This window comes from Bos indicus, chromosome 26, assembly GCF_029378745.1.
Source record: "Bos indicus isolate NIAB-ARS_2022 breed Sahiwal x Tharparkar chromosome 26, NIAB-ARS_B.indTharparkar_mat_pri_1.0, whole genome shotgun sequence".
Classification (NCBI taxonomy): Eukaryota; Metazoa; Chordata; class Mammalia; order Artiodactyla; family Bovidae; genus Bos; species Bos indicus.
In genome coordinates, this window is record NC_091785.1 from 9,177,756 (window position 1) to 9,293,009 (window position 115,254).

General features: G+C 39.7%; 1 protein-coding gene and 1 pseudogene across 6 annotated transcripts; both read left to right on the forward strand.

Annotated features, from left to right (window-relative positions):
- Positions 1-2,658: 2,658 nt before the first annotated feature.
- LOC109578967 (rab GTPase-activating protein 1-like) lies at positions 2,659-5,673 on the forward strand (annotated as a pseudogene).
- Positions 5,674-20,358: 14,685 nt separating this feature from the next.
- Positions 20,359-92,108, forward strand: MINPP1 (multiple inositol-polyphosphate phosphatase 1). Of its 6 annotated transcripts, XR_011564228.1 has the most exons (6): positions 20,359-21,093; positions 24,000-24,197; positions 27,844-27,941; positions 35,783-35,916; positions 55,612-55,713; positions 56,360-56,484. XR_011564228.1 is itself a non-coding variant. In XM_070780431.1 (5 exons), exons 1-5 carry the CDS (start codon positions 20,457-20,459, stop codon positions 91,915-91,917), a joined length of 1,149 nt encoding a protein of 382 aa, XP_070636532.1. In that variant the 5' UTR covers positions 20,359-20,456; the 3' UTR covers positions 91,918-92,108. The 6 variants fall into 6 exon arrangements, 5 of the variants coding, with proteins under 5 accessions (XP_070636532.1, XP_070636534.1, XP_019808573.2 ...); XM_070780431.1 differs by lacking the exons at positions 55,612-55,713; positions 56,360-56,484 and adding an exon at positions 91,836-92,108; XM_070780433.1 differs by lacking the exons at positions 55,612-55,713; positions 56,360-56,484 and adding an exon at positions 84,516-84,649.
- The last annotated feature ends 23,146 nt before the right edge of the window (positions 92,109-115,254 follow it).

A 115,254-nucleotide genomic window follows, 5' to 3' on the forward strand; every position in this document is an offset into this window, starting at 1 on the left:
ATCTAACCTCATGTATTCTTTGAAAACCACAGAGATACAGATATTGAATAACAAAATGGGAAAAGATGACTTCTAAACGAAAGAGATGAGATGAATCTTATAGAGGATATGATTGAAGCTGAAACAATTGAAAGCAACATAGCTTAAAAAAGCTAAGAACTGTTTTCATTAACATGACTGCATTCTAGGAAATTCTTGCCCCAGAAAATAAAGTTACAAATAATTTTTTTGTTTGCTTTAAGAATGTCCTGAAAATCTACAGATTGGAACAAAAGACTACTCACACAGCCTTCATCAGTGTAAATAGCTCCCTTTCCAGAACAAGAGATCACTCAAATGACTATTCAAATGGCTTTACCCTTCAAGTATGGCTTCATAATCCTTGCCTCACCTTATCAACAATCCTACCATTTGCCTATCCTGAAGTTTGCCCTATCCAATCAGACCCACTACCTCACATTGAAAGACATACTCTAAAATTAGTCCAGAGGATCAAACATATCCACTTTGGCAGATACTTTGAACTGAAGTCACTTACATAGCAAAGGACATTTGCAGATGTAATTAAGGTTACAGACCTGGGGAAATTACCCTGGATTATCTTGGTGGGCCCAATCTAATTACAGGTGTCCTCTGTCTACGGTCAGAGGGAGATGTAAAAATTGAAGAAGGGTCAAGAGAAATGAAACTTTGCTGGCTTTAAAGACAGAGGAGGGACTTCCCTGGTGGTTCAGTGGTTAAGACTTCATCTTCCAATGCAAGGGGTGTGGGTTCGAACTCTGGTCAGGGAGCTAAGATTCCACATGCCTTGGGGCCAAAAAACCAAAACATAAAGCGGAAGCTATATTGCAACAAATTCAATAAAGACTTTAAAAATACTTCAAGTTAAAAAAAAAATCTTTAAAAAAAAGAGACAAAGGAAAGAGACCATGAGCCAAGAAATGTGGGCAATATCTAGAAGCTAGAAACAGTGGGGAAACGGATTCTTTCCTAAATCCCCCAGAAAGAAACACAAGTCTTTCAACACCTTGCTTTTAGTTCAGTGACGACCATGTTTGACCTCTGACCTATAAAACTATAAAGTAATAAACTTGTGGATTTTTTTAGCTATAAAATTTGTGGTGATTTGTTATGGAAGCATAGAAAACTAATACATGGTACAATGTAAAAGTTCATCATTTTTGTGTATTGATATCCAATAGAACCAGCGACACCTTTGTTAAGAAGACTATGCCTTCCCTATTGATTTACATATTTGTTGAAAATCAATTGATCTCATAGATATGCCTATTTCTGGACTCTTCTTTACATTTCATTAATCTACATATGTATATATGCATAGTGTTATTATAATATTAGCATTGTAATATATAATAAGGATTTTCCTACTTATTAGAATTAACAGAAGCTAGGCATAATCTATTCTATTCATCTTTTTATATTACAACTATCATTTTTATACTTAGTATAAATTTTCCTTTGGGGTATCATTAGAAACTCATGGTCTTTTAAAAATTCAGTGAGTTCTACTTTAACATGATTATTATAATTTTTTATTATCAAATTGACTCAACTTGGTTAAGGGAACATCCTTAAACTGGCCTGTTTTGCTTGTTTAGAGTTCCCTTTAATGATCCCAAGAACATCTGACTTTCTTTAAAAAAAAAAAAAAATTCTGGATGCTTCTCATTTTTTTCCTGCTGCAGGACATGACATTCACTATCCTCAGAAACCTCAGTTTCCTCTAGAAGAGAATGACTTTAGAGATCAAAGTATGGGCCCAGAGGTGGGTTTTATAAGCATGGTGGTAAGCAAAAGCGCTTCTTCTGTGGCTGCACTGGACGGCCACAGTAAAGACTGCTTTTTATGGCTCAAATTGGTAGTTTCAGTTTAACACATTCTGTCATTGTACTTTACTTATTGTTGTATGGTTCCATCAATCACTAAGACTTTCCTCACACTGGCACTTCTAACAAAACAAAACAAAATAAAAGCCAGAAGTAGGATATCATTTTTCATCTTATACACTGGAGATTAAGAAGATTGATGATGCTCAGTGTAGGCCAGAGGGAAGGGAAACAAGACATTCCCATCAACTGCTGATGGTAGTATAAACCGGTATTACATTTTTAAAGAACAAGTTGGTAACATCTACTGATAGCGAAACACTTGTTGACTTAGAAATTCCATTTTTAGAAATTTTTCTTACATATAAACTCATATACAAGTATGTATGATTACTGCAACATTGCTTGACATAGTATATAACAGGAAACCATCTAATGTCATCATGAGAGGACTCATCAAATAAATTATGGTACAGCCATAAGATAAAAAGCTATGGAACCACTAAAAAAAATGCATTTCCATGGAAAAATGCCTAAGATACATTTTTGGGTGAAAAAGTAAGCTAAAGAAAAGTTAGTTTAGTTTGATCCCTTGTGTGTGTATGTGTACATATACACACATATACACATACGGATCATATAGATATACATGTTTGCATTCTAATAGCAAATGTCGGGATATACAGGAAACAATGGTTTTACCTTAGGAAATTTGAATAGGGAAGATCAGAGAGAGGAAGACTTTTACTCCCTTTTTTATAATCTTTTGTAACAGATTAAATATAACACTTTAAAAAATACTGTCAAATTAAAACAGGGAATAGAAAAGAAGGTTGTCATTACAGTGTAGCAACTTTCTAACAAAGAATTAGCTAGTGAAAGATGCTTTGGAATCTTATTAAGCCTAGGTTGAAACATGAAGACCTATGACATTTATTTACTGGAGATGGAATCCATGGGAAAGAGCTATGATAGGAGAGCTTATATTATCACTGGCATGTGGAATAGCAATGCACCAATATTTCGGCACTTAATGAAGAAACTCCAAAAGATAAACGAGTATATATGACTGTGGCAAAGGACACGGTAGTCATGGAGGCAGGGGAGGCTATCTATTTTCAGCTGGAGACAGCTGTACATGTGTACTCTGCAAAAGAGTGTTTGTGGCATTTTAGGAGAAACCCCTTTACTTCTTCACAAGATTGAAACAACCTGAGGGAAAAAGCTGTACCAATGCAGGAAATCCATGAGGTGGTAAGTTGACAGTGCAAGTCTGAGAAGGAGGAACCAATCACTCCTGTTGGTGGATGGGGTCCAGTGTCACCGTACAAGGATGAAGCAGAAGAGGAAAGTGATAATGAACTCTCAAGTGTAACAGATGGTGTGCCTAAGGACTGTCCTGAGACGATCCTATATTCTTGGGGAGAATTGTTAGGAAGATGGTACAGTAACCTTGGTGCATAACAGAAAGGGCTATCTGCTGTGGGAAAGAGTGGTGTTCCTGAAGCATTGAAGGAAGAGGTAATGATAAGCAGGCTGCCATGACAACCGGGCAATGCTGGATAGATATCAATTTCTTATCACAGTGAACTAAGCCCAGGAGAGTGATATTCATCACACATTTCTTGCATATAATTAAAGATACCAGAAGACATGGCCAGGAATTGCTCTACAAGATCTACAAGGCCTACTCTATGATGAAGACATTCATCAAGAACAGTTTTTTCTTGCTGCTGTATCGCTGCAGCATATGCCAGAGGAACAGTATTCTGTGTTTTGGTGAAAATCAGGAATGACTATTTATGAGACTTCTACAAAAACAGCTTTGAAGACCATCACTGCAAATTCTGTCAGTTAGAGAGACTGTCAAGGGCAGTCACTGGACCTGCACACTTTTCTGATCTGAACCTGGAAGCTTATATGTATGAACCCCAGTGGTTTCTGACTCCTTTTACTGTCAAGTTCCCACTCTGCATGGTCTTCTCTATCATTGACTTACTACTTTGTGAAGGATTGAACATAATCTTTCATGTAGCCTTGGCTCTCCTAAAGACCTAAAAGAGAGATTTTCTATAAGCTGAATTTGAAGGTACTTAGAAGGAAATGGCAACCCACTCCAGTGTTCTTACCTGGAGAATCCCAGGGACGGGGGAGCCTGGTGGGCTGCCATCTATGGGGTCACAGAGTCGGACATGACTGAAGCGACTTAGCTTAGCTTAGCTAAAAGTTCTTCAGAGCTCAGCTTCTTAGAGTTAATTAGAGATGGCAGAGTAGGAGAGAGGCTCAAGAAGGAGGGAATATATGTACACATATAGCTGATTCACATTGTTGTACAGCAGAAACTAATACAACATTGTAAAGCAATAATTCTTCAACTATTAAAAACTTAAGTTATTCAGAGATTCAAGGCAGAGGAAAATGTAAGAAGGTTAATGGAGCAGGCTTGCAATATTAAGGTATCAACTAAGAAACTGAGGAAAAAAGAGAAAGAATATCAGACAATGTGAGAGTCATCTGCAACAGGAAGACCCAGTGGATCTATAGTTTGTATATTTGCAGGTAACTCTCCTCTTGGGTTTATACTAGGAATCTTCATAAGCTGAGAGAAAGAGAGGGAAAAGGAAAGAGAGAAAGTGGATATCAACCACCTTCAAAAATGAGAAAAAAGGAAAATGACAAAGTACTGTTTTAGCTGTGCAAGGTCACATCCTAATCTACTTTAATCTTTTCCTCCATAGTATATTATATCCTTCAAGATCCCAAAGAAAAGCAATGATTTAGTCAAATATTTGGTTAAACGTAGTAACTAGTTATATTTGTTCAACTCTATCACTAATAGTGTCAAGTTCCTGCTGCTGCTGCTGCTGCTGCTAAGTCACTTCAGTCGTGTCTGACTCTGTGTGACCCCATAGGCGGCAGACACCAGGCTCCCCCGTCCCTGGGTCAAGTGGAGAGCACTCTAAATGTCCAATACTCAAATTTTAAAACAACTTAAAATGTTCATTGCCTCATACCAAGCTTCACGTTTATATGATGCATAAAAGTTATAAATGTCTGTAGTACTTCGAAACATTTAGTGTTGATCAATTTGCAAAAGTTTTTAAACAATTTAAAGAACATTGCCAAACAAGTAAAGTGTGCCTGATGGACTAAAAATGAATTAGAAAGAAAAAAACTGAAATGGTAGAAAAAATTTTTAACACATTTTTTTGTTGTTACTTTTCTTATATGTACTTTTTTTCATATATTATGAAAGCAAGGCATAACATTACAATAGAAAGCAAAAAGAATACTATGAGCCCCCTAATTCTGTCTATCCACAGATATTAATAGTAGAATTTAACAATGTGGTAGAGCTTTGTTCCTAAACACACACTTCTCTTTCCTCTGAACACAATTATCTTTCATCCTAAGGAGCCCTGTCATTCCTGTCACCAGAGTCTTAATGTTATTAGTTTTTAAACCTGAAGGAGGAAAAGGAAGGCTGAAGGATCCAAAAGGAGCATCGTATAAAGAGGCAAAATGACTGAAACGAAACTTCATACTTCACAGTTTCGCTTTGGATTAATTCTGAGGCCTAAAAACGACCACATAGCTCCTCAATAACTGTTTGTCAAACAAACAAATGTGTCAACAAGCAAAATCGATTTAATACATATCGATTAATATTTAATGTTCAATTTCTCATAAGAATGTTATTTCTATCTTCAGGATAAAAATTTTAAACAGCTTTCAGCTCCTGACACATTTTTCTTGGGCCTGACACTGTCTCTTTCTGTTTCAGCTCTGTTGTATCACCATATCTGAACCAACCACTCTGAGGTAACTAGCACGTTATCACTTTACATTTTCCTCACTTCCTTAATCCTGTAACAGACATGAATATTTTGTTTAATCCAATGCACTTCAGTTGTTGCTCATGTGAAGAATAGATACCTTATCATTGGGATTTGGTTTGACGGCATTCAGCTCCTGACATATTTATCTTGGGCCTGACACTGGCCCTTTCTGTTTCAACTCTGTTGTATCACCATATCTGAACCAACCACTCTGAGGTAAGTAGCACGTTATCTCTATCACAGTAATTGGCCTGAATATTAAGAATCTAGAAATGCCTTTAAAACACAAAGCAGCCATTCCTTACCTATATCCCGAATCATCAAATGTTTTCATATATTCTCTTTAAAATTTTTAAACTTCTTTAAAAATGCTTTATTGTATTCACATGTAAAAAAGAGGATAATAAGTAACCCAAAATTAAGCACCACTGCTTCTTACTTCAAAGAATGTCCTTTAGATTTCCTATTGTTTGCAAACTGTACATATATAAAGTAAAAGTGAAGTTGCTCAGTCGTGCCCAACTCTTTGTGACCCCGTGGGATTCTCCAGGCAAGAATACTGGAGTGGGTTGCCATTTCCTTCTCCAGGGGATCTTCCAGACCCAGGGATTGAACCCAGGTCTCCCGCGTTGCAGGCAGACCCTTTAACCTCTGAGCCACCAGGGCAGACATATATATAAAAAATACACATCAAATACTCCAGTAGGAACAATAACAATTATTTAAGAACTTCAATAAGTAATACTTTTGCCTAATGTACAGTGTAACAATGTTCATTATAAAGAAGTTTCTCCCTTTTTAAAAACATTTTCATTTATTTATTTTTGGTTGTACTGGATCTTCACTGCTGCGCACTGGCTTTCTCTAGTTATGGAGAGTGGGGGCTCCTCTCTAGCTGCAGTGCACAATCTTACTGTGCTGGCTTCTTGTGTTGTGGAGCGCAGGCTCTAGAGAGTAGTTGCGGCACACAGGCTCAGCTGCCCCACAGTATGTGAAATCTTCCCAGAGCAGGGACTGAATCCTGTGTCACCTGCACTGGCAGATGGAATCTTAACCACTGGATCACCAGGGAAGTCCATGAAGAAGTTTTAACACGGAGGAGAACATTCCCCCGCAACCCCAGAAACTTTAAGAAAATATATTCTTCTTCAAGAACATTTACGGTTTCTGAATGTTTGACTTTCAAACACCAAGCACAGATTTTAGTCTTTCAAACACCAAGAACAATTTTCAGTCTTTTTCCCTTGAGGATGATGTTACCTGGGAGTTCGTTATATACAGCCCTTATCATGTAGAGACAGTTCCCTTCTATCTCTAGTTTAATGAGGGTTTTTATCATGAAGAAATGCTGGATTTGTCAAATGCTTTTTCAACATCAGTTGAGATGGACATATGGTTCTCCTCCTTTATTCTATAATGTGGTGAATTATACCGATTGACTTTTATATGTTGAACTACACTTGCATTTCTGGGATAAATCCCCCTTGGTCTTGGTGTGTGATCTTTTTAACATGCTGCTGAATTCTATTTGCTATCATTTTATTGAAGAATTTTATATCTACTTTCACTAGGAATATTGGCCCACAGTTTTCTTGTAGTGTCTTTTTGACTAGCTTTAGTATCAGGATAATTATAGCTTCATAAAATGAGTTAAGAAGTATTCTTTCCTCTTCTAAATATTGGAAGAGTTTGAGAAGTAATCATGTTAATTCTTTAAATGTTTGTAGAATTCACCAATGCAGTTATGTGGTCCTAGGCTTTTCTGTGTTGTGAGATTTCCAACTGCTGATCCAATCTCCTTATTTGTTATAGGTCGATTTAGATTTTCTATTTTTTCTTTAGTTAGTTTGGGTAGTTTGTGTGTTTGTTATAGGGGCTTCCCTGCTGTCTCAGATGACAAAGAATATATCTGCGATGTGGGAGACTCAGGTTCAGTCCCCGGGTTGGGAAGATTCCCCTGGAGGAGGGATTGGCTACCCACTCCCATGTTTGTTATAATACTTTTTATTTCTGTAAAGTCAGTGATAATATCCCCTATTTAATTTCTGATTTTAGAATTTGAGTATTTTCTCTTTTTTCTTAATCTTTAGATTGGTCCAGTTTGTTGTTTTTTTTTTTTTTCTTTCAAACAATCAATTTTTGGCTTCATTGAGCCTCTCTATTGCTTTTCTAGTCTCCATTTCATTTATTTCTACTCCAATTCTTGTTATTTCTTTCCTCTTTGTGGCTTCAAATTCAATTGAATTTAACATACTCAGGAATTAATTTTTTCTAAAATGCAAGAATAAATAATAATCTCTGAGTCATCGGGCAAAGAGCAACCTATTTGTTAGATTTACTTTTTAAATCCATGTGAACAGCTCTCATATAATTTGCAAAAGAATATTACTATGTCATTATGAAGATACTATATTTAGAAAAGGGCAAAGGTCATGAGGGAAAACTACCATACTTTGAATGTTAAGGCTATCTTGTAGTTTATGAGACTTGTGCCAGGCTGAAAGAAAGTAGTACAAGGGGCCTCTGGGATGTTTACAGGAAAAACTAAAATCAAGCCTCTCATTTTTAGACCATCATGTTATCATGAGACACATCCGAACTTGGTCTGTTTCTGAAGAAAACAAGCATGACAAGCACTCTCTCATATCCCGTGAACACTGACTTCTCCCTGGAGAGAAGAACATGGGTTGATGTCACTACTATAATATGCGTTTCACAACTCTCCCCCGAACATATGGCTCCTATGTCCCTAAGACTGGCTCTACTCAGAATAGTTGCCTTCTGCCACGTATGACAAACCCACAGCTAATATCATTTTAAACAGTGAAAAGCTGAAAGCATTTCATCTAAGATCAAGAACAAGACAAGGATATCCATTCTCACCACTCTTATTCAACATAGTTTTGGAAGTCCTAGTCAAAGAAATCAGAAAATAAAAAGAAATAAAAGGGATATAAATTAGAAAAGAAGTAAAATTGTTTGCTTAAGACATGATACTTTACATAGAAAATCCTAAATGCTACCAGAAAACTATTAGAGATAGTCAATAAATTCAGTAAAGTTGCAGGATACAAAATTAATACACAGAAATCTCTTGTATTTCTTATACACTACAATTAAAGATCAGGAAAGGAAATTAAGGAAACAATCTCATTTACCATTTAATCAAAAAGCATAAAATACCTAGGAAGAAACCTATCTAAAAAGACAAAAGACCTGTACTCTGAAAACTATAAGATACTGATGAAAGAAATCAAAGATGACACAAACAGATGGAAAGATATACCATGTTCTTGAACTGGTAGAATCAATAGTGTCAAAATGAGTATACTACCCAAGGCAATGTACAGATTTAATGCAATCCCTATCAAATTACCAATGGAATTTGTACAGAACTAGAACAAAAACTCAAAAATTTGTACAGAAACATGAAAGACTTTGAATAGCCAAAGCAACCCTGAGAAAGAAAAACAATGCTGGAGCAATCAGGCTCCCTGGTTTCAGACTATATTACAAAGCTATGGTAATTAAAAGAGTATGGTACTGTCACCAGAAAAAAGAAAACCACCAGAAATATATTCAATGGGACAGGCTAGACAGTCCAGAAATAAACCCATACACCTATGGTTAATTAATCTATGACCAGAACGGCAAGAATACACAATGGAGAAAAGATAGTCTCTTCAATAAGTGATGCTGGGAAAATTGGACAGCTACATGTAAAAGAATGAAATTAGAAAATTCTCTAACACCATACACAAAACTAAACTCAAAATGGATTAAAGACTTAAATGTAAGGCTGAACACTATAAAACTCTTAGAAGAAAACATAGGCAGAAAACTCTCTGACATAAACCACAACAGGATCTTTTCTGATCCATTACTCCTAGAGTAATGAAAATAAAAACAAAAGCAAATGGGGACTAACTAAACTTTTTATTTGCATAGCAAAGAAAATCATAAATGAAACAAAAAGACAACCATCAGAATGGGAGAAAATATTTGCAAATGAAGCAACTGACAAGGGGCTTAATCTCCAAAATATACAAACAGTTCATGCAGTTCAATATCAAAAAATAACCCAATCAAAAAATTGGCAGAAGACCTAAACAGACCATACAGATGGCCAAAAAGCACATGAAAAGATGCTCAGCATCACTTATTATTGTTATTGTTTATTCACTAAGTCGTGTCTGACTCTCTCCAACCCCATGGAGTGTAGCCTGCCAGGCTTCTCCAACCATGGGATTTCCCACGCAAGAATACTTGAGTGGATTACCATTTCCTTCTCCAGTGGGTTGTCATTTTCTTCTCACTACTTATTAGAGGAATACAAATCCAAACTATAATGAAGTATTACCTCATATCAGTCAGAACTGCCATTATCAAAAAAAATTCTACAAACAGTAAATGCTGGAGAAGATGTGGAAGAAAGGAAACCTACACTGTTGTTGGAAATGTAAATTCATTCAACTATGGAGGACTGTATGGAGGTTCCTTAAAAAGCTAAAAATAGAGCTACCATAGGTCCAGCGATCCCACTCCTGAGCATATATCTGAAGAATACCATAATTCAAAAAGATATATATACCTTAATGTTCCTTGTAACACTATTTACAATAGCTCGGATATGGAGGCAAACTAAATGTCCATCGACAGAGGATTGAATAAACAAGATGTGGTACACATATACAATGGAATATTACTAAGTCATAGAAAAGAATGAAATAACGCCATTTGCAGCAACATGGATGGATCTACAGATTATCATACTATAAGTGAAGTAAGTCAGACACAGAAAGACAAATAGCATATGATGTTGCTTATATGTGAAATCTAAAATAATGATACAAATTAACTTATTTGCAAAGCAGAAACAGACTCAAAAACTGACTTCAGAAACAGACTTATGGTTACCAAAGCAGGAAACGTAGGGGCAAGGGATAAATTAGGAGTTTGGGATTAATATACACACACAAATATGTATAAAAAAGAAAATCAACAGGGACCTACTGTACAACACAGGGAATGCTACTCAATATTATGTAATAATCTATATGGGAAAGGAATATGAAAAGAATAAACATATGTATAACTGATTCACTTTGCTGTACACCTGAAACTAACACAACATTGTAAACTATATGCCAACATAAAAGTTAAATTAAAAAATAAGTAAAGATTTGAATACTGCCTCCCTCCCACCCAGAAAAAAGAATAGTTGCCTTCTCTCTGTTTTCATTTGCATCTCCCACTTGGCTTACATTTCACTTTACCTGACCAGGATCACCTCCATCACCAGGTGTCTCATCCTACCCACTCACTTCCTAATTTTCCCAGTGTTTCCTATGCTTTATTAACTATGATCATTCAGAGACCCAAAGTCATATCTAATGGGTTGTAATCAGAAAATCACCATCAATGATTTTCTGTTATTCTCAGTAGATGACTTAAGGGAAATCAAGAAAAGCATGAAAGGACATCCTAAGTGGTTAAGTGTGGTTAATAGATAGCAATACTTACCCCAATTAGGAGGCTTTCTACAGAAAATAAGGAGAAGGAAATGGCAACCCACTCCAGTATTCTTGCCAGGAGAATCCCATGGACAGAGGAGCCTGATGGGCTACAGTCCACAGGGTCGCAAAGAGTCGGATACGACTGAGCGACTTCACTTTCACTTTTACTTTCTACAGAAAATAATGAAACATTGGTTTAAACAGTAAAGGCATTTATCACCTTAGATGACAAGAAGCTCATAGTAAGTATACTCCAGGTTTAATCCATCGGCTCATTAGCATTATCTAAGACAGGTTCTTTTCATTTTCTTCTGTGTGATCTCATTGTGTTAGCTTTGTTTTCAAGCTGGCTCCTTTCTGGTAGTAAGATGACGTAGCAGGTCTAGTTATCTTCAGACATGGTAGTGTCCAGGGCATTTGCCTCTTCCTTGAGTGTATCTCTTTCATTTTAAGAATGAAGGTTTTTAAGATTATATTTAAAATTATTTACATCTTTGTGCTGCTGACCTTTTTCATCTTTCCAACCTTCAATGGCATCCATTAAAAACAAAATGTCTATGTAAAATACTTTAATAACATTCATGGAACTGTTGCTGAATGAGGTGGGGGTTTTTAGGGGTGGGGTGGGCAGTGAGGTGCACAGGCTACTGGAAGGTGAGATGCTACTGGGGCTTAAGTCCAATAAGAACAGAATTTAGAACCAGGAACAAAAGTTTTGATTCAAAATTTCTTGACCTCTCATTTTTTTTAACCTCCTTACTTCTAAAAGATTTGTATTCTATAAATTACCTTGGTTAAGCTTTCTTAATCTTATATTCTAAAATGTCTCCATTAATCAATAACCACCACTGTACCACCTCCAAAATATCCATTAAGCATTTCATTCACTAAATATGATTTTCTTTCCTTCCAGAGTATTTTACTGTGCCAACTGCAATATTCCTCTGATTCAATAGAACCTCCAATCCATTGACCATTGACTGATCATCACTCCATCATTTGATTCTTTCTTAGGCCCAAAAAAACTTGCCCAGAAACTTCCCAGTAGACTGACCTTCATATCTTAGTGGCTGGAACTGAATCATACGTTCTTCTTAAACTAAAATTGTTAAGAAAAATAGAGTTACCAGGATTAGTTTAAACCAGTCAGAATGTTTTTCCTGAGGGGGGACTAGTTTAATCTTCCTGAGAGGCAACTACCTGCACATTAATTCCAAGAAAATATGGGGACTAAATGTTGCATAGTTAGCCAATAGTAACTGCTCTAGTGGTGGCAGTGGTTTAGTTGCTAAGTTGTATTTGACTCTTGTGACCTCATGGACTGTCGCCTACCAGGCTCCTCTGTCCATGGGATTTTCCAGACAAGAATATGAGAATGGGTTGCCATTTTCTTCTGCAGGTGCTCTTCCCAACCCAGGGATTGAATCTGTGTCTCCTGCATTGCAGGTGGATTCTTTACTGCTGAGCCACCAGGGAAGCCCAACAACTATAGTATTATACTATGCGTAAAATTTATTTTTTAGCCTCAGCTACAAGTGACACTCTTCACAGTCACTGTTCGTCAGGAATATAATAGGCATTAAGTATAGCTCTGTTTCCATCAATCACATTCTAGAACTGGTTCTACCAAATGCTTGTTGGATGACTTTAGGTAAGGCATCTAACCTCTTGATTTCCACACCCAAACATGATAAAAATATTGTTCTTCATATGCCAGGGGATAGCTGGGGAAATAATTACACTGAACAAATGCAAAGCTATCTTATTTTAGCTTCCCATATTGCCTGTTCTATTTTTTCATTCATACACCCTTAAAACAAATATTTGTTGACAGTATGCTTTATATAATATATGAAATAAATATTGGGGAATCAAAAAAGGTTTCACCATACCCCTGCATCTAAGGTATTAAGCAGTGAATGATTTAGCAACAACTACTTACTCTTGGAGTACAGAATCAGGGAAGTATAAGATGCCTTACCATGCAGTGTAAGATGTAAGACAAGAAAAGTAAAGTGGGATAATGAGAGGTGTTGTTTGTGGAACCATAATAGTTGCTTCACTGGCATGTGACCCACCCTATTTTACTAAAGTGGCTGCAACCAAGTGTATGAGTCCAGAGATGCCTACATGGCTTTTCTAGCTTAAGTATTAACTGGGTTTTAATATTTACTGATACATAATATAAGCAAAACAACAAGATGAGTTTATGCTACAAAACTGTGAACAAGAACTAACAGAAGACTGGTTACTGCCTGAGCTAGTGAGAAAAAAGTGAAATTGCCATTAATGGACTAAGTAAAAAAAACTGCCTTCCTGATGAACTAATAAACTTTTGTTCTGGAATTTTGTTTGGAATTATAAAAAAAAAAAAACACAAAACACTCATGGTTTCAAAGTCAGCTGACAAATTGTCTAAAAGATCCCACGGGTCAAAAATATTTTTCAATTTTGGAAAACTAACATTTCAGAAAAAAATGTTAAAATACAATTGCTATTGTATGTACTTGTTCTTAAAAAATATAAGGGAGAAGAATGTCAGACTCTTTTTGACCCCATGGACTGCAGCCCGCCAGGCTCCTCTGTCCATGGGATTCTCCAGGCAAGAATACTAGAGTGGGTGGCCATGCCCTCCTCCAGGGGATCTTCCTGACCTAGTGTCTTTTATGTCTCCTGTACTATCAAGTGGGTTCTTTACTACTGGTGCCACCTGGGAAGCAATATATCAATATTTTGGATGGAGGAGACTTCTGGAGGGAATTATGCTTCTGGCATGTTGAAAGTTGTTACAGAACAGGACTAGAAAGTGAAAAGCTACAAGTTCCTGCTATTAATGGGAGTAGGAAAGCATAGAAAGAATATTGGTAATTTAAACTTATGATAGTTTTGTATCTGATTTCTCAAACAGTTCTGTGGATTTGGAACCAGTATTTGATGGGAGGGGGAAATTTCCAACATCAAAATCCTAGGATTCTGACAGTAGAACACCAGAAGACAAGCTTTGTCACTGCCAAATAACTCCCTTGCTGCTGCTTCTGCTGCTAAGTCGCTTCAGTCGTGTCCAACTCTGTGCGACCCCATAGACAGCAGCCCACCAGGCTACCCCGTCCCTGGGATTCTCCAGGCAAGAACACTGGAGTGGGGTGCCATTGCCTTCTCGAATGCATGAAAGTGAAAAGTGAAAGGGAAGTCGCTCAGTCGTTTCCAACCCTCAGCGACCCCATGGACTGCAGCCCACCAGGCTCCTCCATCCATGGGATTTTCCAGGCAAGAGTACTGGAGTGGGGTGCCATTGCCTTCTCCGAAATAACTCCCTTAGCAGGGTATAATACAGAAAGTAAAATAGCAAGTCACCTCCATTATTGCTGTGTGGTTCAGTGAAGTTCTAATTCATCAGTTGAAAGAACTTAAACAATTCACATTAGCTTTGCTATACTGGAGAACAATATGGTGATGAGCTCCTTTGGAGCAAAGCTATCCTGCAGTCTGTGGAGCTTGTGATCCTTGCAACCTCTACATTCAAGCAAGGTTGAAGGCACTGTGGTTGAAGCATGGACACCTCTTCTGTTGGTCTCTTTTTTCACAGTAAAAAGCAAGTAAGCACCAAATCAATTAATTGCAAAGGAAAGATGAAACAGCAGGGCACTGAGATACTAGAGACAAAACCTTCTTGGCAAAGGCACAAGGTAAGTTGCTTGACATAGCTGTGAGATAATAGATATCTATGAAAAACTGGCTACTTGTCAATCTACTTGATTAAAGGAGAAGCAATAATAAACATTTTAATTTTGTTTGCTAAAAGTAACTGATACTTATTTGGGGCCAGGAACTAATAAAGCTAATAAAGCTTTTATGGAAACTGTTTCATTTAATCTTCTGGACAATCCCATGAGATAATTACTTTCAGTTCAGTTCAGTTCTATTCAGTTCAGTCTCTCAGTCATGTCCGACTCTTTGCGACCCCATGAATTGCAGCACACCAGGCCTCCCTGTCCATCACCAACTCCTGGAGTTCACCCAGACTCACGTCCATCAAGTCAGTGATGCTGTCCAGTCATCTCATCCTCTGTCATCCCCTTCTCCTCTGCCCCCAATCCCTCCCAGCATCAGAGTCTTTTCCAATGAGTCAACTCTTCGCATGAGGTGGCCAAAGTACTGGAGTTTCAGCTTTAGCATCATTCCTTCCAAATAAATCCCAGGGCTGATCTCCTTCAGAATGGACTGGTTGGATCTCCTTGCAGTCCATGGGACTCTCAAGAGTCTTCTCCAACACCACAGTTCAAAAGCATCAATTCTTCGGCGCTCAGCCTTCTTCACAGTCCGACTCTCACATCCATACATGGCCACAGGAAAAACCGTAGCCTTGACTAGATGGACCTTTGTTGGCAAAGGAATGTCTCTGCTTTTGAATATGCTATCTAGGTTGGTCATAACTTTCCTTCCAAGGAGTAAGCGTCTTTTAATTTCATGGCTGCAATCACCATCTGCAGTGATTTTGGAGCCCCGAAAAATAAAGTCTGACACTGTTTCCACTGTTTCCCCATCTATTTCCCATGAAGTGATGGGACCGGATGCCATGATCTTCGTTTTCTGAATGTTGAGCTTTAAGCCCACTTTTTCACTCTCCTCTTTCACTTTCATCAAGAGGCTTTTTAGTTCCTCTTCACTTTCTGCCATAAGGGTGGTGTCATCTGCATATCTGAGGTTATTGATATTTCTCCCGGCAATCTTGATTCCAGCTTGTGCTTCTTCCAGCCCAGCGTTTCTCATGATATACTCTGCATATAAGTTAAATAAGCAGGGTGACAATATACAGCCTTGACGTACTCCTTTTCCTATTTGGAACCAGTCTGTTGGTCCATGTCCAGTTCTAACTGTTGCTTCCTGACCTGCATACAGATTTCTCAAGAGGCAGGTCAGGTGGTCTGGTATTCCCATCTCTTTCAGAATTTTCCACAGTTTATTGTTATCCACACAGTCAAAGGCTTTGGCATAGTCAATAAAGCAGAAAGAGATGTTTTTCTGGAACTCTCTTGCTTTTTTGATGATCCAGCAGATGTTGGCAATTTGATCTCTGGTTCCTCTGCCTTTTCTAAATCCAGGTTGAACATCAGGAAGTTCACGGTTCACGTATTGCTGAAGCCTGGCTTGGAGAATTTTGAGCATTACTTTACTAGCATGTGAGATGAGTACACTTTACGGAAAACAATTGAGGCAAAATTTTAATTTATTTAAGATATCATAGATATTAAGTGATGGAGCTGGAATTTTAAAAGCCAGGAATTCTAACTTTAGAAATCACGTTCTTAATATTTACTGTCCTTTCAAAGACTATCCTTTTCCACATAGAATTTAGCTTTTTCTTTATCTTTACTTCACCAGAAAGCCATCTTTTATAACTTTGTTTTTTTTTTTTTTTTGGTGGGGGGGCAGGGGGGCTACACCTAGAGCATGTGGAATTTTAGTTCCTCAACTAGGGATCAAACCCTCACCCCCTGCTTTGGAAGCACAGAATCTTAAACACTGGACCACCAGGAAAATATTTTAATAACATCTTTAAAAGTATAGTAGGTAGCTGTAATGTAAAATACTAAATATATGTCATCATGTAATCTTAAGAGTGGAATTACTTTACTGTTTTAAAAGTCCTATGAATAATCTGACAAATAACCTATTCTTTAATGTAGTAGACTGATTAGAAAAGAAGTTCTACTTAAGACAAATTAGAATAATATAGAACAATTGTTTGGTTTTTTTTTTCCACTCTGACACAACAGATAATGTTCACTTCTGGATAAAATTGTATAGCCACGTGCAATTCAAGTCTTTCATTTGGGTTGTCTCAGAGCTAACAACCCAAACTTCTGCTTGTTTCCCCTTTTCTCTTCACTACAAACCTAAGCCATTTCCACATTCCATGGGACTTAATTCTCATTCCCCCATCTCTTCAGACAATCTTGCCTCCTGTGTCACTGAAGGTGAGACCACCAGGCTTGAAATCCATGAATTCTCTGCTGCTAGACTAACAAATGTATCCAACTGTGTATCCATCCTTCCAATCTTCCCTCAGAAGATAAAGTCTCCTCTCCTTTTGGTCCAAATTGAATTCTCTGTGCTCTTGGTTCCACCCTCTACCATCTCAAGGAAGCAGAACCATGAATTTTCCATTTCATCTCTTGTGTTGTGGTAGATTTGTCAAATACATTGTTGCCATGCCCACAGCCTCTTATGTGGGAAGGGAAACCATCCAGTCTTTAGGTGAGATGAGTGGATTTTTTTTAAAAGAAAAGTTATGAAATGATCTTTGATGTGTGTTTTGTCTGTGGAGGTCATTCACTTTAAGATGAAAGTTTATACTGCACAGTTGCTAGAGAACTAAGCATCTCAGCATAGGAATGATAACAACATTGAACATTATTTACGGTTAAAAATATAATTCATAGCAGTCTGTAGGCTTTAATCATTTCCTATTCTCAAAGAATTCCTGCAGTATAGGTTCTAATATTCCTATTTTCAGATAAGGAAACCAAGCCTCAGAGAACGTAGGTAATTTTCCAAGGTTAATGAGTCACTGAGCTGGAGTCTGGATACAAAGCTTATGAAATTTCTGTTCTCGTCATGCTAGATTTTCCTAGCCAAAAATATTATGGCAAAAACATTAACATGAAGTTAATTCTATTTTATCATTTGCCATTCTGGCTTGACATCAAAAATAATTGGAATTGGTTTATGTAAGTATATAATCAGCATAAATAGATGAATAATTAGAGGAAGAAAAATAAAATCAAGCTAGGGGCAAATCTAGTGTTTTGGAAGTTAAATTCTCTAAAGATTGTTGCATTAGGAAGGAGTGATGCTGTTAGGATTTCGTAGCTCCTGAGGACTCAAAAGATTGGTCATGAGACGTGATCATTATTTATTTATCATTGCACTGGGTCTTCATTGCTGCACTTGGGCTTTCTCTAGTTGTGGAGGGCATGAGCTTCTCATTTCAGTGGCTTCTCCTTGCAGAGCAAGGACTCCAGGTGCACAGGCTTAGCTGCTCTGCAGCATGTGAAGTCTTCCCTGAACAGGCAGGCAGATTCTTAACCACTGGACCACCAGGGAAGCCTGAGGTGATTATTAAATACAGGTATTAAGTAAATACATAATAAAATGTATGTATTTTATTAAGTAAAATACACTATGTATTAAGTAAAACATAGTGAGATGCATCTGGAACAAATGTTTGCTTAATGAACCGTAACTAACAAGGACCTACTGTATACCACGGTAAACTCTACTCAATACTCTGTAATGGCCTATATGGAAAAAGGATCTAAAAGAGTAGATATATGTACAACTGATTCATTTTGCTATACACCTGAAACTAACACAACATTGTAAATCAACTATACACCAATAAAATTTTTTTTTAAAGGAAGTCTATAAAGAAAGAGTAGATGTTCGTTAACATTAATTTGAGCACAGCTCTGTGAAATATCACCGACATAAGTATTCAGGCACTAACATTCCAAAACATGGTATAACAAAAAAGAACATATTCTAAAAATGGTTACCTGTCATGGTTCTTAAAATTTTGAAGAATTCAAGTTGGAATCTATTCTTGACTTTACACCATTTTCCTTACTGCTTAACATTTACAGGTACTTGTTTCTGGACCAGAGGGGCACTTTTATGGATAAAAAGAATAAAGCTAGAGATGGACTTACCATGAGCAATTACCAAAAGACACTTACCAAAAGTGTCTTTGAAGGAAAAGCTACACTTAGAAAAACATAACCCAAACTTCCTCCTATTTGGATCATTCTATGACTTCTTTGGGCTTCCCTGGTGGCTCGGTCAGTAAAGAATCCGCCTGCAATGCCGAAGACACGGGTTCAATCCCAGGGTCAGGAAGACACCCTGGAGCAGCACATGGCAACTCACTCCAGTATTCTTGCCTAGAGAATCCCATTGACTGAGGAACCTGGCAGGCTGCAGTCCACAGAGGTGCCAACAGTCAGACACGACTGAAGCAACTGAGCATACATAATTTCTTTAATACTCTTTCCTAGCTGGCATATAAACTAGGATTCAAGTGGAAAAGGACAGGGTCTGGTGGCTCAGATGGTAAAGAATCTGCCTGCAATACAAGTGACCCAGGTTTGATCCCTGGGAAGATCCTCTGGAGAAGGAAATGGCAACCCACTCCAATATTCTTGCCTGGAGAATTCCATGAACAGAGGAGCCTGGCAGGCTACAGACCATGGGATTGCAGAGAGTCAGACACGACTGAGAGACTAACAAGTGGAGAAACCAAGGTGCTGTTCAGATTTATGATTTCTGGAGTGAGATTCTGAGCAATAACCTACAAAAATGTAATTATGTGGGAAGCAGAGTCAGTCTGGACTCAAAGTGGTGGTAAATACAGACCTCGTTTACTTCACAAAGATTAGCTCATACTTAATAATGGAGTAAATCTATTGGACCATGACTCAAGGCTCCCGAGTTGTTAGGATTGCTGTCTCTACTTGCTAAACCTTCGGTATCAAGCCAGTACTTCTGGGATGCTGTCTCGCTGATGTCAGCTTTGCCGCTCCATGTCAAGAAAATACCAAAGTTCAGGAATTACATTTCCTGGAGAACTGAGCCTCTTTCCAGGTTCTTCTCTGCCTGCTGTAAAAGGGCAACGCAAACGTAGGAAAACCTTGGGCTTAGGAGGTATTTGGGGGCAGGAACCACGAATCTACATTTTCATCAAAGGCTTCAGGCAGATTTGATGCAGCGGTTCAAACTACATTTTGAAAAACAGAGTACAATGTTAAGAATGATGACACAAGAGTCAGCTGTTAAAACGTGTCCTGTTTTGGCAGCTTTGGAGACTAAGCCTGAATCCGGGTTCATTCACAACCAAGAGAATGAAAACAGTGGGGGAGTCTTTGAGTCAGTCCCTGAGGCGCCAGCTATGAGGAAATTCCACGTTCCAGGGCCAGGAGATGCAGGCTCCACCTTAGCCACAGATCTCCAAAACTCCTAGGAGATTTCTGCCGGCTTCACCTGAGCCACGAGTCCACTGGGCTCCTCGTAGCATCCCGCCTGTCCTCTCGGTGCTCTGACAGCCAGGGTTACCCCTTCAGAGCCGGAGTGCTGAGATCTCTCTGTGAATCCCGGGGGCACCGGCCGGAAGCGCCCTTCAGGCCCGCCCCCTGCCCACCGGAGCCGGAAGTCGGCGACCCAGCCGGTACGTCACCCTCCGCGGGTCGCAGCGCACCATGCCCCGCGGCCCGTGCAGCCTCGTCAGGGTCTCCGCAACGCCCGTCGCGGTCCTGGCTGTGGCGCTGGTCTCGTCGCTCTCTCGCTGCTCCCTCCTGGAGCCGGAGAACAGTGTGGTTTCCGCGCTCAGCCCCTACTTTGGCACCAAGACTCGCTACGAGGATGCCAACCCCGGGCTGCTGCCGGACCCCGAAGTGCCGCGGCGGGACCCGGAGTTGTTAGAGGAGACCTGCACCCCGGTGCAACTGGTCGCCCTCATCCGCCATGGCACCCGCTACCCGACGACCAAACAGATCCGCAAGCTGCGGCAGCTGCACGGGCTGCTGCAGGCCCGCGGGGCCGAGGATGACCGGACTCGCGCTGCCGGCCGCGGCGACCTGGGCGCCGCGCTGGCCGACTGGCCGCTGTGGTACGCTGACTGGATGGACGGGCAGCTGGTGGAGAAGGGGCGGCAGGACATGCGACAGCTGGCCCTGCGCCTGGCCTCCCTTTTCCCTGCCCTCTTCAGCCGAGAGAACTACGGCCGCCTGCAGCTAGTCACCAGCTCCAAGCACCGCTGCGTGGACAGCGGCGCCGCCTTCCTGCAAGGGCTCTGGCAGCACTACCACCCGGGGTTACCGCCACCCGACATCGCAGGTGACCACCCTGGGTCGCCCCCAGATCCTGGACTTCCCCGACTCCAGCCTCTCCTCACTTCCCTCTGACCCCAGCCTCCCCGTCCTTCTCCGCCCACCCCGCGCCCATCCTTTGGGCTGTTCAGCTCTTGACTTCTCATACATACATCCATGATGTTCATTTATTCTTTTATCAAGGATGAATTTGGTTACCTTCTACGTACAGGAAGCTGTAGTAGACGTTGGGGGATCCAGTAGTAAAAGAGACAGGCCAGGGCAGTTTTTGATCATCCATTCCCAAAATGAATTTCTCTGAGCACCAACCCTTGTCCCTTTCCTCTCTCTGACAGCGAGTTCCACAGTTGGGCGCACCTTTTTTTTTTTTTTAATTTAATACAGTCTATGAGTTTTTTCCCTCAGGCTTTACCTCTGATACTATTTGGATGTTGTTTTATTTTTTTCATTAACAACTTTTTCAGATACCAGTTCTAGACCTACAACCTATTTCAGGAAGCTGCCCTCGGATTTTCTTCACTGCTCTGCGTTTTTCTCTTTTGCTCTTGCATGTCCTGTAGAGTTCCTCTCCTTGTAGCTGCGGTCCATGGTCATGGCGCAGTACTTTACTAATTTATTCCATTACTTATGCTTTTGCAAAGTTTGGGAGATCATCCAGCGTTGTTCTTATTTCACAGGTCATGATGCTGAGCCCAAGAATATCCCTTGCTGATTGTCCTTCCTTAGTTTAAGGACTAAGAGTCAGGCCCAGAATCCAGGCCTTCTGTTTTCTCCGGAATGATGCTTTTTTCCTTAGAAAGTGTTTTAATAGTCATAGACAACAACAATAATAATAGCAAACACTTAATGCTTGCTGTGTGCCAGGCATGCCTCACACTTATTTCACATAATCTTTACAACAGCTCTCTGAAGTTGATGGCATTTTTGCCCATCTTAACAGGTGAGGAGGTTGAGACATAGAAGCAATTATTTGCCTAATTTCAGATGACTGGGTGTGGACCCAGGGAAAAGGGTTTAGAACTTGATCTCTTAACCATTGTACTATATGTACAACTTCTATTTGTCCTATAACTTAAGGATAAGAATGAAAACATGACATTTTTGTGCCAGAGAGATGAACAAGTGTTAATACTTCTTGATCAGCTTTAAGGTCAAAGTTGAGGTGAGGCATCGTTTAGCTTTAAAAAGCCCAAGTGAAAAATAAATTAGAAGTAGTCTGGTTTGTCATTTCTCAAATAGCATCCTCTCTTCAGCTGTTCAGCCATCTCCGAGGGGTCTTCCATTGACACTGTCATGTTACTGCTCTGTGGGTAACTTATTTTGCTGACTTGTGTTTAGTCACTTGTTGAATTGTGCTTTTTAATTAAATAGCTAGACTTTTTTCCATTAGTATGAGTGAAAATTTCCCACAGTTTTTTAAAGTTAGCTGAATGTTGGTATACACTAGTGTATACCAGAAAGGAACTACTGGACCTTCTGAGAGGGATGAATGAGTTTTTGCCCTTAAATGGCATTGTGAGAATTAGCTTTTGCTAGCCCTGGGTCAAAATAGTTCAGGATAAGCTGCCCCTCACCATTTTCAGTCTCAGCGATTAAACCTTTTGCTTAGCTGCATTAGTATTATCTACAGACAATTGTTTTGCCTGTTTTGTACATCTGGGGTTTGGAGGGAAGCCACTGAATTGGATTTTGTATTCTTACAGAAACAGAACAATGCCTTTGTTTCTGTTTAAAGAACAGCAGTAATTAGATAATAGCAGGGGTGAATTATCCAGATCTACTTAGGAAATTTTGAGGCCACAGAAAAAGATGATAAAGATGACTTATTTTCTCAGTCAAGATGTTTCTTAAGAACTGTAATCCAGTTGCCAATTCAGTGGGCTTAATTATTCATTTCAGGATTTGAAATGAATAAATACACATACATAGAGAGATTTTCACAGACACATCCAAAACAAAACGGTATAACAAGACATAGTTTTCTCATTTTAATTACAGAAACAATATTATGTACTATTAGTACTCAGTGTTCTTGTCATAGATGACTGAAAATCTGTGTATTTTAAATATGACTGAGAAAAATTAAAAGACATCCCAGTAGTTTGAGCATGATTATGAATGCTTTTCTAGTATGCATTTGTTCTTTAATTGGGGAAATAATGTAACATATAAAATTTTTAATGGAAAGTTATGTAGGAGCTCCAATTAGAAAATAAACCAAATCAGAAACGTCTAGCACAATGAAATACATAATACCTGAAACTTTAATATATCTTGTGTTGTTGTCAATAGTTTTTGTCCAAAGCAGTCTTTTTGTAAAGTAACATAGATTTGAGAAAGTTAGTTGATAAAATAAAATACTCTTTATTTAGACTTTGGATTAAAGTAGTAAAACAGAGTCTATCTTGAATTCTCTCTCACCTTGTTATTAGAATCTTTGCTAAGTTTTAGTTTGATTTCTCAAATTTTCTATGCCTGATAGAAACAGTACCTATGTAATACATTTTTGTACTTCTTATGACATTCATGTCAAATCATTTTTTATTTTCTTTAAGAAAACATTCATTTCAGTTTATTTCATAGTGTAGTATTGCTCTAACATTTTATTTTACCTTTGATGTTCTCTGTTTCTTTAGTCTTTTTTAGCGTCTTTTTTTCAACCTCTCATGAACTATCTTTACAAGTGGGAGATAGTTGTGCCCCATATCTTTCATAAGCAGTGTGTTTACTTATTTCAGATATGTTGAGGTGTGAATAGGTTTTTAGTGTTCCTCTTTATACTTGAAACAAAATTTTCAATAATTTCAAATTGTCATTCCTATCAATGGATGTATATGTACATATATATATGTATATATGTGTATATATATACACACACATATGTATACACACAGTATTTTTTTCTCCTTTCAGATATGGAGTGTGGACCTCCAAGAATTAATGATAAATTAATGAGGTTCTTTGATCATTGTGAGAAGTTTTTAACTCAAGTGGAAAGGAATGCTACTGCTCTTTATCATGTAGAAGCCTTCAAAACTGGACCAGAAATGCAGAACATATTAAAAAAAGTTGCAGATATTTTGCAAGTGCCAGTCAACAACTTAAATGCAGGTAATGTGCCTGTTATGTTGCATTTGAACTCTGAAATAATTTAAGTGATTTTTAAACTGTAAATATGGAATAATATGGAAGCATAAAGTTATTCCTTTTAAAGGACCACAATTGATTTTACATTGAGAAAATAATGTGTTCTAGGTTAAGAAGATTTATATCTCATGCTTACTATTTTGGGGTTCAGATTTTTCTTTGAGTTTTATGTAAGTTAATGCACAAAATTCTTGATATATACTGGATTTTTTTTTTTTTTTTTTGAGGGAAAAGTTATGTGAAGCTTCAACCCCAAGCATTATTTACAAAACAGAAATTATCTTTTCTGAATTATTTCCTCCTAAAGTAATACAAATGGAAAATCATATAAAAATTCTTTAGCTTTTAAAGCAGTTCAGAAGTACATGTTAATGTTTGAAAGGGATAAAGTTTTAGAGAAGAAGTGTAATTTTTTTTTTCCTTTGAGGCTTTTATCCTAGAGATTTTGAGAAAGTGAACTGACATATCTGTCATAAGCTGTTGCAGTGATGGGTTGGCTGCAATTTATCCTGCAACCTGGGTAAAAGGAAACACTATTATTAATTGTGCTGGGAGAGCAGGTGGAAAACCAGGATACATACTCACCTAGCAATGAGAAATTAAGAAAAATAATAAAAAAATGTCCCCTGTTTTCTAAGAATGTGTAATCCATATAGCAGATACTGATCAATCTATATATAGAGTGTAATTTCTTTATAGTGTGAATAAATTTCCAAGGACTAGAAGTAGGAGATGTTGGGAACAAATTAAGTAGACTAGCATCTGTTGATCTGGTGTCTAAATGCTTTATGTGAGTGCATGCTCAATCATGCCCGACTCTTTGTGACACCATGGACTGTGGCCCGCCAAGCTGCTCTGTCCATGGAATTCTCTGGGCAGGATTACTGGAGTGGGTTGCCATGCCCTCCTCCAGAGGATTTTCCCAACCCAGAAATCAAACCCCAGTTTCCTGCAGTTCGTGCATTGGCAGGCAGATTCTTTACCACTGTACCACCTGGAATGCCGAAGGATCAGAAAAGTGAAGATGCCTAGTAGCATTTAAAATTGAGTTTTTTCTCTTTCTTTAACTGGCTATGCATTGGAGTCATTTGCAGAGCTTTAAAAATTACTTATTTGGGAAATAATTCAAGTACATAGATAATAATAAAGGGTAATATAATGAGTATCTATATACCCACAACTTAGTTTGATCAGATTTTAAAATTATGCTTCAGTTAGTTGCTGTAAATAAATTGAGGGCCCTTAGGCCCTCTCCCGGAGAAGTCAATGGCATCCCCACTCCAGTACTCTTGCCTGGAAAATCCCATGGACGGAGGAGCCTGGTAGGCTGCAGTCCATGGGGTCTCTAAGAGTCAGACAGGACTGAGCGACTTCACTTGCACTTTTCACTTTCATGCATTGGAGAAGGAAATGGCAACCCACTCCAGTGTTCTTGCCTGGAGAATCCCAGGGACGGGGGAGCCTGGTGGGCTACTGTCTATGGGGTCGCACAGAGTCGGACACGACTGAAGTGACTTAGCAAGCAAGCAAGGCCCTCTCCAGGATCTCATTCCTTTCCTTTTCTCCCCACAGGTAACTGTTGTTATGAATTGAGCATTTAAGTCATCCCATGTCAGTTTTTAATGTTTAAATTTATGTACCTAAATGGGATATAATTTTCAGATTTTTAAACTTCTAGGAATGATATCAAACTATGATATTAGTCTGAAATTTGATTTTAATTCAACTTTGTATTTTTTTTATTTAATGCATACAATTCTAGTTCTACATTTATACTTATGTATAGAATTACATTATATAACTACCAGTATCTAGCCATTATTCTGTTATTGGACATTTAAAATTGTTTAAGATTTTTTTTTTAAAAACTGTTTCTAGTCTCTGAATTGACAAGGATTTTTGTGTTTTGGACTTCTCTGGTGGGTCAGTGGTAAAGAATATGCCTGTCAATGCAGGAAACATGGGTTTGATCCCTGGGTCGGGAAGATCCCCTGGAGAAGGAAATGGAAACCCACTCTAGTGTTCTTGCCTGGGGAATCCCATGGACAGAAGAGCCTGCTGGGCTATGGTCTGTGGGGTTGCAGAAGAGTAAGACACGGCTTAGCAACTGAAAACAACAACAAATTTGTATTTTACTGATTGGGTGAGAGCAACTTTTTGGAGGCAATATTAGCATAATGGTTAAAATCATGGGTTCTGGAATTGGACTGTTTGCTTTTGATTCTTGACTTTGTTATACTTTTGAATAACTCTCTGATCTTTATACATCACTAGTTCCTTAATAACTATGTCATGGTTTCTTTCTGTGTAAAACAGATATAGGAATTGTGCCTGCCTCATAGGATTATTGGAAGGATTGTATTAGATTTATTCATGCAAAGCATTAACACAGTACCTGGCACAGAGAGCTGCTTGAAAATACTTTAGCTATTTAAATACCTTTGTTTTTACATAGAAAGGTGAAGTTGAATGTATTTTTTGTAATTTATTCTTATTTAGAAATGCAGCTGAGTAATTTTTTTAAATTGTGTTATTTCAAAAATATATATGATACATTTTTAGGTCAATACTAGTTAAAAATTATTTACCCCATCATTAAGTTTTACTGGTCAGAGAGGCTGAAGCTAATACAGTCCAGATTCTTTGTATAGGAAATTACTTTTCTACTGAAGTGTTTCTTAGTTTTTAACTCTTTCAAATAATGCAACAGTGAACATCCTTATAGTCTGCTTTATGCACTTGAGAGTTTATAAGATAAACAAATATAGGTAGACTTATTGGATTAAGGAGCATGAATATTTGACATCTTGACATATACTACCAAATTGTTCTCTGAAAGTGTAGAAAAACTTATATCAGCAATATATGAGAATGCTCATTTCCCCTAATTCATCCAATAGTGGATATTATTAGTCATTTTGACTTTTACCAATTCGATTAATGAAAAATGATATCTAGCTTTATTTTGTGTTTCTTTGGTTACTTGTAAGGTTGAACATCCTTTCATGTTTATTAGTTATTTCATTCCTACTGTGAATTGCCTCTTTATAAACCATGGCCATGTTCTGTTGGATTATTCTGTTTTTTCTCTTTGAATATAGGTACCCTTTATGTGTTATAGATATATTAATTATATATTCTTTACTATTGCTTAACAAAAGGATAAATGCTTTGCCTATTTTGTGTCGAGATCCAGGGAGCCGCGAATGAGTTACCCAAGATAATTAGTGGCAGAGTCAGGTCTCATAGTATGATTTTTCCCTCTTTCTCTCCTTCTTGACCCTTTGTTTCACCTTCCTCCTGACTCCTCACTTAACTCTGCCCTTTTTCTTCTCTCTTTTTTTATATCCTTCTCTGTACTTTCTTCTTAATAGTTATAAATTGTTGTGTACTTAAAATAACTCTTCAATAAATGTCACTTGTTATTGCTAATTTTCAAGTTGGGGATTAAAACCTTTTATAACTTTATCTCCCCTCTTCCAACCCTCTAAAATTAACAGAATCAAACTATGATTTATGTAGTAAATCCTTGGCATTCTGTAGATATTCAGCCTTTGGAAAACTGCATAAAATAGTAACCCACAAATTTTACTCTTTCTTTTTTCCTCAGATTTAATTCAGGTAGCTTTTTTCACCTGTTCCTTTGACCTGGCAATTAAAGGTGTTAAATCTCCTTGGTGTGATGTTTTTGACATAGATGATGCAAAGGTATGTATTACTTTTGGAGTTTCTTTGCCTTCCTTGTATGGTTTTCATTGTTGTTATTTGAAGCAGCTTTTCAAAAAAGAGTAGGGAACATTAAGTGTCTTGGACTATCTCATAATGTTCTTAACAAAGATTAATTGTTCAGATAGGACCTGTTTGTAAATAGGTTGTGTTCATAAAACCTCTGGGAAACATTCTTCATTGTGATTTGATTTCTAGATCCACCTGTTTAAAAACCTATTTAACCATTATCAAATTTTACTGCTGAAAAGGATTGTAGAGCTCAGTTTAGTCAGTCACTCAGTCGTGTCACACTCTTTGCGACCCCATGAATCACAGCACGCCAGGCCTCCCTGTCCATCACTGACTCCCGGAGTTCACTGAGACTCACGTCCATAGAGTCAGTGATGCCATCCAGCCATCTCATCCTCTGTCGTCCCCTTCTCCTCCTGCCCCCAGTCCCTCCCAGCATCAGAGTCTTTTCCAATGAGTCAACTCTTCGCATGAGGTGGCCAAAGTACTGGAGTTTCAGCTTTAGCATCGTCCCTTCCAAAGAAATCCCAGGGCTGATCTCCTTCAGAATGGACTGGTTGGATCTCCTTGCAGTCCAAGGGACTCTCAAGAGTCTTCTCCAATACCACAGTTCAAAAGCATCAATTCTTCAGTGCTCAGCCTTCTTCAGAGTCCAACTCTCACATCCATACATGACCACAGGAAAAACCATAGCCTTGACTAGCCGGACCTTAGTTGGTAAAGTAATGTCTCTGCTTTTGAATATGCTGTCTAGGTTGGTCATAACTTTTCTTCCAAGGAGTAAGCGTCTTTTAATTTCACGGCTGCAGTCACCATCTGTAGTGATTTTGGAGCCCCCCAAAATAAAGTCTGACACTGTTTCCACTGTTTCCCCATCTATTTCCCATGAAGTGATGGGACCAGATGCCATGATCTTCATTTTCTGAATGTTGAGCTTGAAGCCAGCTTTTCCACTCTCCACTTTCACTTTCATCAAGAGGCTTTTTCCTCTTCACTTTCTGCTATAAAGGTGGTGTTATCTGCATATCTAAGGTTATTGATATTTCTGCCGGCAATCTTGATTCCAGCTTGTGCTTCTTCCAGCCCAGCGTTTCTCATGATATACTCTGCATATAAGTTAAATAAGCAGGGTGACAATATACAGCCTTGACGTACTCCTTTTCCTATTTGGAACCAGTCTGTTGTTCCATGTCCATTTCTAACTGTTGCTTCTAACTTTTTCAAGAGGCAGGTCAGTGGTCTGGTATTCCTATCTCTTGAAGAATTTTCCACAGTTTATTGTGATCCACACAGTCAAAGGCTTTGGCATAGTCAATAAAGCAGAAAGAGATGTTTTTTCTGGAACTCTCTTGCTTTTTCGATGATCCAGTGGATGTTTGCAATTTGATCTCTAGTTCCTCTGTCTTTTCTAAAACCAGCTTGAACATCTGGAAGTTCATGGTTCACGTATTGCTGAAGCCTGGCTTGGAAAATTTTGAGCATTACTTTACTAGCATGTGAGATGAGTGCAATTGTGTGGTAGTTTGAGCATTCTTTGGCATTGCCTTTCTTTGGGATTGGAATGAAAACTGACCTTTTCCAGTCCTCTGGCCACTGCTGAGTTTTCCAAATTAGTTGGCATATTGAGTGCAGCACTTTCACAGCATCATCTTTGAGGATTTGAAATAGCTCAACTGGAATTCCATCACCTCCACTAGCTTTGTTCATAGTGATGCTTTCTAAGGCCCACTTGACTTCACATTCTAGGATGTCTGGCTCTAGGTGAGTGATCACACCATCATGATTATCTGGGTCATGAAGCTCTTTTTTGTACAGTTGTTCTATGTATTCTTGCCACCTCTTCTTAATATCTTCTGCTTCTGTTAGGTCCATACCATTTCTGTCCTTTATCGAGCCCATCTTTGCATGAAATGTCCCCTTGGTATCTCTAGTTTTCTTGAAGAGATCTCTAGTCTTTCCCATTCTGTTGTTTTCCTCTATTTCTTTGCACTGATGGCTGAGGAAGACTTTCTTATCTCTTGTTGCTATTCTTTGGAACTCTGCATTCAGATGCTTATATCTTTCCTTTTCTCCTTTGCTTTTCACTTCTCTTCTTTTCACAGCTATTTGTAAGGCCTCCCCAGACAGCCATTTTGGTTTTTTGTATTTCTTTTCCATGGGCATGGTCTTGATCCCTGTCCCCTGTACAGTGTCACGAACCTCATTCCATAGTTCATCAGGCACTCTATCAGATCTAGGCCCTTAAATCTATTTCTCACGTCCACTGTATAATCATGAGGGATTTGATTTAGGTCATACCTGAATGGTCTAGTGGTTTTCCCTACTTTCTTCAATTTAAGTCTGAATTTGGTAATAAGGAGTTCATGGTCTGAGCCACAGTCAGCTCCCCGTCTTGTTTTTGCTGACTGTGTAGAGCTTCTCCATCTTTCGCTGCAAAGAATATAATCAATCTGATTTCGGTGTTGACCATCTGGTGATGTCCATGTGTAGAGTCTTCTCTTGTGTTGTTGGAAGAGGGTGTTTGCTATGACCAGTGCATTTTCTTGGCAAAACTCTATTAGTCTTTGCCCTTCTTCATTTTGTACTCCAAGGCCAAATTTGCCTGTTACTCCAGGTGTTTCTTGACTTCCTACTTTTGCATTCCAGTCCCCTATAATGAAAAGGACATCTTTTTTGCGTGTTAGTTCTAAAAGGTCTTGTAGGTCTTCATAGAACTGTTCAACTTCAGCTTCTTCAGCGTTACTGGCTGGGGCATAGACTTGGATTACTGGATATTGAATGGTTTGCCTTGGAAACAAACAGAGATCATTCTGTCATTTTTGAGATTGCATCCAAGTACTGCATTTCGGACTCTTTTGTTGACCATGATGGCCACTCCATTTCTTCTGAGGGATTCCTGCCCGCAGTAGTAGATATAATGGTCATCTGAGTTAAATTCACCCATTCCAGTCCATTTTAGTCTGCTGATTCCTAGAATGTCGACATTCACTCTTGCCATCTCTTGTTTGACCACTTCCAATTTGCCTTGATTCATGGACCTGACATTCCAGGTTCCTATGCAATATTGCTCTTTACAGCATCGGACCTTGCTTCTATCACCAGTCACATCCACAGCTGGGTATTGTTTTTGCTTTGGCTCCATCCCTTCATTCTTTCTGAAGTTATTTCTCTCCACTGATCTCCAGTAGCATATTGGGCACCTACTGACCTGGGGATTTCCTTTTCAGTATCCTATCATTTTGCCTTTTCATACTGTTCATGGGGTTCTCAAGGCAAGAATATTGAAGTGGTTTGCCATTCCCTTCTCCAGTGGACCACAGTCTGCCAGACCTCTCCACCATGACCCGCCTGTCTTGGGTGGCCCCACAGGCATGGCTTAGTTTCATTGAGTTAAACAAGGCTGTGGTCCTAGTGTGATTAGATTGACTGGTTATCTGTGAGTGTGGTTTTAGTGTGTCTGCCCTCTGATGCCCTCTTGCAACACCTCCCGTCTTACTTGGATTTCTCTTACCTTGGACGTGGGGTATCTCTTCACAGCTGCTCCAGCAAGGCACAGCTGCTGCTCCTTACCTTGGACGAGGGGTATCTCCTCAGCACCAGCCCTCCTGACCTTGAACGTGGAATAGCTCCTCTAGGCCCTCCTGTGCCCGCTAATATAATCCAAATTCTTCTTTTTATAGGGTGAATGTATTTCCAGAGTTCAGAGAGGATGAATGGATTTCCAATACCTATTCTTTTATGAAATTTTCATAATATATTAAGTTCTGTGCTCTACCTGGTGATGGCAGTAATTCATCTACAGTTTCTGCCCACGTAATTGGTATTCCCTTTCTTTCCTCTTCATTCATATGGGTTCTTTGTAGAAGCCAAACTATTTTTGGAGCTGTTCCAGTGTATATTTCTATCTTTAGGCTTCTTCACATATCTTTTTTTTTTCTCATTTTGTACTTTCTTTTTTTAAATGATTATTTTATTTTCTTAAGTCTTTAGAATTCATGATACTATATTTAATTATAGTTTTCATTTGCTCTGTAGAATTTCTAGGGTGAGTGGGCTTTTTTTCTGGCTGTTTTATCTGTGTAGCTGTCTTGTTTTTAATTTGTATGTTTGTGTAGACACTAGCACCTTTTTAATTACTCATCTTTGCAATGAGTTCAGCTTTTACTTCTCAAGTGGCCAATAGGGATGAGCCTATTGGTTCAGAGATAAATAGTGTTCCTTACAATTTAGAGTTTTTCTCTGAGATTCTTTGCAGTACACGTCATGTAGAGATGGATGGTCAATATGTTTCCTGTAATGGTGTTACACTCTGTCCAGGGAGGCTCCTGTTAGACTTCGTTGTTTTGAGCAAGGATTGCTGGATTTACTTCCACAAGTGTACCGTGTGCTTTGAGGATCTGTCTTCTGCTGGTTTTATCTGAGATGTTGCGTTTGATTTTTACTGCATTTGGCAGTCCGTCCTCATTTATGGTGGTGGCTCAGGATTTCTAATTTCTTTGAAAGGAAGATTTGCCTTTCTCTTTCTGATTCTTGTTTTTTAGAGTGATTTCTGAGAGAAGAGAGCAGATATATCTGTATATTTTCTAGTTAAGAGCACGTTCAGTTTTTCATTATAAAATATGTTTGGCATAGTCACCAGTAGTTATCCTTACCAAGTTAAGAAAATTTCTGTTTCTTGTCTACTAAAACTTTCTATTTGTTTATTGTTTTTAAAATTAAGAATGTGCTGGATTTCTGGCATCTAGGAAGATGATTATTTTTTCTTCTTTAATCTTCTAGCATAGTTAATTACATTAGTACATTTTCTAGTATTGAATTGTGATTTTTTCTTAAGATAGATTCTTTTATTGACTGATTTTTCTCCTAGTTAATATTATGTTTCTTGTTTCTTCATGTATTTCTAGTAATTATTTATTAGATAATGGACACTGTGAACGTTACGGTGTTGAATACCTGGATTTTGTCTTTTAAGTGTTGAATTTTGTTTTATTCTGCAGTTAAGTTACTTGTGGATCAGTTTGATCCTTTTGAAGCTTTATTCTTCCTGAGTTTCAAGTTCTAGACCTGACCTTACAAAACTCAGACACAAGACTTTACTTATACACGTCTTTACTGTTAAAGTATGACCCTTTGGCGTCCAGATTGAAATCCTGGATCTGTTGGTGTCTGTGGAGCTCTCTACTTAAGCTGCTTGGAACGTGAATATCTCCTAGCCTTGTGCTAGCTCTGCAGTTGATCAGCTTACAAATCCCATAACATTCGCAACATAATCAAGGGGATTCCCCCCTGCCACTTCCATGATTTTTGGAGTTCTTTTTCTGTGTAGCTTCTTCCTCTCTTCTCTAACCTTCTAATTCCAGTCACTTCAGACTTACTAAACTCTGAGTACTGACTTCTTGACTCAGCAAGACTGCTGCATTCTGCCTGACATTCTTTTCCCTGTGTCAGTTTCAGAGTGCCTCTTCTTTTTCATTTCTGATACTATTTTTGTTTCATTTCTTGAAAAGATTTGGCAAAACTTTGTCTAATTCTTTTTATTTTAATTAAAAAATTTTTTACTTTTTCCTTTTGTTAACTTTTTTATTTAATTACCTCTTTAGCAACCCACTCCAGTATTCTTGCCTGGAGAATCCCATGGACAGAGGAGCTTTGTAGGCTACAGTCCATGGGGTAGTAAAGAGTTGGACACGACTGAGCGACTTCACTTTCACTTTTAGTATTTGTTGAGTTTTGTTTTTAGTACATGGCACTGGCCTGTCCTTGCTCTTGGTTTTAAACTTACAGCTAGCACTTAATTTCTCTAGGGACTTTTCTGGGAAGAATGGCTCATATCGGCCACATGGTCTTCTCTTGTACCTCTTTTGGATTGCAACTTTTTATCCTCCACTTTTGGTGTTAGATCAAATGATACATGAATACAAGTTTTAACATTCAGATAAAGGCCACCTTAATCACCAACTCCAAGTTAAGAGGTCTCCACAGAAAATCTATCGTTCTTGTCAGTTTAATGTGTACTTTTCAATCTTTTAATGTGTGTATTTTGGTAGTAAACGGTATTGTACTGTATTTATTCTACTTTTTTTCTTTAACAAATGTCTTTTACAAAAATACAGAAATTCACAAAACAATTGGCATTTATTGAATAGTGTCTGTGTGCTAAGGGCATTTTTGAGGACTTGGCACAATTCTGAGGAGGTGCTGGAACTCTCAGCAGATAATGAAGTAAATCTCAACTAAATTATGGAATGTGTCCAAGATTTCAAAACTCAAAAGAGATCCAGCATTTTTAATAGATCTGTAAAAGGCATAAGGCTCCAAACATTGAAAATAACTGCATAAATTATAGCTTTCAATTACTTCTTAGGAAAATGAAAAAAAAAGATTAATATATTCCACTACTAGTCCACACTTAAGATGTCAGCAGGCCTGGTCTCCTCTGAGAGCTGTAAGAGAAGGATCTGTTCCAGACCTTTTTCACTGGCTCACATATGACCATCTTCTATACGTATCTGTGTCCCATCCTTCCCCCCATCTTGCTCTTCTCTCCTTACCAGCAATAGTTAAACAACATACACTGGGCTACATAAAAAAAACCCAGTAGAGTAAGAATACTCTGGCCATGACGGGTTCAGAAATGCCTGATATTGCCCCATCACACTAAAATGGGCTTCCCCGGTGGCTCAGGGGTAAAGAATCCACCTGCCAGTGCAGGAGCTACAGGAGACACAGGTTTGATTCCTAGGTCGAAAAGATCCCCTGAAAGACGAAATGGCATCTCCAGTATTCTTGCGGAGATAATCCCACGGACAGAGGAGCTTGGTGGGCTACAGTCCATAGGGTCACAAAGAGTCGGACATGACTGAGCAACTGAGCATGCTTGCATACTTTAACAGTAGTTGGTGGTCTGATCTATTGCCTGCGGTGAGGCCAACAAGTATTTATTATTCTTAACCAGCTGTTCTCATTCAGCATTATGTCTTGGAGATCTTTCCATATCAGTTCATGTAGATCTATAAATAATCTCATAGTATCCATAGTATGTGTATATTATAGTTTAATTATCTACCTCTTAATTAAGTTTAGGTATTTCCAGAATTTTTTTTTTTGGTTCCTATAAGCATTGCTATTCTAAGATATTCTTGTACATTGTCTCTCATGTTCCTCTGTGATTATTATAATAAATGGAATTAATAGGTCTTAGAGATGTGTGTCTTTTGACAGTTTGTCCTTTAGAATGTTTTAATATATTAATTCATTCCTTCTAGTACCAATTTCCCATAATCTTGGTCTACTTTTATTGCTGTTCTTATTACTGTTTTTGGTTGCTTGAACCAAAGTAACTCATTTTCTATCTGGTTTCTACCTTCCTAAAATTCTTTAAAATTCCTGACTCACTGTGAGCAACTTTCTGTGCTATAATGAATATTTTTCTATTTATGTTTTCTTTTTTCTGTTTCTATCTTTGCTATGATCTTAATATAATTTTAGAAGAGAAGGGAGGCATGCACCTGTCTTTATCCCACTCTTCTGAACTGTCAAGGATGCTGGGATTGTTGGCTGTGAATACTGCTGACTTGCTCTTTCATGTCAGTCTCTACATTCCCATTCAGGTTTGTGTCTCAGTGTAAATCTCTGGGTCTCACTCTTAAATACTTGAAATGTAAATAAAAACTTTGTAACTGCTAAGATTCTCCTGTACTTTGTGTAGAATAGTGATTAAACAATGTAACCTTTTCTGAGAGATCATTATTAAATCAGAAAATCTGTTATATTAATAAAAATGTAATGATGTTTGAAATTTTTATTTTTAGGTTTTAGAATATTTAAATGATCTGAAACAATATTGGAAAAGAGGATATGGGTATTCTATTAACAGTCGATCCAGCTGCACCCTGTTTCAGGATATCTTTCAGCACTTGGACAAAGCAGTTAAACAGAAACAACGGTAAAAACTTTTAAAAACTTTTTAAAACAGGATTAAAGCCAAATTAAGCTTCTGGAAAATGTTTTATGATGGGTGATTTTTAAAAATAGATTTTGCTTTTATGTTTTTAAAAAATAATTATACTTAACAAAAAATTAGATGACCTATGTAAGTTATAAAGCATGTACACCCTCCATTCAACCCAAGAACTGGAGCATTAGTGATTGCATTTGTCTATTTATGTATTTCTCCATGATTTCATTTTCCACTCTCCCCTGGCCCTGTTTACTTCCTATCCCCTTTGCAGACTATTCCCCATTTGGTTCATATTATTCCTTAGTCTCCGTAAAATTTTTTTTATTATGAATGTATCTGTGCCCAAATGACATTCTTAGTTTTGCTTAGAGACATATGCTTACTGTGTTTTGGGATTGTTTCTTTCCCCCTCCAACATTACATTTATAATATTTATCATGTTGTTACATATACTATAGTTTATTCATTTTTACTAGAGTACAGTATTCAGTGATGTTCAATATTCAGTAAGTAAATACCATAGTTTATATCATCTTGTCACTGAGCGTTTGGGTAGTTTCTAATTTTTGCCATATTTTAAATAGTGAAATTGTACATGATTTCTGATATGAATTTTTCTAAATTTTTATTTTAAATGAGAGTTTCTCATCAAAAAGTCTTTTTAACATTCATACTTCTCAAAGTTTAAAAATACTTTTCATAATTTGAACCTTTGATAGAATCTAAACTGTTTGACAAATATGACTCCATGAAAGCTTATATATTCATAGTTGGAAATGAAAATCTTGTAGTAAAAGATTGTGACAGAAAGACTGAAGATGATACATTTGATTGAGTTTGTGGTATTAAGTTTTATATACATATAGATATAGAGAGAAATTGTGTGTGTGTGTGTGTGTGTGTGTGTGGATGACTTTAGTTGGTGAACTTTCTGTGGGTTAGATGGGAGTTAGGGAAGAAAACCAGATTTAGTACAGGTGGTTCCTAATTCATGATTTATGATGATGGTTTGACTTAAAAGTTTTTGACTTTATGATGGTGCAAAAATGATACACATTCAGTAGAAGCTGTACTTTTCCCAGGCTAGCTCTCTGCAGTATGATACTCTCATAAAAGCTGTACTTTTCCCAGGCTAGCTCTCTGCAGTGTGATACGCTCATACTGCTGGGCATCGGCAGTCTGCTGCAGCTCTCAGTCAGCTGCAACTCTCTCTCAGTCAGTAACTCAGTCACAAGCAAAACACTGCCAATATTCTTAAAACCATTTTAGACCCACACAGCCATGCTGTGTTTCACTTTCAGTACAGTGTTTAATGTGAGATATTCAGCACTTTATTATAAAGTAGGCTTTGTCTTAGGTGATTCTGCTCAACTGTAGGCTAATGTTAGCATTTTGAACACATTTAAAGTAGGGTAGATTTGAGCAGACTCCAGGAAATAGCAGGACAGGGAAGCCTAGCGTGCTGCAGTTCATGGGGTCACAAAGAGTCAGACACGACTAAACAATTGTACAACAAAAGGTAAGCTGTGATGTTTGGTAGGTTTCTGACTGGATGTTTTCAGTTTAATGAAGTGTTTATTGAGATGTAACCCCATCATAAGTGGAGAAAGAGCTGTACTTAGTTTCTGCTACCAAACACTTTTTTGGTAGCAGAAACAAAATAGTCAAGGCAAGTTCCCTCTTTGAGATAGGTATTAATTTCTTTCCTACTTGGTTTTATGAATGTTTTAAAACCCTTAAACTTTATGAGATAACAGACCTTTGCTGTTTTTTCATTGTTTAAGGTTTATCTCATTGATGAATGTGAGGTATGGAAAACTTAAAATTGTGTCTGAAAGATTCTAAATAACTTCTGCAAAATTTGCTGTTACAACTTGTTACCAGATTCAAAGCTTAAATAAGATATTTATTGTTGGTATTTTAAAAATGAGCATTTCTGTACACTAAAAACTACAAAGCATTACAGAGAGAAATTAAAGATAACCCAAATAAATCCAGAGATATACTGTCTTTATAGATTGGAAGATTCAGATTGATCATCTGTAGACTGACTACAATCCCTGTCATAATTGCAGTGGATCTCTTTGTAGAAATTGAGAAGCTTATTCTAAAATCTATACAGAAATGCAGAGGCTCTAGAAGAGCTAAAACAATTTTGAAAAAGCAAAAGGACTTAATAAATACCTGACTTTAAAACTTATTATAAAATTATAGCCATAAACAGATGGATCAATATAATCAAGTCAAGAAGTAAATTCTGATATATATGGTCAGTTTTTTGCACAGATGCCAAGGTAATGTGTTGGCGTCCTTTCAGCAAATGGTGCTGGAACAGTTGGAAACCCATATGTTAAAAAAATGACACTCAGACCCTTCCCCACACGATACAGAAAAATAGATTATAGACTTGTATAAAATCTAGAATTAGAAAACTTCTAGAAGAAAATGTAGGATCAAGCAGCAAGGATATATTGTGCAGCACAGGAAAACATAGCCATTATTTTGTAATAATTTAGAGTATAATCTTTAAAACTATTGAATCACTGTTATACACTTGAAACTAATATAGTTGTACTACAGTTTTTAAAGAGAAACAAACAAAATGTAGGATCAATGACCTGGATTTAAAAGCTAAAACTATGAAACTTTTAGAAGAAAACATAGTAGTAGGTCTTCACCATCTTGGATTAGGCAATGACTTCTTAGATACAGAAATAAATGCATAATCCATTTAAAAAAAATAGAAATGAACTTCATCAAAATTAAAAATCTTTGTGCTTCAAAAAGAAAAGCACTATTTGGAAACTGAGAAGACAAGCAACAGACTTGGAGAAAATAGTTGCAAACCATATATATGTGATTAAGGATTTGAGTCCAAAATATATTTAAAAAGTTACATCTCACTGATAAGGTGACACATAATCCAATTTTGAAAAGGGGCAAAAATTTGAACAGATACTTTACTAAAGAAAGATCTGTGGATGGGAAATAAGCATGTTAAAAGATACTAATAAACTATCTGATAATATTGTTAGATATTAAAATCACAGTGCTGCTGCTGCTAAGTTGCTTCAGTCGTGTCCGATTCAGTGCGACCCCGTAGATGGCAGCCCAACAGGCTCCCCCTTCCCTGGGATTCTCCAGGCAAGAACACTGGAGTGGGTTGCCATTTCCTTCTCCGATGCGTGAAAGTGAAAAGTGAAAGTGAAGTCGCTCAGTCGTGTCCGACTCTTAGCGACCCCGTGGACTGCAGTCTGTCAGGCTCCTCCGTCCATGGGAGTTTCCAGACAAGAGTACTGGAGTGGGTTGCCATTGCTTTCTCCAAAATCACAATGAAATACCGCATATACCCCTAAGTTGGCTGTAAAATAAGAGAAAAAAATATATATGTTGGTCTCTGCCCCGGGTTCTTGACATTGGGCTCCTGAAACCATTGTACTGTCTCGGGTGGTAAGAGTGTCTTTTGTTCTGAGATGACTGGATGGCTCCAGGATGATGGTTGTTCACTGGAAATAATAAGCCATAATTAGAAGCTTGGAATTTTCAGCCTCATCCTCCCGCTGCCCCCAGTCACCATCACCATTCCCCACAGTTCTCTTGAGAAGGGAGAAGGGCTGGAAATGGAGTTAATGATCAGTCATGCCTGCGAGGTTCACGGGACTTCTGTGGTGGTGAACAAGTAGAGCAGTTAAGAAAGAGACATGTCTGGAAAGGACATGGAAGCTCTGTGCCCCTTCCCACTTACCTTTCCCTGTACTCCTTTTCCATCTGGATGTTCATCTGTGTCTTTTATGATACCCTTTTATAGTAAACTGGTAAGTGCAAATTAGTATTTTCCTGACTTTGTGAGCCAGTCTAGCAAATTAAACCTAAGGGGATCATGAGAGCCTTCTGTCTGTGGCCATATTGGATAGAAGTTGTGGGTGACCTAGGTGAAGACCTGCTACTTACAGTTGGCACCTGAAGTAGGGGCAGTCTCGTGGGACTGAGCCCTTAGCCTGTGGGAGATAATGCGTAGAACAGCCACCTGGTGTCACAGAGTGTTGCCTAGTGTGGGAAAAACCCTGCACATATGGTAACCAGAGGGGTCAGAAACATTAGGAATGTGAGAGGAAATGAGAAACATAGGAGGAAAGGACTAGAAGTATTTTTCCTATTCACTGGCTAAAATAAGAAAAAAATTTTTAAATTTTTCTTAAGTGTTGGTAAGGTGTGAAGCAATTGGAAACCTTATGCATTTTTGGTGGGAAAGTAAAATTGTTTAAAAAGAATCTTTTTAAACATATACCTTGTATGCGATTTATATTAAAATGAAATTCCAGGTTTAGTTTATTTTATTATGCTTTGCTTATCTTACCCACAAGTGAAGTACAGCGGGGAAAAAAATTGCAATGGACTGACTATTCCATTATGTTAGGTAATAGCTAGTTGTGTTTTTTTATCTACTCAGAAGCTAATGAGACTAATTTTCATGTCATGGATGTCATGAAATGGGATGCGGTAGTATGGAAGCCATGGGATGTAGTAGGCAGATGCTTAGATTTGGTTTTGAGTCCTGGTTCTACTCTATTGATGCTGCAGATTCCTCACTTTTGAAAAGGGGAATTATTGTCCTGACTCACAGGGTTGTTAATCAAGTGAGATAATTTCTAATAAAACACTTAGTATAATGTAGGATACAGATATGGTATTGTTACTGTATGTGAGAGCTCTCTGGTCAAACATGTCCTTAATGTCTTTGTCAGACATTCACATACCTTTCCTCTCCCTGCTGCCATGATTCAAATATTAGATACTTTCTAGTAGTTAACCTCTTCCAGTTTTCATGTTCTTGAGCTCATTCCTTAAATTAAATCCCTTTCCATCAGCAGGATAGAGAACATTTTTACTCCTTTTGGAGGATTACTCTAGTATTAGTGAATTGAAAAGAAGATTCATTCAACAGTATTTTAAACATCTACTGTGATATATGTCAGGCAGTATCATATGAGCTGGACAGAGTCATTGTACTTGTGACTCTTAACAATATAGAGAAAATAGAAATGTATAAAAAAGCCATGGGTTGTGATATAACTATTTATGTAAGATTGTAAAACAGTATGGTTATTCCCTTGTGGTTCAGTTGGGAAATAATCTGCCTGCAATGTAGGAGACTGGGTAAAACAGTAGAAAAGTTAAAGGAAGGAGAACTTGACCTTGTAAGACAAATTTTTTTTGGTCACTGCCTCCTTTTCTAGCTAAGGAAAGAAAGTTAGCACTTATTGTGAAGAAACGGGCAGATACTTTGCGGCCTGGTTTTCTCTATACTAAAAGACTGATTAGGGAATTTTAAATTTGTTTAACTGCATCAAGATGAAATCTTAAACAGGTAAAGGGAAAAATTGAATTTAGAGACTTCTGTCAGATTGCTTTCCAGAAAACAGGGTGATACTAACCAATTTTATTAGCAGTGCCAAAATTTAGGATACTTCTCAAGAAAACCAATATATGCTCAGTACAGAGAGAATAATAGGTTTAAAAACCCCAAAACTATTTTTTAGAGCACTTTTAGGTTTACAACAAAAATGGGTGGAAATACAAAGTTCCCATGTTCTATCCCTTCCCTCACAGACATAGCCTTCTCCACTACTAATATCACACACCAGTGTGGTATCATAGTAATATTTTAACAGAATATTTTATATTTGTATTTTTTATGAACTGTTCTATCAAAATATTATTTTACTTAATGACTTTTTTGTATTTGCATTTAGAGTTTATATTGAGTGTGTTTATATATGTATTTGTATATATATATACAGAAACAATATTTATCCTTGATATTATCTGAAGAAATGTCTTCACTCATTTCTACAGTTCTGAGGCTATTTTTGCTTTCTCCATCCCTCCTCCACCCCATATTGAGATGGTACTATGTACACAGGTTGTGATTTTTTTTGTTATCTTTTTATAGTAATGTTAAATCAAAGGTATTCTTCAGTGTTTGTGAATACTTTTCAACATAATTCTTATAGTGTGATTTTACTTCACAGAAAACATTGGAGATTGTAAATAATGTTAATTGATAAGTATCAACATTTTGGTTAAATATAACCAGTCCTCCAGATCCATGGTCCTTGACACTTATTAGGATCTTGACCTTATTTTCCTTCTTAAACCATCACTACAGTCATGGGATTAAAGTTAAAACCAGTAACTTTAGTATTTAAGCAAATTTAAACAGCTGTTGCTGTTTAAAGAGCTGTGGTTAGAAAAGCAGGTTAAACTTACTGAATAAGTAAGATTTATCTGCATTTTATTCTACTTTCCCATTCCCCATTGTCTGTTAGTATATTTTTATTTTTAATTGAGATTCAGTAAGTCACTTCCTAGTTTTTCAAAGAAAGGTTTATATTCCGAACTGTATAATTGCTTACCTCATGAGATCTTCCGTTTTGTCAGGGATACTCTCAGATACGAGAATTAATTATTGTAAATATGTGTTACAGTGAATTAATTCTTGTAAATATATGTTACAGTCATTAAATAGCTCTCATTAATCTTCTTTGAACCTTTGCATTCACTGTTGAATAAGGGTATGACTTTTGAAGATTGTGTAGTTCCCTGTGTTAACCTAAGATGGCAGTATTGAAATGAAAGTATAGTGGCACCAAGCAATTACTTAGCCCATTGTAACCAGGGAGCTTTGTCTTTTGAAGTTCTTAGAAGTGTACGCAGATTCTAAATTCTCAGAACTTGTTACTGTTGCGAAGTTCTTGTTCCATGAGTTTAACTAGGTAGCACAGACTCTTCTAGTGCTAGTTGTTGAAAGATACTGGCTAAAATAAGGTAAAAGTTAATATAACTAGCCTGGCTATGCTTTGAATTCAAATTCAACTGTCCATTTGTCTTTTGGAAAGACATGTTTTGACTTTCAGTGGACTGTAGGTCTGTGATGGCTAGAACTTTATTTCCCTGGTCTGTCCTCAGTGTCTAGAACAAGCCTGTGATGCAGTTGGTGCTTAGTGTATAATGAAGGAATATCCACAGTTTATAGTCATTTATCCTCCTAGGCATCTAAGCCGCAATCCTGTGTATTATTCTTGCCTCTCTCTCCCTCACCTTCTACATCTACTCACCATAATGTGGTATTTTGTTGTTGTTGTTTTATCTTCACATCAGGTTCTTTTACTTTTCTTCACCCCCACTGCTTCCACCTCAACTCAAACTAATATTGTCTCTCTTTTTGATTCTAGCAGTTACCTCCTAAGTGCTTCCCTGATTTTAGTTTTACTTCTACTCAGATTCAATACAGCTAATGATGTAGGCAATGGAAGGTATATCCAAAGATGAAGACATTTAAATTATTGTCTCAAGGCACTCATGTCCTATTTTGGAGCATATCTATCTAACAGCACTAAAACGGGTAAAAAACAATACTGAAGAAGAATTGATTTGAACCGTTGGGGGTTGGTAAAGCCTTTATGGGAGCAGGAGTCTTTGAGGTAGGTCATATCAACCCTTAACACTTAACTTTATGAAGTATAATTGATGTGAAATAAACAGCACATATTTAAAGTACACAACCTGATAAGTTTTTATACAGCCATGAAACTATCCCCATAATCAAGATAATGAACTATCCATTGCATGCAAAAATATTTTTGTGACTCTAAGATAGTTCCCACCTCTCATTCCCAGGCTGATCCACTGATCTGCTTTCTGTCACTATGGATTATTTTGTATTTTCTAGAATTTTATATGAGGGAACCTTATAGGATATATGTGTACATTTTTTAGGGGTTTGGCTTCTTTTCATGTAGCATAATGGTTATAAGATTCATTTGTGTTTTGAGTATCAGTCAAATGACTCAGACATTTGACATCAGTCAAATGAATGAGACAATAAATTATTAATAATTTAATAATTCCATTTCATTTAGTATTTTACTTGTTGTTCAGTCGCTCAGTCATGTCTGACTCTTTGCAACTCTATGACCTGCAGCATGCCAGGCTTCCCTGTCCTTCACTGTCTCCTGGAGTTTGCTCACACTCATTTCCATTGAGTTGATGATGCCATCCAGCCATCTCATCCTCTGTCGCCTCCTTCTCTTCCTGCCCTCAATCTTTCCCAGCATCAAGGTCTTTTCCACTGAGTCAGTTCTTCGCATCAGGTGGCCAGCTTCAACATCAGTCCTTCCAGTGAATATTCAGGACTGATTTCCTTTAGGATTGACTGGTTTGATTTCCATGCTGTCCAAGGGACTGTCAACAGCCTTCTCCAGCACCACAGTTTGAAAGCATCAGTTCTTGGGTGCTCAGCCTTCTTTGTCATCCAGCTCTCACATCCACACATGACTACTGAGAAAACCATAGTTTTGACTATACAGAGTTTTGTCAGCAAAGTGATGTCTCTGCTAGGTTTATCATAGCTTTTTTTCCAAGGAACATGCATCTTTTAAGTATTTTACTTGGTGTTCCATTATATGGATATAATGGATTTGTTTATCCAATTTGTTTATCCATTCTCTTTATGGTAGGCATTTGGGTCATTTACAGTTTGAGGCTACTACAAATAAGGCTGCTGTGAACATTTGTGGTCTTTGTATGAACATAGGCTTTCAGTTCTTTTGGATAATTAATGCACTGGAAGGACTGATGCTGAAGCTGGAGCTTTAGTACTCTGGCCACCTGATGCAAAGAGCTGACTCTTTGGAAAAGACCCTGATGCTGGGAAAGATTGAGGGCAGGAGGAGAAGGGGATGACAGAAGACGAGATGGTTGGATGGCATCACCAGCTCAATGGACATGAGTTTGAGCAAACAACAGGGGATAGTGAAGGACCAGGAAGCCTGGTGAGTCGGACAGGTCTGAATGACTGAAAACAACAACAAAACCCAGAGATGGAAGAGCTGAGTCATATGTAGGTGCACGTTTAACTTCTTTAGAAACTGCCAAACTCTCCCCACCGGTGTGTGAGTTACAGTTATTCTATTTCCTGGCCAACACTTGGTATGGTAGGTATTTAATACTTTTAATTTTAGCCATTCTCATGGGTGTGTTGGAGCACTTCATTGTAGTTTTAGTTTCATTTCCCTAAAAATTAGTGTTGGAGGACGGATGGAATGAAAAATGCCAACCAAACTGAGAAGTCATCTTGAAAGTGAAACAAAAGGAGGGCAGCTTCATGTAATCAGTGGATCGATTTATTATAGAATAACTTACAAGGTGGGATCAGGATCAGGCAGACAATGATCTGGAAGCATTCACAGCTGTACTTGGCACTGCTAATTGGGCATTGGGACAGTTTTACAGTTAACCTAGGATATGAGGGTACAGGCTTGGATATAGGATGCATATTTCTAAGTCAAGACTAACAGATAGGGTAACTAGTCTCCTGGACACTGGAAATATATCAGTGGAAGTTTTTATTGTTTGGGGACTAACAGAGCATTGAGGCCACCTGGTTCTCATGATTATTAAACAATATCTTAAATGACAAAACCCTCAATGGCAGAGAAGTGATTCAGTCAGTCAATCAATTCAGTCACTCAGTCGTGTCTGACTCTTTGTGACCCCACGAACCACAGCATACCAGGCCTCCCTGTCCATCACCAACTCCCGGAGTCCACCCAAACCCATGTCCATTTAGTCGGTGATGACATCCAACCATCTCATCCTCTGTTGTCCCCTTCTCCTCTTGCCCTCAATCTTTCCCAGCATCAGGGTCTTTTCAAATGAGTCAGCTCTTTGCATCAGGTGGCCAAAGTATTGGAGTTTCAGCTTCCACATCAGTCCTTCCAATGAACACCCAGGACTGATCTCCTTTAGGATGGACTGGTTGGATCTCCTTGCAGTCCAAGGGATTCTCAAGAGTCTTCTCCAACACCACAGTTCAACAGCATCAATTCTTCTGCACTCAGCTTTCTTTATAGTCCAACTCTCACATTGATACATGATCACTGGAAAAACCATAGCCTTGACTAGATGGACCTTTGTTGACAAAGGCCAATAAAGTAATGTCTCTGCTTTTTAATATGCTGTCTAGATTGGTCATAACTTTCCTTCCAAGGAGTAAGCGTCTTTTAATTTCATGGCGGCAGTCACTATCTGCAGTGATTTTGGAGCCCAGAAAAATAAAGTCAGCCACTGTTTCCCCATCTATTTGCCATGAAGTGATGGGACCAGAGGCCATGATCTTCGTTTTCTGAATGTTGAGCTTTAAGCCAGCTTTTTCACTCTCCTTTTTCACTTTCATCAAGAGGCTCTTTAGTTCTTCACTTTCTGCCATAAGGGTGGTGTCATCTGCATATCTGAGGTTATTGATATTTCTCCCGGCAATCTTGATTCCAGCTTGTGCTTCGTCCAGCTCAGCTTTTCTCATGATGTACTCTGCATAGAAGTTAAATAAGCAGGGTAACAATATACAGCCTTGACGTACTCCTTTTCCTATTTGGAACCAGTCTGTTGTTCCATGTCCAGTTGAAATTGTTGCTTCCTGACCTGCATACAGGTTTCTCAAGAAGCAGGTCAGGTGGTCTGGTATTCCCATCTCTTTCAGAATTTCCCACAGTTTATTGTGATCCACACAGTCAAAGGCTTTGGCATAGTCAATGAAGCAGAAATAGATGTTTTTCTGGAACTTTCTTGCGTTTTTCAATGATTAAGCGGATGTTGGCAATTTGGTTTCTGGTTCCCCTGCCTTTTCTAAAACCAGCTTGAACATCTGGAAGTTCACGGTTCACATACTGTTGAAGCCTAGCTTGGAGAATTTTGAGCATTACTTTACTAGCGTGTGAGATGAGTGCAATTGTGCAGTAGTTTGAGCATTCTTTGGCATTGCCTTTCTTTGGGATTGGAATGAAAACTGACCTTTTCCAGTCCTGTGGCTACTGCTGAGTTTTCCGAATTTGCTGGCATATTGAGTGTAGCACTTTCACAGCATCATCTTTGAGGATATGAAACAGCTCAACTGGAATTCCATCACCTCCACTAGCTTTGTTCATAGTGATGCTTCCTAAGGCCCACTTGACTTCACATTCCAGGACGTCTGGCTCTCAGTGAGTGACCATACCATCGTGATTATCTGAGAAGTGATTCAGTACTACACATTACAGCCCTGGCAGAGACAGGAAAAACTGTTAAGAGCTCAAGATAATACCAGTTATGCTAACAGCCGTACAACTAGTGATACTGAACTTATTTACCATCCATGTGTTTACTTTGGTTAAGTGTCTGTTCAAATCTTTTGCCATTTTTTAACTGGGTTATTTATCATTTTTATTATTGTTGCTTTAAGAGTTTTTTAATGTATACTCTAGATACAGAGTCTTTCTCATATTTATACTTTACAAGTATATTCTTCTGAACTGTGGTTTGCCTTTTTTGTTTTTATAATAATGTCTTTTATGGGCTAACTTTGCAACACTTTTGAGTCAGTTCCTCCTGAGCATCTGTTTGGTACCCTGTATATTTTGAGATTTTCCTATAATGGCTTGTGTGAACACAAACTATTCATGGCCTTGTGTTAGCTTTGGGGATTCTTTCCAGTTCTTTGTGTTCAGTACTTTTTGCCTGGATTTGTATAGTTTTCTCACAGACAGTGATTTGATCAGTACTAGCTGAAATCTTGAGAGGAGTCACTGCACATCTCTCTTCTCTGGTATCCTAGCCTGTAAATTCTACTCAGTTGGGCCTCCATGAATTTCCAGTTCTATCTCATCTTCTCAGGAAGATTGACATAACTCTGTTTGGGTTCCCGTGCCCTGTGCTGCAGCCTGGAAACTAGGCAGTTAACATGGGGGAGCTGTGGGGATTTGCCTCCCCTCGCTCTTATTCTCACTATTGTTGAATATCTGGAAACTGCCTTTTCATATCTTTTGTTTGGCTTTATAGTAGTTTAAGGTAAATCCAGTCCCTGTTACTACATCTTGGATGAAAGCCAAAGTTATTTCTATGTATTTTTCTTGAGAAAAAACTTTACACTTGAATCATTTCATTCTATATTTGTGTTAAAATGTCAAATTTGATACTTTTCCAAATGGCACATTGGAGCTGATGCTTCAATCAGATGTAAAATAGGATTAAATTATTTTTCCTTGTAATTTTCTTCCCAAAGCATCTCATATCTCTGGCAGTTCATGTTGCTTATTTGTGCACTTACATAATTGTGGGAATTACACGAGTCTAAAGCTCTATTTGATATTCTCAGATCATGTTTAAAACACTTTGTGTAACATTAGTTGAGTGTGAAACATGAACTAAGAGCTTAGAAAAACCTAAGCTGAGTACATTTAGGAGAAAACATGCAATTATTAGTTGTTTTTCTGGTTGAACTTTTTCCTGGATGTTTAATCTACTTTGAACACATGCATACATGCATAGTCATCAAACCTCATTCAACAACATAATTTTAGAGTTCAACTTAACTTTCCTTTTTAATGGAAGATTTGATAAAAATCTCCTTACCAACTTAAGTAAGTAAAAAGAGGGCTGAAATTTGGAGAAGTGCATTCTTACTTGCTAGATAACATTAGGTAATTCACTTGTCCTTTCCCTATTTCTTAAATGAGAAGTCATGACCAGATTTCAACCCTAAAATATTAGAATTCCAACTGTGTATTTCTACATATAATTCATTTAAGTTATTCATTTGTTTTCCTGTATTTGTATTGATAGTTTACATTTTCTAGGGTTTTTAATTTTTTAAAGCTAAAATGAATCTCTCTTAAAAGTGGTTTTGTCACTTTTTGGAAAATGTGTTATCTCAAATTTAATGCATTTTTATCAGAGGGATAGGGCAGAATTAAAGGTACATTAGATGCCTTTTTGTTCTGTTTTTTTTTTTTTTTTTTTTGAGACTTTGTGCTGCAAGTTCTAAAGAATATCATTACAAGTCAGGGATATAGTTAATATGAGAAATGTAACTAATAGAAGTCTTATGTTGAAGGATTGGAGTATGCAGTCAGAATGTAAAGAACAGAAACTACATGATTCAAGAAAAATAGAAATGTTCAAAGCAAATTATAAACTATCTGCACTTTCCTTAATTTGGTGTTGTGTGTAAATTTAAAATGTAAATTAATCTATTTAGATACTTTAAATGTAGAGCTCATTAGGACAAAATTATTAGACTTCTCTGAAATACACATGATGCAGGGGATAAAAGCTAATATGGAACAGAACTGTAGACACACTGTTCCTCAGGATGTCAGATTGTAATATACAGCAGAGGGATTCTTAGGATGTGTAGAGTCTGAACTCCCAAAACTGTATTCAAGTTTTTATGGGTTTGAGCATTTCTCTGGGATGAAATTTCATTCCTTTAGATTTTCAAATGGTTTCATGTCCCCAATATTTATAAAACTATAGATGCAGTGAGTATTGCATACATGTCATTACTGATTGCCTTGGCAGTTCCTCCTTTAAAAAAATTTTACATCTTCCTACCAAAAGACTGCAGTTTTTAGTTAAAGGTAAAAAGCTAGTTCTTTCTGTCATGGCATCCTGAACCTCACAACTCTGTTTATTGAATGGCCATATGATGCAAAGAAAACTATATGGGACCACAGGTAGAATGGAATGTAGCAGTCTTTATGCTCTCTGCAATTTTCTGACAAAATTATGTGGCCTTACATTAGGAATTGAGTAAATTGAGAAGTGATTTTTTTTTTCACATTCTTTCCCCTGTTGTCTTCCCATGCATTGTGTTCTCTTGTTCTTTCTGGTCTTTCTAACCCTCCAACCCCTAGACAGGCAGGCGCGCACACACACACACACACACACACACACACACACACACACACATACACACACACTTTTGTATTCCCTCATTCAGACATACTCACACACACTGTAACCCACTGGCTAGTGCCAGTGTTTTGGACTTAATTATAAACCAAATTTGCTTTAAATAAGCTTGGGAATAAAACCCAGAAAATTTCCCATGGCATCCTTGAAACTTGGATATATTTAAGAAGAAGCTGGGGTTTTGGTTCTTTCAAACAGCAGTTGGGCTTGTACTTAAAGAAGGAAATCCGTTTCTAGCAGATAGCTTAGAGGGGGTTCACTGTGAGGATCTGGCAGAGTTCACATCCCCTATGACTGGTCCCTTGAAATTTTTAACTCTTAGACTTGTCTACACCAAGCCTCTAGCAATTTGTCAATTTACAGTTTTAAGTTTTCTGACTCTGGCATAGGTTCCTGTGGAGGTTTCTGCTCCTGTAAATTATGGTTCTCTGTGTCTGCCTATCTCTCCAATTTAGGGGGCAGCAGTTTGACCTGTGACCTCACCTCTCTAATGGATCTAAGATGAACCATTGAGTTTTCATTTTGTTTGGCTCTTTGTTGTTAGGGTGGAACGGCAGTTTCTAAGCTCCTTACAGACTGAAAACTGAAAGTTCTAGGTTTTTTTATACCCAGAGTTTGATATTTTCACAATTGAGTTTCAAACAATAAAGTAGAAATCAGTTTACATATTGCTTGCGTGCATGTGCATGAGGCAGAAATACTGGAGTGTGTTGCCATTTCCTCCACAAGGGGATCTTTCCAACCCAGGGATCAAACTCACATCTCTGGCTTCTGCATTGGCAGGCGGATTCTTTACCACAGAGACACTGGGAAGCCCAAAATATGAGATCCACATATTGTTTAGTCATTGTTTATAAGTGAAGAAAAGCATTCTCACATTCTTAGCCATAAGTAGGCCCTTGATTTGAAGTATGTGGTCTAAGAGGACTGAAAAATTATTAGGTAAGTTCTTTTGAATTATGTACCTCATAATTATGAGTTAGATGTTTTACTTCTGCTATTTTAGGGAGCCTTGAAGATTACATGAAGGATTATATTTATTCTAGTTTTAGCACTTGAACCATTAAGGATTACCAAGTTGAATTCCAACTAAGAAAAACAAATAGTGAAGAAAAAGTTTTGTTTGAATCTTGTGATTTATATGCTGAGCTTTTATCTATTGGGAATACTTTTTGAGTTAATGGAAAAATTACTTAACCTTTTTTTTTTTAATCTTGTAACTTATTTAGGAATGTTAAATTCTGCTTCTTACCCTTAAAATCCAACCTATAAATTTTGTGAGCTCTGAATTTATTTTGAAATAAAATCAAGAAGAAAGAGTTTTAGAATTGTTTAAAATATGGAGGTTCAGTTCAGTTCAGTCACTCAGTCATGTCCAACTCTTTGCAACCCCATGGACTGCAGCATGCCAGGCTTCCTTGTCCATCACCAACTCCCGGAGTTTACTCAAACTCATGTCCATTGAGTCGGTGATGCCATCCAACCATCTCATCCTCTGTCATCCCCTTCTCCTCCTATCTTCAATCTTTCTCAGCATCAGGGTCTTCTCCAGTGAGTCAGTTCTTCATATCAGGTGGCCAGAGTATTGGCGTTTCAGCTTCAGCATCAGTCCTTCCAATGAATACCCAGGACTGATGTCCTTTAGGATGGACTGGTTGGATCTCCTTGCAGTCCAAGGGACTCTCAAGAGTCTTCTCCAACACGGCAATTCAAAAGCATCAATTCAAAGCATCAAATGTTGGATCCCACCAAGGAAAGATACCCCACGTCCAAGAGCAAAGGAGGAGCCCCAGCAAGATGGTAGGAGGGGTGAAATCATGTCTAGGATCAAATCCCATACCTGCCAGAGATGCTTGGAGGGCTCAAACAAACCTTGTGCGCACCAGAACCCAGAAACCCCACAGAGCCTGAGCCAGAAGTGTGTTTGAGTTCATACCTCAGGTATGGGTCAGTAGTGGACTGCCACAGCGGCACGGGCTCTGGATGCAATAGTCCTGGGTATGGCATAAGCCCTCTTGAAAAAGGTTGCCATTAACCCCACCATAGAGCCGCCAGAACTTATGCAGGACTGGGGAAACAGACTCTTGGAGGGCACAAACAAAAGCTTGTGTGCACCAGGACCCAAGAGAAAGGAGCAGTGGCTCCACAAGAGGCTGACCCAGACTTGCCCATGAGTGTCCAGGAGTCTCTGGCAGAGGCATGGGTTGGTGGTGGCCTGCTGCAGGGTTGGGGACACTGAGTGCAGCAGTGGGTGCATGGTACCTTTTGAAGGAGGTTGCCATTATCTTCATTGTCTCCACCATAGTTTGGCCTCAGGTCAAACAACAGGAAGGCAACACAGCCCCGCCCATCAACAGAAAATTGGATTAAAGATTTACTGAGCATGGCCCCACCCATCAGAACAAGACCCAGTTTGCCCCTCAGTCAGTCTGTCCCATCAGGAAGCTTCCATAAGCCTCTTATCCTCCATCAGAGGGCAGACAGAATGAAAACCATAATCACAGAAAACTAACCTATCTGATCACATGGACCACAGCCTTGTCTAACTCAATGAAACTATGGTGGAGAGTTCTGACAAATCGTTGTCCACTGGAGAAGGGAATGGCAAGTATTCTTAAGTATTCTTGCCTTGAGAACCCCATGCTGCTGCTGCTGCTAAGTCACTTCAGTCGTGTCCGACTCTGTGTGACCCCACAGACGGAAGCCCACCAGGCTCCCCTGTCCCTGGGATTCTCCAGGCAAGAACACTGGAGTGGGTTGCCATTTCCTTCTCCAATGCATGAAAGTGAAAAGTGAAAGTGAAGTCATTCAGTCGTGTCCGACTCTGTGTGACCCCATAGATGGCAGCCCACCAGGTCCACCGTCCCTGGGATTCTCCAGGCAAGAACACTGGAGTGAGTTGTCACTTCCTTCTCCAATGCGTGAAAGTGAAAAGTGAAAGTGGCATCACTCATTTGTCTCCTCTTAGCGACTCCATGGACTGCAGCCTACCAGGCTCCTCCATCCATGGGATTTTCCAGGCAAGAGTGCTGGAGTGGGGTGCCATTGCCTTCTCCGTGAGAAGCCCATGAACAGTATGAAAATATGGAGGTGGTTAAAGAGAATTTTAAACCACTTTAGAGTTTTAGTTTATGTTCATGTTGATAGTAGCGTATTTTACAAAGTTTCATAAGGCATTCTTTTCTATTTTTTATAAAATAAAAAAGCTCTTTCTCTGTGAGATAAAATTTCTCTAAGCCAGATTTTTAATACTGTTCCTTGGCATTTTAAAAAAAGATATAAACCAAATCAAGGCTTCCCTGGTACCTCAGATGGTGAAGAATCCACCTGCAATCCAGGAGACCTGGGTTCTATCCCTGGGTTGGGAAGATCCCCTGAAGGAGGGCGTGGCAACTCCATTATTCTTGCCTGGAGAATTCCATGGACAGAGGAGCCTGGCAGGCTATAGTCAATGGGATCACAAAGAGTCAGACACGACTGAATCGACTTAGCATACAGAACACACAGACTAAACCAATGAAGTACCTTCTTATTCTGTTTTCAATAAAGATTTGTGTACATACATTTAGGAATGATTTACACATAATTCTTTAAGTGGTAATTTGTTTCAAGTGATTATATGATACACACATACCCACACACATAGGTACAATTTGTGTTGTTTGTAATACACCCAACAAGGGGTGATATTGCTATCAAAAAACAAGAAGTCAGGTACCATCCTGATACAAACTAGTGCTGTATTTTGTAATTAGGTGTCTTAGAAATGGGCCAAGTGATTTTAATTATGTCTGGGAAATGAGAGATAAAGAGGGGGAGATTGGTTGGCAAGGCAGAGATGTTCATCTATAAAGAAAAAAGTGTTTAGGAAATTGTATCCATTGGATCTGCATACAACTTCAGTACAGTGTTCCAGATAGCTATTACTTATTGGAGTTTAAACATTTGACCTAGATACAGCTTCTCTGAAGTTAAAAGTTGTCATTTTTTTTGACATATTCCCTTTCTTCTGTGCTACAATAAAAATGTAGTTGCATACACTCCTTATTACTCAGCAAACTGAATTCAAGGCATAGAGTATAATGACTATGTTGCAGAAAATTGGGCACATCCATTTTTGTCCAGTGCTTTTTGTGTGTTAATACAAGGGACATCAGCCAACTTCTTTTTCTGAAGGAGCAACAGCATCTGCTGTGTGTGTACAACCCTAAGGCACAAAGGGTAAGGTAGGCAGAAAATAATTATGAGTGAGATTGTGCTCATTTCTCCTTTATATTTGGCATTATTGTAAAAATATGTAACCTACAAAGAATTATAAGTTGCTTACTATTTTCTGCAAGCACATTTCATCTCTAAGTAAGCTGATGATTTTAGTTTTCACATTGTTTTGAGGAAGGCTACGTTAGTTTTGACCCTCTAATATGTAGTTACCCTTATCTTTTGTTATCACTATTGTATTTATGGATTTAACCAGACCTTTAAAAATACTGTTTTTTAATATATTTCATCCTTTTGTAATGGAGATTGATCTGTAATAAGATAATATTTAGGGCACTTATTTTTTAAATTGTGTTTTTCCTTTCTGTTGAAAATTTCTTGAAATTGTAAAATATGTTCTTTAATTTAGATGCATCATATGGCACAAGACAGTCATTTATTTGTATTGATTTGGCTTTCTATGTGAATCTAATTATATATAAACTTGATTTCCCATAAAACTCCCAATAAGGATTTTTAAAGCACAGTTTTTCTCAACTTTCTTCTCAAAAATAGCTGATTTTAATATGTGACTGAAAGTAGGCAGTCAAAAGAGAAAATGGGATTTATTGCACTTTATATAAAGCTAAGGAATCTTAGGTTTAAAACTTAAATTTGGGTAACAATCTAGATTTAATTTCTTCTGTAGCTTGTATGTGTGAAGTTAATAGGACTTTGAAGTCATCATTTGTACATAGCCCTCTTGGTCTGTCCCCTATCCCCAGCACACGTTTTTTTTTGTTTCATATGTGTTTTTGTTGTTTGTCTTTTATCTTTTTTTTTCCTATTTTCTCTTTGATTGACTTTTGAACCCAAGTATGTAGGTAAGTCTGTTTACTCCACTGCTTTTCTACACAGTAGCCACCAGCCACATGTGGTTATTCAGCACCTGAAATGGTGGTATGAATTGAGATTGCTGTAAATGTAAAGTGCATGTGGCCTTTCAAAGATTTGGTAGAAAAAAATAAAATAGTTGTGACTGTTTCCCTTGGGTTTTGGATCTGCTATGCATTTGCCGCATCCATTTTTATGTGAGGAATCAGGAGGATTCAGAAACTGCTGCAAATATTGCTGTCCTCCCAGAAAATTTGTAACCTGATGTTTGGTTAACTGTGTTTGAATAGAGTTTTTTTTTTTAATTGCGTATAGTTGTTTTATGGTGTTGTGTTAGTCTCTGCTATACAACAAAGTGAATCAGCCTCACATATACATATATCCTGTCTTCCTTGGATTTTCTGTTTGAATAGGCTTACAAATTATAATGAGAACAAAAGCCATAGTCTTTTTATAAAAGTTGGAGAAAAGGCTAAATAGTCATTTGCTGCTGTTTTTAAAAAATTATTTATTTATGTATTTTTGGCTGAGCTAGGTCTTCTTTTCTGCCCAGGCTTTTCTCAAGCTGCATCAAGTAGGGGCTCTTCTTTAGTTGCAGTATGAAGGCTTCGCACTGATGGGGCTTCTCTGGTTGCAGAGCGCAGGCCCTCGGGCACATGGGCTTCAGTAGCTGTGGCATGTGGTCTCAGTGGTTGTGGCTTCTGGGCTCCAGGTCAGTTGTGACGCACTGACCTTGTTGCTCTGCAGCACGTGGAATCTTGCCCAGATCAGGGATCTAACCCGTGTCTCCTGCATTGGCAGGTCGATTCTTTACCACTGAGCCACCAAGGAAGCCCTCCTGCTACTTTTAAAAGAAGTCTTTATCAGAGAAAAATCGTAGAAAACTTGAAAGAAAATAAAAAGGTGACCTAGCTCATGTGTTGAAAGCTATTGTTTCTGGCAGTGTATAAACTCCATTCCCAACCACAGACCTAGTTTATCAGCTAGAATAGGTTGTGTCTTTACCTTTTTGTGACTCTCTCACATTTGGTGACCAAGTCAGGTCTCATAAAACATTGAAGAATTATATGCATTACCATTCACTGTTCAGACTTGGTTTTAACCAAGAAATTTACTGAATAGTGTCCTAATTCCCTAAAGATGAAATAACATTTGAAATTCATTCTGACGAGCTCCAGAGAGTAATCAATATTTACTAAGGGCCAGGTGCTCAGATTCATTCACAGAAAGGCAATGCAGTTTTGAAATCCATATCAACTTGAAGTTCCCTTATCAAAAGCAGTAAAGACTCAGCTCTCTTTAAGCTTAAAGAATAATGTATGTGTTTTAGATAGATTTACAATATGCAGTGATCCAAAATTTTAAAATGTAATTTTAGTGCATAAAGTTCAGTTCTCTGCCACACAGAATTTAGCCATACTGTTGTTTATATAAAGATTTTAAAAAGATGAGAAAGTTGTGTGTTAATTCTAAGTGTGGTTATTATGTTAAATTGCTGTGTATGTAGAAAATGTTTTATATATATCTTTTTCTTTATTTCTCTTTTAAGTTCTCAACCAGTTTCCTCTCCAGTCATCCTCCAGTTTGGCCATGCAGAGACCCTTCTTCCACTGCTTTCTCTCATGGGCTACTTCAAAGACAAGGAACCCCTAACAGCCTACAATTACAAGGAGCAAATGCATCGGAAGTTCCGAAGTGGTCACATTGTACCCTATGCTTCAAACCTAATATTTGTGCTTTATCATTGTAAAAATGCTAAGACTCCTAAAGAAGAATTCCGAGTGCAGATGTTACTGAATGAAAAAGTGTTACCATTGGCTCACTCACAAGAAACTGTTTCTTTGTATGAAGATCTGAAGAACCACTATAAGGACATCCTTCAGAGTTGTCATACCAGTGAAGAATGTGAACTACCAAAGGTGAACACGTCTGATGAGCTATGAGTAACTGCCAAACATTTTTAATTCATCAGCAGTCTCCAGGGAGTGATTCCATGCTTGGAATAGGTGGGCAGTCCCTGGGTACAGAAAGCTTTAACATTTCTTGGATATTTCTGTTTTTTCAAAGAAGAATGTTTCTTTTTGAGTCTGGACATGGATATGTAAGAAATGATCTTTCACTGAAGCAGCTCTCATGGGAAATCTGTTCGGAGATAACTGGTACTACATACATTTACAGAAATTAAATTCTTCCTACTTACGTAAGAAGTCTCACACTGAGATAGAACATGATTTCAAAATGATACACAGAAGTTTTGGAGTAACGAAATATTTTGTCATTTGGACAATCCATAACGCGACTGGACTAAGTCTAGGAACTTTACCAGCTGTGCTGCCATTCTTTCTTTTTTCCTCAGGTAGCACAGTTCTAGTATTTTCTTCTTAATCAGAGCTATTATGATTCACTGGGAGTATCACTTTGGAAGAAATTAACATCTCTAGTTGAGAATTTGAAACAATATTAAGAAACAGTATGATTTAAAAGAACACCTTCACTGAAGGAAGACAAAAGTATAATAAAATGTCTTTGTTAAGAGTATTTATAAAGTATTTGAACACGATTTCAGTAATTCCCTTTAACCTCTTAGTAAGTCTTGAAAGGCCGTTATTTAATTATTATCATACCTGTTTCACATATATAACTGGAAGAGCAAAGAGGACCATTAGCAACAAGACAGAAGAATAGAATCAAACTTAAATCCATTGCTTTATGTGTTTTAAAAAATTGTCACTTTGCTTGTATTTGTATATTTTACTGTTATGTGAGATACAGCTTTTGAGGGTTTAATTTCTTTTTTGTTCTTTATTTTTGTAAAGACTGACTTCATACTGGTGGGCTTTCAGTTTCACATATGCTGCTGCTTAGTCACTCAGTCGTGTCTGACTCTTTGTGACCTCATGGACTGTAGCCCACCAGGCTCCTCTGTCCATGGGATTCTCCAGGCAAGAATACTGGGGTGCGTTGCCATTCCCTTCTCCAGGGATTTTCCCGACCCAGGGATTGAACCTGGCTCCTCCTACATTACAGGCAGATTCTTTACCATCTGAGCCACAAGGGAAGACCTTTCACAGATATGAACCCCTTTCAAAGCAATAGTTGTGAGTTCTATCAAATATCATAAAAGTAGTTTCTATAATAATAAACATAATTCTTATAACTTTACTACCAAGTTTTTTTCTGCTTTCCATATTGATACACAATCAATTCAGTTCAGGTCATTCGCTCAATTGTGTCCAACTTTTTGTGACCCCATGAACCGCAGCATGCCAGGCCTCCCTGTCCATCACCAACTCCCGGAGTCCACCCAAACTCATGTCCATCGAGTCGGTGATGTCATACAACCATCTCATCTCATCCTCTGTCATCCCCTTCTCCTCTTGCCCTCAATCTTTCCCAGCATCAGGGTCTTTTCAAATGAGTCAGCTCTTTGCATCAGGTGGCCAAAGTATTGGAGTTTCAGCTTTAGCATCATTCCTTCCAATAAACACCCAGGACTGATCTCCTTTAGGATGGACTGGTTGGATCTCCTTGCAGTCCAAGGGATTCTCAAGAGTCTTCTCCAACACCACAGTTCAAAAGCATCAGTTCTTCTGCACTCAGCTTTCTTTATGGTCCAACTCTCACATCCATACATGACCACTGGAAAAACCATAGCCTTGACTGAACGGACCTTTGTTGGCAAAGTAATGTCTCTGCTTTTTAATATGCTGTCTAGGTTGGTCATAACTTTCCTTCTAAGGAGTAAGTGTCTTTTAATTACACAATCAGTAATTGACGATAAGAGGATAGCATTTCAGGCAGCTTTGACGAATCAGGCCCAATAAAAATTTCTGGCGAGGAAGGCTCAAGAAGAAAGTAAATATATTTATATGAAATTATGGCTGAATTGCATTGTTGTATGGCAGAAACCAACACAACATTGTAAAGCAATTTTCCTCCAATTAAAGAATAAAAAATTTCTTAGGTTTTCACTTATTAAGAATGGAAATCCATTTTGTTCAAAATCTAAAGTGTTACAACTGTATATTAAAATTATAAAAGAAGATGCATAGATCATTGATCTGCAGATCAGATCAGATCAGTCACTCAGTCGTGTCCGACTCTTTGCAACCCCATGAATCGCAGCACGCCAGGCCTCCCTGTCCATCACCAACTCCCGGAGTTCACTGAGACTCAAGTCCATCGAGTCAGTGATGCCATCCAGCCATCTCATCCTCTGGCGTCCCCTTCTCCTGCCCCCAATCCCTCCCAGCATCAGAGTCTTTTCCAGTGAGTCAACCCTTCGCATGAGATGGCCTAAGTACTGGAGTTTCAGCTTTAGCATCATTCCTTCCAAAGAAATCCCGGGGCTGATCTCCTTCAGAATGGACTGGTTGGATCTCCTTGCAGTCCAAGGGACTCTCAAGAGTCTTCTCCAACACCACGGTTCAAAAGCATCAATTCTTCGGCGCCATTGATCTTCAACTGAGTGATGTTCACAGAATAGATGATTAGCTGATAAATACTACTGATGCATCAATACACTGCTGATTATTCCTACAAAGGTCTGATTTTAATCATTTTTTTTAGGAATTTGTCTAAGGCAGACAAGAGAACAGTATAATGAGCATTCATGCCCATCATACTGTTTTAGCAAAATTAACATTGTATCATTTGGTTTAGATCAAATAAGAAGAATTGAAGACTTTTGTATGTCTTCCTGATGCTTTTCCCTCACTGCCTGCCTATAGGTAACCACCAACATATGAAGTTCAGTATTCACCATTCTACTGCATGCTTGACTATGAAATTTTATAGTATTGTGGGAATTTAAACTTTTCTATAAAAAGGACTTCATTGTGCGTATCATTCTTGAATAATTGATTTAATTGCTGTATTTGTTTTTCAAGACTTTTTGATCATTTATCACAAATCAACAATATCAGTTCATGAGTCATGTACTTTTTATGTACAAACACTAAACTCAGACTGTGAGCATGTTAAAGTTGAATAAACCTAGTTTTTCTTTCAAGGGCGTTATCTTAAGACCTTACAACAAATTTACTTGATGTCTGGAACATTAAATAATTTGATTCATGAAGTTTTCGTAGACTATTGAAGTTTTATAGAAATTGTTTAATTTGTTATTTATTGTTAAGTAGAACCATATAGTTATCATTGTAGTTTTTGGTATGTAAACTATTTCAGGATAGAGGGTGAGTGTAGTCCATTTTCGTTAATGTTACAGAGGCTGTGACATTATTCTGGTGCTATTATTCTCACTTAGGAAGTACCCGAAACTGAATAATCTTATGATAAGAGCAAAAGGTCTTATCTAGGATAGGATATATAAAAAGTTGAATGCTGAAAAATAACCTTTGGCCAACAAGAATTCATTCATGATAGGTGACCACTTTACTCAGTTAAACCAAAATGTAATCACTATCGGTTCTGAGATTTTGGTCAATTAATAAATAGCCTATGAACATTCGTCATTTTCTGTTCATAGTCTACAACTTGATGTGTGCAGTGCGTTTGTCTTTACTCTTTTTTTATAGTCATTTTATCATTTTGAAGTTTCTGCTCTCCAGCACATAACCCTGCACTTGAAACTGTCTTTGTATATAATCTTGATCTTAATTTTAACACTGAAAGCAGAGTTCAACTTGTAAAGGAAAAGGAGCTTCATTTTTTTCAGGCAAAAATCAAATTTTATATCTTTGAGTGCTTTCCTTTTGTAAACTGCAGAATTGATACATGACCTTAAATATCTGGGAGTTACATACAACCAAACCAGAATTTGTAAGTATAAATTTTTGGAATGTATTTCTTTAAGGTGGTATTTCATACAGTTCATTAATGATCCTTGGAATCTGGACTATTCTGCCAAATGTAAACTGAAAATAAATATTTGCATTACAATGTAATTTGCCTTTTATCTAGCTCTTCTCCTGAACTTACCCAGTCTCTTAACTCTCATAGAATCACAGATCACTGAGTTCTCTATTCTTCTGTCACTTACTTAAGCATTTCCTTCCACTCACCTATCAGCTTAACCTGCCCTTAAGCACCTTCACATCAGTCTATTAAGCTATTTTTTTATTGGTGTATGTGTATGTGTGTGAGAGAGAGAGAAGAAAAAGAAGGAATGAGTATTTTTGAGAAAATTCCACAGCAGGAAAAAAGATGTCATATTATTCTAGTTAAAAGAATTGCAGTTTGGGCTTCATACCTGGCAGATTAGGAGGCAGTTAACGAACGTTCAAACTTCATTTTATCATTACTGGAGTAATACACTTTAAGATAGAAGGATTCTTAAATGTATTATTTCTAAAACTGGCCTCAGTTTAACACCATCCCTGTACTATTCCCAGATACTGAGCCATTCTTTAGACCCAAGCAGTTTATGCTCACACTTGTTTGTTGTTGCGCTGGCAGAACAAATAATTATTCATTAGAATGATAGCCTTCAACGTTTAATAGTACTCCTAGTATATAATGAGAACATTTTGCTAACATATTTTACATCATTTATGAAGTAGCTAATGTGAAAATTGGGGTTCCCAGTGGTAAAGAATCTGCCTGCCAACGTAAGGAGACATGGGTGCAATCCCCGGTTCGGGAAGATCTCCTGGAGAAGGAAATGACAACTCACTCTAGCGTTCTTCCCTGGGAAATCCTATGAATAGAAGAGCCTGGCAGGCTAGTCTGTGGGGTTGCAAAAGAGTCAAACATGACTTAGCAACTAAACAACAACAAACAATATGGAGAATTAAGTTGGGATTTATTGATTGTTTTTTTTCATTAGAGTTCATTCTACCAATATTGGTTCTGAACGTTAATAATTTGGGTGCTTTTAGAAACTTTTTCAGTGAACAATCTTATCCTGGAAAAAAAATCCCAGCTTTGATGTAAATTATAAAAATGTATACTTGTGAACCATATCTTGGAATACACACAGATGAGAGAGTTCTGCTGATAACAAACATGCCTAATTGGAGATAGGAAGAACATCAATCATGCTCTAGCTATAGTTTCTCTTCCTTTGAGCAGCCCTTAGTTTCTTTTTCTTATAAGTGTTTTTCTTTTCCTTGCTTTCCTGAGAAGCTTAGACTAGTCTTTGGAAGACAAAAAAGTGCTTTTTTTCCTTCCGTCTGCAGCATTACTCCTTGAAATTATCTGTCACTCTTTGCATCATGGAGACTTGCTGAGGGCCTGGTTTCCTAATTTGACTATTTTAGGTAGAGTTATGTAGCCTCCTAAGTTCTGTCCATGGTGGGAAACTACAGTTGCGTTTCACAGCTTTGATTGCTACTGTACTAGATAACTGAGAAGAGTCTGAGGAGAAATACTGAACTCCTTGGGCAGAAGTCTGAAGAAATGAGAAACAACCTGCATTTTCCTTGCCGAGAAAAACAATGGGTGAAGCTCCCAGATGTAGATAGGAAATCAGAAGTAGCTGGGATTCTAAATCCACTTGGATCTGGTTGCAATGCTTCAGGTCTTTCTAGGAAGGGAAATGGAGTAGAGCATTATGGGACTTCTTCAAACCATGTTACTAGTTTTTGCCTCAGTCACTGCTGGAGGTAGGCAGTTAAATAGAACTTCCTTTTCAAGTCTAGGCCTAGCTCTTAAAAAAAACCAATTATGACTAGAAGACAGTTCTCTACCCTATGGGCCTGCATGAGCTTCAAAACACTTTGTTTTTTTTTTAAAGACAGGTCTAAAAGCTCTTTGGTTACTAAATATTTAAAAAGGACTACTATTGATAGGCTCCCCTGGTGGCTCAGATGTTAAAGAATCTGCTTGCAGTACGGGAGACCCAGCTTCAATCCCTGGGTTGGTAAGATCCCGTAGAGAAGGAAATGGTAACCCACTCCAGTATTCTTGTCTGGAGAAGTCCATGGACAGAGGAGCCTGGTGGGCTACAGCCCATGGGGTCACTAAGTGTCAGACACAACTGAGTGACTAACACAGTTTTACAGTATAGGTATATGCATTTGTTTGTATTCGCCCAAACAGAATGTGTAAAGCTAGTCTTAAGAGAAAAATCATTGTAATTCTCAATACTCAGCCATGTACTTGATGTTAACTGGTTATCTATAAAATAAATCATTTGTGTGAAATAACAATTGCCCTTGAGTACAGGGAATATCTACACCTGCCAAGTACTGTATAGAAGTACTTTACCTGTTACTCCATTTAATCTTCATTATAGACTATGAAGTTCATAGTATGAAGCCTGTTTTGCAGATGAGGGAATTGAAATGGAAGATGAAAGTACTGTTTTGTTTTACACTTTATGCTCGATTCAAATGCTGTATCAGTGGTAACAGTGGAATTTTGACTTCATTCATTTGGGGCACTTTGGCATGCAGATTGTTTTAAGTAATGCAACTGATTGTAAACCACTTCAGTCTCTTGACACTGCCCACCACTGGGGGGAAAAGTGCTTTTGAAGATGCTGCCACCCTCTGTCCTTCTCTGTAGCCATTAGCTATAATTGCTTAGGTCAAAAAAGTTGTATGCTTAGCAGGAAATGGAAAGAAGACAAAAGTCTAAGCAGAGCTTTGTATGTAACCATTTCCAGGATAAATCAATTTATATCTCCAGGCTCAGCTCACTGTACCATGCACCTGGTATACAAGGCTTTCTGAGTTAATCAGGAGGGTGGGGCAGGTTAGTAGCTGTATTACAATCCATCCCTTAGAATTGCATTTGTAGCATTTCCAAGGATAACACATTCAGACCTTATTGGAGATTCTAAATTGTATGAATTACAGGATAATGGTAACTACAATTATATTGTGTACTTATTTTCCTTTCCACTGCTTTAAAGCAGTTCCTTAGCCTCATGCCCTTGACTCATCCCTGGAGTCCATAAAGCCAAGCTCATTGAGCACACGTTGAACAGTGGTAGCTGGCAGATGCTTTGGCCGAAATCCATGATGAGGAATGCTAGGGAATGACAAAGGCAAGGCTTTGCTGCAAGTTGCACGAGTGTCATGCCATGTTTATGGCCTCTGCCCCACTTCATCATGTAATGACCATCATTGCAATGACAATGTGTTTTACAGCAAACACCACATGACCAGTTGTATGTCAGTAGAATCTTGTAAAGGACAAAAGGAAAGATATAAGCATCTGAATGCAGAGTTAAGGAATAGCAAGAAGAGATAAGAAAGCCTTCTTCAGCGATCAATGCAAAGAAATAGAGGAAAACAACAGAATGGGAAAGACTGGAGATCTCTTCAAGAAAATTAGAGATACCAAGGGAACATTTCATGCAAAGATGGGCTCGATAAAGAACAGAAATGGTATGGACCTAACAGAAGCAGAAGATGTTAAGAAGACGTGGCAAGAATACATAGAACAACTGTACAAAAAAGAGCTTCACGACCCAGATAATCACGATGGTGTGATCACTCACCTAGAGCCAGACATTCTGGAATGTGAAGTCAATTGGGCCTTAGAAAGCATCACTATGAACAAAGCTAGTGGAGGTGATGGAATTCCAGTTGAGCTATTTCATATCCTCAAAGATGATGCTGTGAAAGTGCTGCACTCAATATGCCAGCAAATTTGGAAAACTCAGCAGTGGCCACAGGACAGGAAAAGATCAGTTTTCATTCCAATCCCAAAGAAAGGCAATGCCAAAGAATGCTCAAACTACCACACAATAGCTCTCATCTCACACGCTAGTAAAGTAATGCTCAAAATTCTCCAAGCCAGACTTCAGCAATACGTGAACCGTGAACTTCCAGATGTTCAAGCCGGTTTTAGAAAAGGCAGAGGAACCAGAGATCAAATTGCCAACATCAGCTGGATCATCGAAAAAACAAGAGAGTTTCAGAAAAACATCTATTTCTGCTTTATTGACTATGCCACAGCCTTTGACTGTGTGGATCACAATAAACTGTGGAAAATTCTTCAAGAGATGGGAATACCAGACCACCTGACCTGCCTCTTGAGAAACCTATATGCAGATCAGTGCCGGGAGCCGGCGAGAGGCACTCCACTCAGGGCAAAGGTCATGAGGAAGGAGGCTCGGCATACGCAAAGGCAGGATCGAGCCTCAGGAGTCCCCCTGGATATTCTCGAGCATCTACCCCCAAAAAACCAGAGTCTGCCTACTTTATTGCTTTGTGCTCTCACCTCTGACTTTATTGGGGGCTGTCCCCCACCACCATCTCGCTCTCTCTGATAAAGAGTTAATTTACAGCTCCAGTTAATAAGTTCCTGGGCATTAGGAGTGTTTAAATCTAAACCCCTCGGATAGCTCTCTAACTCGCCTGACAAGTTTACCCGGACTCCTACAGCTATGCATACGATTGTTTACAGTCTCTCAGTCTCAAGAGGCACGGGAAGCTTAAGATATTCAAATAGCTTAGAGCCTCTCAGAGAGTTAGAAACTGTCAGAATAAAACTAGTAAAGGATTTCATTGATGAGCCAATGCTTGCTGCCAAGTTTCCACATCCCCTGTATTGTATCATTGAGTGTGTATTTATTAATATAGTTGGTATGTAGAAAAAATAAGTAGTGGCCTTGGTGTTAGCAACTTTAGACCCTTAAGGTAATAAATTCTTTCCTTTGTTGTAAACCCACTGCACCTCTGCCCTATAGGAATGCAACTTTATCTAACACCTCCGGAGGATGGCGCCAAACCTTAAAATAATTACTCTTAGAAAAAATAAGTCTTACAGTTGACAAACCTTTGTCAAGAGTCATAAAATGTTAATAGGCCTTCTGGCCAGAAGATGATGTAAATCACCTAAACCATTTGTATACGATAAATTTGCAGGAAAGAAACCCTGGTTTCGATAAGGATCAAAGACTGCTGACTTTGTATGATTTCACATCCCTTATTATCCTCTATGTGCAACTTAGGGTATAAAAGCCCCTGTTGAAAATAAAGCTACTGGCCTTGCTCACCAAAGCTTGGTCTCCCCATGTCATTCTTTCTTTTCATATTCCGGCTGATGTTTCCATCTGGAACGTGAAGGTCCTCTGCAACCATTTATTTGCCTGGGCTTCTAAGACCCACTCGAGAAGGTGTCTAAGGTGGGGCACCTTCCGCTATTCGAGAGGGCGCCTGTGGCCTCCGTGGTCAGAGCTAACCTGGTGTCACAGGTTATATTGATTTTCCGCGTAAACCAAGCTACTCAGCCTCTTTTATCCACTGAATTTTCCTACTGAGCTATCCTCATGCTATTAGTCTTTATATCTCTAATTAATATTTAAATAAATCGCCGATGCCGTCTCTCCTTTGAATACCCTGGATCAGCTGGGGCTGGACCCCGGCAGATCAGGAAGCAACAGTTAGAACTGGACATGGACCAACAGACTGGTTCCAAATAGGAAAAGGAGTACGTCAAGGCTGTATATTGTCACCCTGCTTATTTAACTTCTATGCAGAGTACATCACGAGAAACGCTGGACTGGAAGAAACACAAGCTGGAATCAAGATTGCTGGGAGAAATATCAATAACCTCAGATATGCAGATGACACCACCCTTATGGCAGAAAGTGAAGAGGAACTAAAGAGCCTCTTGATGAAAGTGAAAGAGGGGAGTGAAAAAGTGGGCTTCAAGCTCAACATTCAGAAAACGAAGATCATGGCATCTGGTCCCAGCACTTCATGGGAAATAGATGGGGAAACAGTGGAAACAGTGTCAGACTTTATTTTGGGGGGCTCTAAAATCACTGCAGATGGTGATTGCAACCATGAAATTAAAAGACGCTTACTCCTTGGAAGGAAAGTTATGACCAACCTAGACTGCATATAAAAAGCAGGGACATTACTTTGCCAACAAAGGTGCATCTAGTCAAGGCTGTGGTTTTTCCAGTGGTCATGTATGGATGTGAGAGTTGGACTGTGAAGAAGGCTGAGCACCGAAGAATTGATGCTTTTGAAGTGTGGTGTTGGAGAAGACTCTTGAGAGTCCCATGGGCTGCAAGGAGATCCAACCAGTCCATCCTAAAGGAGATCAGTCCTGGGTGTTCTTTGGAAGGAATGATACTAAAGCTGAAAGTCCAGTACTTTGGCCACCTCATGCGAAGAGTTGACTCATTGGAAAAGACTCTGATGCTGGGAGGGATTGGTGACAGGAGGAGAAGGGGATGACAGAGGATGAGATGGCTGGATGGCATCACCGACTCGATGGATGTGGGTTTGGGTGAACTCTGGGAGTTGGTGATGCACAGGGAGGTCTGACATGCTGCAGTTCATGGGGTCGCAAAGAGTCGGACACGACTGAGCGACTGAGCTGAACTGAACCGAGAATCTTATTACATACAAATATTGCCCCAAAATATTTCCCAATCTGAGGATCTGAAGATAAAACTTAATCCCTCTGTGGTTGTTAGCATAACTGATGCCATCTTGGGCCCTTACTGTTTCTCCCTCCGCTGACCCTACCCAGTACTATACTGTACAGTGAACCACTTCTCTGTCATTAAGGGCTTTGTATCAGATAGTTAATAGGTATTGTTTAATAATGAACAGGACCAGGTGGCCTCTATTCTCTGTTAGTCCCCAAGCAATGATGCAAACCTTCGCTGATAAATTCCTGGTGCCCAGGAGATTAGTTTCCCATTCATGAATCTTGACTTAGGAATGCTTGTCCTGTTTCCAAGTACCTACCTCATATCCTAGGTTAACTATAAAATTATCCCAGTGGTCTCCTGATAATGCAGAGTACAGCTGTGAATGTCTCTGGATTATCCACCTGATCCCTTCCCACCCTGTAAGTTACCCTACAGGTAAAGTCAAATGACTCATTGATTACACAGAGCTGCCTGCCTGGCATTTTGTTCTCAAGATGCCTTCTGTTTGGTGGACACTGCGTTCCTTCCATCCTCCAATAATTGGCAAGCCAGGCAGTAAACTGGAAACAATGCAGGAATGAATAAAGGGGCCATGCTAGGGGAAAGCCCATTATTCACAGGGAAAATCCCAGGCTGGCAAGCTACTTCCACAGAGGGTGACCTGGCTAGGTTTATGGAACGCCAGGCATTGCGTGAGTACAGGGACGCGAGGACAAGGCTCCAAAGGGCAAATAGCTAGATATATTAACGAAAATGGTGGGAAATCAAAAGTGGAAAAAAAAAAATGAGCAAACACTTGGTTGTTACATGGCTTTGTTATGGGCTGTAAGTACTAGCACAGAAAAGGAATTACAGCTCAGCAGGAAACTAAATAAGACTAAAGGCACTGCCTTTAGGGAGGGATGTCTGGACAGCATGTTCTGCCCTCCCCCCCCCCCCCCCCCCCCCCCGGGCCATTACATCAAAATAACCACGGGAAGAACGTATTGAAATGGCTGCATTTTACATGATTAAAGTGCAGAGCTGTAGGCTCCCCCATTCAAAGGTGAGGACTATTATTTTGCAGGAGAATTGAGACCCCAGAGGTGGGGTCTTAACTAAATGGCCTGTGTTTTAGGACATAACTAAAACATAGACCACTAGGAATCGGAAATAATTGAGGTGAGATCCTTAAGAGCTGAAAACAACTAAGTGGGAATATTCCTCTGCTGAATTAGTAGCATTAGCGGTCAGGTTTAAAACCAAATTGTAGGGGAAAATTTCCAGCTTTAGTGTTGCATTTATAGGATGCTTGAGGAGGTGGTATTAAATGGATCAGAAATGTCTCCAGAGGTCTGGGTTACAGTGCATCCTGCCCTCTGGCAACATTTGCATGCATTTGGGGTGGGCAAAAACTGACAGCACGTTGCCAACCTGATTGAATGGATACGTGCAGGTAGTATATACCTGGCTTGGCCAAATGAGGGAGAGAGGCTCTTCCTCCCTTTCTGGGCATTTATGGAAGAGCTACGAGAAATAATGAGTTCCTCTTCTGAACCTCCTGTTAGATGTATGTTGGACCCTTTCAATCTATTCACCTGTACACTGATCCTCCAGGTCTCTTCACAGCCTTTTTATATATTTTTCAACCCTTTGCCTCTCGCTGCTTTCTAATTTCCGTTCTAGTGTCTAGCCTAGAGTTTACCCTATATGGTGAGGTCTTTTTGTTTTCAGTTTTTTAATTTTATTACTACTTTTTAAAAACTTCAAGACTACTTAGAAATAATTCCCAGTACTTCTAAGTGGTTAGTTTTCGTATTCACCTGTTTTATTTCTTTTTGTTTCATCTTTTGTTGTTCTTTTAAAATGAAAGTTAACCTTCAGTTTGTCTCTTTGGGCATTCTAAATATCTATTTTAAAGTTTTTGTCATCCTGTAACATAAAATTGTTTATCCAGGATGAATTCATGTTCTTGTTATTGATTTTATTGTTTGTTTTTCTTTTCTAAATTAGATTTCTTTTCATTTGAAATGTCTTTGGTTTTAGCGTAGAAGTTGTGTTTATTTATGTCTTTTTCTTCTTTTCCTCTTTTTCCTTTTTTCAATCTTTCTATCCTTACCTCTGTTTAGTGGTTTTGCAGTTGCTGTAGTCTAGATACCCAGCCCAAATCCATGTCTCATAATGATATTTGGGGATCTCCTATATCATCAAGCCATTCGTAAGCACAGGCACTGTCTTCCTGACTCCTGGATCCACTGTCCCCTGGTCCCTGACCTGCTGCAGCCTGCGCTTCCTCCTAGGCCATGTCTCCTAGAAATGGCTGTACCACAGTTTGTTTTTTCCATCTTTTGAAATCCTTTGTTTTAACCAGTAAATAATTTCCCATCTCATTTATAATATTTTTGGTCTATGTACAATAGAAAGGTTGTCATGTGTTTGAGAACAAAACAAAAGCCCTAGACAGAAGTCCAGTCCTGCAGTCTAGCGTGACCTCTGCAATGACAAGCTATGTGACTTGAAGAGGGTCACTTAGCTTCTTCACATTACACCTTTTTATTTTCACCTGGGAAATGAAGAGAGTTCCAGAGAGAGTATGTTCATGATAGAAAACAAGAAAACACTTACATCATGAAGTCTGGAGGATATTTACCCTCTTTGAATTCTGTTCTTTGTTTTCAAATACAAAGTGTCCTGGTTAGTGGAATTTCAATTTCCCCAAGCTAAAATATAAGCATGTTAATGTAAGTCAATTTATTTTTTATAGATCATGGGGATAAATGAATAGGAATCTTAAGGAGCAGCTCAAAAAAAACCAGGCTCTATGATGATTTAGTGGAGTCTGTCCTGAGCTTTCCATGGATTCTGCAGCTCCATTTGGGGACCAACATAGTATAGCTGATGACTGGGACTGGTCTGGAAAGGAAGTGTCTGGTGGAGCATCTTTTTCTTGTTTCTAGAACCTGGTCTCACTTCAGCTCATGACACTTGAGTGGATTATTATTGGTCTCAGCTACTCTTATATGAAAACCTTCCTGCTTGGGATGTCAAGCAGGCAAATCATTTCCTAAAGCAAACAAGTACAGACTATCTACCTGAATCTCTTCTGGTCTGGTGCAAGCCCAGTCAAGATCAAAACTTAATTTTCTATTTGGAGCCAAAGGACAGTCCAGTGACAGAAATGTGAGGTTTGTAATAACTTGGAACTGAGAGGGAAGGCCTGAGACTTTGTGTCTTGAGTTAAAATCTAAAGAGGCTTTGGGAGAACAGAACCCACTGGGGTCAGCAGGACCACTGCTTTTGACCTTGATGCTGATGAAAGTTAAACTAGGAAAAGCAATCAAAAACATATCTCCTCTCTTGATATCCTCTGTTATTTGCCAGCTCTGGAACCTCAAACCTGTCTTCTGGTCCCTCTCTTCCCCTCTTTCACACCCGGTCCTCAGGAAGCTGCAAGGTAGAGGGCAAAATCATTAACATGAAGGGAAGGAGTCAAGTTCTGAGGAAAAGGGCAAGTTTGAGGTGCACAGGGTCTAGGGCTTGAATGCTCTTTTTGGTTATCATTGACTTCTAAACTGGGATGCATGGGTTTCAGCATCTGGAATAAGTGCCCAGCACATAATAGGAGCTTACAAATGAGGAGAATAGAACAAGTTAAAGTTCTGAGCCAGCTGTGGTGATTGCTCTCGGCTCTGTCTTCTGAGGGTTTCCCTGGTGGTTCAGACAGTAAGGAATCTGCCTGCAATGCAGGAGACCCAGGTTCAGTCCCTCGGTCTGGAAGATCCCCTGGAGAAGGAAATGGCAACCCACTCCAGTATTCTTGCCTGGGAAATCCAAAAGATAGAGGCGCCTGGCGGGCTGTAGTCCATAGGATCACAAAAAGTCAGACACGACTGAGCAAATAACATCTGACTTTTTCTCTCTCTTCAGTGAGTATTTATCTAGGCCAGGAATCCTGGGGCTCACACTCACCTGCTGAGAAAGCCTGGACCAGGTGAGCACCAGGTGAGGGATGCGTGGTCTCTTGAGTGTGTTGCTTCTCTGCTGACTTTCTCGTTCTTCCCAATCCGCCTTTCCACGCTGTTAGCGCAGTCAGATCCAGAGAATCCTGGGTGTGGGCTTAGGGAGGAAAGGGTTGCAAGGAGCTCCTTTGCTTTTAGGCCCTAGGCCTGCCTCTGCCACGTGAAACAGATCTTCCCCAAAGGCCAGCTCAGCTTCCTCTCGTCTGTATAGGGATTTAGGCCAAAGTCTTTTAACATGTATTTTCCTGACCTGTTTTTTGTGCGTCTGTTTTTGTTTCCTTCAAGAAACTAAGGTGGAAAGGAGGCCAAGGGGAAAGAACAGAAAGAATAGAGGCATTTAAAATCCTGAGTCCCTGCCATCTCTTCCTTTTTGTAATCTCTGCTCCTTTCAAATATGATTTACACTATTCATGGAAATCAATCCAGAGGAAGTTGTGGTCAGAAGCTGAAACGTTGTCTACCTGCGTGCCAGTGGACTGTTCCACTGATTTCCATCATTCTGACAGGCAGGAAAGCACGAACAGATTGTGTACTTACCTTGCTGGGCCTTGAGCTGAATCATCCACCTGTCTCACTGATCCTCACAGTAATCTATGAGGTAGATAACTGTTATCATTTTCTCTTTTATAGTTGGAAGAAACGAGGCTCAGAGCAAACTTGTCCAAGGTCAGGAAGCCTTAGATCTGGGAGACAAATTCCAGCAGTCTGACTCCGCAGTCAGTGTTCTTACCTGTTACCTGCGTCTCTCTCCTTCCCCCACGTGTACAGAGGAAGAGCCAGCAGTGTGCTCACCTCCGTCGACCTAGGAGGAGTTCACTTCGGCTCCCAAGATGCTGCTTAGACTATGTGGTTGATGTTTGGGATTCCACCATTAGACAGAATTCCTTGTGACATAAAGCTGTGTCCAGTACATGAAGTCACACCCTAGGTTGCATCAGTCACTTCCTCAACATAAAAGAATAAATTCAAGGTTTTCCCGAATGGGCTTCTGCCAAAGAAGAGTTGCCATTTGGATCTGGTCATTATTTGTCTTAACAGAAATTATCTAAATTTGAATTTGTCTATCATTCCTAAAACACTTATTGACTAGTATAAATAGATGCCTTTTATAGTATTTACATATCATTTTGGAAAGGGCATCAACCCATCATTATTCTTGTCTGGAATATTTCAGAAAAAGAGCTACAGAACCTGGACATATTAGGCCAACTCAAAACCAGAGGGAATGGATGTATTTCTGTTCTCAATGAAGTAGCACTTTGTTGGCACTAAATATGTGTTTCAGTTTGAGATGACGAGCAGGTCAGCCAAGGGACAAGAGTACTGTATTTCTTTTCAATAATGTAATTGGGAGCCTTTGGAAATCACTGAGTCTGTCCGCAAAGGAGGAATGACATAAAGAAGCCCCATATTCACCGCAATTAAAAGACCTTTTTAAAAAGTATCTGGAATATATTCAAGGGAATATATTAAGAAATAACATCCTTATATGCCAAGCACATGTATCTTTAGCATGTAAAACGACTTCATTTTTCACACAAAATTGGCTTTTTTAAATGACGAATTTGAACCTTGTCAAGCTAGGAATGAGACTAATCTTTGCTTTACTCCTCCCTCCTGCTTTTTCAGATATTTATGAGTGTTAACTAAAGCTGATTCATTCTTAGATGTTCCATTCAAGATAATTGTGCAACAAAACAGCTTAAAACTATGTCAAAGGTGACAGCAAAATAGGATCATTAAAAAAAAGTGTAATTGATAAGGTTCTTCTCAAGTTAAATAGTAAAGTAATAGATACGGTTTTCTTGTCTATATCTAGATAGGTTGGAGAAGGAAATGGCAACCCACTCCAGTATTCTTGCCTGGGAATCCTATCAACAGGGGAGCCTGGTGGGCTGCTGTCCTTGGGGTCACACAGAGTTGGACACGACTGAAGCAACTTACCATGCATGCATGCATTGGAGAAAATGGCACCCCACTCCCGTATTCTTGCCTGGAGAATCCCAGGGACAGAGGAGCCTGGTGGGCTGCCGTCTATGGGGTCACACAGAGTCGGACACGACTGAAGTGACTTAGTAGCAGCAGCAGCAGCAGTTAGGTTAGTTTCTTTTATTATTACACTAATGCTATATTTATTTTTGTTGTTGAAAAAAACACCCTTAGAAAACTAAGATATTAAAGTCTTGAGAAATGGTTGATGGACATGTCTAATTACTATCAATATATCTCATAAGATACTTAAAATGTAGAAATTTAGTAGACTGTATTATGAACATACATTTAGCTGTTGGACTATAACAATTCAAATGGAATCATTTACAACTTATGGAGGGAATAAATGTGCCTCTATAAGGATTCACATTATTCAGTTAAGTTAGTTTCTAATCTCCATTTTCTGATGTCATTTTTCAAAAACAGTCAGGAGATCCATTGTCTAACAAGTCAGTAATCTCATATGTGCTTTAGGCAGAATTTATATAAATTGGATGCCCAGGATTTGGGCTTCAGCCTTTGGGCATTTACTGAAGCTCTACTTCCATGCTGGGCACTGGAAAAACGACATGGTGCCCACCTCAGGAAACTCATGGCCTTCTGAGGGAGACAGAGCCTTAAGAAGATTATTGCAGTGTACTGCACAAGTGCCGAGAAGATCCATAGAATGATCAGCTCTGATGACCAAAGAAGCTTCCTCAGTGAGGTAACCTCTGAGCTGAGTCATGAAGCCTGAGCAGCACTCACATGGTGAGAAGGGGCCGATGGTGCCAAGTCTCAGCACAGTGAAGAGCTGTGTTTTGGGAACTGCAAAAGCATGTCCCTTAATCTCACATTATAAAACTCGAGTTTGATTCAGCTCTGGACAAAACGGTTGTGACAATTACTGGTTTTCTTGAGAAGTATGAAAACAGGGCCTTCATGTTTGAACACACTTAGCTTCACATCCTGATTCTACCACATGCCAGTATGATCTTGAGGATGTTAATATTACTCTCTCTTTCTAAATATCAGGTACCTTATTTGTAAAATTAGCATTCTTACTTTGCATAATTTTTTAAGGGGTTATGAGAAACAGCATAGGTAAAGACCTATAACAAGTAGGATTGCCTGATCTGGTGAATAAAAATACAGGGCACCAAGTGAAATTAGAATTTCATACAAAAACAGATAATTTTTTTAATATAACTATGTTCCAAATGGGCTTCCCTGGTGGCTCAGCTGATAAAGAATCTGCCTGGAATGCGGGAGACCAGGGTTTGATCCCTGGGTCAGGAAGATTCCCCTGGAGAAGGAAATGGCAAGCCATTCCAGTTTTCTTGCCTGGAGAATTCCATGGACAGAGGAGCCTGGCAGGCTACAGTCCATGGGGTCACAAAAAATCAGATACAACTAAGTGTGATTAATACACATATTCCAAATACTGCATGGATACACTTACACTAAATAATTATATGTGGTTTATTTGAAATTCACACCCAAAGGGGCATCCTGTATTATTTAATATTAAACTCATAATTGAAGAATAGATGCTTTTGAATTGTGGTGCTGAAGAAGACTCTTGAGAATTCCTTGGACTACAAGATCAAACCAGGCAATCCTAAAGGAAATCAACCCTGAATATTCATCTGAAGGACTGTTGCTGAGGCTGAAGCTCCAGTACTTTGGCCACCTGATGTGAAGAGCCCTGATGCTGGGAAAGATTGAAGGCAGGAGGAGAAGGGGGTGATAGAGGATAGGATGGTTAGATAGCATTACCAACTCAATGGACATGAATTAAGCAAACTGTGGAAGACAGTGAAGGACAGAGGAGCCTGGTGTGCTGCAGTCTGTGGGATGGCAAAGAGTCGGACGTGACTTAGTGTTCAACAGTAGTAACAACAAACTCATAATAAATGAACTGTAACTCAATAAGTTATTGGCATAAAGGACAGATGAGCCTGGCAGCCTACAGGCCATGGGGTCATAAAAAGTTGGACACAACTGAGCAACTAACAGTCAGGAATGGACCTTAGAGGAAGAACATCTGGCTGAGCAGAAAATCATTTGCATGATTATGCTGGAAAGCACTGACTTGGAGGAAATAGGAGATTTGGAATAAAATTGTAGACTCCACATAGTGTGTAAATACGTTACACTATACGTAGATGTAGATACACATACACGTGGTGGGGTGGTGGGGTAATAGTGGGCAACGTGGAGGGAGGGTTTTAGTTCATATTAGGAATCCAGAAACTTCCCCAGGATCGATGAACATATTCTCTTAAGAAAAAAAAAATTTTTTTTAAGTTGGTTAACAACAGTAACAAAACCAACACATTTATAACAATCACTTGTTTAAAGGCCATGCCAGCAGGATCTGAGTTTTGGTACCATATAACTTCAAACTTTTCAGCAGTCTGTAGTGGTAGAGATGTTGGCCTTTTTTCAAGGTATAAAGATAGTTTTTTGGCCTTCATGTGTCAGACTTTACATTTATTCTCTTCTTTCTCCTAGTAGCACTGACAGGTCTCAGAGTCCTTGGCTACTGAGAGGATGATGCACACTGGACCAGCTAAAAGGTCACTGAGTCTAGCACTTTACAAAACACTTAGCTTATGTCAGGAACTGTGGGGAGGGATTAAAAAAAGGATAAGTCCAGTGCCCTCCAGGAGTGTGCAATCCTATTGAGTCTGGAAAAGAAAAGAAAATTGAGAAATGTAGTTTACTACTGTAACATATGTTCTGTGAAGGCTGAGTGGACCTGACCAGTGTATCCCCAGAGTTGAGTGTGGTACCTGACAAACAGTAGAGGTCCCGTAAACATCTGGTGAGCAAACTTGTGTGTGGGCTGCATTCACTAAGGAAGGTTTAATGCAGCAGTTTAGTCAGTGGCTCAGATAGTAAAGAATCTGCCTGCAGTGCAGGAGACCTGGATTCGAACCCTGGGTCAGGAAGATCCCCTGGAGAAGGGAATGGCTACCCACTCCAGTATATTGGCCTGGAGAATTCCATGGACAGCTGAGCCTGGCAGCCTACAGGCCATGGGATCATACAGTTGGACACAACTGAGCAACTAACAGTCAGGAATGGACCTTAGAGGAAGAAAATCTGGCTGAACAGAAAATCATTTGCATCATCATCATAGCAGCTGGCATTTACTATGAACCAGGCACTGAGCGAAGGACTTTATGTGAATTCTGTTCGGGTGTTTCCGGTAGCCCTTAAAAGTTTAGGTACACGGCCCCAAAGCCCATTTTGCTTCTGCAAATCAGCTTGAGTGTTCCCTCGTCAGGTAGACCGTCCCTGACCGTACTGTCCAGAAGCATTCCTTCCGGTTACTCTATCTCAACCCCCTGTCCTTTCAGAGCACTGATGACACTTCATGTGAATCTATTCAATATCTTTGGTGTATATTTTTCCAGTCTCTGAGGACAGAGGCTGTGTCTGATTTTATCACGGTTGTGGTCCTTGTATCTGCCAGCCAGTTCATTCCCTGGTAGTTGGAAGACACCCAATAAATAACTATTGAACAAGTACATTCTTCTGCCCAGAATCATCTTCTCAGTTCAAAGAAACAAACAAAAAAATACCTCCAGAAAACTAAAAACAAAAACATAACCTACCAGGACTCCAGAGTCTCCGGGTCTAAATGTCCATGAGTGGGTCAAAGCATCTATTTCTTTTCTTTTTCAAAACAAAATTCTGTGTGTGCATCTGATACATAGCTAAAGAAGAGCACTCTGGTGAGGGCAAGATACTGTAAGGAAATTCACTATATGAATTCATGTTAAAATCTGATGAATACAGTTTCCTCCATGCAATATTTCAAGTAAAGCTTCATAGATCTTTCTCTAAGAAACATATTGGCCATTACCTTTGGCTCAATATAAACTGGTTTCATACCTAATCATACCCATCCCGTTCTCTCCAACTTTAAAAAGTGAGAAAATACTACAAGCAACAAATACATTGAAATTAAAATGTATTTTCCCTGACCCTTAATATGATAAGATGGTCAAGCTTATTCAAAATAAGAGACGTGAAAATTATAACTATGTTGGTATCACTTCTCATCTATGAGATGACAAAAGTGCGAAAGTTTGACAACATTTTATTGGCAGGACCACAGAGAGACAACCACTTTGATACATTGCTGTGTGTGTTAGTCGCTCAGTCGTGTCTGACTGTGAAACCCAATGGACTGTAGCCCACCAGGCTCCTTTGTCCATGGAATTTTCCAGGCAAGCATACTGGAGTGGATTGCCATTCCCTTCTCCAGGGGATCTTCCCAACCCAAGGATTGAACCTGGGGCTCCCATATTGCAGACAGATTCTTTACCATCTGAGCCACCAGAGAAGCACAAAAGAAAATCCAGAAGAGTGATGATCAAGATTACAGACTCTTGGTCCACAGTGATAAAGCAAACACAATGTCCATGGCAGCCTTTCCATGCTGAATGTATCCAAAGGAGAAATAAAAAAATATTTTCGGGATGATGGGGAGGAGAAGAGAAAGATGGTAGCGAGAATTTTGTGAAATAATGACTCCTGTGTAAAAGTGGATGAAGGACCAAACTCTAGGAGCCATGCTTTGAAAGGAACTGGGGTATCAACTTCAGATTCCACTTAATCAAAAGGTTCTGGGTCAAGTATGGGGTAGAGGATTTCACATGTTTTATCTGATTTAATCTTAGTTCCATATTTTAGCCATGTGTTGCCCCCTCCTTCATCAAACTCTTATTAATGAGTGTTAACATTTACCTTTTTTATATCACCAATCTTCTCTGGAAGTGCTAATGCATAGTTAAGGTGTGTGTGCTCAGTCACTGAGTCGTGTCCAACTCTTTGCCACCCCATGGGCTGTGGCCTGTCCTCTGTCAATGGGATTTTTCAGGCAAGAATACTGGAGTGCATTGCCATTTCCTCCTCCAGGGGATCTTCCTGACCCAGGGATCAAACCCAGGTCTCCCACATCTCGTGCATTGGCAGGCAGTTTCTTTACCACTGAGCCATCTGGGAAGCCACATAGTTAAGGTAGCCAGAAGCAAAACCAGAGAAGCCTGTTGTAGTAGAAAGAATAGTGGAACTCCAAAGATGGCTATGTTTTAATTCCTAAAAGCCATTAGGTCATATGGCAAGGGGGAATTAAGGTAGCAGATAGAGCTGAGGTTATTAACAAATTGACCTTAAGAAAGAGAGTATACCCTGGATTATTCAGGTGGGCCCAATATAATCACAAGAGTTCTTAAATGTAGAAGAAGAAGGCAGAAGGGAAGGTCAGAGCGATGCAGTGTAATGAGAACTCAGCCAACTGCTGTTAGTTAGTTTTGAAGACGAAAGGGGGCCATGTTCCAAGGGATGCGGGCAGCCTTGAGAAGCTGGAAAGAACAGGCAAACAGATTCTCATATAGAGCCCTCGAAAGAGACTTCAGACCTCCTGACACCTTGATTTATCCCAGTGAAACCCATCTCAGACTTCCAGCATCCACAAAACTGTAAAATAATAAAGTTGAGTTGTTTTAAGCCACCAAGTGTGTGCTAATTTGTTATAGCAGCAATAGCAAACTAGTGTGATTGTTTATGGCCACAGACTGAAAACAAAACTCACTACAGATGATCCAACAGATCAGGTGCATCAAAGGGGTGATGACGGATGAGTTCAGGATGGTCAACCTGATGGTGGCCTGGTCCTTACTGAACCTGATTGTGAAGATACAACGTGTACTAGCTGACCACAGCATTGGTGAAAGGTCATTCATTCTTGGCAGAGCAGAGGGAAAGGATGAGCAGCTCAAAGGAGCCTGAGAAACTACCAGAGATAGCGAGTGTGACTCCAGTCCTGGATCCAGGACTTGCTGTGACAAGCAATTACTATAATAGTTCAAACTTTGACTCCCTTGTTCTTTCTACAGCCCTCCTTCCTGTCTATGATTTCATCTCTACATGAGAGGTAAGGAATACCTCTCATTTTACGCTTACAGTTTTTCTTGTACATCATGTCTTTCTCCTATATGTAGCACACTTCAAAATTTTTTGAAACTAAAAATTTTAATAGGACATGTCTAGGTGTTCACTTTTTTCTTACCTTTCTTGTTTGGGTATATGATGGGCTCTTGAATTCCATGCACTGTGACACATCTTCATATCAGCAAAGTTTTCTGTTAATTAATTAATTTTTCATAATCTGTTTCTGTTAATTTATTGCTTATGGTTTTTTCTGCCATAAGCAAAAGGAATAATTTTTATCTGGAATTATTATCTAGTCTCTGCCCTACCTATTTATCACATTTTCACTCTCAGCATTTCCATTTTCCTTTTTTTTAATGTTGAGTAACCTTGAGAACACTCCCTCCCAGTGTTCTGAGAACCACAGAGTTAAGATAATAGATATCCAGGGGGGTGGCACTGCTGATTGGCCATTCTGAAGATAACAGTTCAACATTCTCTTTCGTGCATGGTGAGGGAAACAGATGCCACAGAGTGACATTTGATTGATATTTATAAAATCAAGGGGGTGAGAGCACAGTGAGAATAAATTCTGAATTTCCAGTCAGTGGATTTTTTAGGTAGAAAGAAGATGAAAACAATGAACAAATAAACAGATGAAAATCACACTACTCAGAAAAAAATAGGTTACTTCCCTATATTTTTTCTATTGCTTCCTTCTTCTCAAGCTAATTCTCCAAATCACTGCTTCAGTTTTCTTCTCTGTCGGTGTGTGACTAATTATGTGATTATATTTTAACTTTTTTTTTTTTTAACAATAGTTCCATCTGATACAGTTTTTGATTTCTGATTCCATCTCAACTAGCTCCTTTAAAAAAATCAGTTTGTTATAACTATTTCATAGTTCATCTTTTATTTCAAACATCCATATTTTCCTTAATCTTATTCAGAGTGCAAAGCTGATGGTTTCTTAAAATCAATTAGCTCTCCTATAGAAATATTTTCCAAACACATGTTATTCTGAAAACCTCAAGGGCCAAATTCTCTATCATTTATGTTATATAATGTTTCATGGGCTTCCCCTACCACATTTTAAATATTGTTTATCCTTGAAAAGGGAGAACTATATTCAGCTCTGGTGAATGCCTGTAATCATGGGGCAACGGTGAGTGTTAGAATCCTCTGTTTGCATCTCAGATTGGAGGACTGGATGGGCAAGCCACCTAGCCCATCTTTGTTAGCCTGCAGGTTTCTTTTTATTCTAAATCCATTCACTCTAAAGGACAGATCCCCTGGTCCTTACAAGAGAGGACGTCTGACCTTCAGGATTGAGTTCTCTGCCCTCATGGGGGCAGTCATCTCTAGCAGTCTGTAGTTCTGCCTGTATTCACCTTCTCACTTTTCCCTACTTAGAACCCCTCTAAGGTGCATCCCCCTAGCTTCTCATTCCAGGCTTTGCTACGAAAACGTCCTTCCTGACATCTGGCAGATAGCTGGGGAGCACTCCTAGTTGGTAATGCCAGTTGGACTTTCATCTTCTTTGTGCTCATGAGTACTTTAATAGGAAACAGGAGAAGGATTACCAGGACTGCTTGGTTTCTGCTCTCTGGGAGCTCTGGTTGAGAATCAATGGAGTCTTTCCTGCTGGGCTTTCAGACACTTGCCCCTCTTGCTATTTTGCCTCGTCTCCCATATAGGAATCCTGTGCTTCAGCCTTCCTAGTTTCTTCGCTTCCTCTCTGAAGCACTACCCTCATTCATAGCCAGCCTCTTCCTAACAGTTTCACAAGATGGCTTCCGCAAAGCCAGCTCCAAGCTGGAGATTAGGGTGCAAACGGTTCCTAAAGGGAGCTTGAGGTCAACGCCTGTGGAAAGACACAGAGAAGCAAGATTAAACAGAAGCTGAACTCCCATTGGAGGCCTTGGGAGTCTTGGGGCTGGAATGGTCCTTTAGATATCCCACAATGGGAAAAGAGGGGCAGGATTTTATATCTCAAGCAAGAATTCGTCAGATGTCGACTGCCCTGGGAGAAGACATGACTGCGAGGAAGGCAGTTTCAATAGGGTTGACAGCTGAATACATCTTCCAGCAGCACGCCCAACATCTGAGGGAATAAACTACTCGTTCCTCAGAGGGATCTGGGTAGCATAGCCCATGGTCTACCTCAGGCAGTCAGTGGATAAGACGGCCCAATACCTTAGCCTCTTGAGTCTTAAGACACTGAATTGAAATACTAATAACACAGAGTGCCATCTTTCATTGGGTTGACTAAGGTAAAGGGCAAGATTATAAACTTCCTGCCATCAATTAGAGTAAGATGACAACCAGATGGCCTTAGATTAGAACCAGAATTGTTTAGAGTACTTCAAGCTAAAAAGATTTTTTTTTTAAATTTGTGAGATATAATTGACATATGACATTTTATTGATTTCAGTTGTACAACATATGATTCCACATTTGTATATACTGCAAAATGATCACCACAGTTTAGTTTAACATCCATCACCTTACATAGTTAACAAAACCTTTTTTCTTTTGATGAGAAGTTTAAAGATATACCCTCATAGCAACATTCAAATATGAAATACAGTATTGTTAATTATATTTATATTATTATAACTATACATTTATTTTATTTACTAAAGATGGTTTATGACAATTGATAATGAAAATACAGAATAGTATTAGATAAATATAATCCTCTGCTGCTGCTGCTGCTGCTAAGTCACTTCAGTCCTGTCCGACTCTGGGCGACCCCATAGATGGCAGCCCACCAGGCTCCCCCGTCCCTGGGATTCTCCAGGCAAGAACACTGGAGTGGGTTGCTATTTCCTTCTCCAATGCATGAAAGTCAAAAGTGAAAGTGAAGTTGCTCAGTCGTGTCTGACTCTTCGTGACCCCATGGACTGCAGCCCACCAGGCTCCTCCGTCCATGGGATTTTCCAGGCAAGAGTACTAGTAGTGAGTAATTAAAACTAGGAGTTGTCTGTTTTGAGAGAAGACCAAGAATTAACACAAAGACTCCTGATTTTGTGAAGAGAATTTATGTTGTCTCTATAATTTTCCTTCTTGTAATACAAGAGCCTGAAACTAAAATGATCACAAGCTTTAAATACCTATGTAAGAGATTTTTGTTTCATTCAGCTGTGAAGCAAAACCCTCATTTATGTCCTATCACCTTATAGGTCAGCAAGGCCATGAGTAACTATGACTTAGAAACTTGATATATGCTTCCTCAGAGACAATTGATGACTAGAGATGGAAAAAAAATTGAATCAGTGGTTACAAACCACATGCATGCAGAGGAATGGGAGTGGAAGGGAAGTGCCTTTCATTTTCCAAGAGAAGCTAAAAATTCAGATTTCTGTGTGAAGTTTCCGGATTTTTTAGTGTAGGAGACTAATTCACCTTAAAAAAAAATTGTCGTGTGAGTCAAACAATAAATGTTATAAAGTGAAGTCAGGCCTGCGGGCTGCCTGACTGTAACCCGTGAGTTCATTTCGTCAGAATCCTTTTTGGTGAGGTCAATGAAAGTTGCGATACAAACAGAACAGCGCTGTCATTTATTGCAATCGCATTTCCTTCAAAAGCTGTGTTATAACGTTACATTGGCCCCAGAATATTGCTGTTTAAGTAGACAACCAACATCAAGAATGTCACTAATATACAGTAAGAGTATAACTATACATTCCTTTATATTTGGCAATAGTTCAGGTGAGGAAAAAATTTAAGGCTTTTGACCAAAGGCCATTATAAAACGTTTAGAGACTAAAAATCTAGTACCTTTTGCTCTTCCAAGTCAGTAGTGACATGGACAAATAGTATTTTGTATTATCAGTTTCTCCTCTTTCTATTGGAAATAACATTTCCCTATTTGTGTCTCAGTGGTAAAGAATCTACCTGCCAGTGCAGGAGACCTGGGTTTGATCCCTAGGTCAAGAAGATACTCTGGAGAAGGAAAAGGCAACCCACTCCAGTATTCTTGCTTGGGAAATCCGATGGACAGAGGAGCCTGGTGGGCTACAGTCCATGGCGTTTCAAAGAGTTGGACACGACTGAAGCAACTGAGCACACACACAGGCATTCTTGAGAACCACGCGTCCTTTTTCAGTTGTGTGATTCCTTTGGGAGCTGCCATGTTTTTGTCTTGTGTTGATTTCCTGCTCACTATTAACTGATCTAGTCCTGAGTGTCTGACCCAAGGCAGATGAATCAGAGCTTCCTGACAAAAGGAGTCAGGCCCTGTCTGATGGCAGGAACTTACAGGAGCCATGTGGAAGAAGTTTGTCTCTGATGAAAGAGACAAACACTCAGCTCACCTGCCAGGAAAAGCAGAGCAGGTGATAAGGAAAGAGAGAGGGGGTCTTGGCTGCATTTGTGACCCTGGCTCCAGTTGTTTCTGAGCCTACACTACTTTTAGTCTGATTGTTCACGGAAATATGCTCAACAGCACATGTCATTAGGTAGTATAGATCAAAACCACAATGAAATACCTCTTAACAAACACTGCTAAGTCACTTCAGTCGTGTCCGACTCTATGGGACCCCATAGACAGCAGCCCACCAGGCTCCCCCGTCCCTGGGATTCTCCAGGCAAGAACACTGGAGTGGGTTGCCATTGCCTTCTCCACAACGGACACTAAGTGGCTATAATAAAAAAGACAATAGCAAGTATAGGTGAGGATGTGCAGAAATTGAAACTCACATTATGGTAGGATTATAAGACGGTATGGTAATTTTGGAGAACAGTTTGGAAGTTTCTCAAAAAGCATCTTGAAAGTTGGAATGGTATGTCTGCACAAAACTTATACGTGAATGTTCATAGAAGCATTATTCATAATAGCCCCAAAGTGGAAACAACCTAAATATATCTAACAGCTGATAGACAAAGTGTGATAAATTCATACACAAGGGGCTTCCCTGGTAGCTCAGACGGTAAAAAATCTGCCTGCAGTGCAGGAGACCTGGGTTCAATCCCTGGGTCAGGAAGATCCCCTAGAGATGGGAATGGTTACCCACTCCAGTATCTTGCCTGGAGAATTCCATGGACAGAGGAGCCTGGTGGGCTACAGTCCATGGAGTCGTAAAGAGTTGGACACCGCTGAGCAACTAACACTTTCCCTTTCAGGTTCTCTATAAACAGAGAAAGAGTGATCCAGTAAGGGGTATTTTTTATTTTGCACACAGTCAGGAGAAAATCCTGGCCTGTGAGTGCAGCAGGAAGAAAAATATGACTGGAAGTACTTTCCTATGTGAATAAAACTGATTAGAAACTCTACTTGGAACTCTGAGGAACATTAGACCTGGGAAATCGGCTCTCTGAGGTTGATTTATTTTATGGCTATTTAATTGTCCCCAAGTTATCATCTCAGGTCAAACTGAGTATGAAAATACTGTATAAATGGCATAACTTGTGTTTCATTTTTGCGTAATTTTGGTGGAAGAAGTTGATTTTTTTTTTTTTAAATCCTTTTCCAACAGAAGATCATGTGTCCCAGACTCTGAGACGGAAAAATAGATGGCATCTCTCTGCAGGGCTAGGGAATGGCAAAGTCGAAATACTGAAAAGCCAGAGAAATGAGGAATCTGGCAATGGGTGATTTTTTTTTTCCATTATTTATATCTTGTAAGTTTTCAGAAATAAATTTTAACACACTGTGGTAAAGTGTGAGCATTTAATTCAGCATGAAAAGGAAGGCAAGTGAAGCAAAAATACGGGTGATGAATATGAAGGCTGAATTAATTAAGATGCTTTGGGATGAATTCACGTGGTAGAAACACATCTAATCTAATTTTAGCCAAAAGGGTGACTGAATGACTCAAGTAAGTAAGAGGTCCAGGAGTGATCGAGAGTCAGGCAAGGCTGATTCCAGGAGTTCAGACAATGTCACTAAGGCAAAGTCTTTTTCTCTTGACTCTCCTTTTTTTTTCCATTTCTTCTTCTCTAGTCCTATCTTTTATTGTGTTGACTGCATTTGCTTTTTTCCACATTTCCCACTTCTACTGTTTTATATATGTGTATGCATGTGTGCATGTAAGTGGTTACTTTATTTAAACACATAATTTAATCAAAATCTCTATTCTCCAAACAAAAAAAGACACTTGACTTACTTTTATTTCTCTCTACACTATTCTTTGGGTGTTCCTTGGAAGGATTGATGCTAAAGCTGAAAGTCCAATACTTTGGCCACTTCATGCGGAGAGTTGACTCATTGGAAAAGACTCTGATGCTGGGAGGGATTGGGGGCAGGAGGAGAAAGGGATGACAGAGGATGAGATGGCTGGATGGCATCACCGACTCGATGGATGTGAGTTTGAGTGAACTCCAGGAGTTGGTGGTGGACAGGGAGGCCTGGCATGCTGCGATTCATGGGGTCGCAAAGAGTCGGACACGACTGAGCGACTGAACTGAACTGAACACTATTCTTCCCAACTTCCATGTTACTACTCTCTGAAATTTTGGTCCCAGCTTGTTTTTAAACACATAATTTTTAAAACATTATTCATTTTGATTTCAGTTCAGTTCAGTCACTCAGTCGTGTCCGACTCTGTGACCCCATGAATCGCAGCATGCCAGGCCTCCCTGTCCATCACCAACTCCCAGAGTTCACTCAAGCTCACGTCCATCAAGTCGGTGATGCCATCCAGCCATCTCATCCTCTGTCGTCCCCTTCTCCTCCTGCCCCCAATCCCTCCCAGCATCAGAGTTTTCCAATGAGTCAACTCTTCGCATGAGGTGGCCAAAGTACTGGAGTTTCAGCTTTAGCATCAGTCCTTCCAAAGAAATCCCAGGGCTGACCTCCTTCACAATGGACTGGTTGGATCTCCTTGCAGTCCAAGGGACTCTCAAGAGTCTTCTCCAACACCACAGTTCAAAAGCATCAATTCTTCGGCGCTCAGCCTTCTTCACAGTCCAACTCTCACATTCATACATGACCACAGGAAAAACCATAGCCTTGACTAAACGGACCTTTGTTGCCAAAGTAATGTCTCTGCTTTTGAATATGCTATCTAGGTTGGTCATAACTTTCCTTCCAAAGAGTAAGCATCTTTTAATTTCATGGCTGCAATCACCATCTGCAGTGATCTTGGAGCCCCAAAAAATAAAGTCTGACACTGTTTCCACTGTTTCCCCATCTATTTCCCATGAAGTGATGGGACCAGATGCCGTGATCTTCGTTTTCTGAATGTTGAGCTTGAAGCCAACTTTTTCATTCTCCTCTTTCACTTTCATCAAGAGGCTTTTTAGTTCCTCTTCACTTTCTGCCATAAGGGTGGTGTCATCTGCATATCTGAGGTTATTGATATTGCTCCTGGCATTTTGATTCACTACTATATTTTTTGTTGATTTATTTGCTCACTGTGACTTTTTGCACCCTTCCTTTAGATTCACTTTTTTTTTTTTTCTTGCAAGAGTACACCCTAGTGTAGTTTTTTCAGTGAGAGTCTTTGGATAGTAAATTTTTCAAATATTTGTATGTGTTAAAATATCTATTTTGTCTTTCCACTTGGCTAGATATAGAATTCTGAGTCCAAAATTATTTTCCTTTAGCATATTGACTGATGATCTCCAGTGTTGTTGATAATTTCATTGCCATTCCTTTCTTGTATTATTATGTCTTTTCCCTCTGATAGCTTTTAGAATGTTCACTTTATCTCTGATGCTCTGGAATTTTACATGATATGCCTACAGGTGTGTGTTATTATTATTATCCTATGGCACCCCACTCCAGTACTCTTGCCTGGGAAATCCCATAGATGGAGGAGCCTGGTAGGCTGCAGTCCATGGGGTCGCTGAGAGTCGGACACAACTGAGTGACTTCACTTTCACTTTTCACTTTCATGCACTGGAGAAAGAAATGGCAACCCACTCCAGTGTTCTTGCCTGGAGAATCCCAGGGATGGGGGAGCCTGGTGGGCTGCCGTCTATGGGGTCACACAGAGTGGGACACGACTGAAGCGACTTAGCAGTAGCATACACTTGATAGGAATTTTCTATTTGAGAGCTCATTTCTTCCCCTTTAGCTTTGGGTTGTTCTTCCTAGTATCTCTTCAATGTTATCTTTTCACTATTTCTTCTATTCTCTGCTTCTGACACTGTACTAAATATATAGATGTGTTCTCTCTGAACTTTTCTTTAACTTTTCATTCTCTTTATCTTTTTGAACTTCATTCTGGGAGATAAACTTAGTTTGACCTTCCAGTTTACCCATTCATTCTTCAGCAGTAAGGAAGCTGATATGAAGCTCATCTATTCAATTTTTATCTCCATACTATATTTGCATTTTAACATTCCTAGTTGATCCTAGTTCTAGCATGTCCTAGTTTCAAACTTTCTCTTGTTTCGTGGATTTTATTCCCATCTAAATTTGTTTCCTTGAGGATTTTGAGGATATCCTCACTGGGGAGTTCCTCCTTCCAGTATTCATTGATACTAAACAATAAAAGCACATTTATGAATAGATTACATTGAAATAAATGTCTCAAGAACTAGAAGCTTCTAAGGGATGGAGAACCAAGAATATTCTCTTCTCTCTTTCTATTTTACATCTTCTCAAAAGATAGCATTTGGAAATGAAATGGATTTATAAAATGCGTTTGACCCATTTAGAAATACTTGTAAGAAATTATATTCCTCCAGAGAAAAACTAGGAAGTTATTTTTTTTTTCTCTTCCCTTTCCAATCTTGATAAAAAGTGCTAAGGACACATAAATCAAGATCAAAACTTTGCTTCATCAAAAGCTTGCAAATGAAATATAGCAAGGCAGTCTAAGACAACAAACACAGAGAATCAAAATGTCCAGGACTCTTGGCATCCTTATGTTTGCTCTGAAGCTTAAAGGGTGACACAAAACCAGTTGCAAGAAGTGAGAGTGAACTATGTCTTTAACATTTGGAATCTGAGATCAATAATCAGGTAAAATTGTAATTGGATTTGGAAGAGATTTAGCTTCTCCTCCCTTAATGATCCTATTTTGAAACCTGAACTTTGCTGGGAGGGCTAAGTAATTTGAGTTTCTTAAGGCTACACTGAGAAGCCTTGAGTTTTGCTTAATTGTTTCTAAATATGGAAGAAAACAAAACATGGAAAGACTGGTGTTGATCAGGTGGAGTGAACATTTAGACCTGCTAACCTGGAAACCGGAGAAGACAATGGCACCCCACTCCAGTACTCTTGCCTGGAGAATCCCATGGACGGAGGAGCCTGGTGGGCTGCAGTCCATGGGGTCGCACAGTCGGACACGACTGAAGCAACTTAGCAGTAGCAGCAGCAGCAGTGATTTCAAAATTCCATTTTGTTAGAAAATACCTTGTATAGTAAAAATCATGGGACTGTGTTAAATATATTTCTACTTTTCATCTATTTAAATGAACCACTGTCCTCTACAACTACTGGCTTTAGGCACCAGATTAAAACACAGCTTTTCAAAAATTTATTTCAAAGCCTGAGAAAATCAAACACACCCATTACTGAAATCTGTCCTTCTAGTCCATGAAATGAATTGCTTCATTGAAACCTAGTTGTTTCTACCAAATCCCCTTGTTATACGTTGGCTCTACATGGATAGACAGTTTTAGAATTTTCCAAAAGTGATCACAGAGCTGACTCAAGCTTTCTGAATCTGTACCACTGTGGTTTGGCTCACAAACCTGAAGTTACTCCAGTCTTCACTAGAACCATAAGTCTTGCCCTTGGCAGATTAAATATTCAATTCAATTTTTCAGATATGTGCTAAATAAAGAAGGGAGAAAGATGGTAGGAATAATCACGGCCCAAGATCCACAGTTATCACTCACAACACCTTGTTAAAACAGAATCTCCTTCTGATTTTGGCAAAGTGATGGACTGTGCTAATGCCCAATTTAAAAAAAAAATTCTGTTGCCAGATAAATTTCCTAATTAACATTTGATAGTATAGTTCTCATACTATCTAAATATTTGCCTCTCTAGGTAGAGAGGGGCCTCATTATTTTTAAAACAAATAAGCAAACAAATAAATAAATAAACCGATGGGATTACCATGAGAATCTCAATAAGCACTAATGTGTGAGCACAGTGCTAGGTACTTATTAAGCACATAATAATTGGTTAAATACCAGTGCAGTGCCTTAGGCTTTATTTATAGGTGGTATCAATTAGCTATTACTGTATAAAAACTCTCTGAAAACTCAGTGGGTTAAAACAATGACCATTTATTTTTGCTCAGGGGGTTGTTAATCATCTGAATGGTTCTTCCGGTTGCGGATGGACTCACTCATGCATTTGTAGACGTGTAGGCAGCTTTTCTGATTTTTGGACTGGCTTATTCATAGGCTGAGTGTCAGTGGCGTTCTGGTCTAAGATGGGCCTGGCTGGAATCCATCAGTTCTGCTCCATGGGGCCTCACATCCTACAGGAGGTTAGCCTGGGCTTGTTCTCATGGCAGTCACAGGGCCACAGGAGGTCGATCAGAAGCAAGCATAGCCGTTTGAGGCCTAACCTTTGAACAGACGCTTCACTGCTTTGACCACATTCTGTTGTCCAAAGCAAATCACAAAGCCAATCCATTCCATAGTCAATAATGGGGAAACAGACTCCATCTTTTAGTGGGAGGAGTGACCAAGTCACATTGCAGAATTACATGAATACATGGAAAGATAGATAATTGAAGCCAGTTTTGCAATTAGGCTGCTAAATAGATTTTCAGTTAATGTGAGAGAATATGTAAAAGGAAGGGATTTCACTTATACATATTTCACTGCTGGATAATGTTATCTACATTTAGGGTTTCCATTTCCTCTAAATTCTGGGTTTGAAGTTTGGGTCTTTGATTCTTTGGTGATGTGCCGTAGAAATTGCAGGTAACAGGCAAAAAAAAAAAAAGAAAGTAAAGAGAGAAAAAAAATATAGGCTAGCTCACAGACTCTAAGGATAAGCTTCAGCAAGGACAGGGACCCTGGATCACTCAACATTTAGACAGCAAGAATTAATCTGTTCAGGGCACTGCCTTAGGAGTCAGCTTTCCTGGAGAGAAAGTCCAACTGGCCTCTGGGTTAGTTGCCCAGACCTTGGTCATAGGAGGGTCAGGTACCTTGATTCTAAAGTGGTAGCAAGAATACAGGCTAAGAGTCTGGACAGTTCTCTAAGATAACACGGAATTCACTACCAGATGAAGGGAATTCAGGGCAGGCAGATACAGCAGTGTTCTCTAGAAAGTTTAAACAGCTTGACCCTAGAAAAGAAGATCCATAGTGGTTAAATTCCCACCAGTGAGGGCATGGAGAAGTCAACTGTCATGTCCTTTCTTATCACTCTTCCCAGCAAGTAAAATTTAGAAAGCAGCTAGAGGCAAAAGATGCAGATTATCCAGATAGAGAAAGTAAATTAGAGCTGTCTTTCCTCTACCCATTCAAATGCAAGTGACAGTTTACTTCTTTAATTAATTCTTCATCTGCCCTGGCTTGATCAAAGCGTAGTCTACAGATTATTGTTAAGCCTTTACTCTGCTTCAGAGAATGTGGGAAATGTGTGGACAAAAAGAGAAGATACATTTTTCAGAGTTATAGAAGTTCGGAATGCTTCTGGCCACTGTGACTTTACTCATGGGATGTTTATTGTTACTGAGCAGCAAGTCCTAAAGTAGTGGTTCCGGAGTGGGTCCAGAAACTCAACAGAGTCTTCCAAGGACCCGGTGCTCAGCGTAGCTGCAATGTGTCCTCAGAGCTACAAGATGGCTGCTGCGTCTTCCAGCACTATATTCTCACAGGACAGCATCTCTAGCAGAAGGGAGCGAGGAAAGAGCAAGAGAAACACTTTTGCTTTGCTCACTTCCTTTTACCCAATACCCTTTGGTGTTATGCTTTAACGCTCTTACATGTTACTGGCCAGGACGTGACCATCCTTAACCTAATCACTCTAGAAGGGAAATGAGATCACCACAATGGGCTTAGACCAATTTTAGTTCAAACTCTCAAGTTTGGCATATTGCCTCTGGCACCAATGGTGCCTCCACTCACATTTACTTGGCTTTGTCCCTCATTGGGTCAGGGTTCATGGGGCACGGGACCTAGGTAGTTGCACAGGACATCTCGTTTAGAAGGGCTTGGTTTAGTGCTCTTCTGTAGGTGTCTTGAAATTCTCAATAATTTTTAAACAAAGAAGCCAGCCTTTTCATTTTGCCCTGGAATCCCACAAATTATCTAGCCAGTCCTGGCTGGGATGGGCATTCCACACAGGCCTTGACTCAGTTCTCCCCAGTAATCCTTGGTACAGGAAGGCACCCATTCAGTTCAATCAGTCGCTCAGTCATGTCAGACTCTTTGTGACCCCATGAACCGCAGCACGCCAGGCCTCCCTGTCCATCACCAACTCCCGGAGTCCACCTAAACCCATGTCCATTGATTCAGTGATGCCATCCAACCATCTCATCCTCTGTTGTCCCCTTCTCCTCCTGCCCTCAATCTTTCCCAGCATCAAGGTATTTTCAAATGAGTCAGCTCTTTGCATCAGGTATCCAAAGTATTGGAGTTTCAGCTTCAACATCAGTCCTTCTAATGAACACCCAGGAAGGCACCCATGGGTGTACTCAATAGGCTGATGGAGGGACTCCCCTGGTGGTCCAGTGGCTAAGACTCCAAGCTCCCAATGCAGGGGTCTGAATTGAATCCCTGGTCAGGGAAGTAGACCCCACATGCTGCAACTAAGAGTTCATATGTCTCAACTAAAGACCCTGTGTGCCACAACAAAGATTGAGGATGCCCTGTGCTATAACTAAGACCCTCTGCAGCTGATAAATAAATCAGTATTTTTTTAAAAATAGGCTGGCAGACATGGATAACTTGGAAGCGTGGTGGACTAACACAAACCCTAACCACTGCAACACAGGACTGACAGAGAAGTGACGGTGCGTCTCATCCTTCGGGGCATTGTGCATGCTTCGTAGAAGGTCCAGGTGGAATCCACCTCCATTGTCCACAGCAGTGACCTTGATAACATACTCTTCAATTGGCCTGTCTTCCTTTTCTGCCCAACTCTCATCAGACCCTCATTCCTAGTCCCTGGAATCACCTTCCAAATAAATATGTGCAACGTGCACCCTAGTCTTGTCTCAGGCTCTGCCTTGAAGAGAATCCAAGCTCAAATACCATTCAAAAAAAAATTATGGTTTCCTGTCAAGAAGTGTACATGACTGTCTATTGGTTAAGCAACATTAACAATGTCACAATAGTGCTTGTGGGATAGTAAGGAGGAACCACCAGATCCTGTCCCCCTGACTTGCACAAAAGAAATCTAACACTTGTTGAGTACCTACTCTGTGTCAGATACGGTGCTGCTTTTGGATGTATTTTCTTATTTCAGCTGCACAACAGCCACACGCAGCAGTGGTCCTCACCTCCATTTTACAGGTAAGAATACCAAGGATAAGAGAAGTCGAGTGGTTCTCCAAGGTCAATAGGTGGAAGACCAGAAATTCGAACACAAGTTACCCGAGCAGTCTTCCCACAGTGTGGCCCTACTGAAAGAAAAGACACGTGCTTTATAGGCCAACTAGCTGGCAATGTGGGAAGATGGGTGCAGCCATGCTCTGAGGTTTGTGATCACTCATAAAGTACAAAGCACTTCCTGAAGAACAGCTAGTGGGCAGGAATGCTAGCAGAGGAGCAGACTTTCCTCTCAGTTTCTGGTGCTTCTTTAAAAGTGTTCACAGCAGTGTTTCAGGAACAGACGGTGGTGGCCAGCACATTGCTCAGGCGTTTTCTTTAGACCAATAACAACCTGGCAACTGTATTTTCCAAGCCTGGCTAGACAGATCATTCTATTTTGCTTTGTCACTTCCAAGGCAGTTTTCTGCTCCTTCACAGACTCGGGGTTGTGTAGCAGACTACCTTTATAGAGTGCTCTGGATAATGAGGTCAGGCGAACATTTGAAGAGACAGATCACAGACTACAGGGATACCACTGTCTTTTTCCAGGGCAAGCAGAGAAAAGAAGTCGGACGCTGGCCCAGACAGCGTCTGCGGTACCCGCTGAATCAGTAAAGCTTGCCAATGCCTGGCTAGCAGTCAGGGACATGAGTGAAGAAAGAACTGTAATGTTATTATTCTCCAAGAATGTATTTTTGGTACACAGTATATAAGGTGTGACCCTCTTCTGTGGTGCAACACAGAATGGAAATTTGCTTAATACCAAATTACCACCATATGATGAAGAATTGAAATGACTTGAAATGATAATTTCAGAGAACTTTCCAATAGAGACTTTCAGATTAGTTTTTATTTTAATCATATATAAAAATTCCTTTGGTATTCTGAATATAAACTAAAATTTGATATGTCAGTACCTCTTGCTGATTTTCTTACATCCATTTCCCTGGGTTTTTGGTTTTTTTTTTTTTTTTTTCCTGTCATCTGACAAGATGCCAAAGCAGTGATCTATAATTTTGTTGATTGTGCCCCACATCAATAAAAACTTTGTGCATTAATATCCAACATATGGGAGGGGGGATTAGGGGAGGGTGGGATGGAATTGGGAGAGTAGCACTGGCATACATACACCACCATGTGTGAAATAGCTAGCTAGTGGGAAGCTGCTCTATAGCTCAGGGAGCTCAGCTTGCTGCTCTCTGGTGACCTAGAGGGGTGGGATGGGGGCTCAAGAGGGACGGTGGGTATATGTATACACATAGCTGATTCAGTTTGTTGTACAGCAGATATGAATACATCATAAAGCAATGGTACTCCAATAAAAAAATCCAATATGTGTATATTTACAATTTAGAAATTTTATCTTTATACTCCTGCACTACTATTTTATGTACTCTATGAAATAGGCCAGAATTAAAATTTAAAGGGTAAGATAAAGATTAAACTATTTTAAAGGTATTTTTAAATTACATTTTACTTAGTACAGGCCTTCCCTTGTGGTACAGTGGATAGGAATCCACCTGCCAATGCAGGGAACACAGTTTCAGTCCCTGGTCTGGAAAGATCCCACGTGCCATGGAGAAGCTCAGCGCCTGCACCACGACCACTGAGCTCATATGCTGCAGCTGCTGAGGCCTGTGGGCAAGAGCCTGTGCTGCACAGCAAGAGAAGACGCTGCAATGAGGAGTCCACGCACTGTCCGAAGAGTAAACCCCACTCGCCACAGCTAGAGAAAGCCCTTGCAAAGCAACAACGACCTGGTGCAGTCAAAAAACAAAATAAAAATAAGTAATTTTAAAAATTTAGTAACGGTCAAAAAAGCCAAACTGTTTTTGCTAAAAAGCAGTATGATTAAATATACTTCTTTCTTTTTAAAAAAAAAGCAGTTTGTCACTCTGTGATACTGCAGTTCAAAGTTTTGGATTAGTCCAGTTTATTATTAATACAGTATTTGTATTTTTTAAATCTTAAAAAAATTGAGATATAATTCACATATCATAAAATTCACCCTTTTAATGTATACAATTCAGTGATTTATAGCACACTCAGCAAGTCATGGAATTATCACCACTATCTAATTTTAGAATATTTTCATCAACTCAAAAAGAAACCCCATTCCCTTCTGGCCTGACCCCTGGCAACCACTAATCTATTCTCTGTCTTCATGGATTTGGCTATTATGGACATTTCACATACGTGGATTCTTACAATATGTGGCTTCTAGTGTCTGATTCTTTCACTTAGCACAATGTTTTCAAGATTCATCCATGCTGTAGCATGTATCAGTACTTCATTCTGTTTGATGACTGTATATAATATTGCAGTGTATAAATAAACCACATTATCTTTATTTGCTGATGCACATTTGTGTTGTTTCTACTCCTGGCTATTATGAATAATGCTGCTATGAACATTCATGTACAAGCTTCTGTGTAGACTTCAAAAAAAATTTTTTTTTCTGGATATTTACTTAGGTGTAGAATTGCTGGGTCATGTACTAACTTAACGTTTAACGATTTGAGGAAATGCCAGATGGTTTTCCAAAGTGGATGCACCATTTTACAAATCCCACCAGCAATGTATTGAGGGTTCCAATTTCTCTATACCTTCACCAATACTTGCTACTGTTCATCTTTTTGTTATAGCTGTCTTAATGAATGTGAGTGGCTTTGATTTACATTTCCCTAATCACTAACGATGCTAAGCATCTTTTCATGTGCATATTGGTAGTTTGTATATCTTTGGAGAAATGTCAGTTCAAAGTCTTTGTTCATTTTTAAGTTGAGTTATTTATCTTTTAATTGTTGAGTAATAAGCTCTTTATATATTCTGGACACTAGACCCTTCTTGAATATATGATTTACAGTTGTTTTTAAGCTTATGGGTTACCTTTCTCTTTTCTTAATAGTGGCCTTTGAAGAACACAAGGTTTTGTTTTGATGAAGTCAATTAGCTTTTATATTTCTTTGGTTGCATGTGCTTTTGGTGTCATATCTAAAAAGCCAGTGTTTCATCCAAGGACCCAAAGCTTTATACTTATGTTTTTCTCTAAGCTTTTATAGTTTTAGCCATTATATCTAGGTCTTCAAACCACTGAGTTCATTTTTATAGATGGTGTGTGGTAGGGGTTCAACTTTATCTTCTGAATGTGGATAGCTAGTTGTCCCAGTAAATTTATTGAAAACACTAATTCTTTCCTTCACTGAATTGTTGTGGTAAGCTTGTCAAAAATCAGCTGACTGTAAATGTACTTTTTTTTTTTTAATGTGTCTAAATTTTTTTAAATTTTATTTAATTTTTAAACTTTACATAATTGTATTAGTTTTGCCAAATATCAAAATGAATCCACCACATGTATACATGTGTTCCCCATCCTGAACCCTCCTCCCTCCTCCCTCCCCATACCATCCCTCTGGGTCGTCCCAGTGCACTAGCCCCAAGCGTCCAGTATCGTGCATCAAACCTGGACTGGCATCTCATTTCATACATGATATTTTACATGTTTCAATGCCATTCTCCCAAATCTTCCCACCCTCTCCCTCTCCTACAGAGTTCATAAGACTGTTCTATACATCACTGTCTCTTTTGCTGTCTCGTTCACAGGGTTATTGTTACCATCTTTCTAAATTCCATATATATGCGTTAGTATACTGTATTGGTGTTTTTCCTTCTGGCTTACTTCACTCTGTATAATAGGCTCCAGTTTCATCCACCTCATTAGAACTGATTCAAATGTATTCTTTTTAATGGCTGAGTAATACTCCATTGTGTATATGTACCACAGCTTTGATAAATCCACACACATATGGACACCTTATCTTTGACAAAGGAGGCAAGACTATACAATGGATTAAAGACAATCTCTTTAACAAGTGGTGCTGGGAAATCTGGTCAACCACTTGTAAAAGAATGAAACTAGAACACTTTCTAACACCATACACAAAAATAAATTCAAAATGGATTAAAGATCTAAACGTAAGACCAGAAACTATAAAACTCCTAGAGGAGAACATAGGCAAAACACTCTCTGACATACATCACAGCAGGATCCTCTATGACCCACCTCCCAGAATATTGGAAATAAAAGCAAAAATAAACAAATGGGACCTAATTAACCTTAAAAGCTTCTGCACATCAAAGGAAACTATCAGCAAGGTGAAAAGACAGCCTTCAGAATGGGAGAAAATAATAGCAAATGAAGCAACTGACAAACAACTAATCTCAAAAATATACAAGCAACTCCTACAGCTCAACTCCAAAAAAATAAATGACCCAATCAAAAAATGGGCCAAAGAACTAAGTAGACATTTCTCCAAAGAAGACATACAGATGGCTAACAAACACATGTAAATGTATGTTTTTTAACTCTCAATTCTATTCCATTGGTTTATGTGTCTCAGTACCTGGTTCTTAATGTATATATCTGATGAAATACTAACTCACAAAGATTCTTAGATCAGTTGGGGGTGGGGGGGGATGCACCATTGTCTCCGTTTACTCATAATTTTTTAATTATATAATTAAAAATTATCCAAATGTTTAACTGACTACCTAGCGTGAATTTCCATCTTTCTGATGTCTATGAGTTGTTCTTGCAAACAAATAGGTACAAACTGCATTTCCCCCATTTTTAACACATATATACAAAACTCTTCATTTAGAAGATTTTAAAAATAGGTTAGCAAATTCTTCTTTCATATTTTTAAAAGCAGCAACTATGAGAGTTTTTAATACCTTGCCCGGAGAACTCACTGAAAGTTCTTATGATTATTGATTAGAAGTAAAGGATATAGATTAAAATCAGTCAAAGAGACACACTGGGCAGAGTCTGAGGGGTCCCTAGTGCAGAGCACCCATTGGCCTCTCCTTTGGAGCCAGGATACTTTACCCTCTTGGCATCGACGTGTGACAGTGTACATGGAGTAATGTCAACCAGACAGGTTCATCTGAGTCTCCATGTGCAGAGATTTTTAAAAATTCTAATTTTTGAAAAAGCTTCAGGTATACAATGTATTGATTAAGAAGTATTCAGGGACTTGCCTGGCGGTCCAGCAGTTAAGACTCTGCACTTCTACTGCAGGAGGCATGGGTTTGATCTCTGATGGGGGAACTAAGATCCTGCATGATGCACAGTGTGGCCAAAAAAAAAGTATTCAGAGTTTTTGGGGGACTCCGTTATGTAGATGTGATTGACTGATAGATTGCCCCTATAGTTGAAACCAGTCTCCTGGTCAACTTATACCATGTGACTCAAAACCCCAACTCTCCAGTTTCTGTGAAACAATAGGAGTAAAGCTTAAGAGTTAATTCTTGGAATTTTCTCATTTCTGGAAACCTCTTTTCAACCAACTGAATCTGACCCAAGTTTCCCTGGCCCAGGTCCCACTCTCCCCAGTGGGTAAAAAAGTCTCTTGAATTCTTAACTACTCTCGGTTTGAGGGCAGACTTTCTTTTGTAGGCGTGATCAATTAGGAAACCAGGTCTTTGTAAAAACTGCCTTCTCCATGCAGTTCTTTCAGCTTTCCAGCAAACCTAAAATAGCACTTTCTCCTGTGGCCCTTTCTTCTGACTCTCGATTTGAATAATTCCCTCTTCTCTGGATGCTTCATAAAAACCTTGGTGCTAGGTCAGAGTGCTTATCGAGTTCTGTTTGCCTTTGTTGTTGTTTATTTGGTCTTCACTAGACTGTGAGCTCCTTGTTTGCTTATTTTAGATACAAAGGACAGGCAGGAATTTTAAAAAGGAATATAGTACAAAGTTTATCTGGATCAAGTCGCTAGTATTTCTGTAAGAAGGTGGACTCCAAGATAACACAGAGAAATTGTCTTTAAATATGTGTCACAATTTAAAGAAATATTTTTGCTGTTGTACACCTGCAACTAACATGATATTATAAATCTACTGTGCTTCAGATTTTAAAAAGGAGGGAAAGAAAAAGGGCACCTCAAAAAAAAAAATCAAGAAATAAAAATAAAAAGAGCAGAGATTCCATAGTGACCTCTTCCTGGGGTTAATGATTGCCTTATCTTCTGTTCTCCTTGGAAGTGTTTTTCCAGTTAATGTTTCATCATCTGTGTTGCTATAATACTTGATTCCTCAAAAGTATGTAAACAATAAACATCTATATGAAAAAATAAGTTTTTAAAAATAAATAAATATTTTGGAAGAGGCAGCAAGCAGATTGTCCAAGTTCTTGAGGCCGACTCATAATTTCTTCGATCTATGTCTTTAAAAACATACATCTTTGCAGCAAGAAAAGACTGTGTACACTCACTTGAATTTGCTTTCCGTTCTGTAAAAGGAGAGAATACGTTCTATTGTTTGTTAAAATATTTTCTTTACAATAATTTCTTGTATTTTAAGGGCAATTTTTAAAGTTTTTGTTTAGGAATTTAGGAGATATGGATCAAATAGTCAATGTCTGACTACACGCTCAGTTTGCACAAATGTATCATTATTACTAATAAATTTGATGTGTAAATTTGCACAAAGACAATGGCATAGTTTTTCACTTGTATGCAATACTCTCCAAAGGGAGATAAGTACACAGGCCACAGTATGGATGAAAAACACCACCCAAGGAGAACATTTGTAGTGTAAATGCCTGATACTAAAGTTTTTGATTGTAATGTAAGTGCCTGACATTAAGCTTTTGGTTGCAGGGGCATCCATTTCAAAGACATTCATCTCATATAAACATATTGCCAGCTGTATGATGAAGTTATTATAGAAAAAACTAGATAAGGAACCAAGCTGAGTACCACCTCAACATCCATGAATTCCTGATTAGAAAACCCTGGGTGACCTAGGTAATTGACCACGTTGGTTTCAGAGGGAGAGCAGTGAGCAGTTCTGAAGAGAGATCTTAGTTCTTTGCCCAGGAATTAATGCTGTGTAACCTGGATGAAAACTAGGAATCTTAGCCACCAAAGCAGCAGGAGCTAGAGGCTAGAGGCAAGTGGCTCTGGTTCTTGTCTCTGAAAGCAAGGAAGTTTCAAGGAGGTAGAAACTGAGAAAAGAAGAACAACGTTTATTGTTAGAGACACAGTACAGTGAAGGGGAAATCACACAGGCAAACAGGTTGTTTACTTAAGATAGAAGCAGGACAGAAACACACACCAGAGAGAAAGGGTATGGGAATCCTCTCTAAAGAGGAGGAGTGCAGTAAGTCAGAAGGTAGACAGAGACACGCACCCAGAGAGGAGTGCGGCGTCCTGAATGAGGAGTGCAGTAAAGAAGTGATGTAAATGACTTTTATAGGATCATCCTCCCGGATCTTTGATTACCTTTGGCCAATTACCTTGTTTCTTTCTTCACATCTGACTGGCCCATGGACCCTCCCAAAGATGTGTGAGCAACTTTTTGCTAAGATGGATCTCACCGCAGTGGCCTATGGGTGCATGTGCACATTATTACGGTGTGGTGCCCCTCCCTTTTGGACCCCCAAGAAGCCTTCCTGAGCATGTGCAGACAGGGAAATCTTCCTTGACCTCAGGAGTGGGCACCTTATCTCTTTGTTTTAGCAGAGCTCAGCTTTTGCCACAAGCTTTGTCCTTGGAGCGTCTGGATTAGAACAAAGCGTGAACTTTACTCCACTTGGCAAACACCAGGTGTCCAGCCCAGAGGCCCACTATCTCCTACCTCAACTTGAGTGGCCTGCTTCTTTCTCCTTTCCCACACTGTGTGTGTGTGTGTGTGTGTGTGTGTGTGTGTGTTAGTTGCTCAATCGTGTCTGTGGCCCCATGGACTGTAGCCCTCCTGGCTCTGTTCAGTATCAAGAATACTGGAGTGGGTTGCCATTCCCATATCTTATTCTTACTCTTCTGCCTTAACTTTGCCAAAAAAGAGTGAACCCATGAAACCTTCTGTACCCCACCTTTGCATGCTAATAAACAGAACCCCAGGCCCGTGCTCCCTCCCTCTCTCACTACCCAAGACCTTGTGTCACCCTCTAGCATGTCATGTACCCTCCAGGACCTGTGAGTAATAAATCTCATTCGTCAAAATTCCCTGATGGCTCTGCTGAGATGTGGGCTGCAGTCATAATAAAAATCCAAAGAAAATTAGTCACAACATTGGCCCTGGTGGTGGGGGTGGGGAAAATGTCTGCCAATTTAGAGACTGAGTTTAACTATGTGGGTGATCAGTCAATCAGTCATGTCTACATAATGGAGCCCCAGTGAAAACCCTGAACACTGAGGCTCAGATGAGCTTCTCTGGTTGGCATCAGTCCATGCTCACTGTCACACATCAACACAGGACTGTAAATCCAACAAGCAGCAAAAGATACAAAATTAGGTGCTAGTCAGGGATGATTCAGGCCCCTCTTCCAGACCTGGAGCCAGGCCACAAGCCCCTGGGAGGACCCCCATAAGTGCAAGTTTCAGAGCTCCTAGGGGCATCAGGGTGACACCACAGGCATAGGGCAGAGGCCAGAGAACACTCTGCAGAGAAGAAAGCAGATACGTGGCCCAGTGAGTGTCCAGGTCCCAGACTGGAAAGGTGTCCAGTCCCTTTCCAAAGGGACTTGGAAAATGTCAAGGAAGGCGCTTCAAAGGGTAAAAGCCTGAAGAGGCAGGGCTGGGGTGGAGGCCCCTCTTAAGGCAGTTACCACGACCGAGAAAATGTTTCTCTCAGAAATGCTTGCCTTTTGCACTAGTTACGTTCTAATAGCGCCAGTCCCCACCTCCCCCTTGGAATTTCTGTGACCATATGCTAATTAAATTGGAAAGCTGAGTACAGCAAAAATAGAGATTTTTAAAGACCATGCTATAAAATCCTCCTCTTCTCTAATTCTTTGAGTTGTTAACCTCTAGACAGCTCTCAAACTTTCAGCTGTACTAGGGCCTTTCACAGCTGCAAATCCTCTTTCTCGAATCTTTAATGCGCTAAACAGATCAAATTTCCCTTGAAGATACTCCTCCTTGCCTGTGTTATTAGTATTTCCATTTCCGGGAAGTGTTTTACATCTGCGTTGCAAAAGAGCAGTCATGCCTCCGTCTCACTTACCATGGCAGGATAAATGTTCCTTTCCCAACAAGCTATTTGGACGCCTTCCAACCCCCAAGGCTCTGTGCATTAGTCCCTATGGAAATCCTTTCCCTTTCCAGACGAATTGTTGTCTCCAGTACAAAATGGGTCTTGTGCTTGCCCTAACGCATACTGCCTTCCCCCATACTCTCTAGCAGTCCAATTCTTCTAGCAAGGAGGTGGAATAAACCATTTCTGCCCTGCACACCCATCTTCCCCTACACCCCTGCTGGATGAATGTCTTCTCTGTTTCCCTATTTTCATGCCTTTGACCATGTTTTTTCCTGCACCTGAATTCCATCTCCATCACTCTCCTTCCCTCATGTCACCTCAGAGAAAGAGGAACACCAGTTTCATCACAAGGCCAAGTTAAAACACCGTCCTTCCAAAAGCACAAGCGTGGCCATTTGCTTTTCAGAAGAGTCTAAGAAAAACAGCACCAAGTTTCTCCCGCTGTCAGGATTTCCAGCTTGGACTAGTACACAGGCTCCAGGCCGGCAGATAGAAGTGGAAAGGGACACAGCATGTTACCCAGCTACAAGCTGCACTCAGTGGCAGGCTATTGAAAAAAAATTAAATAAAAAGCAAATTGCATGGAAGGATGTGGGAGAAGGCTGAAAAAAATAAATAAAACACTGCCTGCAAAGAGAAACATGTTTTTAAAATGTCTACAGGTAGGACCGTCAGGACAGCATATCACCTTTCACGGGCCCTACACATTTCGGGCCTACACCTCCACCTAAACAATGCCTTTTCATGGGCATGAACACTGTAAGAAAAATAACTAAACATTTTCTTCAATCCCAAGTTCATTTTTTTCTTTTGATTCTAAAAGATATTGAAACAATTTGGCGAGCCTCTAAAGTATGGTGGGTGTCTAGAAATTATGCATAATAGATAGTCAGCCCTTAGACAATATCTTATAATGTAGCATAAAAGTCATGGTTCGTTATAGTGGTTAAGAGTGGTAATCCTAGAGCCAGGCTCTCTGGGTTTGTATTCTGTTTCTGCTCTTCTCTACCTGTGTGACCTCAGGGGAGTTATTTAGTATCTGTCTTTGTGACTCAGTTTCCTCATCTGTGGAATAGGGATAATACTATTGTATAGTTTATTGGGTTATGGTTAAGGTGAAATGGACTAACATGAGCTAAGACCAAAGACTATATGTGTTAGCTGTTGTCATGATTAATTATTGTCAATGTTAGTGCTTAATCAACATATGGCTTCCCTGGTGGCTCAGTGGTAAAGAATTTACCAGCAATCCAGGAGACTGCCTGCAATGCAGGAGATGCGGGTTCGATCCCTGGGGTCAGGAAGATCCCCTGGAGACTCCAGTATTCTTGCCTGGAGAATCCTATGGACAGAGGAGCCTAATGGGCTACAGTCCACAGGGTCGCAAGAGTAGGACACGAAATATAATCAAGATATATTAAATGAAACGAATACTCTTCTTATGCCAAGATATTATTTTGAGCAGCATCAAGCCACCTTAAAAGAAGGGTTTTAAATCTGGACATAGTTATTTCTATTTTTGAGAAAGAGGAAGAGAAAACAAAACCTTCTGGGAAATGAAACAAATCCTTGATAATATATGACTACGTCTTGTTCTTCGCGTTATTGAAATCCCAAACTGTTTTCAGCTGGAAGCATTTAAGAGGCCATCTAGCTAGTGCTTGAAACAGTGAAAAGAATCTTCTTCTATAACAGGCTCCTTGATCAATTTCTGGAACATGGAGTTGAATCTTTCACCAAGCGTCTCACTTCAGTATGAATTAGATCAAGTCTGAGAATGTTCTTCCTCCCATGCTAACTAAAATATTGCCTCCTTGCAACTTTCATCCATTGACCTTCCTCTTTGAAGCTACATAGAACAGGTCATTCTTTTTCAGACAGCAAGCTCCCAAGTATCTTTAGATGGAACTCAAGTCTTCTTTTGTCTTTTTTTGCAGTTCAGGGTAGTATCCATTCTTTTCATCAGTTCTCTAGGGCCCATGTTACCAAACTGATCTTTCTCCCCAAAGCATAATCTAATGTCATTTTAAATTCTTGGCTCCCCATCATGAACATAGTACTATAGCTCTACTCTTCAGGAACCCTGAAGCTGTGACCTTCTTTGTTGTGAATGCTAGAAATATAGGCTACGATCACTTGAGATGTTTTGGTGGTCTCATTGTACTGTTGGTTTATATTAAAGTAGTGAGCAACTAAACTCTCTAGGTTCCTTTTACGTAAAAAAAAAAAAAAAAAAATGATCAAACCAGGTTTTCTCCATTTTTTACTTTCACGGATCATTTTATAAACCCCATTGGAGAGCTTTATCTTATTATGACTACTTCACATCTCACTATTTTTAACTCAGTTTCTTAGCCTTAGAAAATAGGGTCAATTTTCTTGTAGCAATCACATTCGTTTTCCCACCCATCCTTTCACCATATAAAAACTTGGTAAGCATATTTTCTGGGATCTCATCTAAATCACTCACATATATCTTTTTTTTTTTTTTCGGCTGTACCATAAGGCAGGCATGTGGGATCTTAGTTCAAACCCATGCATCCTGCATTACAAGTACAGAGTCTTAACCGCTGGGCCTCCAGGGAAGTCCTTTTTCACATGCATTTTGTTTAGTGCAGAGTCAGACCACTAATCTAAGAGATTGCCTCTGGGTTGACATATTTTGGGGATATAGTTCCCCAAACAGTTTAACCCTGGACAATTCCACAGACAGAGGAGCCTGGTGGGCTACCCAGTCCATGGGGTCGAAAAGAGTGGGACATGATTGAGCGACTAACACTTTCACTTTTCACTTTCAAACAGTTTAAAATGTCCTGATTATCATCATTTAGCTCAAATGTTTTGATCTCAGCTGCAATATAAACAGGGATGATTCAATGAACATTTAGCTCATCTAGGCCAGCAGTTTGCCTCAACATCAGAATCATCTTTCAGAATCTCCTTCTTTAAAATATAGATTCCCAGGCCCCACCACTCTGATTCTGAGTCTGTAGGTCCTAAGTGAGTCCTGAGAATTAGTACTTGAAAAAAAACAAAACAAAAAACAATAATTTCTGTTGTGGCTAGACCTGGGAACCAAATGCTCTTGTTAATCCTAGTGTGGCTTGCAGATCAGCAGCAGTACCTAGAAGCTGGTTGGAAAAACCTTAGACCTATTGAATCAAAATCTACAAGATCCCCAAGTGATTCTTAGGCACATTAAAGTTTGAGGAGTGCTACGTAGGTCATTCCCATAAGTTAGCTCTCTAATTACTTGAGAAGAAGGAGAAGGACAGGAGGAAGGGGAAGGGAAAGAAGTGCTGCCTCCTCCATTTATTTTACGTTTGGACTTGGACAAATTATTTTACCTCCCTCTACTTTTGTCTGTCAAATGGGTATGGCAGTCATTCCTGTCTCACAAGGATGCTGTAAAGATTAAATGAGTTAATGTGAAACACTGAGAACAGTCCCTGCACACGGTAAGTTCTCAGTGTATCTATTTTGGGTTAAACTGGGTCCCCCTCCCCACCCCTGCAAAATATATATATATGTATATATTGAAGTCCTGACCCTTGGAAATAGAGTCTTTGCAGATGCAATCAACCTTAAGATAAAGTCGTTAGGGTGAATCTTTCTGGTGGCTCAGATGGTAAAGAATCTGCCTGCAATTCAGGAGACCCAGGTTCAATCCCTTGGTTGGAAAGATCTGGAGAAGGAGATGGCAACCCACTCCAGTATTCTTGCCTAGAGGATTCCATGGACAGAGGAGCCTGGCAGGCGCCAGCTTCTATGGGGTCACGAAGAATCAGACATGACTGAGAAACTAACATTAACTAATTCAATATAATAGGTATCTATTGGAAAAGACCCTGATGCTGGAAAAGACTGAAGGCAGGAGAAGGGGGCAACAGAGGATGAGATGGTTGGATGGCATCACCAACTTGGTGAACGTGAGTTTGAGCAAGCTCTGAGAGTTGGTGATGAACAGGGAAGCCTGGCATGCTGCAGTCCATGGAGTCGCAAAGAATTAGACACGACTGAGTGACTGAAGTGATAAGAACAGGAAAATGCCATGTAAAGACATAGGGAGAATGACGTGACCACAGAGGCCAAAATTGGAGTAATGCAGCCTCAAGCCAAGGAACACCAAGAATTGACAGCCGCCACCAGAAGCTGGAAAGAGAGAAGGGTTCCCTCAAGGCTCAGAGGGAAACTGGTCTTGTCACCGCTTTGATTTCAGAATTCCATTGTGCAGAACTGAGACAACACTGTGAGACCCAGTTTGTGGGACTTTGTTACAACAGCTTTAGGAAACAATTACAGTATCTTAGGTGTAGTAATTATGATTGTTACTATGATTTTTTGTTATATATTTTTAAACTTTTTATTTTGTATTGGGATATAGCTGATTAACAAACAATGTTGATACAGTTTAAAGTGAAGTGCTGGCACTGGGCTGAGCACCAGGGAGACTGTGGTGAACAGTCTCCGCAGAGACTATTACCTCTGAGATAATCTAGAGAGAAATAATCTACTTCTGCCATCAGGCAGATTATAGCCCAGAGCTGTTCCAGGAGTATAGTGATAAGCAGCATGATACCCTTCTTGGGCTTTGGAGGATGACCACAGTGGGAGAACAGGGGGAAGGCACTGAGCAGTCTTGAGGGTCCAGAAGGACTTTCAGGGAAGGTGTGATCTCCTCTGGGGGAAAGCTAAGGTCAGGTAGGCAAGAAGCTATTCCAGGTGGAGGGACCGTGTTTGAAGACATCTCTGAAATCACATCGCCATTTCTTTTAGCCTTTGGTCTTATACATCACCTGGAGATGAGAAAATGAGTTCTTTTTACATGGCCAAGTATCCTTAGTTTTTCTTCTCCACCTGGAGCATAAGTTCCCCTCTATAGTGCAAGTGCCTTTCACACTTCATTTGAACACTTTGTTGGAAAGGGGACTGTAAAATGGTGCTTGAGTGATTGAGTTATCCCCCTTTGGCCCTCCCTCTTTCTCTCTCCTGTTCCAGCATCATGCTGACATGGTCCTTCTGTCCACTTAATATTATATGTTCATGCAACCTGCATTATAGTTTCCCCAATACTTTTCTGATAAGGGATATTGGCTTGGGGGATTTGTCCTTAATTAAGCATTACATCTTGCCCCTTCTAAGTTTCTGTTGTGCATATTCTTTTAGAAACGTTCCCTTATCCGAAAGCTACCTATGTGGCCACACTTTTTTTCTTTAGACCTATCGAGAAAATTGCTTTTATTCTTGTTGAATTCATTTGCAGCTTTATTTTTAGTATTTTCATTTTTTAGAACCTTGCATGCCTGTCGAACAGATTCTCTCTGGGGGCTTCTAGCCCATAGATTCGTATCTGTCTTCTCTATGAACTTTTAAAGTTTTTTTTCCCTGAAGTTGGAGACATGTCTGTTCATGCATTCTGTTAACATTACTGACCATCCAAACTGTGTGACAGGCACACAGAGCCCTGAACAGAACGATCCACAGCCTTGCAGAATTTACAGTCCAGTGAAGATTTGTATCCGATTGAGTCACACGTTCCCCGGGTGAGGCGGGGGGCGGGGAGCGAGTTGTTTGTTTGCTTTGCAACATTATGAACCCCAAGGTGACGGAGAGTCTCTGTCAGGATCCTAACAGCCGAGAAATACAGTAATGAAGAGGTGTCCTTGAGGATGGGCTGTGAAGGGACTGTTTACAAGGCTGTGAGCAGGGTTTAGAAAGGATAAGGACTAGCGACAACAGGGTGCCAGTTCCCACTCCCGGGTCAAGGTTAGGGACGGAGCTGCAGCTGAAGGTCAGCGCCAGCCAGATGGAACAGTACACCCAGTACTTACCTGCCGCTTGGCGGGGAGGCGCAAAGGCAGCCACTTCGTGTGAAAACTTGGCCAGGACATGGTGCTCAGGTTTTGGTAAAACAGCAGTCTTTTTTTTTTCTTGACTTTTTATTTTATATTGGAGTATAGGCAGATCATGAACTCCTTATTGCCAAATTCAGATTTAAATTGAAAACTAGGGAAAACCACTAGACCATTCAGGTATGACCTAAATCAAATCCCTTGTAATTATACAGTGGAAGTGAGAAATAGATTTAAGGGCCTAGATCTGATAGATGGAGTGCCTGATGAACTATGGACTGAGGTTCATGACATTGTACAGGAGACAGGGATCAAGACCATCCCCATGGAAAAGAAATGCAAAAAAAGCAAAATGGCTGTCTGGGGAGGCCTTACAAACAGCTGTGGAAAGAAGAAAAGCGAAAAGCAAAGGAGAAAAGGAAAGATATAAGTATCTGAATGCAGAGTTCCAAAGAATAGCAAGAAGAGATAAAAAAGCCTTCTTCAGCGATCAATGCAAAGAAATAGAGGAAAACAACAGAATGGGAAAGACTAGAGATCTCTTCAAGAAAATTAGATGGGCTCGATAAATGACAGAAATGGTATGGACCTAACAGAAGCAGAAGATATTAAGAAGAGATGGCAAGAATACACAGAAGAACTGTACAAAAAAGATCTTCACGACCCAGATAATCACGATGGTGTGATCACTCACCTAGAGCCAGACATCCTGGAATGTGAAGTCAAGTGGGCCTTAAAAAGCATCACTACGAACAAAGCTAGTGGAGGTGATGGAATTCCAGTTGAACTATTTCAAATCCTGAAAGATGATGTTGTGAAAGTGCTGCACTCAATATGCCAGCAAATTTGGAAAACCCAGCAGTGGCCGCAGGACTGGAAAAGGTCAGTTTTCATTCCAACCCCAAAGAAAGGCAATGCCAAAGAATGCTCAAACTGCCACACAATTGCACTCATCTCACACACTAGTAAAGTAATGCTCAAGATTCTCCAAGCCAGGCTTCAGCAATATGTAAACCGTGAACTTCCTGATATTCAAGCTGGTTTTAGAAAAGGCAGAGGAACCAGAGGTCAAATTGCCAACATCTGCTGGATCATGGAAAAAGCAAGAGAGTTCCAGAAAAACATATATTTCTGCTTTATTGACTATGCCAAAACCTTTGACTGTGTGGATCACAATAAAGTATGGAAAATTCTTCAAGAGAGGGGAATACCAGACCACCTGATCTGCCTCTTGAGAAATTTGTATGCAGGTCAGGAAGCAACAGTTAGAACTGGACATGGAACAACAGACTGGTTCCAAACAGGAAAAGGAGTACATCAAGGCTGTATATTGTCACCCTGCTTATTTAACTTCTATGCACAGTACATCATGAGAAACGCTGGACTGGAAGAAGCACAAGCTGGAATCAAGATTGCCGGGAGAAATATCAATAACCTCAGATATGCAGATGACACCACCCTTATGGCAGAAAGTGAAGAGGAACTCAAAAGCCTCTTGATGAAAGTGAAAGTGGAGAGTGAAAAAGTGGGCTTAAAGCTCAACATTCAGAAAACGAAGATCATGGCATCCGGTCCCATCACTTCATGGGAAATAGATGGGGAAACAGTGGAAACAGTGTCAGACTTTATTTTTCGGGGCTCCAAAATCACTGCAGACGGTGACTGCAGCCATGAAATTAAAAGACGCTTACTCCTTGGAAGGAAAGTTATGACCAACCTAGATAGCATATTCAAAAGCAGAAACATTACTTTGCCAACAACGGTTCGTCTAGTCAAGGCTATGGTTTTTCCTGTGGTCATGTATGGATGTGAGAGTTAGACTGTGAAGAAGGCTGAGCGCCAAAGAATTGATGCTTTTGAACTGTGGTGTTGGAGAAGACACTTGAGAGTCCCTTGGACTGCAAGGAGATCCAACCAGTCCATTGTGAAGGAGATCAGCCCTGGGATTTCTTTGGAAGGAATGATGCTGAAGCTGAAACTCCAGTACTTTGGCCACCTCATGGGAAGAGTTGACTCATTGGAAAAGACTCTGATGCTGGGAGGGATTGGGGGCAAGAGGAGAAGGGGATGACAGAGGATGAGATGGCTGGATGGCATCACTGACTCAATGGATGTGAGTCTGGGTGAACTCCGGGAGTTGGTGATGGACAGGGAGGCCTGGCGTGCTGCCAGGGGGTCGCAGAGAGTTGAACACAACTGAGCTACTGAACTGAACTGAACTGATAGGCTGCTAACAGTGTTGTGGTGGTTTCAGGTGGACAGCAAAGGGACTCAGCCATGTAAACACATGTATCCATTTTCCCACCAAACGCCCCTCCCATAGAGGCTGCCACATAACATTGAGCAGAGTTTCCTGTGCTGTACAGTAGATCCTTATTGGTTATCCATTTCAAGCAGTGTGTACATGTCCATCATAAACTCCTTGACTATCTCTTCCCCCCATTCTTCCTCCTGTCAACCGTTAAGATCATTCTCTGAGTCTATGAGTCTGTTTCTGGCTAAAACAGCAGTCTTGATGCTGCTATGAAGGTATTGCTTTGTTTAGATGTAATTAAAATTTAAATCTGTAGACTCTGAGTAAAGCAGATAACTCTCCATAATGTAGGTGGACCTCATCTGAGCCGCTGAAGGCTTTGAGAGGGAAAAAGACTGAGATGCCTGAAGGAAGAAGGATTCTGCCTCCAGACTGCCCTCAGACTCAAGATTGTAACAGGTCTTCTCTAGGTCTCCTGCCTGCTGGCCTGCCCTGTAGACTTTGTACTTGCTGGCCCCCACAATTATGTGAGGCTCTCTCTCTCCCTATATATATATATATATATATATATATATGCATATATTTACACACATACACATAAACAGGACTTCCTAGGTGGCTCAGTGGGAAAGAATCTGCCTGGCAATACAGGAGACACGGCTTCAATTTCTGGGTCAGGAAGATCCCCTGGAGAAGGAAATGGCAACCCACTCCAGTATTCTTGCCTGGGAAATCCCATGGAGGGACCTCCCATGGAGGTCCCATAAGAGTCAGACATGACTTGGCGATGAAATAACATACATACATACATATATAAACATACATATATGCACACATGTATACATATATGGAACTATACACACATATTAATATATGTAATTACGTATTTGCACGCGTGGTTCTCTCTGGAGAACCTGAATAACATGGTACCTACCTGCTCCTGCTCCCTTTGGTTTCCCACCGGTGCTGGTCAATCACAGCACGTGAGCCTGTGGATGCTGTCCGCCGAGGTTAACCTCCTGGGACACAGAGTAGGGAGGACAGGGTGGTTCTGGAGGGGCAAATCAAGGTGTCAGGATAGCTACTTCCCCACAGAAAGGTTTTCAAAGTATAGGTCTGGCCGTGCAGATGATGGCTTAAGTACCTTTCATTGAGTGGAGCAAGGCTGAGGCTCCTGGCCCACGTGACTGGCTGCATCTCTTACGACCTCAGCCTTTCCTTTCTCACCAGCCTTGCCTCCTGCCCCTTCACCCCCTTCTGCTTTATGTTTCCATGGCAATTCCCTGAAGCACTAATAATTCCCTTGCCTGAGCAGGTTTTTCATGCTGCTCTGCCTCTCTGTACACACCACTCTTATCTGCCCGGGCTGCCCTTTGCCCCCATCCACTAGCAATGTCTTGCTTATCCCACCAAATCTAGCTTGCTTGTCACATGCCTTGTGAAATCTGTGAAGTCTGTCCTGTTTGCTTGGTCCCAGAATTCCCTGGGCTTTCCTCTCTGTCACCTCTGTGGGATACACAGGGTTCCCTGATCACCCAGAGCTCAGTTATCTGTAGGGTGATCTGCCTTCACCTGCACGGTTTGGTGCCATAAAGACGGTGATGGCTGTGAGCCCTCTCCACACACAGCCTCCAGCCCGCCGCATAGAAACAGCAGAGGTGGTGAGCGCAAGTGCCCTGAGAAGAGGTTCTTGGGCTTCTCATTGAGATATGGATGTGCCCCTCTTTCTGGAACAGTTTCAAATGATAACTCTGGCTTTTAAAAACCCACCCGTTCTGAATATACCTGCATTTCTGCACATCTTCCATTTTGAGGCAGCCTAGGAAATGTCCTGCAGATTTCTTCGCTGGCAAGTATCTGATGTCAACCTCACTCATACCAGCTACCCACAGTGTGTAAAGAAACACACTGAGCTGCATTCTTTGGCTGCTTCTGGCAGCATGAAGTGCATAAAAAGCAATTCAACAGTTGGACAAGGCTCTCTTGGTTCATCTCGACCTGAGGTCTCAGCGCCGAGTCAAACTGTTCTAAAGCCCTTTTCAAAATGGTTTCGTCAGTTGGATGCTAGAGATTCATTTCATGGAGTTCTGTTAAGGGAAGGATTGCACTTGACACAGAGATATTTCTGTGTGTTGGGAGAGTGTGAAGGGAAAACATAACATATTTATTTAGTTCAAATTTTTTTAAATACAAGCCTTATTCATGTTTCCTTGAAATAAAGAATAATGTCCAATTTCAAATCAGTTTCCAGAATCACTCTAAGTATAACATGGAATTTCCCACTGCCAGTAAATGTTGAAAGGCTGTATTTCAAGCTGAAGTTCATTACAACCACCACCCCACACACCAAGAATGAACTCTCTTTGATTACTTAGGAAGACTGGATTAAGAACAGAAGGGCTAAGATAATGACATAATGAAGAAGAATAACTTAATACAATCCTGCTAGATTAGTAAACTTCGTACCATTTCACATGTTTAATATTAATACTATTCCACAAACATTTAATTATGTGCATATACTGGGCACAAAGCTGGTTGATGTGTTACAGGGCAGAGGGGCACATGGCCCCTCACAGGCAAGTGTAACTTAAACAGAAGGAAGGAGAGATTTGTGGGGAGAAGCTTGGAAAGCTTTGCAGAGGGAGTGACATTTGGGCATTGAAAAATGGTAGTGTTTCAACAAGTAGAGATAGGGGAGAATGTCGTTCTAGAAAATAGGAGCAACGTGAACCAAGGCATATGGTGAGTCACGCATGGGGACCCCTCAGTGAAAGTTGGCCATGTCTACAGCATCAAGTGCATTGGGACAGGTTACTAGGGAAAACTAAGGCTTGAAATGCAGCATTGTAATCACATCTTAAGGGATTTGAATGCCTCTATAAAGAGACAGGAGAAGGCAGTGGCAACCCACTCCAGTGTTCCTGCCTGGAGAATCCCAGGGACAGAGGAGCCTGTTGGGCTGCCGTCTGTGGGGTCGCACAGGGTCAGACACGACTGAAGGGACTTAGCAATAGCAGCAGCAGCAGCAGCGTAAAGAGACAATAGGGAGCCATGAAAAAGTTTGGGCAAGGACATGGCATGGTTTGATTTGTGCTTGAGGTCAGTGACTCTGGGGATAGGCAGTGTAATGGATGCATTTAAAGAAGGTTAAGTTGTGGGGTTCTCTCATAGCCTAGTGGCTAGGATTCTGGACTTTCACTGCCAGGACCCAGGTTCAATCCTTGGTTGGGGAACTGAGATGCTGCAAGCCTCACAGTGTGGCCAAAAAAAATAGGATAAGTTGAAGAGCTCTCTTCATGTTTACAATGTTTCTCTTTAATACCTTAATGCTTAGACGTTATAGCATGTTATACATTAACAGGTACAAGTGGTGTATCCACGTCCCTCTTTCTCTCTCCAAAGGCAGGAATTCTGGCGCTCGGCTTTCTTTGTGGTCCAACTCTCACATCCATACATGACTACTGGAAAAGCCAAAGCTTTGAGTAGATGGACCTTTGTTGGCAAGTTAATGTCTCTGTTTTTAATACCCTGTCTAGGTTTGCCATAGTTTTTCCTCCAAGGAGCAAGCGTCTTTTATTTTCATGGCTGCAGTCACCACCTGCAGTGATTTTGGAGCCCAAGAAAATGAAGTCTGTCACTGTTTCTATTGTTTCCCCATCTATTTGCCATGAAGTAATGAGACCAGATGCCAAGCTGAGATGGTGGGTAAGCTCCATAAAAGAGTTGTGTACAGGGCACCCCAAAAGAATCCTAGGCTTAGAGTCAGATTGAAGACCTATTCCTATGCTTTTGTTGATCTAGCAGTTCTCTTCTGTACCTTAAGAGTAGGCATGGGACCTAGGGTAGGCTTAGCCCCAAAGCAGCCCTGGAACCAATTCAATCCTTTTCCTGCATTTTTCTGTTGGATATATGGAAGGAAGTCTTTTCCATCTCAGTTCAGAAGGAAAAGCACCGTATATAAACCCAGACTTGCTAGTGGCCACGTTACTCCCAAGCAGTGATGTCTTAGAGAATGACAAAAAAATGAGGAAAGCTCCTAGCATCTTTGACTTTAAAAAACACACAACATGCAAGTAGCGAGTTAAGTCTTATTTGGGACAAAATGAGGACCGCAGCCCAGGAGACAACATTTCAGATAGCTCTGAGAAACTGCTCCGAAGAGGCACGGGGGAAAGGTCAGTATAGATGTGATTTTGGTGAAGGGGAATTACATGAATCAAGCATACATTTTTTGTAGAATGTTTCTGCTGGTCTTGTGAATGTTTCTGCTGGTCAATCACTCAGTTGTATCTGACTCTTTGTGACCCTATGAACTGTAGCCTGCCAGGCTCCTCTGTCCATGGGATTTTCCAGGCAAGAATGCTGGAGTATTTTGTCATTTCCTCCTCCAGGGGTTGTTCTCAATCCAAGAATCGAATCCATGCCTCTTGCGTCTCCTGCATTGGCAGGCAGATTCTTTACCACTGAGCCACCTGGGAATCCCCAGCTATTCTTAATAGAGTTTATCTAAAGCTCTTATTTAATTTACATTTTCTTTCCTTAAAACTTTCTTCACATTGAGTTGCTTCCCTTGCTGACAATTTTGCAACAGATATAATAAGATCTTATTTATTAATAGCTTATATTAAACCCAGGTACAATGAAAGTATTACACTGATTATTCTGTTGATGACTCTTAAGACACATCTATATTAAGTAGATCAACAAGCTTAAATATTAATACTAAGTACTAACTTAGTATTGGATATTTCCCTGAGAAATTCATTTAGCTTAATATCTCTTGTATTTAGAATGGTTTGATTTTAATTTGTTCCTTTCTTTAGGCCATTTAAAGTAAAGCTCACTCACAAATCAACCTCAGCAAAGTTTCTGCTGGTCTCATGAAGCTTCTGCTAGTCACAGGGAACAGTAGTCATCATGAAATATTTTAGTGTTTTTTGAGATATGAGGAAATACAAGAACTGAGCTCATAAAATCAGCTCCTGAGAATATCTAACTATCCGAATAGTGCGGCCAATTTTTCCCTGAGCACAGAGTGCCTAATTTCTGCTGTCTACCCTGAACTCCTTCAGGAGGTGTTAAAGGTCAGCAGCTGCAGCAGCATATTATTTAATCCTTGTAGAGATAGATGGCAAGCACCCATGTGTGTGCATGCTAAGTCAGTTCAGTTGTATCCAACTCTTTGCAATCCTGTGGACTGTAGCCTGCCAGGCTCCTCTGTCCATGGGATTTTCCAGACAAGAATACTGGAGTGGATAGCCATGTCCTATACTGCAGGCAGATTCTTTACCATCTGAGCCACCAGGGAAGGCCAACAACAGTGAGTTGATTTGAAAGGTATTTCTTAACATCTGCCGGGCCACTGGGGAACCCCGGCAAGCATCCCTGGCAAGTGCCAATTTGTAGTTGACAGGGTCAAGTTTTTAGACTCTTCCTCAACTACCATGCTTCTGAAGGCTCTTTTTGTGATCCTGTGAGTTACCCCAGGGTTCAAGACTAATGGAAATTTTTATTGTAACCCCCTAGGCTTATTTGTCCAGTGTTTTTGCCTGGAGAATCCCAGGGGCAGGGGAGCCTGGTGGGCTGACGTTTATGGGGTCACACAGAGTTGGACACGACTCAAGCAACTTAGCAGCAGCAGCAGCAGCAGGCTTATTTCTCCAG

What these genes read in the sequence shown, in the direction of transcription:
- MINPP1 (XM_019953014.2), top strand. Translation starts at nt 20,457, where the DNA reads ATGCCCCGCGGCCCGTGCAGCCTCGTCAGGGTCTCCGCAACGCCCGTC. An exon ending in ACCGCCACCCGACATCGCAG is followed by an intron (nt 21,094 to 23,999) that starts GTGACCACCCTG and finishes TTCTCCTTTCAG; the next exon opens with ATATGGAGTGTGGACCTCCA. An exon ending in AGTCAACAACTTAAATGCAG is followed by an intron (nt 24,198 to 27,843) that starts GTAATGTGCCTG and finishes TTTTTTCCTCAG; the next exon opens with ATTTAATTCAGGTAGCTTTT.